Source organism: Apteryx mantelli, chromosome 34, assembly GCF_036417845.1.
Source record: "Apteryx mantelli isolate bAptMan1 chromosome 34, bAptMan1.hap1, whole genome shotgun sequence".
NCBI lineage: Eukaryota > Metazoa > Chordata > Aves > Apterygiformes > Apterygidae > Apteryx > Apteryx mantelli.
Window position 1 is genome coordinate 1,727,822 of NC_090011.1, and position 135,553 is coordinate 1,863,374.

At 60.4% G+C, this 135,553-nt stretch overlaps 11 protein-coding genes and 1 long non-coding RNA gene across 12 annotated transcripts in view; 3 read left to right on the top strand and 9 right to left on the bottom strand.

Moving 5' to 3' along the window:
* The first annotated feature begins 4,191 nt into the window (after nt 1-4,191).
* LOC136994879 (butyrophilin-like protein 9) lies at nt 4,192-7,349 on the top strand. Its single transcript, XM_067314275.1, has 3 exons — nt 4,192-4,534; nt 4,906-5,190; nt 6,511-7,349. The coding sequence occupies exons 1-3, from the start codon at nt 4,288-4,290 to the stop codon at nt 7,347-7,349; spliced, it is 1,371 nt and encodes a 456-aa protein (XP_067170376.1). The 5' UTR covers nt 4,192-4,287.
* Nucleotides 7,350-10,921: 3,572 nt separating this feature from the next.
* On the bottom strand, nt 10,922-11,655 carry LOC136994932 (uncharacterized). The gene is made up of 3 exons (XR_010886704.1): nt 11,632-11,655; nt 11,306-11,332; nt 10,922-11,012 (listed from the first exon to the last, which is right to left on the bottom strand). It is a non-coding gene; the product is annotated as an uncharacterized lncRNA (long non-coding RNA).
* Nucleotides 11,656-39,707: 28,052 nt separating this feature from the next.
* On the bottom strand, nt 39,708-41,145 carry LOC106485714 (natterin-3-like). Its single transcript, XM_067314276.1, has 2 exons — nt 41,115-41,145; nt 39,708-40,732 (listed from the first exon to the last, which is right to left on the bottom strand). The coding sequence occupies exons 1-2, from the start codon at nt 41,143-41,145 to the stop codon at nt 39,708-39,710; spliced, it is 1,056 nt and encodes a 351-aa protein (XP_067170377.1).
* Nucleotides 41,146-54,473: 13,328 nt separating this feature from the next.
* On the bottom strand, nt 54,474-59,529 carry CHMP2A (charged multivesicular body protein 2A). The gene is made up of 6 exons (XM_067314350.1): nt 59,439-59,529; nt 58,016-58,197; nt 57,157-57,336; nt 56,286-56,416; nt 55,936-55,997; nt 54,474-55,437 (listed from the first exon to the last, which is right to left on the bottom strand). Exons 2-6 carry the CDS (start codon nt 58,181-58,183, stop codon nt 55,316-55,318), a joined length of 663 nt encoding a protein of 220 aa, XP_067170451.1. The 5' UTR covers nt 58,184-58,197; nt 59,439-59,529; the 3' UTR covers nt 54,474-55,315.
* Nucleotides 59,530-60,412: 883 nt separating this feature from the next.
* On the bottom strand, nt 60,413-66,496 carry UBE2M (ubiquitin conjugating enzyme E2 M). Its single transcript, XM_067314349.1, has 6 exons — nt 65,957-66,496; nt 65,039-65,133; nt 64,685-64,723; nt 63,663-63,766; nt 63,190-63,253; nt 60,413-60,634 (listed from the first exon to the last, which is right to left on the bottom strand). Exons 1-6 carry the CDS (start codon nt 66,063-66,065, stop codon nt 60,494-60,496), a joined length of 552 nt encoding a protein of 183 aa, XP_067170450.1. The 5' UTR covers nt 66,066-66,496; the 3' UTR covers nt 60,413-60,493.
* Nucleotides 63,440-106,318, top strand: LOC136994913 (THAP domain-containing protein 7-like). Its single transcript, XM_067314338.1, is given in 7 exon segments — nt 63,440-63,445; nt 102,266-102,307; nt 103,358-103,437; nt 104,152-104,307; nt 105,416-105,556; nt 105,660-105,741; nt 105,743-106,318. Coding segments are annotated over 5 exon segments (915 nt in total). The 5' UTR covers nt 63,440-63,445; nt 102,266-102,307; the 3' UTR covers nt 106,199-106,318.
* Nucleotides 67,355-79,456, bottom strand: TRIM28 (tripartite motif containing 28). Its single transcript, XM_067314278.1, has 18 exons — nt 79,200-79,456; nt 76,980-77,092; nt 76,330-76,462; nt 76,077-76,212; nt 74,289-74,405; nt 74,078-74,192; nt 73,827-73,973; nt 72,332-72,446; nt 72,136-72,239; nt 71,759-72,032; nt 71,589-71,628; nt 70,755-71,057; nt 70,012-70,213; nt 69,656-69,909; nt 68,238-68,355; nt 68,068-68,142; nt 67,827-67,961; nt 67,355-67,726 (listed from the first exon to the last, which is right to left on the bottom strand). Exons 1-18 carry the CDS (start codon nt 79,408-79,410, stop codon nt 67,559-67,561), a joined length of 2,760 nt encoding a protein of 919 aa, XP_067170379.1. The 5' UTR covers nt 79,411-79,456; the 3' UTR covers nt 67,355-67,558.
* LOC136994921 (zinc finger protein 436-like) lies at nt 81,819-84,121 on the bottom strand. The gene is made up of 2 exons (XM_067314358.1): nt 84,082-84,121; nt 81,819-82,495 (listed from the first exon to the last, which is right to left on the bottom strand). The coding sequence occupies exon 2, from the start codon at nt 82,463-82,465 to the stop codon at nt 81,902-81,904; it is 564 nt and encodes a 187-aa protein (XP_067170459.1). The 5' UTR covers nt 82,466-82,495; nt 84,082-84,121; the 3' UTR covers nt 81,819-81,901.
* On the top strand, nt 88,620-91,895 carry LOC106492597 (zinc finger protein 22-like). The gene is made up of 3 exons (XM_067314351.1): nt 88,620-88,658; nt 89,206-89,244; nt 91,236-91,895. Exons 2-3 carry the CDS (start codon nt 89,208-89,210, stop codon nt 91,832-91,834), a joined length of 636 nt encoding a protein of 211 aa, XP_067170452.1. The 5' UTR covers nt 88,620-88,658; nt 89,206-89,207; the 3' UTR covers nt 91,835-91,895.
* ZBTB45 (zinc finger and BTB domain containing 45) lies at nt 93,540-100,889 on the bottom strand. The gene is made up of 3 exons (XM_067314334.1): nt 100,821-100,889; nt 97,904-98,981; nt 93,540-94,603 (listed from the first exon to the last, which is right to left on the bottom strand). Exons 2-3 carry the CDS (start codon nt 98,934-98,936, stop codon nt 94,212-94,214), a joined length of 1,425 nt encoding a protein of 474 aa, XP_067170435.1. The 5' UTR covers nt 98,937-98,981; nt 100,821-100,889; the 3' UTR covers nt 93,540-94,211.
* A 381-nt stretch (nt 106,319-106,699) lies between the features above and the next one.
* SLC27A5 (solute carrier family 27 member 5) lies at nt 106,700-116,407 on the bottom strand. The gene is made up of 10 exons (XM_067314332.1): nt 115,868-116,407; nt 113,327-113,536; nt 112,277-112,435; nt 110,672-110,796; nt 110,375-110,569; nt 109,932-110,022; nt 109,479-109,677; nt 109,174-109,271; nt 107,987-108,117; nt 106,700-107,351 (listed from the first exon to the last, which is right to left on the bottom strand). The coding sequence occupies exons 1-10, from the start codon at nt 116,355-116,357 to the stop codon at nt 107,175-107,177; spliced, it is 1,875 nt and encodes a 624-aa protein (XP_067170433.1). The 5' UTR covers nt 116,358-116,407; the 3' UTR covers nt 106,700-107,174.
* Nucleotides 116,408-125,453: 9,046 nt separating this feature from the next.
* Nucleotides 125,454-135,553, bottom strand: part of LOC106487893 (leukocyte immunoglobulin-like receptor subfamily A member 6) — a 17,991-nt gene continuing 7,891 nt past the window's right edge. Inside the window, exons 7-15 of the mRNA XM_067314279.1 lie at nt 135,139-135,229; nt 134,124-134,402; nt 131,646-131,924; nt 130,558-130,917; nt 130,200-130,328; nt 127,031-127,058; nt 126,766-126,800; nt 126,269-126,306; nt 125,454-125,591 (exon numbers count right to left, since the gene is read on the bottom strand). Coding sequence (XP_067170380.1) covers nt 125,469-125,591; nt 126,269-126,306; nt 126,766-126,800; nt 127,031-127,058; nt 130,200-130,328; nt 130,558-130,917; nt 131,646-131,924; nt 134,124-134,402; nt 135,139-135,229 — 1,362 coding nt within the window. The 3' untranslated portion in view covers nt 125,454-125,468. The remainder of the gene's footprint in view (nt 125,592-126,268; nt 126,307-126,765; nt 126,801-127,030; nt 127,059-130,199; nt 130,329-130,557; nt 130,918-131,645; nt 131,925-134,123; nt 134,403-135,138; nt 135,230-135,553) is intronic.

Genomic DNA, 135,553 nt, shown 5'->3' on the forward strand with positions numbered 1-135,553 from the left:
CCACAAAGCACAGGCTTGGTGGGGAAGCCCTAAGCCTCCCAGGGAGGGGAGAGTGAGCTGGGCAGAATGGGGACAGACAGACAGACAGACAGACAGACTGACCTGGAGCTTCACAGAGTTTCTGGCTGACAGCTTGCCAAGCTGGGGAAAGCAAAGAGAAAGGAGTTTAGCGCTGAGTTAGACCTTTCTCGGTGTGTCCAAGAATGACAAATGACGCCTCTCTTCCCCACTGCTAGATACGCTCCCACTGACAGTTCCCCTGGCATAGGCAGGCCAGCTCTGACCATCCCATTCCCCTTCCCTGCGATGGGGAGAGGATTTGGAATGGGCCAGCCTTGGAGCCGGGGAGCTTCAGGGCTGAAGATCCTCGTATGAATGCTTTCTTTGCCGTGCACAGAGGGAAGGTTTCTATCACAGGCATGTCCCTGATCACTTACAGCTTAGCCAACGCCACTCAGCTGTTCAAACACTGCACTACCCCCCACCCCTCTGCAGGGTAAACTTCTGCAATTTTGATGTTGTGCACTGAGCTCAGACATCCCAGCACCCTTTCCCTGTGCCATGGTTGCCCTAGAGCCCCTTCCATACCCAAGGTGTGGATGTGCTCTGAAATCTGTCATCCAGCTGGAGAAAAAAGAGGGAAGCCAACCCCTGCATGAGCATGCTGGTTTTCGTGGAGAAACTGCGAGGGCTGGCCCTTACACCAGATGGTCGAGGCTGCTCTCAGTGGTATTTTCGCCACCCTCCCACAGACCAGCCAGGCGCAGAGACTCACCGTGGAGCAGGAGACCAGAGACAGGACCATGGGGCCAGGGAGCAGCACCCCAATGCTGCAGCACCACTGGGGCTGCATCGATGTTCTGTGACCAAGGAGCAGCTCCAGTTCCTCCCCAACCTGACCCGTTCCCTCCTCCTCTCTGATGCTTCTCACCACTCCCCATTTCCTCTCTAGCATGCCCCAGCCACGGCATCTCTATTGAAGGCTGGAGTCTGAGACCAGATGGACGTCGCTGGAGACAGACCAGGACAGGCGCTATAGGTGGGGGTGGAGGAGAGGATGTTCGCTGAACCCACCACATCAAATGCGGCCTTGATTTTTGTCAGGGACCTGCACCCCAGGCCAGCAGGCTCAGGCAGCTCTGTGTCATGTCTGTGTGGCTCCACAGGTGCTCAGACACCTGCACGAGACTGCACTTTTCCAAAAATGTGGAAGCAGACTTCCAGCTGGGAGCTGTTTGCAAAGACAACATCTCATCCGCATGTAGGTGAGGTTGTTAGTTCTACTGTGACGGTGTACTCCTTTCTCCCATCCCGATGTGCTCTCTCCCCCTCAACCTGACCTTCCTGTAAACAGCACATATGTAGGGGCTAATTGAGCATGCACCAAATAAGGCCCGTCTAGTATGCAAATATGACTATGAGTCAATCATCTCCCCCCTCATAAATAGGGGGCAGCAGAGCCCATTGAGCTCTCCTGCATGGCAGCGGGCTGCACTGCAGAACCTCCTCTTGAGCGGGGACACCTCTCAAGGTTACTCCTCGAGGTTGAGAGATTCCTTACCTGCGACAGATCCTCGGTAAGTGATTAATAGCATGCTGAACTTTTGCAAACTTCACAAAGCTTTGCTGAGTTATATCTTTGATTAATTGTGCACATAATCCCTTAGACATAAACCATTGACCAAGTCTGGGACTAGGACTGGATCCAGACGCACCTAGGCTCCTCTCCAAAGGAGTTTAGAAAGCAAGGGGGTCCAGTCTGAACCTTGTGACTCAACGGGAGGGTCTCCATTGCACATGCATCTGACCCCGTCCTTCATGCAGTAACTAACTGAGTGAACCTTGCCAATTGAACCTCGTTAAATCATTCTTATTTACAACTGAACTGTGTTAAGTCGCTGTCTTACTGCAATAAACGTAGTGCTGCTTCCCTCTCATGAGTGAAGTGCATCACTCCTTTCGCGACAGCTGCCCTCACCAATAGTTTCTGCAAAGGTGAAAATGTCACCTGCCAGGTTCATGAGTGATGAACCCCAGGGGCTTTCCCTTTCCCTGGGGCAAGGTTCAGCAGGGTGTGGTCCAATTTCCCCCTTACCTTTCTCCCACCTTTCGTTCTCCCCCAGCGCTCACTTTGGAGCCGGGACCTGGCCAGATGACTCTGAGTGTGCTTCCCACTAACCCCAGGGATGGGCTGAGCACTCCAGGTTGGTCCTTCCCCACCACCCCTCCCCGGGCACTGGCATCCCAGAGGCTGCCCACACACAGCAGCCCCCACATTTTGGGCTATTCCACCCACCTCCATCCCCAGCCTAGGATGCTCTCCTCATCCAATATCCCTTTCCCAGAATGGTGTAGATGGAGGGGACATGAGAAGGGAAGGACTGCGAGGTATGCAGTGACTCAGTGCTTCCTTCAAATGCACTAGTTTGTGCTGCACTTCCCGCCGGCTCCCATACCTTACCATTTCTTGCTCACCTCAGGAGCTTTCTTTGCCCATCCTTGCACAGTCTGTCCATTTGCTTTCCTTTCCCTATATTTCCACACCCCAAACTTGACACCCTTTGCTCCATGTCTGTCCTGGACTCAGCACAGTCCTCATGATCCCCTCCCACGTCAAGATCTTAATTGCACAGTGATACAGATGCCGTGCAAGGACCTTTCTCTCCGAGCTTTTACAACGCTGGTAGAGGAGCAAAGACAGACCTTCGTTAGCTTCTTGCTGTGAGCAAGGCTGTCACAAGGATCTCTTTGCCGTGCCTGGGGTTAATAATGGAGGGGCTCAGAGAGCAGGGTGCATGTGTTTCTCCTGCCACGGAGGCTCTCCGGTCCAAGCAGATGTTCCCACCTTCCCTTGTTGCTGTACAGGACAGACCCTGACCCATACTGGGAGTCTCCCTGGGTCAGTAATTGCCACCACACAGGCTCATGCATACACTGCTGTAGTGCCCAGGGTCAGTGTGGAGGTGAGGGGTAAAAATGAAGTGTACTTTTAAACCTATAGATTTCTTGTGCTTTGCATTTCCCAGTGGTTTTAGTGCGCTGAGTGTCTCTATTTGGAAAGGGCAGATGGTTTATATTTAAGGAGGAAAAGAAATGGGCATTGAAACCCCACCTGAATCAGCTTCAAAAAACTCCAGAGAATTCTTTTTTTCCTTGGCAAAGGGTTCCTGGTCATTCCAGCCTGGCCAGGCCCTGAAGGGGCTCTGCTCCCTGGCAGGCAGATCCCTGTCCGGACACCTCCTTCCCTCCTTCTCTTGGACATGGACCTGCCCAGCAGGACGAAGGCAACCATCTATTTGCACTGGTGCTGGGTGGGGACAGGCAATCGCAGTGAATGCTGACACGGATCAGAGTCCACATCCTTGAATGCAAGAAAGCAAGGCTGACTTTTTCAACTTGCAACCCAAAACACCTCCGGTCTCTTATCATTCTCCTCCAACAGATGAGGTTAGTGTCCTGGGAGGGAGCCTCTTTTCTTTCCAGGCACCTCTTTTCCTATCTGATCTCAGCAAACAATAAAACATCCGTGGCTCAACCCTTTGGGTCTACACTGGGCCAGCATCCCTAGTACTTTCCTCTACTCTAAGAGCACACACGCTACAGGCAAGAGACTGAAGGCATGGCAGTTAACTTCAACATGCTTTCCCAAAGCTCAGGGCTAATGAAGGAGGTCTCTCTGTCCTCCTGGCCTTTCAAGGGCTGTGATAAACCCCCGGCAGAAGCCCCCAGCTCAGCCCCACACTGACTCTTGCAGCCAAGAGATGCTTTCCAGCTGCAGCATCCCTAATGTATCTGCGAGGGGGTTTACTGAGCATCCAGAGAGGCGGGATGGTGCAGGTGATGGGATCTCATGCCTCTTTGCAAGATGGTGTCATCCTAGTTTGGCTCTGTGCCTCAAGCCTGCTGCGTCCGCCAGATGTGCGACCGTTGCATGTCCCCAGAGCATCTCCCATCCCTTCTTTCTCTCTGCAGGTCTCTGCCCAGAGCCCCTGTGATGATGCATCGATGGCTTTGCATGGTCCTCTTCTGGGCAGTATGTCCCAGTTGCGGTAAGGCCCTTCATCTGATCCTCACCTAGATACCCCCCGTAACATGGGGTGCACGGTCTTCCAGGGATGCCAGGTTGTTTCTGTTCACCCAAGCCGGGATCCTGTCTCACTCATGTTAATCCTGTTGTTTTTTCCAGGCGGAGTCTCCCTCTCCAGTTCCCGGCAGCCAGTCGTGGGGGTGTTTGGCCAGGACATCATCTTGCCCTGCCAGTTGTCACCCCCTGTCCGCCTACGCGACATGGAGCTGCTCTGGAGGAAATACGAACCCGAATATATAATTATACACAGCTACACGGACAGAGGAAAGCAGGAGCTGCAAGGGAGAGACTACAAGGACCGGACGGAGTTGTTCCCCAATGAGTTCATCAGGGGAAACCTCTCTCTGAAGCTGAAGAGTCTGAGGGTGAAGGAAGCTGGAAATTATCAGTGTATTGTGAAAAGTGCAGAAGGAAACCACGAGGCCCTCACTGAGCTCCAGATTGAAGGTGAGATGCAGTTGCGGGCACTCCAGGGTCTTCTCGAGCAGCGGGCATTGCATTGCCTACATAAGCGTGGGAAGGTAGCTGCAGGTAGGGGATCCAGGCCTCCATAGGAATGCATGACTTGCATGACTCGGAGTTCTCATTGACCCCCCAGAAAAAGGGTTGCAAGACTCAACACCTGATTAAGTGAAAAGGAGAAAAGTGGTCTGGGATGGGAGAGGCAACTCTGGCCAGGAGGGAAGCCTCCACCATCAATCCTGCTCCATTGTTAAGAGAATACTCCAGCAGCAGCCAAAAAAGGAGGGAAACTACAAGGTGGGGTAGGGGTGTCCCCAGGCACCACATTATCTGCACCCACTTTCCTCTTCCTGCAGCTACTGCACCTGTGCGCATTTCTGTGATGGGGCCTGAGGGGTCGGGGCTGGGGCTGTCCTGCAAATCCACCGGATGGTTCCCCGAGCCCACGGTCCGCTGGGTCACGCAGGACGAGCAGGCCCTGGCAATGGAGCCAGTGACCACCATCACACAGGACCAGCAGCAGCTCTACACCGTGGAGAGCCACATCACTGTCCCTGGAGGAAAGGATGCTGGTGAGATATGGTGCATTGTGCAAAACAGCCTGACGGGCACCAAGCAGCACTCAGCCATTGAGCTTGGAGGTGAGTTCCAACATGCAGAAACGCAGCCAAGCGCAAGGCAGCAATAAACCCCAGCTCCTGCAGAGAGTGGAGTGCGGGGACACCAAAAAGTGACTTCCTGGGGGGGGGGGGTCTTCCCTGATTAGCGTAATCTCCACAGGGCACTAATATCAGCATGCTCCCTCTCTCTCACTGTGCTTGTCCAAGCCCCTCGCCGTGGGGTCTAACTTGGAGGAAATCTTCCAAAAAGACAACTTTTCTGGAAGGTTGCAAAAAGATGATTCCCCCCACCACCTTCTGTCCTTTGCAAAAGCAGAGAGCTGAGGCATGCAGGGTGCCGCATACCAGCTGGACAGGAAGGGCAGTTTGGGTAGCCCAGGCTGCTGGTTGCTGGTCGCTGGTTGCTGGCAGCAGGCAGGATTTGGGCAGGGTGTTGCTGCAAGCTCAATGATTTCCACAATTTCTCTTGGCAATGCCAGGAGACGTCTTCCCTCGTGCATCTCCCTGGCTGCCCGCCTTCTGTGTGCTGCTCGTGTTGTTCCTCCTGGCCCTTGCAGCTGGAGCATTTTTTGCTCACCGAGGTAAGGGGAAGGAAGGGTCTCGGGCTGAGGGACTGCTGGTTGCATGATCGTGGGGAGGTGCAGGGGGCAGGTCCATGCCTGGCCAGCAGTTGCATGGCTGTTGGCTGTAGGGAGCATTTCCCCACATGTGGTGTGGGGCCTGATGGCCCCAGGCTGTCTCACAGTGGAAGGAGCAGGGACACGACGCATCAGCAAGGCAGTGACCCCTGTGGAGGACCCTGGGTGTCTGCTTGGCACGGTCTGCCACCTCAGGGGTGAGTGGAGGCTGTCCCAGTTTGGCCAATCCTGAAATGTCTCCTGAGCTTGGCCCCATCCCCTGCCCCACAAAAGCCATCCCAGAGCTTCCCGGACCGGGACCCCTGCACCCCCACCCTCACAGCCCCTCTCCTAACCATGCCCACACCTTTTCCTTTGCAGTTTTCTGAAGGTCACGGAGCTACCAGGGTGAGTGCTGGGTCTGGTGGGAGCTGCAGGGGGTGCAGCCACCTGGGAGAGGGGTGGGTGGAGGGTGCTTGTGGTGCCAAATCTGGATCACGCTGGCAGCTTTGGTCCATGTCCCCATGCTCAGAGCTGTGCGGGGATGCTTGGCTGGGATCAGTGTGCCAAAGCCCGGTGGGTGGCACGAGGCCATCAGGTCTCTGCCCACTCTCCATCACCCGGGGCACGTGAGCAGCACAAAGCTGGGGTCTGCCCTTCCCTCTGGGGTTGGTGGATTCCAGCATGCCCCACAGATGACAGCGCTGTCCTGCTCTCTCCACAGTGGCCATCACCCTGGACCCAAGCCACCAGCACCCTGAACTCATCGTGTCGGAGCATGGCCAACGTGTCCAGTGCCGGCCCTCCTCGCTGGGGCCAGCCCCCCGCATTGCCGTGGGGCACCAGGGGTTTGCATCCCAGAGGGCTTACTGGGAGGTGGAGGTGGGGGATGGGGAGGACTGGGAGTTGGGGGTGCTGAGCGAGAGCACCAGGGCCCAGGTGAGACGAGGGGAGGTGGAGGAACGCCCCAAGGAGGGCTTCTGGGCCCTGGGGAGAGCGGGCGGACGGTACCACCCCCTCGAGGCCGACACACTGCTGCAGAGCCAGGAGAAGGCAGTCATCATTGGGGTGTATCTGGATGGAGAAGCGGGGAAACTCATGTTTTATAATGTTGTCCATATGGCCCTAATTATGGACATCCCCGTGCCTGACTCGGAGACGCTCTACCCCTTCCTCAGCCCTGGCCCTGCCATGGGGGGTGCCGCTGGGGATCCCCTCCGCATCTGCCCCCCCAGAGACTGGGATTTCCCACAGCAATTAGTGCAGAAGAGATCTGCCAAAGATGCCCAGAGCAAGGACACTACTGAGCATCGTGGCCATGCCATGCAGGAAGGGTGGGGAAACGATTTGGGATGGTCTTCAGGAAGTCGGACCCCCGTCACTTCCTGCTCCAGTGACTGCAAGCTGCAGGAGTCCCAACAGCTGCATCCAGACCCATCCCAAAGGCCTGGAGAGATTCAGGGTCCCCCCAGTGGAGACACAGCTGTCACTGCAGCAGAAACCATGGAGGAGAAAAGCTCCTCACACCCCACCAGGTGCCCAGAGTCAGAGAGCAAAGCCTAGGCATGGCCTCAGTAGCATTGCTCCTGGCGCCAAGACAGGCTGGCCACCCCCGCAGAGCCAGCCCCGGCTGCTGGTGAGGCCACGTGTCTTTGGGACAAGGGACATCCCTCCCCATGTGGGGAGATAAATGCAGTGTGGAGGGGGGGCAGCGGGTGGACAGGGCTGCTGGCGAGGGGATGGGCAATGCTCAGGGCCACGCACCCAGTTGCAGGCCTTTGAGTAGGAAATTTTGAAAGCCACTTGCCCCAAATTCCACTTGCATTCCCAAATACAGCAATCCTTTCTGCACCTTCCTATGCCTCTTGTGTCTCACTGAACCTCTCCCCACACCTTCTGTCAGGAGTTTTCCTGCACGTCTCCCCAGGTCTCTGTGCATGAGGCTGTATGTCCCTGTGCCCACAGCAGCCCTGTGCACCACGTGCACCATGTGCAGAGCCCTTTCCACCTGCTTGGTTTAGCAGGTGTTGCAAACCCACCTTGATTCGTGCCGTGGCTGCAGGCTGGGAGTCGGGGTGTCGTGCAGACCTGCAGGTTTTCCCAGGATGATCCTTTATCCATGCGGCAAGCAATACTTCTGTCATGAGCTCACAGGGAGACGGTTGCTCCATTCTCCCAAGGGGAAATCCAGCACTGCCCCTGCATGTCCCCAGAGCTCTTCCCTCCCCTCGGGGCCTTGCAGTGGAGCAGGGCCTCTTTGCAGCATCCGCCTGCACTGGGACAAACCCCAGTGTGCCACTTCAGCAGGTTGGGGGCAAGGGCCTCACCCTGACCCCTGTCCCTCGCCAGCCCCAGCCCGATACGGGTGCAGACGATGCCACAGGCAGGAGGGAGGGCGGCTGCAGCCTGGGAAGGGGAAGCGGGAGAGCAGAGGCAAAGAAGAGACTTTGCCTGCACTAAGAGCATCTGAAACTATTTTGAGCCAACCCTGCACCTCCACCTTGTCTGTCCAGGCCTCACATTTTGCTGTCTCTGGCCTCGTCGCCACAGCTCTTCATAGGATTTAGAAATCCCTCACTGCTTTCACAGACTCACAGAATCACAGAATCGCTGAGGTTGGAAGGGACCTCTGGAGATCAGCTAGTCCAACCCCCCTGCTCAAGCAGGGTCACCTAGAGCACATTGCACAGGATTGCATCCAGGCGGCTTTTGAATATCTCCAGAGAAGGAGACTCCACCACCTCTCTGGGCAACCTGTTCCAGTGCTCTGTCACCCTCACAGTGAAAAAGTTTTTCCTCATGTTCAGATGGAAGCGTCTGTGTTTCAGTTTGTGCCCGTTGCCTCGCGTCCTGTCGCTGGGCACCACTGAAAAGAGTCTGGTCCCATCCTCTCGACACCCTCCCTTCAGATACTTGTACACGTTGATAAGATCTCCTCTCAGCCTTCTCTTCTCCAAGCTAAACAGGCCCAGCTCTCTCAGTCTTTCCTCATAAGAGAGATGCTCCAGTCCCCTAATCATCTTTGTGGCCCTTCGCTGCACTTGCTCCAGTAGTGCCACATCCCTCTTGTACTGGGGAGCCCAGACCTGGACACACTACTCCAGATGTGGCCTCACCAGGGCTGAGGAGAGGGGGAGAATCACCTCCCTCGACCTGCTGGCAACACTCTTCCTGATGCAGCCCAGGATACCATTGGCCTTCTTGGCTACAAGGGCACACTGCTGCCTCAGGCTTAACTTGGTGTCCACCAGCACTCCCAGGTCCTTCTCAGCAGAGCTGCTTTCCAGCAGGTCAACCCCCAACCTGTACTGGGGCATGGGGTTATTCCTCCCCAGGTGCAGAACCCTGCACTTGCCTTTGTTGAACTTCATGAGGTTCCTCTCTGCCCACCTCTCCAGCCCGTCCAGGTACCTCTGAATGGCAGCACAGCCCTCTGGTGTATCAGCCACTCCTCCCAGTTTTGTATCATCAGCAAACTTGCTGAGGGTGCACTCTGTGCCTTCATCCAGGTCATTGATGAAGAAGTTGAACAAGACTGGACCCAGTACTGACCCCTGGGGGACACCACGAGCTACAGGCCTCCAACTAGACTCTGCACTGCTGATCTCAACCCTCTGAGCTCTGCCATTCAGCCACTTCTCAATCCATCTCACTGTCCACTCATCCAGCCCACACTTCCCGAGCTTCCCTAAGAGGATGTTATGGGAGACAGTGTCAAAAGCCTTGCTGAAGTCAAGGTAGACAACATCCACTGCTCTCCCGCCTGCTTTCTCACACCCCTTAGCCTTTTGGCTGCAACTTCCACCACAGCCCTTGCTTGCTGCATGGATAAAAGATCATCCTGGGAAACCTGCAGGTCTGCACAACACCCCGACCCTCAGCCTGTGCCTGTGGCATGCTCCAAATGTGTTTGTAGCACCCACTAAACTGTGTCAGGTGGACAGGGCTCTGCACATGGAGCACGTGGTGCACGGGACTGCTGTGGGCACAGGGACATACAGCCTCATGCACGCAGACCTGGGGAGACGTGCAGGAAAACTCCTGACAGAAGCCGTGGGGAGAGGTTCAGTGAGACACAAGAGGCATAGGAAGGTGCAGAAAGGATTGCTGTATTTGGGAATTGCAAGTGGAAAGAAGCTTTTAAAATTTCCTACTCAAAAGCTTGCAAATGAGTGTGGGGCACCCCAGATTTAGTCCTGAGCGCTGCACATCCCCTCGCCAGCAGCCCTGTCCACCCGCTGCCCCCCCTCCACACTGCATTTATCTCCCCACATGGGGAGGGATGTCCCTTGTCCCAAAGCCACCTGGCCTTACCAGCAGCCGGGGCTGGCTCTGTGGGGGTGGCCTGCCTGTCTTGGCGCCAGGAGCAATGCTACTGAGGCCATGCCTAGGCTTTGCTCTCTGACTCTGGGCACCTGGTGGGGTGTGAGGAGCTTTTCTCCTCAGTGGTTTCTGCTGCAGTCACAGCTTTGTCCCCATTGGGGGGACCCTGAAGCTCCCCAGGCCTTTGGGATGGGTCTGGATGTGGCTGTTGGGACTCCTGCAGCTCTCAGTCACTGGAGGAGGAGGTGATGGGGGTTGGACTTGCGGAAGACCATCCCAAATCATTTCCCCACCCTTCCTGCATGGCATGGTCACGATGCTCTGTAGTATCCTTGCTCTGGGCATCTTTGGCAGATCTCTTCATGATTAATTGCTGTGGGAAATCCCCGTCACTGGGGGAGCAGATGCGGAGGGGATTCCCAGCGGCACCCCCCATGGCAGGGCCAGGGCTGAGGAAGGGGTAGAGCGTCTCCGAGTCAGGCACGGGGATGTCCACAATCAGGGCCATTCCAGCAACATTATAAAACATGAGTTTCCCTGCTTCTCCATCCAGATACACCCCAATGATGACTGCCTTCTCCTGGCTCTGCAGCAGTGTGTCGGCCTCGAGGGCGTGGTACCGTCCGCCAGCTCTCCCCAGGGCCCAGAAGCCCTCCTTGGGGCGTTCCTCCACCTCCCCTCGTCTCACCCGGGCCCTGGTGCTCTCGCTCAGCACCCCCAGCTCCCAGTCCTCCCCATCCCCCACCTCCACCTCCCAGTAAGCCCTCTGGGACGCAAACCCCTGGTGCCCCACGGCAATGCGGGGTGCTGGCCCCAGTGAGGAGAGCCGGCACTGGACACGTTGGCCATGCTCCGACACGATGAGTTCAGGGTGCTGGTGGCTTGGGTCCAGGGTGATGGCCACTGTGGAGAGAGCAGGACAGCGCTGTCATCCGTGGGGCATGCTGGGATCCACCAGCCCCAGAGGGAAGGGCAGCCCCCAGCTTCATCCTGCCCACATGCCCTGGGGGATAGAGAATGAGCAGAGACCTGATGGCCTCGTGCCACCCACCGGGTCATGCTACACTGATCCCAGCCAAGCATCCCTGCACAGACCCAAGCTTCTGGCATGATACAGACTTGGCACCACAAGCACCCTCCACCCCCCCCCCCGGGGGGCTGCAGCCTACGCAGATCCCACCAAACCCAGCACTCACCCTGGTAGCTCCGTGCCTTTCGGAAAGCTGCAAAGGAAAAGGGTGGGCATGGTTAGGAGAGGGGCTGTGAGGGTGGGGGTGCAGGGGCCCCAGTTTGGGAAGCTCTGGGATGGCTTTTGTGGGGCAGGGGATGACGGGAAATGCCCCACATTGCCAGGGCCAGGCCCCTCCCTGGGTCTGCAGGTACCCAGGCACCTCCTGGGCGACAGTCACACCCAGGCATGGCCAAGGGGTTGGGCAGGAGGTAGGAAACAGCGCTGGGGTGCAGGGTACGCACGTGGGTGCAGGAGACTCCTTGGAGAAGGCCACAAAGCATCGGCTCTTACCCAGCTCTTCAATGGCTCTCTCTGAAATGAAAAGAGGGTCTTTAGCACCTGCAATCCCTCCTGGCAGCCCTGCGGGCACTGCCCATCCCTCCTCAAAGCACGCTGGCAGGAGGCCCCTTGTCCGTGCTGCCTGCAGCCCTCCTTCACCCCTCGGATACCACCCAATGCCTCTTGGACCTCTCTGGGCACATCCCCACCTGGCTGCCCCCGGTCTTGAGCTGTGGCAACAGCTTGGAGGGGACCTGGAGCCACCAGATCCCCCCATGCACTCTGCTCCCCACAGCCAGAAGCTCCCCCCAATCTGTCCTTCACTGTGGTCCAGGATGGCTTTTCACCATGGGGACACTGTGCCCAGCCCTGAGCTGCCTGGGGCCCTCTGGCCCTCGTCCCAAGCTGCTGAGCCCTGCTCTGGCAATCCTGGGAGGCTGTGCTGAGTGAGGACAACTCATCTTGCACGAGGGCTCTGGGAAAGCAGCCTCAGTTCCCCCCTTGCTCTCAACCTCGGTGAGTGCTACGGGTGCTGTGCCGTGGGGCAGATGGCAGGGGCAGAGTGGACAAGCTGGAAAAGTGCCTGGGGCTCTGTGTGGTGTTGTGCGTGAGCCTCCTCTCTGGGGGCTGATCCCCGGTCAACCTCCGCCCATGGGAGCCTGCAGGAGATGCTCAGCTTTGCTAGGGGTTCAGCAGGATCCCACCCCATGCTTTTTTGGCAGCTCCCCTTTTCATTCTCTGCAGATCTCACCTTTACTCCTCCGAAGTTCTGTGTTCTCTGGAAGGGAAGAGAAGGAGGTATGAGGGGCACCACCATCAGCCAGGGCTGCTCCCCTGGTGGGGCAGCACATCGGGCACCAAGGTGCTTCTCTTCTCAGGTGGGCACCAGAGCTGGGCATTGCCCTGACCCCATCCCTGAGAGCTGGCATAGCCAGGGGGGCAGTTGCATCTCTCCCCGAGGAGGAGCAGACCCACCAGCACCCAGGGGCACTCCCAGTACCTGCTTCCATGGTCTTCAGCAGCGCATCTGCAAGAGGAAGAAGGAGGTGTTGTCTGTAAAGCAGAGCCCCTGGGACAGGTGCCACATGCGTGCCATGCAAGGGCTGTGCAGGCACCCCACAGCCTGCCCCACATGGGGCCAGAGGTGCCCCCAGTGCCTTGGGGTGATCCCCAGGGTCTGCAGAGCCCAATGCACCTGGAGGTGATGGAGCACATCCCCAGGGTGGCCCCGTGGCCAGACCCTGCCCATGGTGCAGAGGGGCTCGTGGCACCCTCGCTGGCCATGCCGCCCCCCAGTGTGGGCACCCGTTCAGCAGTGAGGGGCCTGGGCAGATGCAGCCCAGCTCCCTGCATGGCACTGGCACTGCTGGCCTCGCGAGGAGCACAAGGAGGCACGAGGCATGGCGGGAGGCACAGGACACCTACCCTTGTCCAGCAGAGCCGCCTCCTGCTCCACTTTCCTGCCGGCTGCCTTCCCCTTGGCTGCAGAGGAGCAAGAGATGTCCCATCAGATGGCACAAAGCCTGGAGCAGCAGGTCACTCCTGCAGGACTCAGCCCTGCATCCAGAAGGCAGGACACTGCCACCCCCCTGACTGGGCACCTCCAAGCTGGGCTCTTGGTGGGCATCTGGTGTGTCCCATGGGATGGGACAGGGCATGGGGTCAAGCTCCGGAGACATTTCAGGATTGGCCAAACTGGGACAGCCTCCTCTCACCCCTGAGGTGGCAGATTGTGCCAAGCAGACGCCCAGTGTCCCCCACAGTGGGCACTGCCTTGTGATGTGTGGTGTCCCCACTCCCTCCACCATGACACAGCCTGGGGCCATCAGGCCCCACAACACATGTGGGGAAATGCTCCCTACAGCCAACAGCCATGCAACTGCTGGCCAGGCATGGACCTGCCCCCTGCACCTCCCCACGATCATGCAACCAGCAGTCCCTCAGCCCGAGACCCTTCCTTCCCCTTACCTCGGTGAGCAAAAAATGCTCCAGCTGCAAGGGCCAGGAGGAACAACACGAGCAGTACCCAGAAGGCGGGCAGCCAGGGAGATGCACGAGGGAAGATGTCTCCTGGCATTGCCGAGAGAAATTGTGGAAATCACTCAGCTTGCAGCAACACCCTGCCCAAATCCCTCCTGCTGCCAGCAACCAGCAGCCTGGGCTACCCAAATTGCCCATCCTGTCCAGCTGGCGTGTCACACCCTGCATGCCTCAGCTCTCTGCTTTTGCAAAGGACAGAAGGGGGCGGAAAAAATAATCTTTTTGCAACTTTCCAGAAAAGCTGTCTTTTTGCAAGACTTCCTCCAAGTCAGACCCCACAGAGAGGGGTTTGGACATGCACAATGAGAGAGAGAGCATGCTGATATTAGTGCACTGTGGAGATCACGCTAATCAGTAAACAGGAAAAGCAAAGGTGGTGTCTTGAGGGGAGGCCATGCAAAAGGGGAATCCCTGAGGCTGGTGCAGACAAGGGCTCTTCAGAGCTGCTTGCAGGTGGCAGGGGAAGGCCTCTCCCCATGTGCAGTGTTGGCCAAGCATGTCCTGCATGACTCTGCTGCGTGTCTGCAAGAGAAGTGTCTGTCCCCACCCCCCGCACTCCAAGAAGTCACTTTCTGGTGTCCCCACACTCCCTTCTCTGCAGGAGATGGGGTTTATCACTGCCTCATCCTCCCTACAGCTGTGTATCTGCAACTCGAGACCCACCTCCGAGCTCAACAGCCGAGCGCTGCTCGGTGCCCGTCAGGCTGTTTTGCACGACACAGAGTATTTTGTCAGTGTCCTTTCCTCCGGGGACAGTGATGTGGCTCTCCACAGTGTAGAGCTGCTGCTGGTCCTGCGTGATGGTGGTCACCGGCTCCATTGCCAGGGCCTGCCCGTCCTGCGTGACCCAGCGGACCGTGGGCTCGGGGAACCATCCGTCGGATTTGCAGGACAGCCCCAGCCCTGACCCCTCGGGCCTCATGACATGTAAGTAAACCAGGGCTACAGCTGCAGGGACAGACAAGGAAAATATCCTGTGGCTCAGTGGGGTTGGCAGCCCTGTCCCACCCTCAGCACACCCAGGGTCCTCATCCTTCATCAGTGAGCACCTGCACCCCAGCAGCTGATCCAGAGAGCAAAGATCAAGGTGTCAGCCAAGCATGCCCTCCAGATCCCTGTCTGGGAGGCTATTAAGTGGTGCACGACTGGTCCCATTGCTGCACACATCCTGCCCTTGCCAGCATGGGCTCTGCCCTGCCTCCCGAGCAAGGGGCGGTTGAGTATCCTGAGAGGATGCAGCCTCTGCCAGTACCCTGAAAGGATGCAGCCTCCGCAGGCATCCTGCAAGGATGCAACCTCGATGAGAATCCTGCAGGGATGCAGATTCCACCTCAGCCTGCCACCCATGGACTACCATCTGTGGCAAGAACACCCCGTCTCGGAGGAGACCCTTGCACTTCCACAGCCCTCGCCTCACCTTCTACTTGGAGCACAGCGATGGCTTCCAAGTTTCTTTGCTGACTTCCCACAAAGCACTGGTAGCTCCCTGCATCCTCTATGCGAAGGCTCCTCAGTTTTAGAGAGACGTTCCCACGGCTGAACTCCTGGGGGAAGAGCTCGGTCCGGCCCTCGTAGCCTTTGCCCGGCATCTCCTGAGCTCCTTCCCCACCGTGGTGGTGGACACTGACAGTCCTGAGGCCATACTTCCTCCAGCGCACCTCCAGGCTGGGCAGGGGGGCCGGCGGGGAGAGTTGGCAGGGTATCACCACATCCTGGCCCAGCTCCCCCACCACGGGCAGCAGGGAGGTGGACAGTGAGATCTCCGCTGCAACAAACAACCGCGAGAGACCATGACATGGGGGGAAGGCGGAGAGGGGGGTCAAACCCTGCCAGGACACGGTGGGAAGAAGCAGGGGGAACAGGGTGGCCAAGCCAGGGCCCACACGCACAGCCCATGCACCGTGCCTGGAGGCAAGGAAGGAGCTGTGCACTCTGAGTGGCAGCTGGCAAAAAAGAAGAGGTCAGGGAGAGCGAGGTGGGGAAATGCACAGGATTACCAGAGCCGGGACGTGGTGCCAGGAGGGACAGTCCCAGGCTGAGCATGCAGAGTATCCCTTGCGCTGCCAGGTCACTGCTCGGGGGAGTTGTGGAGCGGGAGCCCATGCTGAGGCCAATGAGACTGTGACATTCAGGCGACGGGGCAATATCCACTTGGAAGGGAGGTTCAGCTTCCTTTCATTTTGCGGGGACACTCCAAAGAGCGCCCGAAGCAAGGGGGCCTCACTCTCAGCACTGGGGCACTTTCGGGGAGGAGAGCCCAAAGCACCAGCAGGCACTCAGCAGGGACCCGGGGTCTTCTCCGTGGCAGCCAGGACCCTGCTGTCTGCCCAGGCTCTGCCGGGCTCTTCACCCAAACAGCGTTGCACCCGGTCTTGGACTCTGACCCTGGCACAGCACCAGGAAATACCAGCACCAACGTTTCTTGCCGGCACTTCCTTGCACATCCCAGGATCAGAGGGCAAAGGGAGCAAGACAAGGCCAGACCCACCAGCTGGCACCAGAGGAAAGCACAGCCAAAAAGGGCTACTTTGTCTGTCCGTTCTTTTCTAGAGCAGAAAATGTCTCAGACTGCCCTCTCAGCCTGATGCATTTGCTAGGCTGGCAAATTCCCACTGTTGTCTAACCCCGAAATCCTTGCAAGGAGCTCTGCCCCTTGCTGCCTGGAGCAAGGAGCTCTCACAGAGCAGCAAGGGGCCTCTGGAAATAGGGGAGGGATGGGTGCCAGCACCCAGCATGAGGACCAATGCACCTTGCAACGCAAGAGCCAACAGCCAGCACCAGGATTAATGCACCTCGTGCCGCAAGAGCCAACAGCCAGCACAGGGATCAATGCACCCCATGGTGTAAGAATCAGCACACAGTACAGGGACCAATGCATCCTGCAGTGCAAGAGCCTGCACCTGGGATACGGACAGATGCACCCTGCGGTGCAAGAGCCAGCTCCCAACACAAGGATCAATGCACCTAGATGCAGCCCCAATGTGCCCCTTCATCAGGCTGGGGCTGAGGGCCTCACCCTGACCCTGTCCCTCCCTGGCCCTGGCCTCATCTCGGAGCCAACGATGCTGCGGGCAGGAGGGAGAGAGGTCGCATGCAGCAGGGGAAGTGGGAAGGTGGCCGTGAAGCAGAGACTTTGCCTGCACCGTGGCCCTGCGCTCAGCACGGCAGCAGGCAGGAAACTCCGCCAGGGCCCTGCGGTTCCCCCCGCTCGCCTGAGGCTATTTCGAGCCAGCCCTGAGCCTCCGTCTCGTCTCTCTGCAGTCCTCACATTTCGCCGTCTCTGGCCTCGCAGCCACAGCTCCAAGTAGCATTTAGAAACCCCCCGCTGCTTTCTCACGCTCCTTAGCCTTTTGGCTGCAGCTTAAGTTAGCCGGGCATATGTTAATGACTTTCAAGTCAGCGTTGTATTTGCAGCTTCAATTGCCCATTTTTCCTTTGTGGTGTTTTTGGCTCGTGTGGTTTTGCCTGTGCTTCTGAATTGCATTTTTTTTCTACCCAGCTCTGGTCTAGCCTCAGGAAACAGAGCTTGGCTACTGGGATTTGGGGTGCAAAATCCCTGGGCAAACAGCACCAGACAAACAATTTACACCCCTTTAAAGTTCCTTTCTCCTCCCCAAAGGCCAGGGCTGCTTTTAAGAGAGTGAATAATTCCAGGTCACCGCTGAGCAAATTTTCAGACTGAAATGAGAAAGGAGGGCTGCTGTGCAAAAATGTCAAGCACAGAGAAAAAAATATCCTTGAAAAAGCTCATATGGTTTTACAATTTTTATTATTATTACTGTAGGAGGATTTTAGTGGGTGTGTACAGCAGTTCCAGGTGGCAATTGTGGCATGAGTTTTATGTGGAATCTGTGGGAGGGGAAATTCTGCATAGGTGTAGCCAGATTTGGTCCATCAGTTCACAGGATCATGGGACTAGACTGTGAGGGACTTTGGGAGATCTCTTCTCCAAGCTCCTGCTCAAAGCAGCTTTAGTTAGAGCAGGCAGTTCGGGGCTGTTTCCAGGTGAGTTTAGAACATCTCCAAGGATGGCAATTCCCCACCACTCTGGTCCCTGGTCAAGGAACCTGTTGACTCATGGGGTAATTATCTTTTCCTTCTATTCACTGGGATGCTTTTTCTTGACAGTTAATGGGAATTTCAAAAATTTGCAAAAGGCAGCCCCTGTATGGTTGGCCTTCTTTGCTACAAGGGCGTTGTCTTCCAGGACCTTCAGCTGTTTTTCTGCAAAGCTCCTTTCTGTGCCTGCAGTGCCCATCCCATGTTGTTGCAGGGGCTTATTCCATCACAGGGGCAGGACTGGGTATTTGCCCCAAATACCCTCCAGCATCACTGCGACATCCTGCTTCAGGACTGTGGTGCAAAGTTTGTTAGACGTTGTGCACACCACAGGGCACAGCCAACTGGTCCAGTCAGACACAGCCTTACAAGAATCAGTCCCTCCCTCCCCCATGCCCCATTCTCGAGTCCCAGCCTGTGCCAAAAAAATCCCTCTTTCACTCATTTTTCCTTTTCCAGCATATCTGCGTGAGAAGGCAGGTTGCAAGTGCTTCATGGCCTGACTCAGAAATGCTGCTGGATTCCCCCAAAGCAGAAGACCGGCAGATTGTGTCATGTTGGAGAAGGCCCCAGCATCACCCACTGGTCATAGGGAGTTTATGGGATTTGGCTTGTTTTCTTAAATTTGTTGAGTAGCTGTCTTGCAGCTCAGCATTGAGGGATTTTGTGAGAATCCCAGAATTTCTTAGCCCACGCAGGAGCAGAGGAGATCTGGAAAGGCTGAGCTGGAAAAGCTGGAACAGCCACAAAGAAGAAATCCAAATCCTGGAAAAAAGAGCTGCAGCACATACCCGGCAGAGCAGAGAATATATCAAGGGCAAAGAAACATCATTGCTCGGGGGAAAGCACGCGTGCTCCACGGTGGAAAACGCAGAGCACAGAGCAGTTCCCCACCCTGCGCAGCATCCCTGTGGTGGTCCAATTATTGCCCTGGGGTTTTCCCATCTGAGGATTTCCGCTCCCTGTGGCTCTGATCACGCTTTGGGATCTGCAGTTCCTGGTGCTGTGGGACACGGCAGGGCGTAAAAGGGACAGGCATTTTGTCACCTCTGTCTCCTGATGTTTGCATACAAGGCATTGGCATCCAACGTGGCCAGTGGTGGCTGCAAGGCAATGCCGGGATCTTGCTGTGCCTGCTTCTTCTGAAACTGCAGGAGAAAGTGAGAAAGAGCTGCCCCAGCAGCAGCGGCAGGCTGGCCAGAGCTGCGTCTGGTCCCTGCGGCTGGGTTCCCATCCCCGCTGGAAGACCCCGACACCCCACTGCTGGACAGCTCGGGGTCTGCAAAGCCTGGGGGTGGCAACACCAAACTTCGGCCTGAGACTCACCCTGGGCTGCCTTATTTCCTCGACCAAGGCATCTAGGGAGAGAAGCAGAGTCAGGAATGCCATCGCAGTGCCAAAATGGCTTGTCAAGGGAGGGTGCATCCACACCCAACCTTCCCCAGGCAGAAGGACCACCCCGTAGCCCCATTACATCACATCCCCATTTTGCCTGCACCCACCAAAGCCTCTCCTGCTCCCACTCCCAGCTCTTCCCTCCCTCAGCAGCCCGTGAATGACCCAGAGTTCCCCAAACTCTCACATTCGGGGTTGTCGGAGGTCTCTCTGGCATGGGTCGGGTCCCTGCAGGGAGGGAAGGAGAACATCAGTCACTCTGCTACCCAGCACCCCACAGAATCCCTGCCAGAGTCCCGTGTTTCTGTGGCCCACGAACCCCCCACCAGTCCCCAAGGGGCGAGGAAGAGGAGAGCAGAAGAGCGCCAAACAAGAGCTGAGGGGCTGCCCCCGGCACATCTGAGGGAACTTCTTTTGCATCTGTCTGCAGCTCCCTTCCACCACCCAATGTCTTTCAGCACACAAGTCCCATAAATGCCAAATTTATTCACCCTGCCCCACACTGCACTGACCCTTTGCTTACCTCTGGACAGCAAAAGGGAAACAAGGGTGAGCATCTGCGGCTGCAAAAGTGGTTCCTGAGAAGCAGAAAGGTAGAGGAAGCCGGAGGCTGGCATCTCCCTGGACAGGGAGCTGCAGTTCTCCCCATCTCCAGGGCATGACCATAACCCAAATGCTATGTATTGCTCTGATCCCAATCTCCCACCAGCGCCCCGGGAATTAGGGAATGACTGTATTTCTGATGCTGCCCCTCTACCACTCGAGAATGGTATATTTAGCCCTGCCATGTCTGCCTGCACCGCTAAGGGCATTTTGTGGCATCAGCAGCTCACGCACCTTTTCTTGCCAGAAGGAATCCCAGCACAACCAGGAGCAGGACAGATGGGATCGCGATGCTGAGAGCAAGAGATAGGATGCTGCCTATCATGAAATGCAAATAAAAATTATCAGGAAATCAAGCAAATCTGCTTTCCAGCTTCATTTTTATTCCGCCAAGCCAAACATCACTTCTCTGGCATGAAATGGTCTTGGTGCCATTCCCCAACACCAGACCTGAGTCCCTTACCTCCAGGACTCTCCTCGGACCCAGGAGCAATGTTATTCACCTTGAATTCATCACCTAGGCAATAAATGCAGGAGTGATTGGAGATGGCAGGAAGGCCACAACCCTTCCTCCACTGCTCTTTGCTCTGTCTGACCTGCGGAGCCCCGTAACAGCGGCAAGGCATGGGGCACGAGCTGGGCCAGCGCCAAGTGCTGGGATGAAGATGTGGGGCTCTGTGCAGCCAAGGATGCTGCAGGGAGCCAAAATAAGCCCTGAGGTCTTGGGCACTGAGTTTACAGCCCTCTCTCTCTAGCTGTTCTCAGCTGTACCTCCGTATTTGGGTAGGACTAAAAATGAATACTCTGAGACTCACCAAATCAACCCAGACACATTGCAAAATTATCCTATGCCATCTAAATGTTTGAGCCAATGCCTTACCCTGGACATGCAGGCGTTGCATGGGGCTGAGCTGGGATCGGGTCACCCGGTTCATGCTGTCTCGGATCTCATAAACACAAGAGTAGTTGCCGGAGCTGGCCATGGACACACTCTCGTAGTGGTTGTAGATGATGTTTTTTTCACCTTTCATGGCTCTCACCTCCTTCCCGTCGCGGCAGAAGATGACGCGGGTAATGGGGCTGCTGGTGACCACCGTGCACTGGAGCAGCACAGTTTCACCCAGCCGGGCTTCTGTGGGTCTCAGGAAGATACTGGGGGCTTGGAGGTCACCTGGGGATGGAGCAGAGCAAGTGGAGGGAGGGAGGGAGACATCTGTCCATGCGGCAGAGGACAGATGCCGAGGGTCTGGGAAGGAATACTCTGAACAGCAGCAAGAGTTGGATTTGCAGGTAGGGCATGCACCCACAGGCTCAGGGACTGGGAAGGGTTCCGCTAGCATCTCTCCATGCTGAAGCAGGTCTTCACACCCCACATCCTCATCAACCTCATGCTCCCTTTGCACAACCCTAAACCCGGGCTGGCAAAACAGCGATGGCCAGCAGGCAGACTCACCTGGAGCTGAGCAGAGCTGGCAGATGGTCCTCGGAGCTGGGGACAGCAAAGAACAGGAGTTTAGTGCTGAGCGAGGGGCAGCCTGGTGCGAGTTCTTGGTGGCTGAGCAATCTTCACTCTCACCCCAAGAACCAGCTCTGACCCTCCTGTCATTGCAAGCGTGAACAAGGCCAACTTGTTCTGCAAGGCCTCTTGGTCCCCTTCAGCTCTCACCTCACCCATGTTCATCACCGGGGAAAGCTGGGGCAGCTCCAGTTCCCCTTGCCCACCTGGTGGCTTATTCCAGCTCCAAGTGCCTGGCGGCATCCCCCCTCCACATTTGCCTCAGGCCTTGGGGACCTACCATGCGGCAGCAGGAAGAGACACACTATCACAGGGAAGAGGATGTAATCCATATTCAGGGGATATTCAGGGCTTGTTTCAATGCTTGCTGCCTTCAGACCCTCTCTGCACTGCTGTGTCCCTCCTCACGTCAGATATTCATCACCCTTCCACCCCCACCCATTTCCTGAGCTCATCTTCCAGCCACAGGGGCTCTATTTTGGGCAGGCCTGTGAGAGCAAGACACATGTCTCAGGCACCTGCAACAGTTGAGTAAACAGGCTCAGGTGAGCCCCTGAACCACAGCTGAGTAAGCTGAGGAGGATATGCAATGGGAACCTGGAAAGCTCGCATGCTCAGCAAAGGGTAGTGACAAGGATGCTCATCAGGCAGCACAAAGTCACAGCCCAGCACTCACCACTGTGCACAAGCTTGCAGACTTTGATCTGCAAAGCCTGGCTTTTCCTGCAAAACCTGCCTTTCCTTGCAAAACCCATCTTTTCCTGCAAAATCACATCTCACCACCCAAGAAAGCTGTCACCCAAGAGGATACACAGTGGGTTTCCCACCAGGGCACTGCCACTGGCAGTCACACACCCCAGCCCAAGTGGCTTTTGCAGATCATGATGCTGCCTTCATCCTTTACCCGCTGTGAAAAATTGCGAGTGTTTCTGGTGCTGGAGGTCCCTGCTCCCCTGCCCCAGCCTGGCATCTCCGGAAGGTACCGAAGATTGCGGCTGGAAGCGTGATTTTGAGGAGGACCAGGGATGCAGTGACTGGCACAGGGGGATGCGGGGAGGGTAGCTGAGGACAGAGGGAAGAAGGTTTCATGTTCCTCCACATGGCTCCTTGCACACTGCTATTTCATGCTGCCCTTTCCAGCAGCAAATATCTTTCTGTAGGGGAGCAAAACCACATCCGCCTTCTCAACAGGGGCTCACCAGACACATCCGAACAGCTTTGTTCACTAAAGATGTTGTTTATTCAAACACAAAATGCAACAATACAGTACTAAAGAAATCACCAAGGGGCTGGGTGTGACAGAGTTGTGTGCTGTGGCCAGGCAGGCAGGTTTTTTTCACTCTGGTGGCATGTAGTGGCTTATTGCAGCAAACTGCGCAGTCCCTGCTGGGTCTCCCAGAAATACCTGTCTTTCCCATGCCCTTTCCAGGGGCTCTGCACACAGCAAGAGCTGTTCCCATGGCACGCAGCTGGTACTTTGAACCTCCTGGAGCCACTGCCCAGGGCTCTCCTCCAAAGGTAGGGTGATCATCCTGCCCCGAAGGAATGCTCTGCAAGTGAAATTTGCACCTGGGCTGCGACTGCTGCCTGATGCATCCAACAGGAAGGGCCCAGGGAATGCCTTGGATAGCCTATCTTCCCTGGTTTGGTGCGGAGAAATCCCCGGGGGGTTGCTTTCCACTGCAACTGACTCTCCCTCCCCAAAGACCCTCTGCTGTCTTTCGGTCTTGCTGGGGAGATGCCCTCAGTGGATTCATCTCTCCCATCCCTCTTCTCCTCACACCTTGCATTGCGTTTCAGGTTTCCATGGGTCTTCAGGGCTGTAGATGAGTCAGGGGCACTTTTGTCACGTGACCACTGCTGCAAACCCTTGCAGAGCTGCATGTTACAAACTACCCCACCTACAGAGACAGAGAGGTAATCCGTGAACCCTGAAATATCCCACAGGGCTGCCTTCATTCCAGAGCAGAAAAGGGTGTGAGCAGAGGTGGTCCTGGAGTGGAGGGAGCTTCTTCACAACCCAGCAAGCTCTTGCCATGGAGATTTTCACCCCCCCCAGCCCTGACCAACACTGGTACCCATGCCTCCCCGTCCCTGCACAGCTGCAACACCTGCAAGAAGCTACAGCGGAGAGTGTGCCTTTCCAGGGACATCACCATCCACGGTGGGAGTGGGTGGCCATCGGGTGCTGTTCTCCAGCAGGAAAGTCACAACAGGGGCCGAAGTGAGGAGAAGCAGGACCAGGGCAGAGCGGAGCATCCAGACCCAGAGTGGGATGTCCGGCCCGGGGGGGATGTTGGTCCCATGGTGCCCTGAGGAGACAGCGGAGAAATGTTTTTGCCAGGTTCTGGGAGACTGTGCAAGCTCTAGGGCAGCTTTACGGGAGGACCAAGGGGGTTTATGTATTCCCTCCCAGATGTCTCCATCCCATCTCCCACCACCAAGGGAAAATCAGAATGAAAGTGCTTAAAGAAACATCAAAACAAAAATCCATGCTGAACACTTTGATGATTACACAACCAAGCAAAGGAAATTTTCTGTTTCAAACTTTTTCGCCTCATTGGTATCTCACTTTTATGGGAAACTGTGACTCATAACACCAGTATTAACTCATTGCAGTGCTTCAGTTGCTTGGCTTTACAGTTTGTTTTCTCCTGACAGATGAGAAGCTCATGGATGATGACTCAGTGTAGACACAGGTCAATGGCTCTTTCTTGTTAATTGATAGAAAAGGGGAATCTGGGGCTGATAAAAGAGATTATTCCACCCTGAGAGTAGAATACAACCTACTCTCTCTGCAGAAAAGAGACAGAAAGAGGCACTGATGGAGGAGTCAGGAGAGAGCAGGGGTTTGAAGGATTTCACCCGGAGGAAAAAGGGGAGTTGGAATAAACCACTGCTGTGGTCGAGACTAATAAGTAGTGCTGGTGCTTGCAATACTGATATAAACCTGGCCTGGTGTGGAAAGGGGACCTGTTGGCTAAGGAGGCAACTGAGTGATGGGCAGGGAGATAGCACGGATACATGACAGTGGAGGCGTCTCTTTGCACACTTACCCTGGATGTGCAGGCGCTGGGCAGGGCTGAGCTGGGACAGTTTCACCCATCCCTTGGTGTCCCTGGTTTCATACCTGCAGGAGTAATCCCCAGAGGTGTTCAGAGAGGCAACTTTGTGAAAAGTGTAGATGCTCTTCTCTGAGCCGCGGTCCGCAGAAACAGCAGCCCCATCCTTGCAGAAGATGACGCGGATGATGGCATTGTCGGAGAAGACGGTGCACTGGAGCAAGACAGAGTCTCCTTCCCGGGCATCCAGGGTATCGAGGAGCAAGGTTGGGGCCAGGAGAGTGCCTGGAGGCAGGAGCAGTGTAGTCAGTGAGATGGGGGCTGCACAAGAGCAGGGGATGCCCTAGAAATGGTCACAGATGCAATAGGCACAAGATGCAGGAAGCTTCCCTGGGAGCCGTGTTGAGCAGGGAAGCTCAGCACAGCTCCCGACTCTCTGCTGCACCCCATGGTGCAGCCCCTGCTTTCCCCCATGCAGCACCAGGGCCGGGCACTCTGGAAAAGGATCAACACCCCAGGACAGACAGAGAGGCAAACTCACCTGGGGCTGTGCAGAGCTCCTCACTGTGGATGCCCAGAGCTGGAAATGGCAGAGAGAAGGAGGTTAGTGCCGAGCAGGGTGGCACAAACCCCTGAATGACATGGTCCCCCATGAGAGCTGTTCCTCGGGTGCATGCACCGTTGGTGCTTGGGCTCTGCCTTCCCACACCTCCCCCAGAGCCAGCAGGCTCAGAGACTCACCCCCATGGTGCAGACGCTGCTTTCCCCCATGCAGGACCGGGGCTCAGATCTCACTAGCTGCCCAGCAGAATTCGGTCCTTTCCTCCCATGCATGCAGTGGTATTTCCCACAAGCCACGTGTTTGCGTTTTAGCACAGCAAGACCTTTGCCCAGATCCTGAAACCTTGCAGAAAACCAGCTCCTCCCATGGCTACTGCCCTGAGCCATCATTCCTCTGCATCAAGCTGCCTGTGCAAGGGAGCAGGGGAGCACTGCCCTGCCTCATGCCAAGCGGTTTTCTTCCAGGATATTTCGTCCCATGGCCACGCACAGGGCTCTGCACAGGAGCGTTCCTCTCCATTTGCACAGCCTGAACCCTTCAGGAGGTGAAGCTGTACAGTCTCTGGGCTATCACTTAGGTCAAAATAATGCTCCCAATCTTGTACAAGCCTAGTTCTAATGAATTTCCCACATTGTCTTATACTAAGGACTATACCTGTGGTGAGAGTTAGTCTGGCACGGTAGATCTGCAGTGCTCTTCAGGGCTTTTTTCAGTGCTCATCTGTGCCCTTTTTGCCATGCTCTTTTGGCAAGGCTCTCCCTGTGCTCTTTTCGGTAGGCCAGACAGATCTGCCCCACGCTTCATCTCCATTTGCCTCTTCTCGAGGGACGAGCGGGGGCTCAAAGCTGCCCTGACGGGTGGATGAGGAGCAGCTACAGAGCCCCCAAACATCACATGAGCTACTCTTCTTCCTCCACCTATACCCACATCACCCCCAATACCTTTCTTGCTCTTTTCTTTGCTAAGTCTTGTATTCACTCAAGTGCCTCTCAATTTAACCCACCATCCCCCTTACCATCGATGTGCAGCTGCTCAGCACGGCTGAGCAGCGACTCTGTCACTCGGTGCTCTTCATCCCGGCTCTCATACTTGCACGAGTAATTCCCAGAGCTGCCACTGGACACCCAGTGAATGTGCTCATAGATGAGCTGGTCCTCCAAGCCCCGCTGGGACGCCAGTGCCTGCCCATCTCGGCAGAAGATGACACGGACCACAGGCACCTTGGAGTTGATGACACACTGGAGCAACACTGAGTCCCCTAGTCGGGCAGCTGGGGGGCTCAGGAACATTCTGGGGGCAGGCAGAGTACCTGGGAGGGGGAGCAGGGAGAGGGATGGAGCATCTCTCCTGGCTGCCAGAGCATGCAGGTTGTGGGGGGCCAGCACCACCTCCTTGGGGTCCTCACAGTGCAACGGGAACAGCAGGGGACAGCTCTCCCCCTGCACAGGGACTTTCTCCCATTGCTCCCTTTGCTGCACAAGGGGAGATATGGGGGTCTGTAGGCACAGGACCTCATAGCCATGCAATAGGAAGACCCAGTGTCAAGGCGCTGTGGCTGTGACACAGCCATAGAGGATGGCTGCATGCATGGGGACGGGGAGGGAATCCGTGCCCCGAGTTTTGCACACTTCACCCCAGAGCCGCAAAGCACTCGGCTGTGCAGGGAAAGGCAAGGGCAGGACATCCCGAGGGGGCCCAGGGAGAACCAGGGCAGAAGGACGGAGAGACACTGACCTGATGCCGTGCAGAGCTCCTGGCAGCCGGCACGCAGTGCTGCAAGTCACAAGAAGGAGTTCAGGACAAATCTAGAGTCATCCCCCCAGAAATGGCAAGCAGGATCCCGGCTACCTCCTGCAGTCTTGCAGAGCCGGGACGAGGACTCACCGAGGAGCAGGACACCCAGCGCTGGGATCATGGTGGGCGCTCCTCTTCAGGCACCACACTCCCCTCCTGGTGTGCCCAGGGGGATCACTCCCTCTGGCCTGGGAAGAAGCACGCTGGGCCACGGGCACGGCACTCTCCCACTGTCAGCCCCGCTCCCCTTGGCGGACTGCGCTGTCTTGTCCGTCTCCGGACCGCAGCGTTGCTATTTCAGGTGGGAGCCTGAGCTCAGAGACACGTCACAAGCGTGAGTGGAAAGTATTGGCAGGTGCTAGTGTGCAGGGAGGGGAAATGAGACCAGCCTCCCACATCAAACAGGGTCTTCACTGGGACCAAAGCCTTTCAGCCTCAGCCAGGCATGCACAAAGGCCTGCAGCACGCTTCTGCAAGCCCAAAGACACCTCCCAGTGAAAGAGAATTTGGCACTTGGCTCTCCCAGATGGTCTTCTGTATCTCACAAACCACATCTTCATGTTTTAGTATGTAAAAGCCCCAGAAAACTCCTCTGACCACAGTGTTGCTGTTTTGGCCTAGAGGCCGTGAACAGTCATGAGCACTCCCGAGAAACCCTTCAGAGAATCTGTGGTTAAACAAGGGCCATTGCACAAGTCGTTTTGGTGACTTGGCTTGGAGACCTACCCCAATAAAGACGCATGTGGGGCTCCGGTCGTGGCAGTGTGCGCCAGGTCCATCAGCAGTGAGAGGACGCTTGTGCACAGCCAGGGCGTGGTGCCACCTCTCCTGGAAAGGAGAGCGATCCTCCACCTTTGCTCTGCAAAGCTGACACCCTGTAGATATTCAGGGCTGTGCAGGACACAAGGTCTCTAAGGGAGGTGCTTGCTCTGCTAGCGAGGGGTGTTAGCATCTGCTGGAGTGCTGGACTCTGTCCTTGGCGTTTGCATGGGGCACATATGCTCTCCGGGTTGCCTCTATGGCACACACTGACAGCCACCCACAGGTGGTCCCAGGTCCCCCTGAGCCAGATCAGCGGGGGTTGATATGATGATTTCCCATAAGCATCCCATTTTGTGAGCATGCAAGGGCCACAGCTAGAGCAACCCATACTTTTGCACCTCTCCTCTCCCATCGGCTCTACTCTGCAGACAGGAGGGAGCATTTAATTTGGCCCTTGCTGGAGACGGGAGCTGTTTCTCTGCTGTGTTACTGCATAGCGGTTCCTCAGGAGATTCCCCGTTTCTTTACGATACAAAGGGATCGTCCCTCCTGGGGCTTCTGCACTCGGTTAGATAAGAAACAGGAGCAAGAGAAGGCACTAAAAACCCCACTCAGCTCAATTTATTGCACATCACACTCAAAACTGTGGCCACACAGCTGCATCACTGCACTTTGCATGGAGATGACTTAACAACAGCACATTGGAGGACACACGAAATCTATATTTCATACCCACGCTGACTTCGGAAAGACCCCATCAGCCAGCACGCTGAGCAGCAGAGAGCTGAGAGATGTGGGAGGTCATTGCAAAACTGGGAGCGGGGCCAAAATGAGAGAAGCAGAAAAAGCACAGCTCTGAGCTGACTGATCCCTCAATCAGCAAAGCATCATGCACAGAAGAAAGCGTTGAGGTCACAACACGCTAAAGGCATAAACCCTCTTTTTAACTTCTTCTGGTTGAGCTCGTCAGGAGCGGGAGCCTGCCAGAGACTTTGCTGGCACACACAGCGTGAAGGGGGTGGCAAGAGAGGAAAAGCGGCTGGGAATCTTTGCAGGCTCCCACAAAGGGACACCAGGAGGTTGCCAGGAGGAAAATGTCTCCTTCAGGGCATGCTCTGGTGCATCCGCCTTGCATGGCAGCATCTGAGCTCTAAGCAAAGCACTTGGACGACAACCCGGCAGGCTCAGAAGGCTTCCAGGGTCTTTAGGATTTGGAGGACAAAAAAACCTGCACCGCTGGCAGCGGTGCACACTCCCACTTAAGACCCTGCATTAGATACAAGGTAAAGGTGAAGAAGAGCTCCCTTCCTGCAGGAAACCTGTGCAGAGACCCAAGAAGCGCAAAGCAGAGCCAGCTCCGTGTGCCAGGTGTTGTTGTGAACCAGCTGCCACCAGGATGGACTGAGCTTTGGGTCTTGCATAGCGACAGGTCGCAGCCCTTCCTCGCCTTGCTGCTCCCCCGTGCCACGGCATGGTCCGGGTGAGCTAGCGTGGTCGCTCCCTCTGCGGCATGATGCTCGTGTACGTTGTGGTGTCTTCTCTCAGGGGCTGTAAAGGCAGCGGCAACTTTACTGCTAAAACCACTGAAAAACCTCAAAGGAGCTCTGCCCTGCTCCCAGCAGCACGGATGCATGGGCGGTTGTGGGGAGAAACCCCACATGGGTTCAGGCACTCCCAAGATGGGAAGCACAGAGACTTTGCTCCCAATGCAATGGGCCTTGCCAGGAGATTTTCCGAGCGACCGTCAGAGCCCATGCCCTCTCCTTGGCCCTTCTGGCAGCGTTACGGGCAATACAGTAATTGCACCTCAGGCTACAGGTCTGGGCAGCAGCACAGACCCAGCCTGGCAGCACCCATCTCTTTGGGTCAGCGTCATCCGAGACTCACCCGCGGACATCCCCTTGCAGTCACCGAGGCGTCTGGGGAGGGAAACAGTCGTCAGCATCAGGAAGGCTCCAGGGGGAGCCCAGCTCATCACACCCTTCCCCCAGGCCCCAGGGATCAAACTGTCCCTCTGAGCTCCCCATTTTGCGCAGGGGCCTGCACCCAACCAGCCAGCCCTGCCATGACGAGGGCCTGGGGCCAAAGCAAGCTTTGGGGCAAAAGCAAGTTTTGGTGCTAACCTTCTGACAAATGGTTTGCGGAGGGTTGTTTCTCAGCTAAGTATCTCTCCTTGCAACATTCATGTGTGCAAGGCCTTCTCCGGTCAGGCCCGTCAAGAGCACCCCTGTTCGCCTTTCCCCACAGCACCACGGGACTGCCAGCCCTCTTCCCCTTTGCCTGCTGATCCCCACATCGCCACTCCCCCAGCTCCTCTGTGCACCGGGGCTCTTACAGTGGAGATCCTCTTCAGGAGGGTCCCCAGCTCTGCTCTCACCCTGGTTCCTGCAGGAAAGGACAGAAAGCGCTGGGGATGCACTCAGCCCGACCTACCCCCTCAATCCAGAGGCAGCAATAGACCGTTTATCCCACACACACACTTACAAAACTGTCTCCCCAACTCCACATTCAGCCCTGGCAAGGCTTGTCCAGGACAGAGATGGGTCTCCGGCAGTTTGTGCATCCCCCACACTCACCCCAAACATCTCCGAGCAGTGACCTACCTCTGAGTCCTAAGGGCAGACACTGCTGGAAAAATTCAAAATAAAAAAAAAAAGAAAGAAAGAAAGAAAGAAGAAAGGAGGTTGTCATTAGATAAGCGGATACTTCCTGGGCAGGCCGAAAAAGCAAATGTGGCACGGGGAGAAGGGGCAGAGGCCAGCTCTGGTCAAGGAAGACACAAGCAGCCTTCGGAGCCCGTGCTGATTGACAAGGCACGCAATTCCTCCCTGCGTCATGCTCAGCACAAGTGTTCAGGTGCAGAGGGCCAGCGATGGAGTGAGGATCTCTGCCCTCATTGCAAAGAGAAACCCCGGAGCGCTGGGTCACCTTTTCTGCCCAGGAGAACTCCAAGGACAGCCAGAACCAGGAGACAGGGGACAGCAATGCCCAGGAGCAGTGTGAGCTGAGGGCCTGAAAAAGAGATGATCTGCAAGACAAAGTCTCCGAAGCAAGCCCTGCTTGCTTCCACAGAAGGTGGGAAAAACTATCAGGAAGCAGCAGTCCCTCAGGCATTTCTTGTGCATCCAGTCACATCCCCCACGCTCGGAGCAAGCACAGGCATTTGGGACAGGTATGCATGGAGCGGTAGCAATGAGCAGGGAGGTCTGGCTGTAGCATGAGCCAGTCCGTAGCAGGTAATTGGGATAGGTGTGGAGATCTCCCATCGGGCAGTGTCTGGAGCAGAGCCCCGGCACACCCATGCAATGCTCAGGGTGCAAAGAGAAAGAGATGCTCAGGCTGACCCAAAGCCCCGCTGTGTGATGTGAGCCCTGCTCCCGGGACCCATGCGCACCCACATCTCCACACCTTCATCCCTGAACTCTGCAATGCCACAGTGCATGGGAATAAATGAAATTAAAATCACTCACCCCCAGAAGGCAGGACGTTCCCGCTGGAGTCAACACCTAGGCGGCAACAACATGACACATACAATGTGGGACCAGGGCTCTGCTCTTCCTCCCAAGACCCAGAGCCAGGAAGGCTCTGCCCAGCCCCAGGGAACCCCACACAGTGGTCTGGGGACGCAATACAGGAGGAGACCCAAGGAGGAGACTGCAGAGCCCAGTACGGACAGGGATGGGCTCAAGGATGCTGCTGGGAAGAGTGCAAAGCTCTGGACTTTGGGGTGGAGAGGGAGCAGGTAGAGAGCCCCCAAAATACCACATGAGCTGCTCCCCTCTCTCCATCCATCCCCGCACCACCCAAAATCTTTCTTTTTGCTTCTTTACTTGTTGTTGTGTATTCACTCAAGTGCCTCTCAATTTAACCCACCATCCCCCTTACCATCGATGTGCAGCTGCTCAGCACGGCTGAGCAGCGACTGTGTCACTCGGTACTCTTCATCCCGGCTCTCATACTTGCACGAGTAATTCCCAGAGCTGCCACTGGACACCCAGTGAATGTGCTCATAGATGAGCTGGTCCTCCAAGCCCCACTGGGACGCCAGTGCCTGCCCATCCCGGCAGAAGATGACACGGACCACAGGCACCTTGGAGTTGATGACACACTGGAGCAACACTGAGTCCCCTAGTCGGGCAGCTGGGGGGCTCAGGAACATTCTGGGGGCAGGCAGAGTACCTGGGAGGGGGAGCAGGGAGAGGGATGGAGCATCTCTCCTGGCTGCCAGAGCATGCAGGTTGTGGGGGGGCCAGTGCCACCTCCTGGGGTCCTTGCAGTGCAACGGGAACAGCAGGGGACAGCTCTCCCCCTGCACAGGGACTTTCTCCCATTGCTCCCTTCGCTGCACAAGGGGAGATATGGGGGTCTGTAGGCACAGGACCTCATACCCATGCAATAGGAAGACCCAGTGTCAAGACGCTGTGGCTGTGACACAGCCATAGAGGATGGCTGCATGCATGGGGATGGGGAGGGAATCCGTGCTCCAAGTTTTGCACACTTCACCCCAGAGCTGCAAAGCACCTGGGTGTGCAGGGAAAGGCAAGGGCAGGATATCCCGAGGGGGCCCAGGGAGAACCAGAGCAGAAGGATGGAGAGACACTGACCTGATGCCATGCAGAGCTCTTGGCAGCCGGCACGCAGTGCTGCAAGTCACAAGAAGGAGTTCAGGGCAAATCTAGAGTCATCCCCCCAGAAATGCCAAGCAGGGTCCCGGCTACCTCCTGCAGTCTTGCAGAGCCGGGACGAGGACTCACCGAGGAGCAGAACGCCCAGCGCTGGGATCATGGTGGGCGCTCCTCTTCAGGCACCACACTCCCCTCCTGGTGTGCCCAGGGGTATCACTCCCTCTGGCCTGGGAAGAAGCACGCTGGGCAGCGGGCACGGCACTCTCCCACTGTCAGCCCCACTCCCCTTGGCGGACTGCGCTGTCTTGTCCGTCTCCGGACCGCAGCGTTGCTATTTCAGGTGGGAGCCTGAGCTCAGAGGCACGTCACAAGCGTGAGTGGAAAGCATTGGCAGGTGCTAGTGTGCAGGGAGGGGAAATGAGACCAGCCTCCCACATCAAACAGGGTCTTCACTGGGACCAAAGCCTTTCAGCCTCAGCCAGGCATGCACAAAGGCCTGCAGCACGCTTCTGCAAGCCCAAAGACACCTCCCAGTGAAAGAGAATTTGGCACTTGGCTCTCCCAGATGGTCTTCTGCCTCCCATGCACCACATCTTCACGCTTTAGTGTATAAAAGCCCCAGAAAGCCCCCCGGCCACAGCATTGCTCTGTTGGCCTAGAGGCCGTGAACAGTCATGAGCACTCCCGAGAAACCCTTCAGAGAATCTGTGGTTAAACAAGGGCCATTGCACAAGTCGTTTTGGTGACTTGGCTTGGAGACCTACCCCAATAAAGACGCATGTGGGGCTCCGGTCGTGGCAGTGTGCGCCAGGTCCATCAGCAGTGAGAGGACGCTTGTGCACAGCCAGGGCGTGGTGCCACCTCTCCTGGAAAGGAGAGCGATCCTCCACCTTTGCTCTGCAAAGCTGACACCCTGTAGATATTCAGGGCTGTGCAGGACACAAGGTCTCTAAGGGAGGTGCTTGCTCTGCTAGCGAGGGGTGTTAGCATCTGCTGGAGTGCTGGACTCTGTCCTTGGGCTTTGCATGGGGCACATATGCTCTCCAGGTTGCCTCTATGGCACACACTGACAGCCACCCACAGGTGGTCCCACGTCCCCCTGAGCCAGATCAGCGGGGGTTGATATGACGATTTCCCATAAGCATCCCATTTTGTGAGCATGCAAGGGCCACAGCTAGAGCAACCCGTACTTTTGCACCTCTCCTCTCCCATCGGCTCTACTCTGCAGACAGGAGGGAGCATGCATCTGGCCCTTGCTGCAGACGGGAGCTGTTTCTCTGCTGTGTTACTGCATAGCGGTTCCTCAGGAGATTCCCCGCTTCTTTACGATACAAAGGGATCGTCCCTCCTGGGGCTTCTGCACTCGGTTAGATAAGAAACAGGAGCAAGAGAAGGCACTAAAAACCCCACTCAGCTCAATTTATTGCACATCACACTCAAAACTGTGGCCACACAGCTGCATCACTGCACTTTGCATGGAGATGACTTAACAACAGCACATTGGAGGACACACGAAATCTTCGGAAAGACCCCATCAGCCAGCACGCTGAGCAGCAGAGAGCTGAGAGATGTGGGAGGTCATTGCAAAACTGGGAGCGGGGCCAAAATGAGAGAAGCAGAAAAAGCACAGCTCTGAGCTGACTGATCCCTCAATCAGCAAAGCATCATGCACAGAAGAAAGCGTTGAGGTCACAACACGCTAAAGGCATAAACCCTCTTTTTAACTTCTTCTGGTTGAGCTCGTCAGGAGCGGGAGCCTGCCAGAGACTTTGCTGGCACACACAGCGTGAAGGGGGTGGCAAGAGAGGAAAAGCGGCTGGGAATCTTTGCAGGCTCCCACAAAGGGACACCAGGAGGTTGCCAGGAGGAAAATGTCTCCTTCAGGGCATGCTCTGGTGCATCCGCCTTGCATGGCAGCATCTGAGCTCTAAGCAAAGCACTTGGACGACAACCCGGCAGGCTCAGAAGGCTTCCAGGGTCTTTAGGATTTGGAGGACAAAAAAACCTGCACCGCTGGCAGCGGTGCACACTCCCACTTAAGACCCTGCATTAGATACAAGGTAAAGGTGAAGAAGAGCTCCCTTCCTGCAGGAAACCTGTGCAGAGACCCAAGAAGCGCAAAGCAGAGCCAGCTCCGTGTGCCAGGTGTTGTTGTGAACCAGCTGCCACCAGGATGGACTGAGCTTTGGGTCTTGCATAGCGACAGGTCGCAGCCCTTCCTCGCCTTGCTGCTCCCCCGTGCCACGGCATGGTCCGGGTGAGCTAGCGTGGTCGCTCCCTCTGCGGCATGATGCTCGTGTACGTTGTGGTGTCTTCTCTCAGGGGCTGTAAAGGCAGCGGCAACTTTACTGCTAAAACCACTGAAAAACCTCAAAGGAGCTCTGCCCTGCTCCCAGCAGCACGGATGCATGGGCGGTTGTGGGGAGAAACCCCACATGGGTTCATGCACTCCCAAGATGGGAAGCACAGAGACTTTGCTCCCAATGCAATGGGCCTTGCCAGGAGATTTTCCGAGCGACCGTCAGAGCCCATGCCCTCTCCTTGGCCCTTCTGGCAGCGTTACGGGCAATACAGTAATTGCACCTCAGGCTACAGGTCTGGGCAGCAGCACAGACCCAGCCTGGCAGCACCCATCTCTTTGGGTCAGCGTCATCCGAGACTCACCCGCGGACATCCCCTTGCAGTCACCGAGGCGTCTGGGGAGGGAAACAGTCGTCAGCATCAGGAAGGCTCCAGGGGGAGCCCAGCTCATCACACCCTTCCCCCAGGCCCCAGGGATCAAACTGTCCCTCTGAGCTCCCCATTTTGCGCAGGGGCCTGCACCCAACCAGCCAGCCCTGCCATGACGAGGGCCTGGGGCCAAAGCAAGCTTTGGGGCAAAAGCAAGTTTTGGTGCTAACCTTCTGACAAATGGTTTGCGGAGGGTTGTTTCTCAGCTAAGTATCTCTCCTTGCAACATTCATGTGTGCAAGGCCTTCTCCGGTCAGGCCCGTCAAGAGCACCCCTGTTCGCCTTTCCCCACAGCACCACGGGACTGCCAGCCCTCTTCCCCTTTGCCTGCTGATCCCCACATCGCCACTCCCCCAGCTCCTCTGTGCACCGGGGCTCTTACAGTGGAGATCCTCTTCAGGAGGGTCCCCAGCTCTGCTCTCACCCTGGTTCCTGCAGGAAAGGACAGAAAGCGCTGGGGATGCACTCAGCCCGACCTACCCCCTCAATCCAGAGGCAGCAATAGACCGTTTATCCCACACACACACTTACAAAACTGTCTCCCCAACTCCACATTCAGCCCTGGCAAGGCTTGTCCAGGACAGAGATGGGTCTCCGGCAGTTTGTGCATCCCCCACACTCACCCCAAACATCTCCGAGCAGTGACCTACCTCTGAGTCCTAAGGGCAGACACTGCTGGAAAAATTCAAAATAAAAAAAAAAAGAAAGAAAGAAAGAAAGAAGAAAGGAGGTTGTCATTAGATAAGCGGATACTTCCTGGGCAGGCCGAAAAAGCAAATGTGGCACGGGGAGAAGGGGCAGAGGCCAGCTCTGGTCAAGGAAGACACAAGCAGCCTTCGGAGCCCGTGCTGATTGACAAGGCACGCAATTCCTCCCTGCGTCATGCTCAGCACAAGTGTTCAGGTGCAGAGGGCCAGCGATGGAGTGAGGATCTCTGCCCTCATTGCAAAGAGAAACCCCGGAGCGCTGGGTCACCTTTTCTGCCCAGGAGAACTCCAAGGACAGCCAGAACCAGGAGACAGGGGACAGCAATGCCCAGGAGCAGTGTGAGCTGAGGGCCTGAAAAAGAGATGATTTGCAAGACAAAGTCTCCGAAGCAAGCCCTGCTTGCTTCCACAGAAGGTGGGAAAAACTATCAGGAAGCAGCAGTCCCTCAGGCATTTCTTGTGCATCCAGTCACATCCCCCACGCTCGGAGCAAGCACAGGCATTTGGGACAGGTATGCATGGAGCGGTAGCAATGAGCAGGGAGGTCTGGCTGTAGCATGAGCCAGTCCGTAGCAGGTAATTGGGATAGGTGTGGAGATCTCCCATCGGGCAGTGTCTGGAGCAGAGCCCCGGCACACCCATGCAATGCTCAGGGTGCAAAGAGAAAGAGATGCTCAGGCTGACCCAAAGCCCCGCTGTGTGATGTGAGCCCTGCTCCCGGGACCCATGCGCACCCACATCTCCACACCTTCATCCCTGAACTCTGCAATGCCACAGTGCATGGGAATAAATGAAATTAAAATCACTCACCCCCAGAAGGCAGGACGTTCCCGCTGGAGTCAACACCTAGGCAGCAAACACGACTCATGCAGTGTGGGACCAGGGCTCTGCTCTTCCTCCCAAGACCCAGAGCCAGGAAGGCTCTGCCCAGCCCCAGGGAACCCCACACAGCGGTCTGGGGACGCAATACAGGAGGAGACCCAAGGAGGAGACTGCAGAGCCCAGTACGGACAGCGATGGGCTCAGGGATGCTGCTGGGAAGAGTGCAAAGCTCTGGACTTTGGGGTGGAGAGGGAGCAGGTAGAGAGCCCCCAAAATACCACATGAGCTGCTCCCCTCTCTCCATCCATCCCCAGACCACCCAAAATCTTTCTTTTTGCTTCTTTACTTGTTGTTAAGTTGTGTATTCACTCAAGTGCCTCTCAATTTAACCCACCATCCCCCTTACCATCGATGTGCAGCTGCTCAGCATGGCTGAGCAGCGACTGTGTCACTCGGTACTCTTCGTCCCGGCTCTCATACTTGCACGAGTAATTCCCAGAGCTGGCAGACACCCAGTGAATGTACTCGTGGACGAAACGGTGCTCCAAGCCCTGCTGGGATGCCAGTGCCTGCCCATCCCGGCAGAAGATGACACGGACCACAGGCACCTTGGAGTTGACGATGCACCGGAGCAACACTGAGTCCCCCAGCCGGGCAGCTGGGGGGCTCAGGAGCATTTTGGGGGCAGGCAGAGTACCTGGGAGGGGGAGCAGGGAGAGGGATGGAGCATCTCTCCTGGCTGCCAGAGCATGCAGGTTGTGGGGGGCCAGCGCCACCTCCTTGGGGTCCTCGCAGTGCAACGGGAACAGCAGGGGACAGCTCTCCCCCTGCACAGGGACTTTCTCCCATTGCTCCCTTCGCTGCACAAGGGGAGATAAGGGGGTCTGTAGGCACAGGACCTCATAGCCATGCAATAGGAAGACCCAGTGTCAAGACGCTGTGGCTGTGACACAGCCATAGAGGATGGCTGCATGCATGGGGACGGGGAGGGAATCTGTGCTCCAAGTTTTGCACACTTCACCCCAGAGCTGCAAAGCACCTGGGTGTGCAGGGAAAGGCAAGGGCCGGACATCCCGAGGGGCCCAGGGAGAACCAGGGCAGAAGGACGGAGGGGCACTGACCTGATGCCGTGCAGAGCTCCTGGCAGCCGGCACGCAGTGCTGCAAGTCACAAGAAGGAGTTCAGGGCAAATCTAGAGTCATCCCCCCAGAAATGGCAAGCAGGCTCCCGGCTACCTCCTGCAGTCTTGCAGAGCCGGGACGAGGACTCACCGAGGAGCAGGACGCCCAGCGCTGGGATCATGGTGGGCGCTCCTCTTCAGGCACCACACTCCCCTCCTGGTGTGCCCAGGGGGATCACTCCCTCTGGCCTGGGAAGAAGCACGCTGGGCAATGGGCACGGCACTCTCCCACTGTCAGCCCCGCTCCCCTTGGCGGACTGCGCTGTCTTGTCCGTCTCCGGACCGCAGCGTTGCTATTTCAGGTGGGAGCCTGAGCTCAGAGACACGTCACAAGCGTGAGTGGAAAGCATTGGCAGGTGCTAATGTGCAGGGAGGGGAAATGAGACCAGCCTCCCACATCAAACAGGGTCTTCACTGGGACCAAAGCCTTTCAGCCTCAGCCAGGCATGCACAAAGGCCTGCAGCACGCTTCTGCAAGCCCAAAGATGCTTCCCAGTGAAAGAGAATTTGGCACTTGGCTCTCCCAGATGGTCTTCTGTATCTCACAAACCACATCTTCATGCTTTAGTGTGTAAAAGCCCCAGAAAGCTTAGCACAGGCTCCCCAGCTATCAGGAAGCTTTGAGGAAGATCCCTGTGCCGTTCAGCAGGGCTGGTGCAAAGCTTGCATCCTCCTGGTGGAAGATGCCCCATCCCATGAAGGATGCGTGGGGCAGTGCAGCCTCATGCCAACACTGGTGGGGAAATAAGGAAATCCAAAGCCTCTTTAACCTCTGCAGGGCTCTAAAGCCTTAGGGAGCACGAAGGAGGGCAGCATGCTCTTGGACTGCCTTGCACACTTGAGCATGGCAAAAACACCCAGTGCCAGGCTACAATGCTCTCAGTCGGTCCGGACCTCTGGGGCTGGAGGAGAGGCATGGCGAGGGCGGGACACTTGAAATCTTCCTTAGAAGAGCACAGCATGATACACTAGGAAACACAAGGGGAAGCCACAGGCACAAACAAAATGCCGCAGCGTACAAGAGAGGCACTCTGTCCACCCAGGAGAAACGGATGTGCACACGCAGAAAAGCTCACCAGCACTGCCCCAGGACAGACCATGTACTGCAACGGCCATAGCCAGAAGAGCACAGACATGAAACTAAAGCCATCCTCAAAGCACAGAGGCCAGAGGGGTCGCAGGCAACCCAGGCAGCCTGCAAGGCTTTGCAAGAAGCAACTGCCATGCTCATTTATGGGAGCTCACCAAACTTGTGCAGAGAACAGCAGGGCTGGTGCAAAGAGTGCAAAAACCCGATGCATCAGGCATGAGCTTGGGATTGCTCTTTGTGTGCTCTTTGTCACTGTCCTCAGAGGAACAGGCCAAAAATATTGGGCTTAGCGTGTAGGAGAGTGCAACAGGCAGGGAGGGGTGGCCAACACACCCACTATCATGCATTTGTGTTCATCAGCGGGAGCTTTTCACGGCAGATTGTGCTAAATTTCTGAGAGTCCTGCAAGACCTGAAGTCACAGCGAGGTTTTCTGACCAAGGACCTTGGAGGTTTGTCATGCATTTAAGATTTTGGTCTTTGCAATCCACCCAGTCATTTGTCAGTGCCCTCACCCATGGAAAGCATCTCCCCCACTCCTTCACTGTGATTTAAGGCAGGCATTTTTGCTTGAAGCTTTTTCACTCTATCATCCCTGTGTTTACATCTGACCACAAAGGGACACAGTGTGACATAGGCATAGATGGGGCATTCCATGCAGGGTCCTCATGACTGAGCCCTTATTAAGACAAAGAATGATCTGGCCATCACTATTCAACAGAAATCGCTTGAAAACCAATGCATTTAGAATACAAATTATTAAAGGAGGCTTTCAGTCTAGCAGCATGGGTGCAGGAGCTCATTTTATTTGTTTTGATTTGCCAACATTTTTCACAATCCACAAGGGGGAGAAGGGAAAATACATCATGGGCACCATTTTTGGAAAGTATGTTCATCCAGCTGTGGGTGCAGAGAGGCCTCTCAAAGGAGGATACCGTGCCTTTTTGGAGACAGATGCTTGGCAAAGGTTATTGCAGAGAGAGGCAAAGGCAAAGCACGCACTGAACCCCTCATCTGGTAAGATCCTGGCTCTTGGGCTGCCAAGAGCATGGCCCTGACCTCGTGCAATGCTGCAAGAGATGCTTTTCTTTTCTCTGCATGCCCTGACAGTGGGCACCCACCTTCCCTGGCATCCGCGCACGCTATGCCTGGCATGGCAGGGCCTTGGGGATGGGCCAGCACTGCTTCATGCCAGCCCTCACATCTGTGACCTCCTGGCTCTCACTGAGCCCTGTCACAGCTGTGCGGTGCAGCTCACCATCACCGAAGTCACGGGTCAGCTGGGCAGCAAAGGGGACGCGGGCGATCACACGGCGGCCCTCCAAGGCCACAGTGCATGCCATCTTGGGCAGCACCTCCACCTCCGCTGTGTGGTTGTGGACAAAGTACCTGCTTGTGCTGGCTCCCCCGATCCAAGCGATATCGATGCAGGTGGAAACCTCCCACTCTGTCCCCTTGAATGCCAGGACACCAGCACGCAGCATGCCCCGCACATCAGCTAAAAGCACCTGGTCAGCCTTCCAGTCATGCTCCGTCTCAGCTGCCCCTTCAAGGGTAATGCTTTTCTTCACCCTTTGGCAGCCATCATTACTCACGGTGGCTGTCGTCAGGGTTATGTCCTCCTGACTTCCTGCTGCTCCGCTCATGTTGTAGCGGACGTCAGAGATGGTTATGTCCGCAGGGCCTTTCTTCACAGTCAGGACCTGGTACCACTTGTACCACACCTCCTCGCCATCAATGACAACGAAGAAAGCTCTGTGTGTCTTCGGGATTTTCCCCAAGCCGTACTGGTTCCTGCCAACAAAGACGTCCACCTTGGGGCAGCCCTCCACGGCATTTTCAGGAATGGCACCAAAGGAGGCGTCCACCCACTTCAGTGCCTCAAAGTTACCTTCATTCACCAGCAGCTTAAATGTGGAGACTCTGTGCTCCCATCCTCCATATGGGAAAAAGCAGAATTCACCCCGGCTGGGGACATACACTCCAGTGTTGCATTTGCGCTCTGGTGTCGAGCAGATGTACTCCAGCCTTTTGGCGTAATCATTCCAGTTGGACACGGCGTAGGCAGGCAGTCTTCCTTCAAAAACCACCCACTTCAGATATGCAGAAGGCTGGTTTTCGCGTTTTCTCCGGGGAGCATGGCTGCCAGCTTGGCTCAGGCCTGCGGCTGCAAGAAAGGGGGAGTTTTGTAAGCATAAGAAGACTCAACCACGGTTTCCTCTCCCTCTCTCCAGATGCCAAACTGCTGGAGCAGTCTTGCTGAGCATGCAGTATTTTGCAGGATGTGCAGCTGCACAGAAACCCTTGCCTGGGAAGCTGCTGGCCAATGTCCAGAGCTGAGTTTGCACTAGCATAGATTGCAAAGCAAAAATGGAGACCTCTGACAACTCTTCTCTCTTTTGAGGGCATTATGCCGAGATAGGGATTTCTGCTAAAATCAGAAAAGCAGGTAGGAAAAGGAGTTGTCTTCCTTTCCTTAAATCACCTTATGCTGTGTCTTTAATATACTAAAGGGAAGCTCTGAGAGCATGGATGAAATAAGAACTTACCTGGGAGAGAGAAGGGTTTCCTTCCCATCATTTTCATCAGGGCTAGGGGGCCATCACCAGCTCCATTGGCCCAGATCCCTCCCTGGCTGAGGAAGAGGAGGGCAGCACCAAGACAAAGCTGCGTGTGAAACCAAAGGACGTTATCCAGGTCTGAGCCTTGCTCTGTCTCTGATGGAAATACTGACTTGGAAAAAGGAAGAAGCTCTTCCCCATCGGCAGACTCCACAAGGTGTGAGTCTTTCCCATTGCTCTAAGTGCAAATTATTTTGCAAAACCTAGTGTTCTAGCCAGGACAGCAGTCTAGGAGAGATGTTAACTGAGAAGGGAGGAGGTTCAGTTCATGAACCACACTGAAGGAACAACAGAATATAAAGATGAACTATTTCCTCAGAAAAACACGCTTCTATGGATAGAGAGTATGGAAGAAGGGAAATTTCCTTGTCACTTTGGTTCACAGGCAATTTTCTGGGAGAGATCCCAGAAGAAAAAACATCTTTAGGGATGGTCTCCCTCTGAACACCATCTCTCCATTTCTGGACACAACGGCAATCCCCTTTCCAGGACAGTTGCGTCTGGATGCAGACACAGCCTTTTCCTCTGACCCCAGGGTGAAATCCCTCCTGGTCATATTTACACATATGTCTAATTTTTAACTTGCCGGGGGGAGGCTACAAAGAGAGAAAGGCCAGTATGAGAAATGAAAATGAATGCAATATGGCATTACATGAACTTTTATTATACGAGGTATTAATAACCTCATTTTCAATTGAGTAAATTATTTTTGGTGCTACCACACCCCTGGATTAGCACATATGAAAATGAAGAAGTGTGTGAAACCATATTAGAAAGAAGCCCTTTTTGGTGTGTGGGGGGGAGATTTTAGCTCTTCTGACAATCAAGAAGACTAGGGAAGTACCAACAAAAAAGCATAAGAGCAACCAAACCATGAAAAGGGCCTGGCGACACAGTCTTTTATCATTTTTTCCCCTCACAAGGTGGCTAAAAATCCCACCCAAAACTAGGTCTGGGTGGCTCAGACCCAGGAATTGCAGCACAGAGGTTTGCCAGCTTGCACCCCGCCGGTGCCCTACCGCTCTGGGAACCCCTGTACCTTGAGGGTCAGCATCCTGCTGTTCCCTTTCCCACGCCGGCACAGCACAGGAGACCTCAGGCTGCTTCGATTTGTGCCGGTTGCAAAGAGCTGCGTCCTCCTCCCAGCTCTGTAATTGCACACTGGGATGCTGGTGCTGAGCAAGCAGCTGCTGTGCAGGAATCAGGGTCAGGGAGCGCACGGCCAGGGGAGGGGGATAGATCTACCCCCATGGCTCAAACCAGGCTAACTCCTTCTTGTTGCGGGACAAGAGCTCAGACACCATTGCACATCTGTTACTTCAAGCAGTGAATGCCCAGCTCCATGTTTGGGGGCTAAAAGCAACCAGTTCAGGTTCTGCTGGATGCTTTGTAGGTCAGGTGCTCACTTAATGCAGGTCTGTGGGTCCAAAGGAGTGTTTGCCCACATTCATCTGCTCTGGGAAGAGACTTCAGGCTCCCTAAACCGCCTCTGCTCCCCGCTTTTAACTCTCATGAGAGATATATATCCCCTTTTTTTGGCTTCTCGGGTCCTTTCTGCCTCACTTGTAGACCTCAACTTTCCTTTCTGTTTCAGCGCCCTGCAGTTGTGCTTGCAGAGGGATGAGTAAGCATGAGCTTGCACTGGGAAAGAACAAAAGGCCAAACTCTGCATGGGAAGAAAAGGGCAAACAAACAGAAAAGGGATTGTCTAGTATCAAAGCTGAAGAAGATTCACACTGTGCAGGTGGGGATACCACAACAGCCAAAATGCCGCTACAGCAGTCATAAGCATGTCAAGACAGTCCCATACACTTGTCCATCCACAGTCCGGCTGTCCTGAAGTCCCCAGCTATTCTCCCCAGTCCTTATCCACTTCCCTGACTTTTTACTGTGTCTGAGCCAAAAAGCAACCCCAGTAAGAAGCAGGACTTTTAGTTTTCCTGCATGGATTTTCAGCGTAGATGCAACAGTTCCTGCCTTTGCTCTGCTCTCCAGCAAGTTCAAGGGACATTGCGTAATGAGTTTATTTTTCCTGCTTCAGAAAATCCAATTTGCTCTCCAGTCCCTCCACTACAGGGTCAGGCCAGGTACTCCTTCCCCATAGAAGCATCTGTGCAGGTGAGAGAGACAGTTAAGACATAGCCTTGGGACAAACTCTTTCTATTTCCAAAAAACTGCAAGTCCACATGCAGTGCAAAATAATTCTTCCAAGCACATTAGTAAAATAAAACCTCCTATGGGACTGTGACACCTTGTTTTGATGAAAGAGAAATGTCTCATTTCTAAGTTAACTTAGCTTTTTATTTTAAATTTACTTCACATTTTCTTGCATGCTTGTTAAAAGAAGAGCAAGGTGAGTATATTGCATATTGCATTTAATTTTCACACTGCTGTCCACACCAGTCCTGGTTCCTTTTTCTACTATATTGGTCAAAGCAGGCTGAACTTCCCTCCGATGGCTCTTTGCTCTTTGCAGTGCTGTACTTGTGGTGCATGGTCTGTGTGCAGAATAAAGAATAATTTACCCCAGGCTCATGAAATTTCCAAGTGATAGCTCTATTTCAGGTGTGATCACACATCCCCCAGCAAGTCCTTGCCATTTCTGCTCCTCCCTGCGCATGGCAAAAGCCAAAGGGTTTGAAGCCAAAGGAAAGCAAGAAATGCATGCCTGAGGGTGTCAGACACTTGAAGCAGCTCCAGGCCCATCCAAGGAGAGCAAAGGGCCGGAGGCAAGGTACAGGGAGGAAAGGGAAGGTGGAAAGCCCATGAACTGAAACCCTGGCGGAGCAGGAGAGAGAAGTGAAGTGGAAATGTGGCTCTTGGAGAGGAGCTTGTGGCACCCCGTCCAGCTCTGCCTGCCGCGTCCTGCATGCAGGAGACATATTGGGCTGAAATTTCAGATGGGGCCAAGCAGAGTGGGCCAAAAATTTCCTGCAGAGGAAACATCCAGGGCAGATGTCCTCAAAAGAAGGGCAAAGGGAGGTCACCAAGGATCCTGCTACATAACGAGGGTTTCCATAAGCGTGGGGACAGGAAGACAGAGCATGCACGAGTATGTGCACATGCGTGTGTGGAACTGAGCATCCTCTGCTGGCTGGAGGAGAGCTGGTGTCTCCTGTCTCTGGGAGGAACCCAGGCGTCCCGGCTCGGCCCCTCAGCACAACTCTGGCTGCAGCTGGACACAACTGTCCCTGGTGGGATGGGTGTCCCTTCCCAGTTTTGGTGTTTGCTGGGGAATTTGAGGATGGCTGTGGGTGCTGCTGGGAGGTCATCTGGTATTGTGGGTTTGTGGTGGTTGTTGAGGGGTTTCTGGGGGTTGTTGAAAGGTTTGTGGTGGTCGCTGTGCCTCCGTGAAGGTCCCTGGGCTTAGTGTTGTGGTGCTTGGGGCTCCCTGTGGTGTTTGGGGGGTGTTTGGTCTTCCCTGGGAGTCAAGCAAGGTGCCTAGAGGCAGGGTTAGGGGACCTTGGGGCTGTCTGGGTCACGCTGGGGGTATTTGGGGCACCCCAGAGGGTATTGGGGGAATCCTTGGCCGGTTTGCAGAGTTTGGTGGCTAAGTGTGGGGAGCAGTGAGGGTGTTTGTGAGCCTGAGGGGGCTTCTCAGGTGCCATGGGATGATGGGGGGTTCCTGGGGCTGTGTGGGGTCCCGCAGGGTCTCTGGCCCCAAACGCCCGCGACCCCTTCAGCCTGGCCCCTTCCCCCTGCCCCCAGCCCTCTCCCTGCCCCTCAGCTGCCACAGGGTGCCGACAACATGGCGGCTGTGGCCTGGGCTGGGCCGTCCCCATGGTGATGGGGGCGGGGCTGTCACCACCCAATGGGGTGGGGGCATTGGCTGCCATCTTAGGGGAGGGCAGCCGGCGGCTTCCCTGCTGTGGGAGGCCGGGGGTGGCGGCCATGTGGCGTGAGGGCAGCACCGCCCGCCCTGGGCGGTGGACACCATCTTCTCACTGCCCTGCTGCAGCTCCCTCTGCCCGCCCCCAATCTTATGGAAAATCAGGCTCGCCGGCCTCCATAACAGGGTCCGAGCCTAGGTTCCTGCTGAGGCAGAAGTTCGAAGTCAGATTGGAGAGAAATAGAATTTAATGATACATGTGCGGTAATTACAGCTCGAGCTGGGTGCCTCCGAAGAGGGACCCCGAACAAAGAAATCCCTGGGCAATTATACCCTTACAGTCTAACTTCCCCACCCCTTAAGCAATAGTTTGGACCAATAATAATAGTTAGGTCTGGGTTCTTCCCCTTCTTCCTTGGGCCCCTTCATTGTCTCTAGGCAGGCTGCTTCTTTTCTTATCTTCAAGGTTGGCTACTCCTGCTGTCCATGTAACTTCTTTATCCCTCCAGCTTGAACCGGCTCTGGGGCCCCCTTTTACTTATCTAAGTAAAAGTTCACAGCCTGAGGCCTAAGGCTTCAGCAAATTTAGCTACTAATGCTAAGCAAGTTATGCTAAGCAATTAATTCTAAACACCTTCAGTTCAATATTCTCTAACAACGCTGTCACTGAAATCGGCAGTAAAACTCCTTACCACCAATGTGGCATTAAGAAGCAGGCATTCTCTTTATTACGGCACCGCATGCACAGGGATCGCTCCGGCCAATGTGCATGCCCTATGTTGGATTAGCCAAAGCTTATATTGCTTTGTTACATACATATGCGTTAAATTTCCCAGAATGATTATACATATTCATTCTGTTTCCGGGAACTAATTTTCATATCTACATAGTCATTACGCATGCGGTCGGAGTCTCCAGGGGGCTTCTATGGGGGTCTCTGGTGGTTCCTGGAGGTCTCTGGTGGTTGCTGAAGAGGTGCCTTTTCCATGAACTCTGAGCTCCTTTTCCATGTATGGTCTTGGCTGGGCTCATTTCTTTGCTTGAGAAAGCTGTCTTCTTCCTAACCTTGCTTCCCACTGCTTTCTGCTGGTTTAGCTGTACTCCTCTAGGATGTATGAGTTCCAGTTGCGAGAACTGTATCCTTGGGTGCATTCTTGTCTGAAACTCCTGGTGACAGTTCCCCCCTTTCCCACGCCCCTTCTGAGAAGCTGCCTGAGGCCCCTGGGAACCCTTTCCTTTCCTTTCCTTTCCTTTCCTTTCCTTTCCTTTCCTTTCCTTTCCTTTCCTTTCCTTTCCTTTCCTTTCCTTTCCCTTCCTTTTCCCTTCCTTTCCCTTCCTTCTCTTTCCTTTTCCTTTGCCTTTGTCTTCTCTTCTCTTTCCACCTTCCTTTTCCTTTCTGCCTTCTCTTCCTTCTTTCTGGAGGTCTCCAGGGACAAGAAGGAGGAGAAGAGAAGCTGCTTTGGCTGAGCACCTCATGTCGTTTGCTAGGTGTGCTCTTCCCATCCGGCGCCTTTGCTTCCTGCTGCCTACATCAGCGTGCCCCCAAATTCCATTCGGGGCACCAGAATGCCCTGTTGTACGGCTCCTTATCGCACTGGGGCGTTAGGAGCGCTGCGACTCCGTTGAGCTTTGGTGGCTGGAGGACGAAGGCGTCCAGGGTGGTTTTGGGGGCGGGCAGAGGGGGCTGCAGCAGGGCAGTGAGAAGACGGCGTCCACCGCCCAGGGCGGGCGGTGCTGCCCTCACGCCACATGGCCGCCACCCCCGGCCTCCCACAGCAGGGAAGCCGCCGGCTGCCCTCCCCTAAGATGGCGGCCAATGCCCCCACCCCATTGGGTGGTGACAGCCCCGCCCCCGTCACCATGGGGACGGCCCAGCCCAGGCCACAGCCGCCATGTTGTCGGCACCCTGTGGCTGCTGAGGGGCAGGGAGAGGGCTGGGGGCGGGGGCAAGGGCTGGGCTGAAGGGGCCGTGGGTGTTTGCGGCCAGAGACCCTCCAGGACCCCACACAGCCCCAGGAACCCCCCGTCACCCCATGGCACCTGAGAAAACCCCTCAGGCTCACAAACACCCTCACTGCTCACCCCATTTAACCACGAAACTGCAAAACTGACAGGGATTCCCCACGTACTCGCCAGGGTGCCCCAAACACCCCCAGCGTGACCCAGACAGCCCCAAGGTCCCCTAACCCTGCCTCTAGCCACCTTGCTTGACTCCCAGGGAAGACCAAACTCCCCCCAAACACCACAGGGAGCTCCAAGCACCACAACACTAAGCCCAGGGACCTCCACGGAGGCACAGCGACCACCAGAAACCCCTTAACAACCACCACCAACCCACAATACCCAGATGACCTCCCAGCAGCACCCACAGCCATCCTCAAATTCCCCAGCAAACACCAAAACTGGGAAGGCACACCCATCCCACCAGGGACGCTGGCATCCAGCTGCGGCCAGAGTTGTGCTGAGGGGCCGAGCTGGGACGCCTGGGTTCCTCCCAGAGACAGCAGACACCAGCCGTCCCCCTCCTCACGCAGATGCCCTGGGCTCTCTGCAGCCACACTGTCACCGAAATTGGCAGTAAAACTCCTTAACACCAATGTAGCATGAAGAAGCAGGCATTCTCTTTATTACAGCCCTGCATGCACGGCGGATCGCTCCGCCCAACGTACATGCCCTATGTTGCATTAGCCAAAGCTTATATTGCTTTGTTACATACATATGCATTAAATTTCCAGGAATGATTATACCTATTCATTCTCTTTCCTGGAACTAATTTTCATCTTTACATAGTCATTACGCATGTGGTCTGAGTCTCCGGGGGGCTTCTATGGGGGTCTCTGGTGGCCCCCTGCCCCAGCCTGCCCTGCCGCAGCCCCCTCTCCATCCTGATGGGGCGCGGGGGATGGCCCCGGGCGTCCTGCCTGCTGGCAGGTCTCGGCCGGCAGGAGCTTTGTGTCGGAAAGGGAAAGAGGCTGCCGGAAGGGCTGGCTGCCGTTGTGCTCCACAGACCCCACCAAAGACACCTGCGTGCTGGGCAGGGCCAGGGGTCCCTGCGTGCCACGGAAGGTCCCCCGGGGAAATGGCACCTCCTCCCCGATGCAAATCCTCCTCGCTGCTCTGCCTGCTCCCTTTGGGCTCCGACAGGCCCTGCGAGGGGCCGTGCACGCAGGGCGAAGACTGCTCGGCGTGGCCCCCAGCGCCCTCTCCCCAAATGTCGCCCATTCTGGAGCTCTGTTTCCCGCGTCTTCCCACCCCCCAGCAAGTCCTTGCCATTTCTGCTCCTCCCTGCACATGGCAAAAGCCAAAGGGTTTGAAGCCAAAGGAAAGCAAGAAATGCACGCCTGAGGGTCTCAGACACTTGAAGCAGCTCCAGTCCCATCCGAGGAGAGCAAAGGGCCGGAGGCAAGGTACAGGGAGGAAAGGGAAGGTGGAAAGCCCATGAACTGAAACCCTGGCGGAGCAGGAGAGAGAAGTGAAGTGGAAATGTGGCTCTTGGAGAGGAGCTTGTGGCACCCCGTCCAGCTCTGCCTGCCGCGTCCTGCATGCAGGAGACATATTGGGCTGAAATTTCAGATGGGGCCAAGCGGAGTGGGCCAAAAATTTCCTGCAGAGGAAACATCCAGGGCAGATGTCCTCAAAAGAAGGGCAAAGGGAGGTCACCAAGGATCCTGCTACATAACGAGGGTTTCCATAAGCGTGGGGACAGGAAGACAGAGCATGCACGAGTATGTGCACATGCATGTGTGGAACTGGGCATCCTCTGCTGGCTGGAGGAGAGCTGGTGTCTCCTGTCTCTGGGAGGAACCCAGGCGTCCCGGCTCGGCCCCTCAGCACAACTCTGGCTGCAGCTGTACACAACTGTCCCTGGTGGGATGGGTGTCCCTTCCCAGTTTTGGTGATCGATGGGGAATTTGAGGATGGCTGTGGGTGCTGCTGGGAGGTCATCTGGGTATTGTGGGTTGGTGGGAGTTGTTGAGGGGTTTCTGGTGGTCGCTGTGCCTCCGTGGAGGTCCCTGGGCTTAGTGTTGTGGTGCTTGGGGTTCCCTGTGGTGTTTGGGGGGTGTTTGGTCTTCCCTGGGAGTCAAGCAAGGTGCCTAGAGGCAGGGTTAGGGGACCTTGGGGCTGTCTGGGTCACGCTGGGGGTGTTGGGGGCACCCCAGAGGGTATTGGGGGACTCCCTGTCAGTTTTGCAGAGTTTGGTGTCTAAGTGTGGGGAGCAGTGAGGGCGTTTGTGAGCCTGAGGGGTTTTCTCAGGTGCCATGGGGTGACGGGGGGTTCCTGGGGCTGTGTGGGGTCCCGCAGGGTCTCTGGCCGCAAACACCCACAGACCCTTCAGCCCAGCCACTGCCCCCGCCCCTGCCCCCTGCCCCCAGCCCTCTCCCTGCCCCTCAGCAGCCACAGGGTGCCGACAACATGGCGGCTGTGGCCTGGGCTGGGCCGTCCCCATGGTGACGGGGGCGGGGCTGTCACCACCCAATGGGGTGGGGGCATGGGCCGCCATCTTAGGGGAGGGCAGCCGGCGGCTTCCCTGCTGTGGGAGGCCGGGGGTGGCGGCCATGTGGCGTGAGGGCAGCACCGCCCGCCCTGGGCGGTGGACGCCGTCTTCTCACTGCCCTGCTGCAGCCCCCTCTGCCCGCCCCCAAAACCACCCTGGACGCCTTCGTCCTCCAGCCACCAAAGCTCAACGGAGTCGCAGCGCTCCTAACGCCCCAGTGCGATAAGGAGCCCTACGACAGGGCATTCTGGTGCCCCGAATGGAATTTGGGGGCACGCTGATGTAGGCAGCAGGAAGCAAAGGCGCCGGATGGGAAGAGCACACCTAGCAAACGACATGAGGTGCTCAGCCAAAGCAGCTTCTCTTCTCCTCCTTCTTGTCCCTGGAGACCTCCGGAAAGAAGGAAGAGAAGGCAGAAAGGAAAAGGAAAGAAGAGGCAATGGAAGGAAAAGGAAGGAGGAAAGACAAGAGAAGACAAAGGCAAAGGAAAAGGAAAGAGAAGGAAGGGAAGGGAAGGGAAAGGGAAAGGAAAGGAAAGGGAAAGGAAAGTGTTCCCAGGGGCCTCAGGCAGCATCTCAGAAGGGGCATGGGAAAGGGGGGAACTGTTACCAGGAGCTTCAGACAAGAATGCACCCAAGGATACAGTTCTCGCAACTGGAACTCATACATCCTAGAGGAGTACAGCTAAACCAGCAGAAACCAGTGGGAAGCAAGGTTAGGAAGAAGACAGCTTTCTCAAGCAAAGAAATGAGCCCAGCCGAGACCATACATGGAAAAGGAGCTCAGAGTTCATGGAAAAGGCACCTCTTCAGCAACCACCAGAGACCACCTGGAACCACCAGAGACCCCCATAGAAGCCCCCTGGAGACTCCGACCGCATGCGTAATGACTATGTAAATATGAAAATTAGTTCCAGGAAATAGAATGAATAGGTATAATCATTCTGGGAAATTTAACGCATATGTATGTAACAAAGCAATATAAGCTTTGGCTAATCCAACATAGGGCATGCACATTGGCCGGAGCGATCCCTGTGCATGCGGTGCCGTAATAAAGAGAATGCCTGCTTCTTAATACTGCATTGGTGTTAAGGAGTTTTACTGCCGATTTCGGTGACAGAGTGACCCCAGACATTGGAGGGGGCGGGGGGAGGGGGCCTGGTCATCGTCACAGGTCCTGCAAAACCCAGGTGTTGGGGGGCGGGGGGGTGTCCTGTGTTAAAAGGCTGATGCTTGAGGGAAGGCGGGTCAGAGGAATCCACTGCAAGAGTCCCCAGCTGGCTTTCAGCAAACCGTTTTAAAAGAGAATCCCCCCAGCCATCCCAGGCCAGCATGCCCACGAGCCTTTCCAAGGGACAAAATCTTCCAGGGCGGACGGGACAGAGGGGAATTCCCCCAAGGGCGGCTGGAGATCTTTCTCGGCCTTGGGCACTGTCTGGAGACGTTCATGGCAGCTCTGCCTGAAATCCTACTGCCCTCTCTCCGTCCTCTTTCCCCTCTTCATCCCTCCCTCCCTCCCTCCCTCCTTTCTTCCTTTCCTCCCCTCATTTTCTTTCCTTTTCTTTCCTTCACTTTCCTCCCACCTTTTCTTTCCCTTTCCATCCTTTTCCATCCTTCTCTTTTCTTTTGCACTGGAAGTGGGATGTGGGCTACTTCTGGAATGACTTGTATTTGAGGGTGCTGTACAGCGACGAAACTATATGGGAAGCCTGCAGGGACAAGGTACTGGCAGCCTTGGAAAGCATCCAGCCCTGCACGCCTGCCTTGTGCTGCCTGCGCTTTCCTCTCTCCACACCTCCATGTCCACCGCTTTCTCTTTTCCCTCCCTTGCATGACAGGATCATCCCCGGAAAGGAGGCACCACTGCAGAAGATGCTTCTCTGGACGTCTGGGATGCCTTCCTGGACGAAAGGCAAAGGCTGGAGAGCATTGAAGAGATCCGCAACCGTTACATAAGGCTTTTCTGGGGAGAGGAGGCCCTTCGGGCCACCCTGGCAACTTCTCCCTCCAAGCTGGGCAGCTGTTCTCCAGAAGCCTAGGGGACAGGCAGAGATGGAGCAGCCAGGTTTGGCCCGCTCAGGAGAACATATTGTGAGGAGATCCCATGCTGGAGGCACAGCATGGGTGCTGGCGGTCACCTGTGCTGCAAGGCACCTGGGAAAGAGCCCCTCTGCTTGCGGGCTTATTTCTCCCTGCCTCCCTTCCTTGGCAGCGTTTGGGTGCTCCAGCGCAAAGGATTCCCCATCCTCCAGAAGAGCCCAGGCAGCAGGACAAACCGAAGGTGCAGGGCGGGAAACGTCCCTCTCGAGTGAAGAGAGTGACTTTTCAGCTGCCGGGACCCCAGCAAGAGTAAGCGCACACAGCTGCGGCCAAGGCCTGGCACAGCCCAGTGCCCAGAGCCCCACGCGTGGGACGTCCCATTTGCCACTGCCTCATCCATGGGCTTGGGGGCAGCATCCCCTGACTTCTGAGGGACCCCAAAGGACCTGCGGGAGACCTTCCCTCCGGGAGCCTCTCTGCTGCCCTGACTGAAAGGCCAAAACCCCTCCGCCGCTGAAAGGGGCTCTGGGGACCAAAGCGACGGCGTGTGCTGGGGCTGCGGGACGGCAGTGGCAGGAGGGCTCCCAGCCACAGGCTGAGAGAGGATTTGTCACCGCTGTCGCAGGAGCCCGTCAGCGCAGGGAACGCAGGCTCTGCCCCCGCTCAAGGCCAAGACGTCTCCGCAGGAGAAGTGGCAGGAGGCCCAAAGAAAACTCCCGGAGCAGAACCTAAGGCAGCACTTCCCCGGGTAAGTACCCGCCAAGACGGCGGTCTTGGCTGCTCCCCTCCAAACCCTTCCTTCCCCCACCAGCAGCTCCTGGGAAAGAGGCTCTGCCCCTCACCCCCGTCCTGCCACCGCAGCAGGCTTGGCAGCCTGGCGCCCCAGCAGCACAGCCCTGCCGTCCCCGCGCGAGGTGTTGGGCACTCAGAAGCAGATGAGAAGCTGCGAGCTTTTCATCATCAGGAAGGGCCTGAGCACAGCCAGCAGGATTTCCCTGCTTTTCTCCTCACGCTCAGCCCCTTTCTGCTTAACTCTGCAGCCCCCGAGAGACATCTCGCCTCCTGCCAAAGAGGGAGAGGTACCGCTGACCACCAGCCGGGCTCCTGCACCCTGGATTTTTTTCAGTCGCATTAAAGCAAGTTTCCAGATGATGTGAAACTTTGTTGGAGGGCATGTGAAACGGGCCATTTGCAGCGTGGGTGCTTTGGAGGGGAATTAAAGGACAGCTCTGGAGACAGGGACTGAGCACCCGCTTTGTGCACACACATCTGCACGCGCATGGGCCCACGCTGGGGTACTGTGGGGCTTCCTGTCCCCATGGTTTTGGAAAGCCCCATGTGGCAGCAGGACCCTTGGTGACCTGCCTTGCCACGGGTTTTGATGGCATCTGCCCTGCAGGTTTCTCCCGGAGGACCATTCTGGCCCACCCCACTTGGCCCCACGTAAAAGCTCGGCCCAAGACGTCTCCTGCGAGCAGGACGCGGCAGGCAGAGCTGGACGGGGTGCCACAAGCTCCTCTCCAAGAGCCACATTTCCACTTCACTTCTCTCTCCTGCTCCGCGAGGGTTTCAGTTCATGGGCTTTCCACCTTCCCTTTCCTCCCTGTGCCTTGCCTCCGGCCCTTTGCTCTCCTCGGATGGGCCTGGAGCTGCTTCAAGTGTCTGAGACCCTCAGGCATGCATTTCTCGCTTTCCTTTGGCTTCACACCCTTTGGCTTTTGCCACGTGCAGGGAGGAGCAGAAATGGCAAGGACTTGCTGGGGGGTGGGAAGATGCTGGAAACGGAGCTCCAGAATGGGTGACATTTGGGGAGAGGGCGCTGGTGGCCGCGCCGAGCGGTCTTCATCCTGCGTGCTTTGGAGGGGAGACAGGGACTGAGCACCCACTTTGTGCACGAACACTCCCAGATCTGCACACGCGCGTGCAAACACTTGTGCGTGGTGGGGCTCCCCATCCCCATGCTGTTAGAAACCCGCATTAGGCAGCTGGAGTCCTGGTGATGGTCCTCCACGCTACTTTTGAAGCAATCCGTCCTGCGTGTTTCTCCAGCAGCCTCCCGAAATTCAGACCCAACTCTTTGGCCCCTACGAGGAGATCCCGGGCCACGCCGCCTGCCCAGGCAGCGTTTTCCTCCAGCAATGCCGTTCCGGGGATGCTCTGGGTGCTGCTGGAGCTGTGGGTCTCCCCACAGTGGGGTCGGGTTGTGAGAGGCCCCTCCACTCGCGACGTGTCCAGTGCCACGGGAAATGCTGGCATAGTCCCGCAGGATCCTTCAGGCACATGGAGAAAGGCGGCCACGGCCGGAAGGATTGCAACGGGCTCCTCCACCCACGGAGCCGGTGCAGGAAACTCCATCCACAGCTGGTGGGATCCAGACGAGACGGGCTGGGATGCGGCAGAGGGGTGAAAACAAAGCGGAAGAGCTGGCCGTACGTTTCCCACAAATCCTCCTTATGGACCAGGATGATTTTAGCACGAAGCGCGGCCGTGGTAGGAGCTTCCCGTCTTGGGAGGTCTCCAGGGAGAAGAAGGAGGAGAAGAGAAGCTGCTTTGACTGAGCACCTCATGTCGTCTGCTAGGTGTGCTCTTCCCATCCGGCGCCTTTGCTTCCTGCTGCCTACATCAGCATGTTCTCAAATTCCATTCGGGGCACCATAATGCCGTGTCGTACGGCTCCTTATCCGCCTGGGGCGTTAGGAGCGCTGTGATTCCGTTGAGCTTTGGTGGCTGGAGGACGAAGGCATCCAGGGGCCCCAAACCGGCCCCCAACCCCAAGAGAACCCCAGGCGTCCGGGTTCCCCTTCCCGGTGCCCAACCTCGTAGCAGCCAGCAGCGAATCGCACCCCAGGAGCTCCCAGTCTGGGACTGGGGGGCACCGGTTAGTCCCCATACCCTAGGAACCAGCCGAGGTGGGGGGGGGCAAGTAAAGAACGTGCGGCCTTTATTGCCCCCGTGGTGGGCTGAACTGCCCCGGAGAAAACAAATACCCCAAGAGGGGGCAAATAACCCAAAGCAGGGAGTAAATACCCCCAGGGGGGCAGAAATAACCCAAGAGGGGGAAAATTACCTGGAGAAGGGAGCAAATATCCTTGGGTGGGGGGGCAAATGCCCCCCAAAAACTGGGAAAATACCCCACAGCAGTGCAACGGATACTCCGTGGGAGGAAATACCCCCGGGGGGGGCACAAATACTCCAAGAGGAGGCAAATACCCCAGTGGAGGAGGGCAGATACCCCCAGGGGGGCAAATACCCCCGGGGGGGGGGGCAAGGCCCCGTAGTGTGTCTGTGATGCCCCCCCCAGCCACAGAGGGCAGGGCAGGGTCAAGGGTCACTGGGGTCAGCCCCAGGGGGCCTGTTTGGGTGACACAGGTCACCATAGGTCAAGGCCATGGGTCAGGGGTCAGCCCTGGGGTCAAGAGTCACCAGAAGGCCGGGGAAGGGGGGTCAGGGGTTGCAGGTCACTGTCGGTGACCCTGGGGCAGGGTCGGAGGTCGCCACGGGGTCGGGGCAGAGATTGCAGGTCACCGGGGGGTCGCACAGGGTCAGAGGTCGCTGTGGCGCAGCCCCAGGGTCGCAGGTCACCGGGGGTCGACCCCGGGGTCGCAGGTCACCGGGGGGCAGCCGTGGGGTCGCAGGTCACCAGGGGCCGACCCCGGGGTCGCAGGTCACCACGGGTCAACGCCGGGGGCCGCCGGTCGCCGCGGGCTGCCGGGGAGCAGGGTCGGAGGTCGCCGCGGATCACGGCCCGGGGTCGGGGGGTCGGAGGTCAGTCCCGGCGCAGGTTCTTGAGCCGCTCCTCCAGGTCGGCGTCGGCGTCGGCCAAGGCGGCTGCGGCCTCGGGCGCCCGCCCCTCCCCCGCTGCCAGCGACCCCCCCGGCGGGGGCAGCGCTGGGGGCAAAGGGCGAAGGTCAAAGGTTGGGGGGGGGGGCGGCAATCCCAGGTGACCCCCTTCCCCCCTCCTCCCGGCCACCCCGAACCCGAACGCCCCACAACTGCCCCCCCAGAGCCCCAAATACCCCCCCCCAGTTACCCCTCCAACCCCTCATCTGCCCCCCAAATCCTGCCCCGGACTCCTGAAATACCCCCTCGATCCCCTCCGATACCCCCCAGACCCCCAGGTGACCCCATTACCCCCTGGTTACGCCTCAAATACCCCCCCTAGACCCCCATCTGCCCCAAAGTTACCCCCCAAATATTCCCCCGGATCCTTACGTGCTCCCACAGTTCCACCCCGAACCCCCCCAAATACTCCCCAGACCCCCACATTATCCCCCAGACCCTCACTTCCACCTGGCTTCCCCCCCCCCCAAGATCTCCCAAATAGCCCCCAGGTATCCCCCAAATCCCCCCTCCCCAGACTCCCCGTTACCCAACGGCCCCACTCACTGGCCAGCTCGTCGGTGAGGGTCAAGCCCAGCTCGTCCAGCACTTGCGACACCACCGCGTCGCTGGTGGGGAGGACGGGGTGGTCAGGGGTCGCCCTGAGACCCTTGACTCCCCCTGTGTCGCCCCTGTCCCTCCCCCCGAGGGTCTCCAACCTGCCCCATCCCTCCTCGGGGGTCCTCGAGCCCCCAGTGTCCCCTGTCACCCCTCGCGGTGTCCTTGACTTGCCCTGTTCCCCCTCAATTGTGCCTGGTGTCTCCCCAGCGTCTGTTGTCTTGCTCTTCTCTGTTTCCTCCTCCCCCGTGTCACCTCGTGCCCCCACATCCATGTCCTCATCCTCTTTTCCCTCTCACCTCTCCTCCTCATCATCCTCGTCTCCCATGGCGTCGTCGATGGCGTCGTTCATCAGTTCCTCCTTCATGTCCATGATCTCCGCCTGCTTCTCGAACTCCATCATGATCTTCTGGATCTGCGGCAGCTTCAGCTGGGGGGACACGGGGACACGGCACGTGGCATGTGGGAATACAGCATGTCCCTGCAGCACCTGGGGCAGCTCAGGGTGGTCACAGCCTTTGGGACATCCCCTGCTGCCATTCTTGGTGGCCACGGCCTTGGGTACGCCATGACCACATTGGGCAGTTTGTGGTGGCCATGGCCTTGGAGATGTCCCCTGGGGCAGCTCATGATGGTTATGGTCTTAGGAACGTCCCCATGTTCATCCACGCAGTTCACGATGGCCACGGTCTCAGGATCATTGTCACGGCCACCCCGAGCAAGTTGAGGTGATCACAACCTCGGACACATCCCTATGGATGCCCAGGGCAGCTTGTGATGGCCACGGCCTTGGGGATGTCACCGTGATCACCTCAGTGCAGATCACAACGGCCACATTCCCGAGGCAGCTCATGGTGGCCACCGTCACACAGACATCCCCACGGTCACCCTGGGGAAACTAGGGGTGGCCGTGCCCATGGGGACATCCCCACAACCACCTCAGGGCAGCTCACAACGGCTACAGCCTTGGGGACGCCGCCCTGGACTCCTCGTGGTAGCCACGTTCTCAAGCACATCCACGCAGCCACCTCGGAAAGCTCATGGTGGTCACAGCCTCAGGGATGTCCCCTGGGCAGCTCACAGTGGCCGTTATCTCAGGGACATCCCCACGGCCATCCAGGGGCAGCTCATGGTGGCTACAGCCTTGGGGATATCCCCACGGGCACCCACCTGCCGGTTCATGGTGGCCATAGCCTTCGTGACGCCTTTCATGGCCTGGGCCATGGAGTTGTTGGACTTGAGGGTCTGGATCTTGAGGGACACGGCTTGAACGTTGGCCCTCATGGTGATGAACTTCTTCACGTAGCGCCGCGTCCGCACTAGGTCCTTCGCCATGATCTTCACGGCGTCCTGTGGGCCAGGGGACCTCAGGTGGCCACAGGGTCCGTGGGGATCCCCAGAGCCCTGAGGGATCTCCACAGACCCCTCCACATCTCCTAGTGCCCACCACAGTGGCTGGGCCCCCCCGTTCTGTTCCTTGGTCCCCTCCATGTCCCCCAGTTTCCTCTGCGCCCTTTACTCCCCACTTCGGTGCCCTGGTCCCCTCCATGTCTCTGGTACTCTCCACCTCTCCTGGTCCCCACCATGGTCCTCTGGTCACCCCCATGTTCCCCAGTCCTCACCAAGCCCCTGGTCCCTTCTGCGTTCTTTTGTCCCCACTGCAGCGCCCTGGTCCCTTCTATGTCCCCTGATCCCTCCTGCATCCCCTTGTCCCCACCACAGTCCCCACCACAGCACCGTGGTCCCCTCCGCATCACCCAGACCCCACACGAGTCCCAGTCCCCTCTGTGTCCCCTGGTCCCCTCCATGTCCCCTAGCCACCTCCATGTCCCTTCATCCCCACCACAGTCCCCTCCATGTCCCCAAGTCCCCACCACAGTGCTCTGATCCCCTCCACGTCCTCTGGTCCCCTCCAAGCGTCCCGGTTCCTGCCATGTCCTCCGGTCCTCTCCACGTCCCCTGCTCTGCCCTGAGGTCCCCTGGTCCCTCCAGGCGCCCTAAGTCCCCACCACGGTGTCCCTCCCCTCACCATCTGCCCCTGCTTGGCCATCTTCTTGATGTCGACGATGATCTTCTTCTCCTGCGCCTCCAGCTTCTGGCGCTCGCGGTCCAGCTCCCGCATGGCCCGGGCCAGCGCCCGCTGGTTCTGCCGCAGCAGCTCCTCCGGCGTCTTCCGGCGCCCGAACAGCAAGTCCATGATGGCGGCGGGGTCTGGGGACATGAGGGTGGGGGGGACATGGGGGGGGGGATCCGATGAGGCCGTGCCGGGATCTGCACCAGGCCCCCGCTGCCCCTGGGCTCAGCATGACTCCAGGAGCCTTTAACGTCCCCTGGGGGTCTGGGTCCTCCCAGCCCCATTAACGCCCCCGGGGGGGGGTTTAGCTGCCCCCAACTCCCGCCCCCCCAAACCCATTTACACCCCACAAGGCCCAGCTGCCCCCTTCCCCCCCCCCACCGCAGCCGCTTACACCTCAGGCTCCGCCCTTCCACCCCCAGGCCCCGCCCCATCACCACGGCAACAGGAAGCCCAGCCAATCGCCAGGCAACGAGGGGCAAGAAGCCCCGCCCCCTTCAGGCCTCCCGCCTGCCCAGAGCGGCCCCGCCCTCCTCTCTGTGGTGCTCCCCAGGATGCTACACACACACCCCCGCACCCCCCACACACCCCCACCCTTCCTCTCTATCGTTCTTCTCCTCCCAGACTGGCTCCTGAAATTAGACAAGCCGGTGCTGAGTCTATGATCCACTCATTGCCAACTCTATGATCGAGGCATAGAGCGCCCCTCTCTGGTCCTTCTGCAGGGACCCTGCCCCTCTCTATGGTTCCCCCTCCCTACCCCCCCCGCTTCTCTCTTATGGACCCGGGAGCCCAACCGCCCCCGGGGGCCTCGGCCGCTCTCTATAGTCGCTCCCCCGTCCCCCCTCCCGTAGAGTCCCTTCTGGCCCCCCTCTATGACCCACGTCCCCCCCGGAGGTCCCGGGTCCTCTCTATGGTCCCGGGCCCTTCTCCCCTCCCCTGTGCTGTCCCGCTCCCCGGTACCGAGCGCCTCCAGCTCGCCCCTCTCTATAGTTCCCCCCGGAACAGGGCGCTTCTAGCCCTCCACCTCCCCGCCCCGCTCTATGGTCCCCCGATACCGGGCCCCACTAGACCCCCCGCCCCACTCTACAGTCCCCCGGTACCGGGCCCCTCTAGGACAACCTCCCCCCCCCCGCCCCTCTCTATGGTCCCCCGGTACCAAGCCCCTCTAAACTCCCCGCCCCGCTCTATGGTCCCCCAGTACAGGGCCCCTCTAGACCTCCCGCCCCTCTCTATGATCCCGTCGTACCGGGCCCCTCTAGACGCCCCCCCGCTCCGCTCTACGGTCCCCTGGTACCGGCCCCCCCAGTTCCCCCGCCCCTCTCTATGATCCCCCGGTACCGGGCCCCTCTAGACGCCTGCCCCCCCGACCCCTCACCCCGATCCTTCCGCGTCTCCCGGTTTTTCCCGTGCACTTCCGCAAACTCCGTGACGTCACACGGCCGTTTCGGTCACATGACGGGGAAGGACGCCACCGCCCCGCCTTCCCGCAGGTTCAACCATAGAGACAGAGCGGCAAGAGCGGCCCCAGCGAGCGTGCCGATCACCGGTGCGGCTAGCGAGAGGCCGGGAAACGTCACTTCCTGCCCGGCGAGCATCGAGAAGGACGCACCAGAGCGGTGCCTTCGGCGGGGACAGCGACCCCCCCCAGCAGGGAGGCGGCCGCGGGGACCGGGACATACTGGGATGTTCCAGGGGAACTGGGACATACTGGGAAGGAACTGGGACGTACCAGGGAGCACTGGGATGTACAGGAGGGAGAAACTGGAATGTTCTGGGACTCACTGGGACATACTGGAGGGGGGGACTGGGACATACAGGGGGTGGGGGGGGGACACTGGGAAATACTGGGGGGTCACCAGACACAGTGTGAGTGTGGGGGCAGGGGGTGAACTGGGAGCTGCTCAGTCACTGGGACATACTGGGAGGGGGCACTGGCACACAGCAGGGGGACTGGGACACACTGGGGAAGAATAGGGCCATATTGCAGGGGGGGGATTGGGCCATACTGGGAACACTGGGACAAGGAACTAGGGCACATTGCGGGGGCAACCAAACATACTGGGGGGCACTGGGAGAAGATAGGGGCATACTGGGAGCAGCAGGGAGGGGAAACTGGGCATACTGGGGGCAACTGGGAGGTCCAGGGCTGGGAAGATGCTCGCAGGGGCTCAGTCCCCCCTCCCCCCAGTTAAACCAGTAAGGCCCAACTGGTGCCACCGCCAAAGGAAGCACAGACACGGAGTAGGAGGGGGGGGGGGAGCCGCCGCTCGTTACCGTCGCCCTTTAATTACCCTCCGCGCTTGCGAACAGCCCCGGGGAAGGGGGGGGCGCGGGGAGGGGGGGGGCCCCCCCCCGCCCCCGGGGGGCAATAAATAGCGGGGGGGCGGGGGGCAGGGGCGGCCCGGACTGGGCGGACTGGGCAGCCGAGGGCTACTTGAGGCAGCGCTCGAAGTAGGTGGCGCCGACGTAGCCGCCGCGCAGCGAGCGCTGCACGTTCTGCTCGAAGAGGCGCCGGTTGCTCTGCAGCACCTCGGCCGCCTCCTTGTTCAGCGGGTCCTCGGGGTTCGGCTCCTGCGGGGAGACACGCGCGGCGTCAGCTTAGCTCCGGCTGCCCCCTCCCCGCGCCCCGCAACAGCCCCCTCGGGGCTCCGGGGACTCCCTGATACCCCCCCGATACCCCTTGATGCCCTTCGCACCTCCCTCTTCACCCGCTGGCGCTGCTTAACAGGCTCCTTCGTGCGCCCTGGGCCTTCTTAACGGGTGTTCAGTACTCCTTGGTACTCTTCGATACTCCCTGATACTCCTTAACACCCCTTATACCTCCCTCAATACTCCCTGGTGCTGCTAAACAGGTCCCTTGATGCTCCCTGGTACTCCTCGATACTCCCTGATACTCCTTAACACCCCTTATACCTCTCTCAATACCCCCTGGTGCTGCTAAACAGGTCCCTTGGTGCTCCCTGGTACTCCTTGATACTCCCTGATAGCCCTTAATGCCCCTTATACTTCCCTCAATACCCCCTGGGGCTGCTAAATAGGTCCACTGATGCTCCCTGGTACTCCTCGATACTCCCAGATACCCCTTGACGCCCCTTGTACTTCCCTCAATACCCCCAGTGCTGCTTAACAGGTCCCTTGATGCTCCCTGGTACTCCTCGATGCTCCCTGGTACTCCTTAACATCCCTTATACCTCCCTCAATACCCCCTGGTGCTGCTAAACAGGTCCCTTGATGCTCCCTGGTACTCCTCGATACTCCCTGATACCCCTTAACGCCCCTTGTACTTCCCTCAGTACCCCCTGGTGCTGCTAAACAGGCCCCTTGACGCACCCTGGTACTCCTTAATGGGTCTTCATTGCTCCCTGGTACTCCTCAATACACCGTAACACTCCTCGCACCTCCCTCGATACTCCCGGTGCTGCTTAACAGGCCCCTTGATGCTCCCTGGTACTCCTTGACAGGTCCCTAAGGGCTCCCAGGAACTCTTCGACACCCCTGGTATCCATTAACACCCCCCCATACCTCCCTCAGTACCCTCTAATGCTCCTTAGCAGCCCCCTTGATACTCTGGTACTTCTTACCAGGTCCTTGGTACTCCCTGGTAGTCCGTAACAGCTCCTTCAATACTCAGTGGTACTCCTTGATACCCCCCGATACTCCTTAACACCCCACACCTCCCTCAATATCCCTTGGTGCTCCTTAGCAGCCCCCTCAATACTCCCTGGTACATGTTAACAGATGCCTCCATACTCCCTGGTACTCCTTAACAGTCCCCCCCAATACTCCTTTCTTGACAATACCTGCTGGTACTCCTAAGCAGCCCCTCAATACTCCCTGGTACTCCTTAACACTCCACATAGCAACCTCAGTACCTCCCCGATGCTCCTTAACACCCCCACTGATACTTCCTAATACTCTTTGGTATTCCTTGATACTCCTTAACCCCACCGGATACGCCTGATATTCCTTAGCACCCACTCATACCCCCCTCAATGCTCCTTAATACTCTCATACTCCTCTGATAATCCTTGCCACCCCTGATACTCCTAAATGCTCCCTTCAATACCCCTTGATGCCCCCTGGTACTCACTAAGACCCCCTGATACTCCCAATACTCCTTAACAGCCACTTTGATATACCCTCGAGCTCCTCGATACCCCACAATACCCCCACACCCCCTTGATACCCCTGGTACTCCTTAATAACCCTTAATATCCCCCTAAATACCCCTTTACACCCCGCAATATTCTCCTAGTACTCCTAAATACATCCTATGCTCCCCAGATCCCCTCAATACCCCGGTGATACCACTTAGTACCCAGTCAATACTCCTTAAAAGCCTGATACTTCTCTTAAAAACCCTTATACTCTCTTTGACACCCCCAATACACTTTAACACCCCTGATACCCCTTAATACCCCCAATACACCCATCTACCCCACATGATACCCCCCCCAATACTTCTTAAAACCCTTTGAGTATTTTTTTTAAACGACCAGATACCACCCCAGGCCAAGAAAGCAGCTCCAGCCCAGAGTAACGGGACCTCCAGTATCCCATCAGCCCCCTCCCAGGGTAAATCCTTGTTGGGGGGGGTATTAACAGGAGACTGGAAAAGTTTTTGCCCCACACCTGGGGTAAATGGGGTCCCACAGCTGTTCTGGGGTTAAGGACAGGGTTTGGGGACAGCCTGGGGTGGCCTAGGGTCACTGGGAGCCACCGTGGGGTGTCCCAGGGCCATCAGGTGCCACTCAGCAGCATCCCAGGGACACCACGAGGTGTCCCAGGGTCACTGGATGCCCCTGCAGGATGTCCTGGGGCCACCCCAAGGTGACCCAAAGCCACCGGTTGCCCCCAGGAGGTTTCCAGGGCCACCCAATCCCCTGGAGAAGTATCCTAGGGCCACTGGGTATCCCAAGGCCACCAGGAGGTGCCTGAGGGCAATAGGACACCCGTATCGGGCATCCCAGGGGTGACATGGGGTGTCCCAGAGCCACCAGGTGCCCTTGCTGATGGTCCAGTGTCCAGGGACGACTGAGTGTCCTCACAGGGCATCCCAGAGCCACCCCAGAGCCACGGTGGGTGCCCCCCACCCCACCGGGTGCCCCCGAGGCAGTGACGCTCACCAGGAAGAGGTACTGCAGGCCGTAGATGATCGAGTTTATCGTCAGGACGGGCTTCCAGTCCTCTCTGGGGACAGAACTGGGCGTTAGCGGGGAACACGGCTCCCAGATCCAGCTGGGATGTGTCCATGGCCACCCCAGATGTGTCCCAGCCCAGGACCTGCCTGGTCACGGGGTGCTCAGGAGCAGCGCACGGACCCAAGGCACCATGTGCCCCCTCTTCCCCTCCCTCATTGGCATTTGGGGGGTGGACGGGGACCGAGATCCAGCTGCGGCCACCCCAGACGTGTCCACGTCCACCCTGCGGCCGCCTCCAGCCACGTCTAAGGCCACAAGAAGGGGCGACGCCTGGACCAGGGGCCCCCTTGTCCCACCCTGACGGGTGCCCTGGGGGGGGGGGAGGCACACGAGACCCAAATCCAGCTGTGGCCACTCCAGATGTGCCCGCGGCCACCCCAGCCCTGCCAGCTGCCCACCTGAGGATGTTGAGGCAGACGTTGCCCTCCAGGTCGATGTTGGGGTGATAGACCATCGTCTCGCACTTCACTTTCGGCGGGTCGTGGGGATAGCCCTGGCCGACCTGGGGGCAAGAGCGAAGGGCAGGGTGACAGCTCAGCACCTGGGCAGGAGGCCACCGGCCACAGCCATGCGGTCACAGGTCCCTGGGCCCACCCCCAGTTCAAGGGGTGACCGTGTGGCCACCAGTCACGTCTCGGCGGCCACCAAGCCGCCCCATTCCCATCTCCAACCCACAAGGTGGATACGCGGCCACGAGTCACGGTGGCCAGCAGCCTCTAACCTGACCCTGCCTAGGCATTTGTCTACGTCTTGGTGGCCACTGGTCGCATCTTGGTGCGGCCACCTGCCTCTATCCCAACCCACAGGGTGGACACCTGGCTATCGCTCACATCTTGGTGGCCGCAGGTCACGTCTTAAAAGCTGCCAGCTCCTAGTTCATACCCCAAACCAGATAATAGACACGTGGCTACTGGTCACATCTTAGCGGTCACCAACCACTGATCCCAACTCCAATCCACAAGGTAAACACCGGTCACGTTTTGGTGCCCACTAATCATATCTTGGCAGCCACAGCTCCTACCCCAAAGCACACAGTAGATACATGGCCACGTGTCATGTTTTGGTGGCCATAGGTAACGTTTTAGTAGCCACCGACTCCCAACCCACCTCCAACCCATAGCATGAACTAGTCACATTTTGGTGGCTGCTGGTTGTATCTCAGGGGCCACCAACCTCTGGCCCCTAACCCAACCCATGGGGTGGACACGTGGCCCCTGGCCAGGTGCCGGTGGCCACCCACATCCTGCTCCCCACACAGAGGGCAAGCTCATGACTATGGGTCCCACCTTGGTGGCCACAGGTCCCACCTCGGTGGCCACCGGCCCCTCGCCGCCACCACCCCCAGCCCCTGGGGCAGCCAAGCAGTCCCCATCCCATCTTGGTGGCCACAGGCTTCCCCTTCCCCACGCACGTGACTGACCTTAAAACTGAAGACGAATTTCCCTCCCTTGTAGAAGCCCTGCAGGAAAGACAGACGTCACCGGGGGTTGGGGACACAAGGATCAGGGAAGAACCCCAAGGGCCAACGGGGGGGACACCGGGGATGCAGAGGGGACCCCCAAGGGACAAAGTGGGGCAGTGGGCACAAGAAGGTGACAGGGATATGGGGAGGACCCTGATGGAGGTGATGGCGGGGGGGACACTGTGGGGACGGAGAAGAACCCCAAGACCTATGGAAAGACCTGGGAGCAGATGAGGGACAGGGAGACCCCAGTGGACCGGGATGGGGAGGGGACCCTGGGGTGACAGGGGACAAGGGGGGGGGGACCCGCACCTCGTCGGGGCAGATGAGGAGGCGGAAATGCAGCAGGTCGTCCTGGTCGGAGAAGTCGATCTCGCACGTCTTGGGCAAGTTCAGCTCGTTGATGTCTGAGGGACACGCGTGAGTGGGGACACGCGTGAGCGGGGACACGGACACGGGTCGGGGGGGACACGTGCAGAAGCCAGCGGGGGACACGTACAGTCACAGGGCAGCGGGACAGGGGGAAACACGCAAGGGAGACACGGACACGGGAAAACACGGATGGGGCCAGGCCCCACCAGTGCCCCCAGGTCCCCCCCCCAGCACCAGAACCAGCACCAGGGTCCCAGGCCCAGGTCCCCTCCGGTACCGGGCCCCGGTCCTGCCCCAGGGCACCCGGTAGTGGCCCCCCAGGGGAACCAGTCCCAGACCAGTTCACCCCAGTACCGGGCCCAGTTCCTCCCCAGTAGGGCCGGCAGCAGCCCCCAAGGGGAACCAGCCCCGGCTCTGTCCAGCCCCAGTTCCCCCCCCCCCCCGGTACCGGGCCCGGTTCTCCCCCGGGGCAGCCGGTAGCAGCCCCCCATAGGGGACCAACCCCAGGTGGGTTCAGCCCCGGTTCCCCCCCCGCCGGTACCGGGCCCGGTCCTGCCCCGGGGCAGCCGGCAGCAGCCCCCCATGGGGACCAACCCCAGGTGGGTTCGGGCCCGGTTCCCCTCCTTCCCCCGGTACCGGGCCCGGTCCTGCCCCGGGGCAGCCGGCAGCAGCCCCCCATGAGGACCAACCCCAGGTGGGTTCAGCCCTGGTTCCCCCCCCGGTACCGGGCCCGGTTCTCCCCCGGGGCAGCCGGCAGCAGCCCCCCAGGCGAAGCAGACCCCGAGCCCGGCGCAGCCCCGGTTCCTGCCCCCTCTCGGTGCCGGTGCCGGTACCGGTACGGGGCCCGGTGCGGGTCACCTTTCTGGATGCGGAGCTGGGCAGCCGAGGCCTTTTTGCTGGTGCCCTTGGTGCCGCCGGCCGATTCCTCCTCCTTCTTCTGCTGCTTCAACGAGAAGAGCTTGATCATCCTGCCGGGCCGAACCGGGCCGCCGCGGGCCTCACCGGGCCGCCGCCGCCGCGGGCCGCCCCGGGGGCGGGGGGGCCGGGAGGGGGCAGGGGGCCGGGCCGGGCCCGGGGGCAGCGGCGGGGAGCCGAGCTGCGGCCCCCCCCGGCGGCTCAGCAGCGGGGAAGGGAGAAGGGGGAGGGAGGCGGCACCGGCGGCGGCACCGGGAGCCGGACCGGGAGCGCAGAGCGGAGGCGGACGGGGGTTAGTCGGCAACGGCCGGCGCCGTTCGGCAACTTCCGGAAGCGCTTCGGGGCTTTCCGGAAGGGGCTTCGGGGCTTTCCGGAAGGGGGCGGGGACGAGCAGCGGGAGGCTTCGCGCCGTCGCCGGCGCCCTTCGGGCTTTTCCGGAGGGGGCTCGGGCGGGCGCCGAACGCGCTTCGGGTTCTTCCGGAACGAAGGCGAGTCTTTCCGGGGTCTTCCCCGAGCCGCTTCGGCTCTTTCCGGAAGAACCTTCGGGTCTTTCCGGAGGCGCTTCGGGCTCTTCCGGAAAAGCCCCCCCACACACACTTCGGCTCTTTCCGGCAAGGAGTCGAGTCTCGCCGAGCTCTTGCCCCAGCCGCTTCGGCTCTTTCCGGAGCAGCCTTCGGGTCTTTCCGGAAGCAGGGCGGGCTCGCTGCGTTTCGGCGCCGCTTCGGTTCCCTTCGGAGAGCTTTCGGCTGTTTCCGGAAAAGCTCGGTAGCTTCCGGCAGCGTCCGACACCACCTCCCCCTCCCCGCTCCCTTCGGGTCTCACCGGAAAACTTCGGCTATTTCCGGAAGACTCCACGAACAAGCCCCCCCCCCCCCGGCTCTTTCCGGAAGGCTTCGGCTCTTTCCGGAGCTCCGTTCTCCCCCCCCCTCGGCTCCATCCACCAACTGCACGAGATGGGAGGGACCCCAAGCACCAGCCGCGCGCTGATAGGCTCAGCCGTTCAGGGCGGAAGCAGGGCAGGGGGGCGGGCCCCGACAGCTTCCCACTGGGCGCCGCCATCTTTATTTTGGGCACCACCCTCTTTGTTGTGGGCACTCCCCAGGCTGAAGGGAACAGAGCTGTACCGGGACCAGCCCCCCCCCGCCCCACTCCCAGTGTCCCCAGTCTCACACCAGCCCCCACCCCCCATCTCCATCCACCCATGGCAAGGACCAGGCCCCCCAGCTCCCCAGTCCTGCACCAGTTTGGCCAGTGCTTGCAGGGGGGGGGGGGGGTGAAGAGCGGGTGCAAGGGGGCCACGAGGCCAAATCTGATCACAGGAGAGCGAGACAGCGGTGGCAGGAAGAGCCTGAAGGACGGTGGCTTTATTTCTCCGGTAGATACAGACAGGGACAACGTTGGCAGGGGGGAAAGGAAGGGAGAAGGTCACCGCTGCACCCCCCCCCCCCATGGCCACTGGGGCAGGAAAGGGCCCCGCTCCCCTCTGCGGTGGCCTTTCCCCCCCCCACCCCCCCACACACACCCGGAGGGGAGGATGTCACGGTGTCACGGACCCAGGGGGGCGGCAGGGGAGGCCGGGGCGCCTTCGGCCTCATCCAGAGGGATGACGGGATCGAGCAGGGCCGAGGAGAACTTGCAGTCGCCGAAGGTGGCGTTGAGCCGGGCCTCAAAGAACCGCTGCAGGCCCAGGATGGACTGCACGTCCGCCTTGTCCTGGGGGGGGGGGGGGGGGGGTGTAAGGCAAGGGGGTGAGGGGGGGCCCCCCCTTTTGCCCCCCCCCTCCTCCAGGGGAATACGGGGCTCCCCTCCCCACCTCCGTGAGCTTGTTGAACTGGCGGATCATCCTCCAGACGTCGCGGGCGAACTCCTCGGGGCAGCCGTAGGGAGGCGACAGCTTCTCCTGCAGCTTGGCCCGGATGAGGGTGAGGTCGATGGCATCGTGGCCCTCCTGGGATCAGGGAGCAAAGAGGGATCGGGACGCTGCGGGTGGCCCCCTCACCCAGGTGCCACCCCTAAAGTCCCCCCCCCCCCCCCGCCCGCGGCGCGGGACTCACCGGGGAGCTGGAGAGCCGGTGCAGGGGTCGGCAGGGCTCGTGGCAGAGCAGCTCCAGCAGCACGTGCTCGCACTTCTGCCGGGGAAGAGATCCAAGGCACGTGAGAGGGATCGCCCCCGGTCGTCTCCTTCCCGCCACCAGATCCTCGATCTACGCCCCGAAATACGCACCCGCTGGTCCAGGGGGCAAAGCTTGCGGGGTGCCCCCTCCTCCGGGCCAGGGAAGCCGGTGGCGAGGTCCTCGCGGGGGGCCGGCGGATCCTGGCACAGCAGACACCTCCACTCGGGGCTGCAGGATCAGGCGGGGGATCAAGTGGGACCCCGGTGTCCCCACTCCTGCCGGAGCGGGCAGATCTCCCGGGATCTGGGCCCCGAGGTCCACAGGGGCCTGGCACCAATGGGTCAGCGCCAGTAACGCTCGGGGCAGTGGATCCCAACAGGTCTCAAGTGTGTGGATTCCCACGTGGATCAGGGCCAGGCACCCAAGGATCGAAGGGTGGGACGTGCTATGGATGAGGGATACCAGCTCCCCGGGACTCTGGGAATCAAAGAGGTCCTCCCCCATTGATCAGAGATCAATGCATGGCTGCCCACGTGGGGTGGGGCAGTAATTCCCAAGGGATCCGGGTTCCTGTGTGGGTCCCCACATGGACGGGACCAGTTCATCCAGCGGGGTCTGGGAGCAAAGGGTAGATCCCTGTGTGGATAAGACATGTCATTGCCAGGGATTTGGGATCAACAGGCGGAGCCCAGCATAGAAAAGGGCCAGGAGATCCCTGAAAATCTGGGCTTCAGAGGTAGATTCCCCCCCCACGAATCAGGGAAAGCAAAGCCCCAGGCCTCTGGGATCAAGGCGTGGGCCCCCACACGGATCAAGAGCCAATCTCCAGGGATCACGGGCAGGTCTCTGCACGGATCTGGGAGAGTAGACCCCAAGACGATCCCGTGGGACTCTGCCGCAGCCGAGGGGCAGATCCCAGGAAAAAATCAGAAGATCCAGGGGATCCAGGGGCACCCAAGAACCCCAGAAGGAACCAGCAGATCCCAGGGGAGAGAAGTGGACGGGGGCCGAACGGCACCCAAACCTCCACAGCAACAGCCAGGCTGGGGGGGGGGGGGGGGGGGGGAGGGCTGAATCCTGGGGAAAATGGGAAAACCCCTAAAGGCCAGTGATCACCAGGGAATCCAGTGGCACCACCAGAGGATCCCCTGAAGGATCACAAGGGGTAGCAGCAATTCCACTCCCCTCCTGGGGCAAGGGAACTGGAACTGTCACGGGAGATGAGATCCCAAAGACCTGGTGGTTCCAGGTGATTCCGGAAGATCCAGGGAGCAGCAGATACCCCCAGTCATCCCTCGGGAAGCCAAGGGGCAGTACACATCCCTCCCCCAGAAGGGGGAATCCCAAGGAAGGACGGTGGATCCTGGAGATCCAGCAGGGCCAGAGCATCCCTAGGGACAGGGACCCTCAGCAAGGGGGGGGGGGGATCAGTAGATCCCAGGGAGATAAGGCAATCTGGGAAGGGGGAATGGACAAAAGCGGCAGTGTCCCCTGCGGCGTGGGGGCTCAGTGGATCCCGGGGATCTACCTGGGGACCTCCTGGAGGGCGGGGAGGTGGCAATCGAGATGGTAGCAGTGCTCGCAGCGGTCGCACATCACCACGGCGCCGGCTTGGCGACACACGCGGCAACAAGCCGCTCCAGGATCCGGGAGAGCGCCCGGAGGACCGGATCCCGTCGCCGGGGAGTTGCCGGAAGCTCCCAGCACCCCGGAACGCTCGGATACCAGTCCCACGGGTTTGGTATCCCGGCCGTCTCCGATAGCTGCCTCCTGCTCTTCCTCCTGCGGGCGGTAGAGCGGGATCAGCGGGAAGTGACGCGGGGGACAGGGGGACGCGGGGGACAGGGGGACGCGGGGGACAGGGGGACGCCGCCGAGCGCTCGCCTTGACAGCGGGGGGGCCGGGGGGCCCCGGCTGCATCCCCCTCTCGATGACGATGAGGTTGAAGTCTTCGGCCGAGGTGCCGGGGAAAACGCGGAAGACGGGAGGTTGCGCCGCTCCCGAGAGATCCAGGTCGAGGCGTTCCAGGCTCACCCGCGGCACCTTGCGGAGCAGAGCGTTCACCCGGCCCTCGGGAGAACGGCTCCTGGCGGGGGGGGGGGGACGGGGGACATCGGGGTGCTCAGAGATGTCCCCCTCCGTCCCTGTCCCCTCCCCCGGGTGCAAGTCCCTTGGGATTCGGGGTGCTGGAAGCGCCCAAGCTCCTGGGAACGGGGTGGCCCAGCAGCCCGTGATCTGCCGGGGATTCTGGGGCGGGGGGAAAATTGGGGTGCTGGCAGCCCCGATCGCTTGGGGACAGGGGTGACAGCGGGAGGGCCCCAGCCACTCTCCCGGGTGCAGGATGACAAGGGACAGGGAAGCCATAAATACAGGGTGACAAGGGACGGGAGGGTCCCAGCTACCCCTGGACACGGGGTGACACGGCACAGGGGAATCCCAGGTGCAGGGTGACAAGGGACACGGGAGCCCCAGTCGCCCCTAGGCATGCGGTGACAAGGGACAGGGAAGCCTCGGGTACAGGGCGACGAGGGACAAGAGGGTCCCCTCGTACAGGGTGACAAGGGACAGGAGGGTCCCAGCCACCGCCCCCCCGGAAAGGGGACGCCACCTTCCGCCATCGTCGTTACCGCTTAATCAGCAGCTCCTTAATGAACTCCTCCTCCTCCTGGGGAGGATGAAGGCGTTTCCTCCTGGATAACGAGGTGACACGGGCACCTTCAAGGACTCGAGGACACTTCGGGGGTCCCCGGCCACCCCCACCCCAAGAGCAGATCCATCCAGATCCAGCTGGGAAAGGGCTGGAGACCTCGCGGGACACAAAGCCACCCCCCACCACCACCACCACCGATGACAGGGACACAGCGGTCCTGTCCCCCGTCCTCTGTGCCTCGGGACGGGGTGACAAGGGACGGGGACGTCCCTGCCACCGCCTGGGCACGGAGGGACAAGGGACTGGCGGGTCGCTGGTATGTGGGGACAACGGACAGGAAGGTCCCAGCCACACCCCCCCTCCCCGGGAACAGGGTGACAAGGGACAGGGGGGTATGAGGTATAGGGTGACAAGGGACATGGGGGGGCCTGATCCCCCCTGGACACGGGGTGACAAGGGACAGGGGGGTTCCCCAGTATGAGGTGACAAGGGACAGGGGAGTATGAGGTATAGGGTGACAAGGGACATGGGGGGGCCTGATCCCCCTGGACGCAGGGTGACAAGGGACAGGGGGGTTCCCCGGTATGAGGTGACAAGGGACAGGGGAGGTCCCAGCCCCCCTCTGGGTAAGGGGGTGACACAGGACCCTTGATTCGGGGTGACAAGGGACAGAGGATCCCCAGGTGGGGGGGGGTGACGAGGGATGGCGGAGGGTCCCAGCCACCCCCAGTCCCCAAGGCGTGAGGTGACAAGGGACACGGGGGGGTGACAAGGGACACGGCGGGGGGGGGGATCCTCCCCCCCCACTCACCTCTTTGCCGCAGTCACGGCAGCTTCAGGGGGGGCGTCAGCTGCGGAGAAGAAAAACCCTGCGTCAGGGGCCTTCCTCGCCCTCCTCCTCCTCCCCAGTCCCCCCCAGTAACCCCCAGTCCCTCCCAGTAACCCCCAGTCCCTCCCAGTAACCCCCCCCACAACACTCACCCAGTTCAGTGCCAACAGCCGCGTCCCCGGGACTCTCGGCAGGTTGCGGGGGAAGACGCGGCGGGGCAGAGTCGGGACGATCCGAAGCCTCGGCGTTCCGGATTAACCGAGGAAGCGGAGGCGTCTCCGGCCTGCCGCCGGCAGCCTGGGGGGCGCTGGGGGTGCCCGGAGCGCCCTGAGCCTCCTCGCCGGAGCGCCAGGATCCCGCCGGAGGCTGCAGGAGGGGGCCGGGGGCGTATTGCCCTTTGCTCACCACGGTGGCTTGCAAAGGAGTCTGGGAAGATAAAAAAGAGGTGGCTGCGTTATTACGGGGGAAAGGGGGGCACCCACGGGTGCGGCCCCCACCCGAAATCTGTCCCCCTGTCACCCTCGGGTACCTGCAAGGCGCCCGCGGCCGGGCTGGGACCGCGGGGACTGGCCGGTGGCGGCGGCTGGGGGGCGAGGGGCGGCGGGGGGCAGCTCCGCTCCGAAATGATGGTCCCTGCGAAGGAGGGGAGACGAGGGCGTCGGGAGGGGGCGTCCCCCACGGGTGGGGGGGTCCCCGGGGTGTCCCCTCCCTCCCCGCGGGCTCACCGAAGCTCTCGGCGCTCTTGGTCCAAGCGTTGAGGTCCCACTGGAACTTCATGTCGCCCTGGGGCTCCACGGGGTCCACGATCATCTTGAGGGCGCGGTGGAGCTGGAAGTAGATCTGGGGGGGGGGGGGGACGCGGGGCAGCACCCGTCACGCCGGTGGGGGGACCCATGGCAGCGTCACCGGGGCGTCCCTCAAACTGCGTGGACCCCAGTGGGACCTATTTCAGCACCCCGGGGGCGTCCGTCGCGCCCCAGGGACACCCAGGGGACCCGCCGCACCACCCCGGGGACACCCAGGGGACCCGCCGCACCACCCCGGGGGCGTCCGTCACGCCCCAGGGACACCCAGGGGACCCACTGCACCACCCCAGGGACACCCAGGGGACCCGCTGCACCTCCCCGGGGGCATCCGTCACACCCCAGGGACACCCAGGGGACCCACTGCACCACCCTGGGGGCGTCCGTCACACCCCAGGGACACCCAGGGGACCCGCCACACCACCCCGGGGACACCCAGGGGACCCGCCACACCACCCCGGGGGCGTCCGTCACACCTCAGGGACACCCAGGGGACCCGCCACAACACCCCGGGGGCGTCCGTCGCACCCCAGGGACACCCAGGGGACCCATTGCAACACCCCAGGGACACCCAGGGGACCCACCGCACCACCCCAGGGGCGTCCGTCACACCCCGGGGACACCCAGGGGACCCATTGCACCACCCCAGGGACACCCAGGGGACCCACCGCACCACCCCGGGGGCGTCCGTCACGCCCCGGGGACACCCAGGGGACCCGCCGCACCGCCCCGGGGGCGTCCGTCACGCCCCGGGGACACCCAGGGGACCCGCCACACCGCCCCGGGGGCGTCCGTCACACCCCGGGGACACCCAGGGGACCCGCCGCACCGCCCCGGGGGCGTCCGTCACACCCCGGGGACACCCAGGGGACCCGCCACACCGCCCCCAGGGGCACCCATCCTGCGTGGGAACCCCAAGGGGGACCCCAAAAGAACCCGCTGCAGCACCCCAGGAACCGAGGGAGTCAGGGGACCCATCACGCCACCGGGAAGCGGAAGGGACCCGTCGCAGCACCCTGGGGACATGAGGGGGATCGGAGGGGACCCGTCCCGCCACAGGGACACGGAGGGAAGAGCCGGGGGGAGACAGCCAAGACCCCCCCCAGAGACCTTCCCAAGCCAAATCTGGGCGAACCAGGGGTCAAGCCACCCCCCAGGGGACCATCTTCCGACCCCACTTGGTGCCACGTCCCTCCAAAAATAGGGTACAGAGGACAAATCCGGGTGCGGACGGGGCACCGCAGGCCGAGAGGCGGCACAGCCCGGCGCTCGGCTTCGCTCTCTGGCGCCCGTGTCCCCACCGCGGCCAGCAGAGCGAACGTGACAAGGAAACCGGTGGCTCCTGTGACTCATCCCGGGGGGGTTCCGTGCTGGAAAGGGGGTGCGGAAAGGGGGATCCGGTCCCTCTCCGGCTCACCAGCTTCTTGGAGAGCAGCAGAGCGGTGCTGTTGTCGCTCTCCAGGGCCCAGGAGGCGAAGCGGAGGATGTGCTCCTGGTGCCGCTGCAGTTTGGTCATGGCCCAGTGCTGCCGCTCCAGTTTCTCCTGCTGCCCCTCCGTCACCTTCTGCGAGGAGAGGAGGGGACACAACCGCCATCAGCGGGGACAAAGCAGGACGCGGCCGCTCGCCGGAGGGCGGAGTTAAGGGGATGAGAGGGGGGGAAGCTCACCTGGGCGTCGCTCACCAGCACCTTGCCGCGTTTGTTCAGCTCCTTCATGATCTGGAGGATGGCCATCTTGACGTCCACCTGCACCCGCTTCTGCACGTCCGTCACCTGGCGGATGCTGCCGGCAGAGAGCGCCGGGGCGGGATAAAGGGGGGGCGGATGTTCCTCGCCGTGGGGGGCAGAAAGCCCGGGGTGGGTGGGGGGGGGTACGTACGAGCTGCGCACTTCCTTGGTGGAACGTTGCAAGCTGGCGTGTTTGTCGCCCAAGCGCTTCACCAGCGTCGCCAGCATCTTGCGCTGGTTCCTCACCGCGTCCTCCAGGAACTGGTACCTGCGGAAGGAGGGTGGGGAAAACGGGATCGGTTCCCGAAACGCCGGGACGGCCTCGTCCACGCCGATCCGCGCGTCCGCCCCCCAACGCATCCGTCGGGGATCCCGGAAATAGTCCCGCGTAGACTCAACTCCAGGGTTCACCAGAGCAACAAATCAGTTTTAGTTAATTAAGCTGCTCGCGGTTTAGCTGACCTTCGCCGTTAAAAAATTAAAAGCCATCAAAAAAAGCCACTTAACGGCTTTTAGTTTAAGTCATTAAAATAAAAAAATCAATACGGGTCGAGCAGCTGACGGAGCGAAGCAGCTGGTCAAGCTAAGAAAACCCGTTAGTCGCCCGTGAAAGATCATTTTAACTTAAAAGAGCTATTTTAATCGATCAAGTTTCCTCCTTATTAAATCCATTTTAATGGTTGATTAATCAGAAAACAGCCGATAGCTTGATTATTTAAAAGCTAATCAGGGAACTAACCAAATTTACCAGTTATAATTCAAGAAAAAAAAAAAAAGTCAGGCTAATCTGCCGACTGCTCGTTTAGAAACCGACCACGTATTAAACGGATTTTAGGGAATAATAAACCAGATAACTAACCAAACGCCTTATCCACTAAAATTCAGGATATTCTGACTAGTCCACGAAAAAAAAGCAACGATTTTTACAGATTCGTTAGCTAAATAACCAGTAAAAAGCAATTTAACTTAAACTGATTTTTAAAGGATGACTAACAGTTTCATAACTAAGCAAACTAATTATTGGTTAAAATCCCACTAACTAATTAACCACTTCACTAACCAGATAATGTACAAACTTAATAGATAAAAAAGATAATAGATAGATAAATAGATAAATAATAAATAGAAAATAGATAATAGATAAAAATAGATAAATATAGATAAACAGATAATCTAGATAGGTAAAAAAAACTAGTCATAGGTAATAAGTTTAATTAGCTACCTATTTAAAAAAAACAAATTAAACTGAGTAAAGAACAGGTAACTACATTAATCAGGTACTATTTTAATTTAAAATTTCAAATAAAGTTTTATCCATTAAAAAAATCAACGTAACGAGCCTGAAAACTAACCATGTAGTTATAAATCCAGTTAATCTGATAATTTAATACATCGCCAAGCAATCCGATTTTTAACGGATAACTAATCGAAGCCAAGCAGATTGAAAGCTGAAACCAACCTAAACCTGCCCAGTTCGCTAACTCAAAAGTTAATTAATTAGTTCGATACTGTATCAATTTATTTATCCATTAGAAAATATTCCATCGATATCGATGCGCTTTGTCGAAGCGTCATTTTTTTTTGAATCGACAACTAATGAACAGGGTTAATTAGCCAGCTGGCTAACGCCAACGCATTTTTAATGGCCAACCGATGAGTTTAGCTACCTGGTTTCTTAGTTATTCCTTAAAAATCAGTTTGAAAATCAATTAAAATCGGCTAATTCAAAAGCAATTAAAAGTACTCCCTGAAAAGTTACAGAACTGATAAGCCACAGGATCGAATTTTAATTAATGAGTTTGGTGAGTTATCTGATTTGATCTAAATTGATATATTAAAGAGACAGCAAGTTAGATAACTGATCCAAGGGATTCGTTAGCCGCGAAAAACCAATTTAATTACGACGCTAATTAGCAAGCGGCCGGGCGCCCCCACTCACTGGTGATCCTTGTGCGCGTTGAGCTGGCAGTCGCGGCAGGTGAGCGTGTCGCACGTGTCGCAGAAGAGCACCAGCGGCTCGTGCTTGTGCACGGCGCAGTACACGGCGCGCTCGCCCTCCTTCGCCTTGGAGCCACCTGCGCGAAGGAACCGCGGCGGGACGTCACCGCGGCGTCACCTCACCGGTCCCCGTTTCGGAAAGGGGCACGGAGACCATGCCCGCCTCGTCCCGATGTCCCGACGCGGCAACGGACCTGCGGCTCGGACCGTGTGGTCTTTGGTGTACTTGACCCGCTGGTGGGCCTCCACGCACGTCTCGCACAGCGGCTCCGAGCACTCCACGCAGTAGCTGGTGGCCGGCGCGTTGTCCTCGCAGCTGGTGCAGCACTAGGGGACAAGGCCCCACGGGGTGACACGCGTGTGCGGGGCCGGGCTCGTCCCCAAGGATTCTCCCGCAGCTCGTACCGAAGCTGTGCCCGCGCTTCTGCCTCTCCCCAGCAAGTCGGAGCGCGTTTTAGCCGCGTTATTGCGTTAACCACGTTATTTCAGACATATTTTATCACGTTATATATATATATTTTTTTTAAGCTGTTATTGCGGGAACAATTTGGCTTCAGTTTTGCCCAGTTTGTGCAACGCGCGTCGCAAAAAAAGGGACACGATTAACCCTCGGATCGCCGGAGAAGGAGGGAGGACAACCCAAGAGTAAATAAAACTGAATTATTGCCAATCAGATAATCCGGGCTACGAGCACGACCGCGGCAGGGATAAAAATAATTCCTCGATGTCTTAATAATGTCACCCAAACACGAGAGACCAAGGAGGTCCCTGAGGAGCAGCTAAGGGTGTTACGGATTCGGCTCCCCACCTCGTGGAGGAGCCCCGGATCAATGCCGGGCCTCACCTGGTTCGAATCCTTGTCGGCGGCGGCCGCCTCAGCCCCGTTGTCCCTCAAGAAGTAGTTTTCCACGATGTCCTTCAAGTAACACTGATGTTTGCAGATGGGGCAGTCGACCACTGTGGGGAGGGAAGCGGTGGGATGGGCGCGCGGAAGGCAGGAGAAGCGACCCCTCGCCGCGTTTCGCCCCGCCAGACTCCACCGGTGACAGTCAAAGGACCCCCGTCCCCTTCTTCACCCTCCAAAACCTCCTGCGAGGAGGTGGCAGGGGACAGGCGGGGACAAAGCGGCGGCAGAGACGAGTCTCCAGGGCCGGCCGCAAAGCCCAGCTTGGAGGCAACTTCTCCCACGAGTTTTTTTCGGCAGCGGAGCCCATCCGATGGAGGGGGAGAAGGAAGAACCCGGAACGGGAATGGGAAGATGCCCTGGATATTTGACCCCTGAGCTGGGAAATCCTTAAAAATGGGACAGCTCTCGAAGCCAAGCTGAAAAGCTCACTCCAAAACCAAACTCTTCACGGAGAAACGTGGTCCATATGTCCCGTCGTGCCAGGAGATCCAGAGCGGACATGTCAGCACTGATTTTGGCCACATAGGACCTCTGGGGGACCCTGCTCCTACCCGAGCCCAACGCAGGACCAGTTCAGACCAGGTTCCTCATGGTCACATCCATGCATGGGGTGGGTATCTCCACAGATGGAGACTCACCAGGGCCCATCCCCGCTTGGGGCAGGGCGGATGGGACCTCCCTGATCTGACTCCAGCCCAAAGCAGGTCCCTCTGGACCAGGTCCCTTACGGCCACGTCCAAACCTTGAAGACCTCTAAAGACGGAGGCCCATCACATCCCTGGGTCTCTCCCCAGCTCCGTCCTTGCCAAGGCAGGAGGAATGGGACTTCCAGGGGTCCCTGCACCAACCCCGACCAAAGCAGAACCATCGCCAACACCACACCAGGGTGACAACAACTTCATCTAGCCAAACCTTCAAGGAGGGAGACCCACCACCGCTCTGGTCCCCTCTAGAAGTTTCTCCAGGTGCCCAACTTGAACCTCCTCAACCACGAGCTGCATCAAGCACCCCTAGCTGCCTCCCCCAGCTCCAACAGCCGAGCAGCCACCAGTCTACCCTTCCTCCTCCTCTTCTTGCTCTCCAAGGCTTTGAGAAAGGGTAAGCCACCGGTGACGGTTGAGATATCATCTGCCACAGGTGGCAGCGAGAGGAAGCAGCGCTTTTGATCTCTCCGGAAACTTCTCTGCCTGGAGATGCGGAGGCAGGGGGGCACAGAAAGAACGGGGCTCCAGGTCTGGGGTGAGGAACCTCCACGGAGGCAACCGTGAGCAACACCAAGTCCCGCCACGGGTGGGACAACCCCATGCTGGAAAGGACCCAGGTGTCCAGGCAGGGTCAACGGAGCTGCGGGGCCGTTGGGGGCTGCCCGGTACAAGCCGGTGAAGGCCACCAAACACGGTGAAGGCCACCAAACACGGCACATTGAGGGAGAGGCCAAGGGGGACCCAATTGTCCACCCCATGTGTCAAACCACCTCCGGAAACACCCAGCGGGAGACATGGACCAGCTTTCAAGGAAGGGCTGATGGGTGCTGGAGCACCCGGTAACCCAAGGGCATCGAGAGCACCCACCTACGGCTCCGTTTCACGGCTTAGCACCCGCACGAGCCTCGAGGATCCGGTGCACCCACCCTGCCTCGCGCGCCCCTCCCCCCCCTCCCCGGACCCCGTTAGCGCGGGGCCCCGCACCCTCCCCCCTCCCCTCCCCGGACCCCGGTAGCGCGGGGCCCCGCACCCTCCCCCCTCCCCTCCCCGGACCCCGGTAGCGCGGAGCCCCGCACCCTCCCCCCTCCCCTCCCCGGACCCCGGTAGCGCGGGGCCCCGCACCCTCCCCCCTCCCCTCCCCGGACCCCGGTAGCGCGGGGCCCCGCACCCTCCCCCCTCCCCTCCCCGGACCCCGGTAGCGCGGGGCCCCGCACCCTCCCCCCTCCCCTCCCCGGACCCCGGTAGCGCGGAGCCCCGCACCCTCCCCCCTCCCCTCCCCGGACCCGTTAGCGCGGGCCCCGCACCCTCCCCCCCTCCCCGGACCCCGTTAGCGCGGGGCCCCGCACCCCCCCCAGCCCCGTTAGCACAGGGCCCCGCACCCTCCCCCCAGCCCCGTTAGCTCGCCGCGCTCCCTGCGCTGCCCCCGCCGCCTGCCGCCTCCCCTCGGCCTCACCTGGCCCCTCCTTGGTGGCGGCGGCCGGCGGGGCGGCGGGGCCCGGCTCGACCCGCAGGCAGGGCCGGCACACGGAGTGGAGGCAGGGCAGCAGCCGCGGCTCCCGCTCGGCCCGTAGCCGCTCCCGGCACACGCCGCAGCTCTCCAGCAGGTCCAGCGAATCCGAACGCGCCTCGCCGGGGCCGCCCGGCCCGGCCGCCGGCCCCGACATGGCGCCGCCCGCTCGCCCCCCGTCAGCCCCGCACCGGGGGCTCGCGCGCCACGGCGAGCTGCGCGCGCAGCCCCGCGGCGGCCCGCCCCCGCCAATCAGCACCCGCGGAGGGCCTAGGGGCGGGGCCTGGGGGAGACTGACGGGGCGATGAAGCAATGGGAGGCGCCCGTTGGCGGGGAAGGAGGGAAAACAGAGAGAGAGGGGCGGGAAGGGGCCGCGCGTACGTGACCGTGGGATAAGGCGGGGTTAAAGGGAGACGGACCAATCAGCTCGCTGAGCGGCGGGAGGCCACAACTAAAATCCAATAAGCGTCCGCAGAATGCCGATTGACAGGGAGTGGAAGCCAATCCTCTTCCTCTAAGCACCTCCCCCGACTAGGCTTCCAGGGAAAAGGCTGTCTCAAAGCCCGGAGAGTGGGCAGGCTCTGGACCAATCACCGACCGAATCACCACAGGGAAGGCGGTGCCTTAAAGATGAACGTGTCATTCAGCCAATCGACAGTCATACTCCTTGGGAAGGCGGGGGCAGATGCTCTGACTGACAGCACTCTGGGCCAATCACCTTTGGAAGTACCTCAGGGAGGCCCTCCCTCCCGATCCGGAGTCACTCCGGTTTGCCTCTTGTGGCCGGGATGGGGTATTGGCGGGGCTCTGCCCGGGGCAGGGCTCTTGAGGGGGAAGGGCCCAGGCCGGGGCCTGGATGTGGGTCAGGGTCAGGCCTGGGTCTAGGCCCTGGCTTGGGGCTTGGGCTTGGGCCTGGGTCAGGGCCTGGACATGGGCCTGGATTTTGGCCTGAGGCCGGGCCTGGGCCTGGACTTCAACCCAGGTCTGGGCCTGGACGTGAGCCTCAGCCTGGGGCTGGATATGGAGCTGGTCCTGGACGTGGGCGTGCGCCTGGGCCTGGGTCTCATCCTGGATCTGGGCCTGGACATGGATCCAGGCCTGAGTCTGGTCATGGATGTGGGCCTGCATCTGTGCCTGGACGTGGACATAGGCCCGGGCTTTGGCCCAGGTGTGGGACTGGGTTTGGGCCTGGATGTGGGCTTAGACCTGAACCTGAGCTGTGCCTTGGGCTGGGGTGTGAGCCTAGGGCTGGGCCCAGATGCCCAGGGTCACCCCAAAATCACTGCCCCCTCACTCGGAGCCTCGCCAGGCCCCGCTGGGCAACAAGGAGCTCTTGGACCAGGCCGGCCCTACGCAGCAGCTCCGGGCCGCACCTGGACAGTCCCCGCACGGCTCCCTCAGCCCCCATTCCTGCCCCGGCAACCCCGGAAGATGACTAGACTGGGGCAAACAGCCTCCCCTGGGCACTGCTCACTAACCAGGGCACCCTCTACCCACCTAATTCTGCCCCGCTTTTGCTTCTCGATCGCTTTAACGCCTTATTTCACCCACAGAGAGGAAATCGGGGGTCTCTAGAGAAGCTTTGAGCCCTCGAAGCTGCTCCGCCGCAGTGCAGGGTCACCCCCCGCAAAGTCTCGTCTGCACCCCTCCTCCCTCCCGCCCTGACAGCGGCGTTTTCGGGATCCCAGGGGGCGAGTGAGCGGCCAGGCGCAGATCCAGGACCAGCCCTGAGGAGGAGAACGGAGGCTGTGAGGCCGTTTTCGGTGGGGAGAGAGACAACACCCCGAGCTAAAGATAAGGACACTGGAAATTCATATGGAAAATTCACACAAAAACCACAAAACCCACCAAAACCGGCTCAGGAGGGAGGCCATCTTGGGAAAGAGCAAGAAACGCTCAGGGAAGGCCGCTCAGGAAAACACCATCTCGATCCCTTCCCTCAGGTGGCGCCGGACGACGAGGAGCCTCGGTGGCGATGTAGCTGCTTCGCTCCGGAGAGATGCGACAGGAGGATGTGGCAGGGTAGGTTTCACCCCGCCGCCGCTGGTTTGGCCCGGAAAACCGTCGAGGCGGCTCTGTCTCAAAGAAGTCTGTCACCTCCCGGTTTCCTGGTGGCCGCCGGTACGAGGCAACGCCGACCTTGGCTTCCTCAAGCCGGAAACCGATGTCTCAGGGCTGTCGTCTTCCTCCGGCAGGGCCGGCGAGAAAGCGGGGAGCCCTTCGGAGAGGCTGAGCACAGTGAGTCCCGGAGGCACTGAGGCCTGGGGAGGGGCGGAGGGGACGCCCCCACCGCTAAATCCGGAGCTTCCTCGCGCTGAGAGGAGAAAACAGCGGTTGGATGAGCCTCGCCTGAGAGCTACCGAGACGGCGTTGAGCGGAAAGCCGTGATTTCTGCCCCGATCCCAGGACTCCGGGAGCCTGAGGCTTTACAGGAGGAGAACGGAAAGGATTTTCCCCCCGCCGCTCGACGCCGGAGCAAAGGGGTGAGTCCAATTCTCTCCTCCTCTGCGGCAGTCGGGGGGGGGGAAAAACCGGCATGCGGCAGCCCGGATGGAGGGGAGCATCGGGAAGGGGCGCTCGCTTTCCCAACCCCCACCGCCGGCGAAAAAGAAAAAGGGGGGGAAAACCGGGAGGGCGGAGCGGGCGCCCTAAGCGCGGTGGGTGCGCTGGTGGCGCAGGAGGTGGGCGGCGGCGGCGAAGGCCTTGCCGCAGCCGGCGCACTTGTGGGGCCGCTCGCCGGTGTGGGTGGTGCGGTGGCGGGCGAGGTGGGCGGCGCGGGCGAAGCTCTTGCCGCAGTCGCCGCAGGCGAAGGGCCGCTCGCCCGTGTGGGTGAGGCGGTGGCGGGTGAGGTGGGCGGCGCGGGTGAAGGCTTTGCCGCAGAGGCCGCAGGCGAAGGGCCGCTCGCCCGTGTGGGTGCCGCGGTGGCGGGTGAGGTGGGCGCTGCGGCGGAAGGCTTTGCCGCAGCAGCCGCAGCGGTAGGGCCGCTCGCCCGAGTGGGTCTCGCGGTGGCGCGCCAGGTGGGCGCTGCGCCCGAAGGCTTTGCCGCACCGCTCGCAGGCGTAGGGCCGCGGCGCCGGCGTCGGCAGCGGCGGCGTGCCGGCGCGCTCCGGGGCCGCCCCGGCGCTCCCGTGGGTGCCCAGGTGCCGCGTCAGGTGGGAGCTCCGGCGGAAACCTTTGCCGCAGTAGGGGCAGGCATTGGGCTTCTCCCCCATGGCGCCGGCGGCGGCGGCGCCTCTCCAGGCCTGGGCGGGGAGAGAGCGGCACAAACTGGGGTTACTGGGGCAACTGGGATGGGCCCTGCGTCCCCCTCCCTCTTCCCGCTGCCCCAAAGCGCCCGAGTTTGGGCCCCGCTGCTGGATTCGGTCACCTCCATCAAATTTTCGTTTTTCGCCCCGTTTTGAACCGCTCCCGAATGTCACCCCCCCCAAAAGTCATCCCCCAGGGCCAAATTTCACCTGCCCACTGCCCAGTTTTGTCCCTGCTGCCCAGTTTTGTCCCAGCTCCCGAATTTTGTCCTCACTGATGAATTTTGTCCCTGCTACTAAATTTTGGCCCCGCTGCCCAGTTTTGTCCCAGCTCCCGAATTTTGTCCTCGCTGATGAATTTTGTCCCTGTTACTAAATTTTGGCCCCATAGCTGAATTTCATCCCCGCTGCCCAATTTCAGCCCCGCTGCCCAATTTCAGCCCCGCTGCCCAATTTTGTCCCCACAGCCCAACTTTGTCCCAGCTCCAAATTTTGTCCTCGCTGATGAATTTTGTCCCTGCTACTAAATTTTGGCCCCGCTGCCCAGTTTTGTCCCCGCTGCCCAATTTGTCCCCGCTGCCCAATTTTGTTCCTGCTGCCCAACTTTGTCCCAACTCCCGAATTTTGTCCTCGCTGATGAATTTTGTCCCTGCTACTAAATTTTGGCCCCACTGCCCAATTTTGTCCCTGCTGCCCAATTTCGTCCCCACTGCCCAATTTGTTCCCGCTGCCCAACTTTGTCCCAGATCCTGAATTTTGTCCTCGCTGATGAATTTTGTCCCTGCCACTAAATTTTGTCCCTGCTAATAAATTTTGGCCCCGCTGCCCAATTTCAGCCCCGCTGCCCAATTTTGTCCCCGCTGCCCAATTTTGTCCCCACTGCCCAACTTTGTCCCAGCTCCCGAATTTTGTCCTCGCTGACGAATTTTGTCCCTGCCACTAAATTTCGGCCCCGCTGCCCAAATTCGCCCCCCGCTGCCCAAATTTGCCCGCCGCTGCCCAATTTTGTCCCGCTGCCCAATTTCAGGAGCTCGACGTCACCCCGGCGGTGGGGCCTCCCTTCCCCCCCCTCACGGATTCGGGGGATCCCCACGCTCACCCCCCTCCCCCATTCCCAGTTCGGGGGATTCCGCCCCCCTCCCCCATTCCCAGTTTGGTGGTTTCTCCCCCCTCCCCCATTCCCAGTTTGGGGGGGCCCTGCTCATCTTCTCCCCCTCCCCCATTCCAGTTTGGGGGGGTTGTCTCTCTTCCCCTCCCCCCCATTCCCAGTTCGGCAGGGCTCCCCCTCCCCGCTCCCAGTTTGGGCGCCTCTCCTCCCCTCCCCCGCTCCCAGTTTGGGGATGGGGCTTCCCTCCCCCATTCCCAGTTCCGGGGGGGTCTTCCAGGCCTCCCAGTTTGGGGGTGCCCAGACCCTCTCCCGCTCCCAGTCCGGGGGTCCCCGCGGGCGCCCCTCCCCCATCCGCAGTGCCGGCGGGGGGGAGGGGCCCGCCGCCCCTCCCCCACCCCGCGCCGCACCCCTCCCCCACCGCACCCCCCCTCCCCCACCCTTCCCAGTTGCCCCAGTTGCCCCAGTTGCCGCTCACCCGCCCGCCCCGGCTGCCGCCGCCAGGCCCTGCCCCCGCGCGCGGGGCTCTATGGGTCCTTAACCCTTTGCTGGGCCCGGACGCCTGGGCCCCCCGCGCCGGAGCTGGGAGGAGGGGCAGCTGGGGACCCCAGGCCACCCCGGCTGGGGGCCACCGAGGGCCACTGCCACCCACCCCCCACCCTGGCCATGGCGAGGGGACACCTGCCTCCAGGTCCCCGGGGTGGTGGTACCACGTGGGTGTCCCCAGGGTGGGATCGAGCCTCCTCGGTGTCCTTGGGGTGGTGACACCCACCGTGGTGTCCTCAGGGTGGTGGCACCCACGTGGGTGTCCCCGGAGTGGGGGCGACTCTCCTTGGTGTCCCCAGGGTGGTGACACCCACCGTGGTGTCCCCAGAGTGGGGGCGACCCTCCTTGGTGTCCCCAGGGTGGTGACACCCACCGTGGCGTCCTCAGGGTGGTGGCACCCACGTGGGTGTCCCCAGAGTGGGGGCGACCCTCCTTGGTGTCTCCAGGGTGGTGACACCCACCGTGGTGTCCTCAGGGTGGTGGCGACCCTCCTTGGTGTCCCTGGGGTGGTGACACCCACCGTGGTGTCCTCGGGGTGGTGGCACCCACGTGGGTGTCCCCAAGGTGGGATCGAGCCTCCTCGGTGTCCCTGGGGTGGTGACACCCACCGTGGTGTCCTCGGGGTGGTGGCACCCACGTGGGTGTCCCCAAGGTGGGATCGAGCCTCCTCGGTGTCCCTGGGGTGGTGACACCCACCGTGGCATCCTCAGGGTGGTGGCACCCACGTGGGTGTCCCCAGAGTGGGATCGAGCCTCCTCGGTGTCCTTGGGGTGGTGACACCCACCGTGGCATCCTCAGGGTGGTGGCACCCACGTGGGTGTCCCCGGGGTGGTGACACCCACCGTGGTGTCCTCAGGGTGGTGGCACCCACGTGGGTGTCCCCAAGGTGGGATTGAGCCTCCTTGGTGTCCCCGGGGTGGTGACACCCACCGTGGTGTCCTCAGGGTGGTGACACCCATGTGGGTGTCCCCGGAGTGGGGGCAACCCTCCTTGGTGTCCCCGGGGTGGTGACACCCACGTGGGTGTCCCAGAACAAGGACATCCCTCCTTGGTGTCCCCCAGGGTGGTGACATCCTTCTTTGGTGTCCCCAGGGGTGGTGACACCCGCATCTGTGTCCCCAGGGTCCGCACATCCTTCCTTGGTGTCCCTGGGGTGGTGACACCCTTGTGGGTGTCCCCAGATTGGGGACATCCCTCCTCGGTGTCCCCAAGGCGGTGACACGCGTGGTGCTATCCTCAGAGGGGTGACGCCCCCATGGATGTCCCCAGGGTGGGGACATCACTCCTGGGTGTCCCTGGGGTGGTGACACCCACAGGAGTGTCCCCAAGGTGGGGACATGCCTTGGGGTGTCTCCGGGGTGGGGGCACCCACCTGGGTGTCGGTGCGGTGGGGGACACCCACAGCGGGGGCCCTGGAGCTGTGGGGTGACGGGGACCGATCCCTGGGACCGACCCTCTCCCTGGGACCGACGCTGCTGTGGGGTGACGGGGATCGACCCCGGGACCGACCCTCTCCCCGGGACCGACCCTCTCCCTGGGACCGACCCTGCTGTGGGGTGACGGGGATCGACCCCGGGACCGAGTCTCTCCCCGGGGCCGACCCTCTCCCTGGGACTGACTCCCAGGATCGACCCCCCCCCCCCGGTTACTCCCCTGGTCTCCCTCGCCTCGGTGCCCCCCTCCCATCCTCCGGTCCCTCCCTCCCTCCCCCCTCCGCGTCCCTCCCGGTGCCCCCTCCCCCCCGGTCCTTCCCCCCTGATCCCTCCCCCCGGTGCCCCTCCCCTTCCCCCCCACTCCCCCCTGCCTCCGCTGCCCCTCCCCTTCCCCCGGTTGCCCCTCCCCCCCGCTGCCCCTCCCCTTTCCCCCGGTGCCCCCTCCCCCCCGATGTCCCCCCTCCCTCCCAGTGCCCCTCCCCTTCCCCCCCGCTGCCCCCTCCCCTGCCCCCGCTGCCCCTCCCCCTCCCTCCCGGTTCCCCCTCCCTCCCGGTATCCCCTCTCCCCCCGATGCCCCTCCCCTTCCCCCCGCTTCCCCCTCCCCTCCGATGTCCCCCCTCCCCCCGGTGCCCCCTCCCCCCGGTGCCCCTCCCCTTCCCCCCGCTTCCCCCTCCCCCTCCCCCGGTTCCTCCTTCCCCCCGCTTCCCCCTCCCCCCGATGTCCCCCCTCCCTGCGGTTCCCCCTCCCTCCCGGCGCCCCCTCCCCCCGGTGTCTCCCCTCCCCCCCCGGTGCCCCTCCCCTCCCCCCCGCTTCCCCCTCTCCCCGGTGCGGGCGGGGCGCGGAGCCCCCCCCCCCCCCCGACACGGGGCAGGGCCCGCCCGAGGTACTGGGGGGGACTGGGAGCACTGGGGGGGACTGGAGAGGCTGGGAGGCGCCGGGGGGGACTGGGAGGCACTGGGGGAACTGGGAGGACTGGGGGAACTGGGAGGACTGGGAGGCACTGGGCGAAGTGGGGGGACTGGGAGGCGCTGGGGATACTGGGGGACTGGGAGAACTGGGGGGGTGACGGGGGGGTAATGGGGTTACTGGGAGCACTGGGTGTCCCCTGGGCCCCCCCGTGTCCCCCCACGTCCCCCCCCTTGGGTAAGCACCCGTCCTCTGTGTCCCCTCGTGTCCCCCCCCCATGTCCCCTCCGGGTCCCCTCTGCGTCCCCCTGGGGCCCTTCCACGTCCCCCAAGGGTCCTCGGGTGGCCCCGGGTCCCCTCAGGTCTCCCTAGGTGGCCCCGTGTCATCTCGCATCACCCACATGTGTCCCCAGGTCACCTCGTGTCCCTCTGGATGGCCCTGTGTCCCTCTGGGTGGCCCTGTGTCATCTCCTGTCCCCACCGTGTGTCCCCAGGTCCCTCCGTGTCCCCTCCATGCCCCACCAGCTGTCCCCAGGTCGCCTCTGGTCCCTCCAGGTGTCCCCATGTCCCCGCCACGTCATGCCACATGTCCCCCCCGCGTCCCTACGTCACTGCACGTGTCCCCGCCATGTCCCACCATAGGTCCCCCATGTCGCTCTGTGCGTCCCCCCCCCGCATCGCTCTGTCCCCGTGTCACTCCGCGTGTCCCCCGCGTCCCCCCGCCTAACCTACCCCTTCTCTCCGCAGCCCCCGGCGCCGCCACCGCGTCCCCACCGTGTCCCCACTGCCACCGCTGTCCCCTGAGTCTGACTCCGAGCGCCCTAATCCAGCCCTGAGCACCCCGATTCTGGCTCTGGGCACCCTGAATGTGACTCTGAGCACCCTAAATCCAGCCCTGAGCACCCCGATTCTGGCTCTGGACACCCTGAATGTGACTCTGAGCACCCTAAATCCAGCCCTGAGCACCCTGATTCTGGCTCTGGACACCCTGAATGTGACTCTGAGCACCCTAAATCCAGCCCTGAGCACCCCAGTTCTGGCTCTGGACACCCTGACAGGCTCCAAGCGCCCCAATCCGGCTCTGAGCACCCCGAATCCGGCTCTGGACACCCTAAGTCTGACTCCGAGCACCCTAAATCCGGCCCTGAGCACCCCAAATCTGGCTATGGACACTGAATCTGGCTGCAGACACCCCAAATCCAGCTCTGGGCATCCAAAATCCAGCTCTGGGCACCCCGAATTTGGCTCTGGATGCTGGATCTAGCTCCAGACACCCCAAATTTAGCTTCAGGCAGTCTAAATTCAGCCCCAAGCACCCAAAATCCAGCTCGGGACACCCGGAATCTGGCTCCAAACACTGAATCCACATCTGGACACCCCAAATCTGGCTCTGGACACCCCAAATCCAGCTCTGGACACCCCGAATTTGGCCCAGGACGCCCTGAATCCCACACCAAACACCCCTAATTGGGCTCCGGACACCCCAGATCCAATTCTGAGCACCTGGAATTTGGCTTTGGACACTGATTCCAGCTCCGGACACCCCGAGTCTGGCTCCAGACACCCCAAAGCTGCTCCTGACATGCCAAATCTGCCTCTGGACACCCCAAATCCGGCTCTGGACACCCCAAATCCGTCCCAGGTCGCCCCTGCGGCCTCGTGAACCCCGAGACCCTCCATCCCCTTAACTCTGCCCCTCGGGCCAGGTCGCGGAGGTGGGGACCTGCTGTGGGGTGGCCGAGCCCCATTAAACCCCATTTACCCCCTCTGGCTCCCGGTGGTATGTGGGGGGGACGGGGGGGTCCCCAAAAATGGGCAAAAGCCAGCAGAAATGGGAAAAAATGGCCCAAGCGCTCCCCTGGCTTGCACCATTTGGGGGGGCTGCGACGGTGGGTGGGGACCTCGCTGCGGTGTCCTGCCCCGGAGGGGGCATTTTGGGGCGGGGAGGGGGCAATAGTGGAGCGGGGGGGGCAATAACCGGGTGGGGGGGGTGGGAGAGGGGTAACAACAGGGCCGGGGTGGGGGGGGGGGCAATAGCGGAGCAGCGGGCGCTGGCGGCAGGGAGGGGGTTAACACCATCGAGTTGCGGTCCGCCGGGCGGCGCGGAGCGGCCCCTGGAGGTGCGCGAGCGCTTCCGGGGCGTGGGGCGGCTGCGGCTCTGCGGCGCTGAGGTGAGGGAAGGGGGGGGAGACACCGGGACCGGGGGGGGGGGGACGCGGCCCGGTACCTCCCCGGCAGCCCCCGCTTCCCCGGCCCGCCGGGACCTCCCGGTGTCCCCCCACCCCCCTGGCCCGGGTCTCGCTTCTCGGTCCCCCGGGGCCCCCCCAGGGTTTCCCCTCCAGCCCCGGGGCTCCCCCCCCCCGGGGCTCCCCTGGGTCCCCTCGCCCCCCGTCTCGGGTCTCCCTCAGGGCCCCCCCCGGTCTCCGTTTCCCTCCAGCCCCTGTCCCGGTGCCCCCCCCGGGTCCCCCTCCCTGGTCCCGGGGGTCCCCCGGTGCACCCCCCCCGAGTGTCCCCCCACCTCCCCGGTCCTGGCCCCCACCCCCAGCTACGGTGCCCCCGCCCCGGGTCTCTCCGCTGGGTCCTGGTGCCCCTCCGCCGGGTTTCCCCCCCCCCCAAATCCGGGTGTCCCCGTCCCCGCTGGTCCCGGCCCCCCCCCAGGGTCCCTCGGTTCCCCCCCCCAGCCCCGGGCTGAGCCCCCGCTCCCGGGTCTCCTCGCAGGGATGGAGCAGGCGGAGGAGCCGCCCGGCGCCCTCTCAGGTGAGCCCGGCCGCGCCACGGGCAGGGGGAGGGCTGGGTCCGGCCATGGTCAACGCGGGTCCAACTGGGCCACTGCGGGTCCAGCCCTGGCCAGGGTCCATCCAGGCCAACGCGGGTCCAACCCTGGCTGATATGGGTCCATCCAGGCCAACGTGGGTCCAGCCCTGGCCAGGGTTCCTCCGGGCCACCATGGGCCCAGCCCTAGCCAAGGTGGCACCAGTCCTGGCCAGGGTGCATCCAGGCCAACGCAGGTCCAGCCCTGGCTAACGTGGGTCCAGCCCTGGCTAACATGGGTCCATCCAAGCCAACGCAGGTCCAACCTTGGCTAATGTGGGTCCATCCAGGCCAACATGGGTCCAGCCCTGGCCAGGGTCCATCTGGGCCAACACGGGTCCAACCCTGGCTAACATGGGTCCATCTGGGCCAACACGGGTCCAACCCTGGCTAACATGGGTCCATCTGGGCCAACACGGGTCCAACCCTGGCTAATGTGGGTCCATCCAGGCCAACACAGGTCCAGCCCTGGCCAATGTGGGTCCATCCAGGCCAACACAGGTCCAGCCCTGGCCAATGCGGGTCTGCCTGGGGCAATGTGGCTGCAGCCCTGGTCGGAGTCTGACCCTGGCCAACGTGGCTCCAGCCCTGGCCAGGGTTCCTCTGGGCAAACGCAGATCCATCTAGGCCAACGTGGGTCCAGCCCTGGCCAACATGGGTCCATCTGGGCCAACGTGGCTCCAGCTCTGGCCAGGGTCCATCTGGACCAACGTGGGTCCATCCAGGCCAACGCAGGTCTGACCCCAACCATCGTAGGCCCGTCTGGGCCAGGTTCCTCATGGCCGTGTCCAGATGAGGGTTGAAGACCCCCAAGAATGGAGACCCACCATCTCCTTGGGTCTGACTCTGGCTCCATCACACATGAGAGAGCTCAGAGGGGTTTCGGGGGGTCCCAGGTCCAACCACGGCCAATACATCAGGGTCGGGTTCCTCGTGGCCGTGTCGAGTTGGGCGTCTTCACAGACGGAGACCCACCAACCTCCCTGCGTCTGACCCCGACTCCGTTCCCACTGGGGAAGGGGGAGCAGGACCTCCCGGGTCCAACCCCCATCTCAAAATGAGTCTGACCCCAGCGAGCACGGGCCCACCTGGGCCGGGACCCTCGTGGCTGGACAAGGGTCGGGTCAGAGGGCGCCTTATGGCTTCGGGGGCAAATACCCCCCTTGGGGGGCAACTGGGGAGCTTTGAGGGGCAATTTGGGAGCTTTGGGAGGACAAATTGGGGGCTTCAGGGGGGCAACTTGGGAGCTTCAAGGGAGCAACTTGGAAGCTTCAGGGGGGCAACTTGGAAGTTTTAGGGGGCAACTTGGGAGCTTCAAGGGAGCAACTTGGAAGCTTCAGGGGAGCAACTTGGAAGTTTTAGGGGGTAACTTGGGAGCTTCAGGGAGGCAACGTGGAAGTTTTAGGGGGCAACTTGGGAGCTTCAGGGGGGCAACTTGGAAGCTTCAGGGGGGCAACTTGGGAGCTTCAGGGGGGCAACTTGGGAGCTTCAAGGGGGCAACTTGGGAGCTTCAAGGGGGCAACTTGGGAGCTTCAAGGGAGCAACTTGGGAGCTTCAAGGGAGCAACTTGGGAGCTTCAGGGAAGCAACTTGGAAGCTTCAAGGGGGCAACTTGGGAGCTTCAAGGGAGCAACTTGGGAGCTTCAGGGGGGCAACTTGGGAGCTTCAGGGGAGCAACTTGGAAGCTTCAGGGGGGCAACTTGGGAGCTTCAAGGGAGCAACTTGGAAGCTTCAGGGGGGCAACTTGGAAGTTTTAGGGGGCAACTTGGGAGCTTCAGGGGAGCAACTTGGAAGTTTTAGGGGGCAACTTGGGAGACTCAAGGGGGGCAACTTGGAAGTTTTAGGGGGGCAACTTGGGAGCTTCAAGGGGGCAATTCAGGAGCCTCAGAGGGGCAATTCAGGAGCTTCAGAGCAACGCGCGTCTCCGTGTCCCCGCAGGGAGCAGGAACAGCCGTGAAGCGGACGTCATGGAGAGCCTAGCGCCATCCCCGCTGCCACCACCGCCATCCCCGCCGCCGTCCCCCGGCCTGGGCTGGCCCTGGGGGGCGGCAGGCACCCGCAAGCCCTACAAGTGCACCGAGTGCGGCAAGGCCTTCGGGCAGAGCTCGCACCTCATGCGCCACCTGGGCACCCACACGGGCGAGAAGCCCTACAAGTGCGGCGCCTGCGCCAAGAGCTTCGCCCAACGCTCCAACCTGCTGCAGCACCAGCGGGCCCACACGGGCGAGAAGCCGTACGAGTGCGGCGCCTGCGGCAAGCGTTTCGGCTGGAGCTCCAACCTCAGCCAGCACCGGCGTCTCCACACCGGCCAAAAACCCTTCCAGTGCGGCCAGTGCGGCAAACGCTTCGGCGAGAGCGCCCGCCTCCTCGAGCACCAGCGCACCCACACGGGCGAGAAGCCCTACCGCTGCCCCGACTGCGCCAAGACCTTCAGCCGCGGCTCCCACCTCGCCCGCCACCGGCGCCTCCACGGCGCCGGCGAGGCGCGCGGCCAGAGCGGGGCCCTGGCGCTGCGCCGCGGCGCCCGCGGGCTCTGAGGAGCACAGCGCGGCGCGGACCTCCCGCGGGAGCCACGGGGACGGCGTTCGGCGCCCGGCGGCGGCTTGCGGAGAGCCAACGGACGCGGGATGGGGGCGAACCTGGACACTGAGGCTTGGGGACGGTCCGTGACGTGGCCAACGGCCGCCACGGCCCTTCTGCGGTAGCCACAGGGACGTGGTTCAGCCCCGTCGGCAGCTTGCGGAGAGCCAACGGACGCGGGATGGGGGCGAACCTGGACACGAAGGCTTGGGGATGGTCCGTGACGTGGCCAACAGCCACCACGGCCCTTCTGCGGTAGCCACAGGGACGTGGTTCGGCCCCATCGGCACCCATCGTTGGCTTGCAGAGGAGCCACGTGGGCAAACGGACGTGGGATGGAGGCGAACCTGGACACGAAGGCTTGGGGATGGTCCGTGACGTGGCCAATGGCCACCACGGCCCTTCTGCGGTAGCCACAGGGACGTGGTTCAGCCCCGTCAGCGCCCGTCGTTGGCTTGCAGAGGAGCCACGTGGGCAAACGGACGTCGGACCAGGGTCATGAAGACTTTGGGAGGCTCCTCAATGAGGCCAGCGGCTACTGCAGCCCTTCTGTGGTAGCCACGGGGACGTGGTTTGGTCCAGTTGGCCCCCGTCGCTGGCTCGTGGAGGGCCCACATGGACAAACAGATGCAGGATCGGGGGCAAACACGGATGCAAAGACTCGGGGAGGATCTGTGACATGGCCAGCGGTGGCCACAGCCCTTCTGCAGGAGCCACGGGGACGTGGTCTGGTCCTGTCAATGCCCAGCCTTGGCTTCCAGAGAGCCCGTGTGGGCAAACAGACATAGGATTCGGGTTGTAAATACTCTGGGAGGCTCCACAAAGTGGCCAGTGGCTACCCCGGCCCTTCTGTGGTAGCCACGGGGACATGGTTGGTCCAGTTGGCACCTGTCACCAGCTTGCGGAGGAGCCACGTGGGCAAACGGACGTGGGATGGGGGCAAACCCGGACACAAAGACTCGGGGATCATCCATGACGTGGCCAACGGCCACCACGGCCCTTCTGCGGTAGCCACAGGGACGTGGTTCGGCCCCGTCAACGCCCGTCGTTGGCTTGCAGAGGAGCCACGTGGGCAAACGGATGTGGGATGGGGGCAAACCTGGACACGAGGACTCGGGGATCATCCATGACGTGGCCAACGGCCACCACGGCCCTTCTGCGGTAGCCACGGGGCTGTGGTTCAGCCCCCTCGTCGGCTCACGGAGAGGCCACGTGGGTGAACACCAACGCAAAGGCTCGGGGAGGCTCCACGCCGCGGCCAACGGCTACTGTGGCCCTTCCGCGCTGGCCACGTGCCCGTGGGGCAGGAGCCTCATTAAAGGCCGATTCCTAAAAGCGACTTGGAGCGCGCCGAGATGGGATTTTTAGGGACGGGGGGGAAAAAAGGCACGAACGGAGGGGACGGAGCGTTTCCTTCAAACGTTCGCGTTGGGTTTTCAGAGCCCGCCGGGCGCCCGCGCGGCCCCCACGGGCGTTTAATAACCCGGCGCGCGGGGCCACGGCCGCCACGGCCGCCGTCCTCGTCCTTCCTCGCCCTCCGCCATCCCGCCGTCCTTGTCCTTCCTTGCTCTCTGCCATCCCGCCGTCCTCGTCCTTCCTCGCTCTCTGCCATCCCGCCGTCCTCGTCCTTCCTTGCTCTCCACCGTCCTCATCCTTCCTTGCTCTCCACCGTCCTCGTCCTTCCTCACTCTCCGCCGTCCTCATCCTTCCTCGCTCTCCGCCATCCTTGTCCTTCCTCGCTCTCCACTGTCCTCATCCTTCCTTGCTTTCCGCCATCCTTGTCCTTCCCCGTTCTCCACCATCCCACCAACTTCATCCTTCCTTGCTCTCCACCATCCCACCAACCTCATCCTTCCTTGCTCTCCGCCATCCCACTGTCCTCGTCCTTCCCTGTTCTCCGCCATCCCACCAACTTCATCCTTCCTCGCTCTCCACCATGCCACCAACCTCGTCCTTCCTTGCTCTCCGCCATCCCACCGTCCTCCTCCTTCCCTGCTCTCCACCGTCGTCCTTCCCTGCTCTCCGCCATCCCACCATCCTCATCCTTCCTTGCTCTCCACCATCCCGCCGTCCTCGTCCTTCCTTGCTCTCCACCATCCTCGTCCTTCCCCGCTCTCTGCCATCCCAGCAACCTCATCCTTCCTTGCTCTCCGCCGCCCTGCCGTCCTCGTCCTTCCTCGCTCTCCGCCGCCCCGCGCCGACAAACCGAAGCCGGCGGAGAGTCGCGGCGCCGCTCGGGGGCCTCCCGTCCCTCCCCGCAAGTTCCACGCCGCGCCGCGCCGGCGGATCGCTCCTCGGCGAGACAGAAGGGGACGAGGCAACCGGCGGCTACCGTCACGCCGGCCCGGCCTCGGCGCCCTGCCAAGCCGCCAGACCAGCTTCTGGTGGCGGCGGTGGCGGCGGTGGTGGTGGTGGTGGTGGTGGCTCAGGCTGCCAAACCTCGGTGGCCGGTGGTGGCGGCGGTGGCGGTCCGACGGGATGGTTGGCGGCGGCGTGGCGTTCCAGGAGGGTGCGGTGGGAGAAGCCCTTGGTGCAGAGGCGGCACTGGAAGCGCTCGGGCCGGTGCGTGCGCATGTGGACGTTGAGGGAGCTCTTCTGGGTGAAGCGCTTGCAGCAGACGGCGCACTGGAAGGCGCGCACGCCCGTGTGCGTCACCATGTGCTTCAGCAGGTAGTCGCGCAGCGAGAACGAGCGCCAGCAGATCGAGCACTGGTGGGGCTTCTCGCCTGCGGGGGTGGTGGCACGGTGGCTGTCCCCATCGTCCCTTGTCCCTGGTTTCCACCACGTCCCGCTTACGGCGCCGTTCCTGGTCCCCCGGCGCGTCGTGTCGCCATTTCTGTGTCTTTACCCGCCCCGCATCCCCGTTGCATCCACATCCCCACGTCCCTGGTACATCCCTGTCCCCTCGTGTCCCCCTTACGTCCCCATCCCTGTCCCCCCAGGTCCCTGTTTCCCCCTCCGTGTCCCTGTCCCCGTCGCCCCTCGTCCCCATTCCCCCGTGTTCCCGTTCCCCTCCCGCGTCCCCGGCGCCTCGTGTCGCCGTTCCCATGTCTTTACCCGCCCCACATCCCCGTTGCATCCACATCCCCACGTTCCTGGTACATCCCTGTCCCCTCGTGTCCCCCTTACGTCCCCATCCCTGTCCCCCCAGGTCCCCATTTCCCCTCCAGGTCCCTGTCCCCGTCACCTCTTGTCCCCGTTCCCCCGTGTTCCCGTTCCCCTCCCGTGTCCCCGGCGCCTCATGTCGCCATTCCCGTGTCTTTACCCGCCCCGCATCCCCGTTGCATCCGCATCCCCACGTCCCTGGTACGTCCCTGTCCCCTCGTGTCCCCCTTTCATCCCCATCCCTGTCCCCCCAGGTCCCTGTTTCCCCCTCCATGTCCCCATCGTCCCTCGTCCCCGTTCCCCCGTGTTCCCATTCCCCTCCCGCGTCCCCAGCACCTCGTGTCACCGTTCCCGTGTCTTTACCCGCCCCGCATCCCCGTTGCATCCGCATCCCCACGTCCCTGGTACATCCCTGTCCCCTCGTGTCCCCCTTACGTCCCCATCCTTGTCCCCCCAGGTCCCTGTTTCCCCCCCCCAGGTCCCTGTCCCCGTCGTCCCTTGTCCCCGTTCCTCCGTGTTCCCGTTCCCCTCCCGCGTCCCCGGTGCCTCGTGTCGCCGTTCCCATGTCTTTACCTGCCCTGCATCCCTGTTGCATCCACATCCCCGCGTCCCTGGTACGTCCCTGTCCCCTCGTGTGCCCCTTACGTCCCCATCCCTGTCCCTCCAGGTCCCTGTTTCCCCTCCAGGTCCCTGTCCCCGTCGCCCCTCGTCCCCGTTCCCCCGTGTTCCCGGTCCCCCGGCGCATCCCTGTCGCCTCATGTCCCCGTTCCCGTGTCTTTACCCGCCCTGCATCCCCGTTGCATCCACATCCCCGCGTCCCTGGTACATCCCTGTCCCCTTGTGTCCCCCTTATGTCCCCATCCCTGTCCCCCCCAGGTCCCTGTTTCCCCTCTGTGTCCCCGTCGCCCCTCGTCCCCGTTCCCCCGTGTTCCCGGTACCCTCCCACGTCCCCGGCACCTCGTGTCGCCGTTCCCGTGTCTTTACCCGCCCCGCATCCCCGTTGCATCCACATCCCCACATCCCTGGTACATCCCTGTCCCCTCGTGTCCCCCTTACGTCCCCATCCCTGTCCCTCCAGGTCCCTGTCGTCCCTCGTCCCCGTTCCCCCGTGTTCCCATTCCCCTCCCGCGTCCCCGGCACCTCGTGTCGCCGTTCCCGTGTCTTTACCTGCCCCGCATCCCCGTTGCATCCACATCCCCACGTCCCTGGTACGTCCCTGTCCCCTCGTGTCCCCCTTACGTCCCCATCCCTGTCCCGCCAGGTCCCCGTTTCCCCCTCCGTGTCCCTGTCCCCGTCGCCCCTCATCCCCGTTCCCCTCCCGCGTCCCCGGTGCCTCGTGTCGCCGTTCCCGTGTCTTTACCCGCCCTGCATCCCTGTTGCATCCACGTCCCCGCGTTCCTGGTACATCCCTGTCCCCTCGTGTCCCCCTTACGTCCCCATCCCTGTCCCCCCCAGGTCCCCGTTTCCCCCCCCAGGTCCCTGTCCCCGTCACCCCTTGTCCCTGTCGCCCCTCGTCCCCGTTCCCCTCCCACGTCCGCGTCACCTCGTGTCGCCGTTCCCATGTCTTTACCCGCCGCCGCATCCCTGTTGCATCCACATCCCCGCGTCCCTGGTACATCCCTGTCCCCTCGTGTGCCCCTTACGTCCCCATCCCTGTCCCCCCAGGTCCCTGTTTCCCCCTCCGTGTCCCTGTCCCCGTCGCCCCTTGTCCCCGTTCCCCCGTGTTCCCGTTCCCCTCCTGCGTCCCCGTCGCGTCCCCGTCGCCCCTCATCCCTGTTCCCATGTCTTTACCCGCCCCGCATCCCCGTTGCATCCGCATCCCCACGTCCCTGGTACGTCCCTGTCCCCTCATGTCCCCCTTACGTCCCCATCCCTGTCCCCCCCAGGTCCCCATTTCCCCCCCCAGGTCCCTGTCCCTGTCGCCCCTTGTCCCCGTTCCCCCGTGTTCCTGTTACCCTCCCGCGTCCCCGGTGCCTCGTGTCGCCGTTCCCGTGTCTTTACCCGCCCTGCATCCCTGTTGCATCCACATCCCCGCGTCCCTGGTACGTCCCTGTCCCCTCGTGTCCCCCTTACGTCCCCATCCCTGTCCCCCCCAGGTCCCCATTTCCCCCCCCAGGTCCCTGTCCCTGTCGCCCCTTGTCCCCGTTCCTCCGTGTTCCCGTTCCCCTCCCGCGTCCCCGGCGCCTCATGTCCCTGTTCCCGTGTCTTTACCCGCCGCCGCATCCACGTCCCTGGTACGTCTCTGTCCCCCCAGGTCCCCATTTCCCCTCCATGTCCCTGTCCCCGTTGCCCCATGTCCCCATTACGTCCCCGTCCCCATTCCACCCCCCACGTCTCCCCGTTGCCCCCGTCCCCACTGGCCCACAGCCCTGTTCATGTCCCCATGTCCCCACGGCCCCGTTCCTCCATCTGTGATGTTGCTGTCCCCCCCCCCATGTCCCCCTCCCTGCCACGTCCTTGTTCCCCCACCCCAGATGTCCCCATCCCCCCCAATGTCCCTGTTTGCCCCCATGTCCCTGTCCCCATCCCCCTACATCCCTGTTTTGTCCCCATTGCCCCATTTTCCTGTCCCCCCCATGTCCCCAACCCCGCTGCCCCATGTCCCTGTCCCCCCCGTCCCCATTCCCCTACACCCCACGTCCCTGTTTGCCCCCCATGTCCCTGTCCCCATCCCCCTACATCCCTGTTTGGGCCCCATGTCCCCACATCGCTGTCCCCATTGCCCCATTTTCCTGTCCCCCCCCACATCCCCATTGCCCGCCACGTCCCCGTTCCCCCACGCTCGATGTCCGCTGTCGCCCCACGTCCCCCTACACCCCTGCCCCCCCCATTTCCCCACGTCCCCCATCGGGGCAGCCGCGAGAGCCCCCCCGTCGTCCCCCCCCACCCCACGCGGTTTCACCCCCGTTTCACCCCCTCACCCGAGTGGATGAACATGTGCTTGGTGTAATTCTTGCGCGAGCTGAAGGTTTTCTGGCAGTGGCCGCACTGGTAGGAAGGTTCGGAGCAGCGCGAAGGGCCCGGCCGGGGCGCCGGGGGGGCCGGGGGGGCGCCGGGATTCAACCCCACCTCGGTCCCGGCTTCGTAGAACGGCGGCGGCGGCGGCGGCGGGGGCGGCGGCGGCGGGGCGAAGGCGAAAGCGTCGGCGCCCGCGGGCGCTTTGGGCCCGAAAGCGAAGCTTCGTCCCGCCGCCTCCAAGCTGCAGTCGGGCCCGAATTTCCCCCCTTCCTCAGCCGGCGGCCAAGGGGGTAAAAACGCTTCGGCGAAAACCTCGGGCGCCCCGAAAAATTGCGGCTCCTCGGCGGCGGCGAAAGGCGCCGGGGCGAAGCCTTCCTCGCCGCCGCCGCCGCCTTCCTCCTCCTCCTTGACGGGCAGCTGGAGCCGCAGCGGCTGCCGTTGCTTGCGGCTGTGGCAGCTCGGCGCCGTTTCGGGCTGCCCCGGCCGCCCGTCGGCGTCGCGTTGCTGCGCCGCCGCCAACAGGTCGCGCAGCTTGTACCGCACCTCGGCACCCTTGGGCGCTTCGGGCGCTTCGGCCTCGGCGGCGGCGGGCGGGGGCCGGGCGGCGGGCAAAGCTTTGGGCCCGCGGCTCTGCGAGATGATCTGGGTGCACTCGTCGATGACCGTCTTGATCTGGAGGACGGAGGCGGCCGTGAGGATGTGCAAGGCCTCGGACTGGGCGACGACGAGGCAGCCGCTGTACATGAACTCGACGAGCTGCCGCACGGCGCCGCTGGGCACCACGGGTGGCACCTCGATGGCCGAGTGACCCAGCAGCAGCTTGTCATGGAAGAAAGGGCTGCCGGCGGCCAGCACGCAGCGGTGGGCGCGCAGCGTCGCCTCCCGGATGCGCACCGTCACGTCGCAGAAGTGGCCGCCCAGGCGCTGCCCGTTGAGCGTCTCCAGCAGCGACTTGCTGAAGTTCTGCAGGTGGATGTAGTGCACCGCTTCCGCCATGGCCGGGGGACGCCGCGGGGGGACGTCGGCGAGGTCTGCGGGCGCCTGTGGGTCAGGGGACACCTTAGGAGATGTCACCGGGGCGTTGGGGACGGTTTAGGGGACGTCATCGGGGTCTGGGGACGCTGCCGGGTACGTTACTGGGGTTGAGAGTCACCTTAGGAAATGTTACCAGAGATCTGGAGATGGTTTAGGGGGCGTCACTGGGGTTCTGGGGACACTGCTGGGGACATTGCCAGGGTCTAAGGATGTCACTGAGGTCTGGAGACACCTTAGGAGATGTCACCGGGGTCTGGGGACACCACTGGGTACGTTACTGGGGTTGAGGGTCGCCTTAGGAGATGTCACCGGAGGTGTGGGGACGGTTTAGGGGGCGTCATCAGGGTTCTGCGGACACTGCTGGGGACATTGCCAGGGCCTAAGGATGTCACTGAGGTCTGGAGACACCTTAGGAGATGTCACCGGGGTCTGGGGACACTGCCGGGTACGTTACTGGGGTTGAGGGTCGCCTTAGGAGATGTCACCGGAGGTCTGGGGACGGTTTAGGGGACGTCGGCGAGGTTTGCGGGTGCCTGTGGGTCAGGGGACACCTTAGGAGATGTCACCGGAGGTCTGGGGACGGTTTAGGGGACGTCATCGGGGTCTGGGGACGCTGCTGCATACATTACTGGGGTTGAGGGTTGCCTTAGGAGATGTCACTAGGGGGTTGGGGATGGTTTAGGGGACGTCATCGGGGTCTGGGGACGCTGCTAGGGACATTGCCAGGGTCTAAGGATGTCACTGAGGTCTGGAAACACCTTAGGAGATGTCATTGGGGTCTGGGGATGGTTTAGGGGACGTCATCAGGGTTCTGGGGATACTGCTGGGGACATTGCCAGGGTCTGGGGACATCACTGAGGTCTGGAGACACCTTAGGAGATGTCATCGGGGTCTGGGATGGTTTAGGGGATGTTACTGGGGTTGAGGGTCACCTTAGGAGATGTCACCAGGGGGTTGGGGATGGTTTAGGGGACGTCATCGGGGTCTGGGGATGCTGCTGGGTACGTTACTGGGGTTGAGGGTCACCTTAGGGGATGTCATTGGGGTTCTGGGGACACTGCTGGGGACATTGCCAGGGTCTAAGGATGTCACTGAGGTCTGGAGACACCTTAGGAGATGTCACTGGAGGTCTGGGGACACTGCTGGGTACGTTACTGGGGTTGAGGGCCACCTTAGGAGATGTCACTGGAGGTCTGGGGACACTGCTGGGGACATTGCCAGGGTCTGGGGACATCACTGAGGTCTGGAGACACCTTAGGAGATGTCATCGGGGTCTGGGGATGGTTTAGGGGATATTACTGGGGTTGAGGGTCGCCTTAGGAGATGTCACCGGAGGTCTGGGGACAGTTTAGGGGATGTCATCGGGGTCTGGGGATGCCACTAGGATCATTGCTGAGGTCTGGAGACACTTGTGGGAACAGCACTGGGATCTGGGGACACCACTAGGGACATCGCTGGGGTTCAGGGACACCTTAGCGGATGTCACCAGGGGTCTGGGGATGCCTTAGGGGACATCACCAGGGTTTGGGGACATCACCAGGGTCTGGAGACACCTGTGGAAACAGCACCAGGGTCTGGGGACACCACTGGGGTTGAAGGACACCTTAGGGGATGTCACCGGGGTCTGGGGACACCCTAGGGGACATCAGCAGGGTTTGGGGACATCAGCAGGGGCTGGGGACACCTGTGGGAACAGCACTGGGGTCTGGGGACACCGCCGGGGCTGAGGGACACCTTAGCGGATGTCACCGGGGTCTGGGGCCACCTCAGGGGACGTCACCGGCCCCTCCCCCACAGGGGGACCCAGGCGTCCGGGCCGCGCGGGGGGGGCGGGGCCGCACTCACCTCCCGGTCCCCTCCGGAACCGCCGCCGCTAGCCCCGGCCACCCGGAAGTACCTCGAAGGAGCACTTCCGGCGGCCGCCGCAGAGGATACGTCACTTCCGGGGAGTGACAGCCATAGAGAAGCCCTCCCCCGTGCTCAGAGGGGCCGGAGCGGAAGTGGGCTGAGATCATAGAGAATAAAGACGGGGCCCCACAGAGGCGGCGGGAGGATGGTAACGGGGGGGGGGGGGGGGCGAGGTGAGGGCGGAAGTGACGTTAGAGACGTTTCCAGCCTCCTGCTCTAAGTCTGGCGTCACCTCTGGGTTTGGTCATGACATCACTTCCTGGTGCCCTGATGATGTCACTGCCCGATGTGGGTCTGCCATCCTGGTATGTTGGTGATGTCACTTCCTGGTCCCTAGGTGACATCAGAGCCTGGTCCAGGCCTGGCGCCTCCTGGTCTGAGGGTGACATCACTTCCTGGCCTGCCAGTGACATCACTGCCTGGTCCAGCCTTGACGTTCTCTCCTCCGTTCATGCGTCTCTGGCTCTGACATCACTTCGTTTCCAGATGATGACATCATATCTCATGGAGCCTCTAACCCCACCCACCACAGTGACATCATTTCTGCCGAGCCCCTACTTGTGCCAGCACTTCCTGTGACATCATGTCCAGCGCTGTGACATCACAGCTTCTCCCATGACCTCCCTCTGTCCCCTCCCATACTGCCGCCTCCCCTGGGGTTTCCTCTCTATGACATCATCACTGACTCAGTGACATCACAGGTGGTCTGATGTCACAGCTGGTCTCATGACATCACTGCAGTCATCACGACCACGGAGGGGCTGCGAGGCCTCCCTATGGGGCTGGCCACACCCCCTCATTCCCGATTGGCTCATGGGGCTGTCACTCACCAGCACAAACCCTGCCCCCTTTTGCTGTCTCCAGGGTCCCCAAAACACCCCAGAACCCCATGTCAGGAGGAGCCTTGAAACAGCCCAAAACCCCAGCTGGGGGGCTTGAAACCCCCCCCCGGACCCCAGTTTTGGGAGGGGGAGGCCTCAAAAGGTCCCTGAACCCCGTGGGGGTCTTGAAACACCCCAAAAGGCAGGCTGGGGGGGGGGGGGCTTGAAAAAACCTAAAAACCTGGGGGGGGGCTTGAAACCCCCAAGCCCCTCCCACCCCACACCCCCCCTCTTTGAGGGAGCCTTGAAACATCCCCGGGCCGCGGTGGGGGGGGAGCCTTGAAACACCCCCTCCTGCGGGGGGGCGGGGCTCGCATGGCTAATGAGGGGGGGCGGGGCGCGCCTCGCCAATGAGGGCGCCGCATGCAAATATAGGAGGCGCGGGGCGGGGCGCCGCCCCCCCCCCCTCCGCCGCGGCGCGGCCAATGAGGAGGGCGGGGCGGGGCGCGCGGCAGGTTCTCGCGAGAGCGGCGGTGGACGGGGACGGCGGCGGAGGGGGGGGGCGGAGGCCGCGCGCTGCGGCGGCGGGATGGGAGCGCCGAGGTGAGGCCGGGCCCGGGGGGGGGGGAACCGGGGCCATGACAGGGGCGGGCGGCCGGAACCAGGTGCGGGGGGGGAGGGGGAATCCCCGGGGAGTGACGGGGTCGGCGGTGGCCCCGGCTCCGCCCCTTCCGGCCCCCCCCAGCGACCGCGGCCCCCCCCTAGCAACCGCCCCCTCACGTCGAGGCTGCCCCTTCCGCTCCAGCTGCGCCCCCGTGACGTCACCTTCCGCGACCCCCCCTTCCCCGGGACCGTCATGGCCCCCCCCCCCCCGGCCTCCCTTGGCCCTCGGGAGGGGGCGTCTGCGGCCGGGGGGAACCTTGTGGCTCCGGGGGGGTATTTGAGGCTCTTGGGGGGCACCTGGAGCTGAGGGGGGGGCGCCTGGGGGTCTGGGGTAGTTTGGGGGGGGCATTTGGGGCTCGTGGGAGGCACTGGGGGCCTGGGGTAGCTTTAAGGGGGGCACTTGGTCCTCGCGGGGGGGCAATTTGGGGGCCTGAGGTGGTGCTGGGGGGGCACCTGGGGCTCTTGGGGTGGCCCCTGGGGGATTGGGGTAGCTCTGGGGGGGGAGCACCAGGGGATCGGGGGGGGGCACCTGGGGTCTGGGGCATCTCCGAGGGGGGGCATCTCTGCATGGGAGACAGGGGGTTGTGGGGGGCTGGAGGGCACTTGGGGGGGGACTTATGGGGCTCTGGTGCAGTTTTGGAGTGACACGTGTCTCTGAGGGGGGCATATAGAGGTTTGGGGGGGGCTGTCTGTGCATGAGGGGCACGTGGGGCTCGGGGGGCACAATTTAGGACTTGGGGGGGCCCAACTGTGTTTGGGGAGGGGGAAAGGGGATATTAGGGAGGGCCTGGTTGTATGCGGGGGGTGCATGTGGGGGGTACTTTAGGGGTCTGTGCCCCTTGGTGGGGGGCTCATGGGGGCCTGGGGGTGCTCTGGGTGCAGGTGGGTGTTTCGGGGTCTGATGGGGGAGGGCACATGTAGTTTGTGGGGGGGTTGTTGCCTGCAGCTGGGCCTTTCTCACCCCTTTTTGCCCCCCCGCCCCGGCCCCAGATGCCCCGTCACTGCTCTGCTGCCGGCTGTTGCACCCGCGACACCCGGGAGACCCGCAACCGAGGCATCTCTTTCCACCGGTGGGTGCCCCCCCCTCACTTCAGGGTGCTTCAGGGTGCCCAGATGCTCCTTCCCCCTCCCTCCAGCTTTAGGAATGATTTTGACACCCCCCCCTTTTTGGAATGGTTTGGCCCAGGTGGCCTCTCCACTTTTTGGAGTGGTCTGGCCCAGGTGTGGCCCCCCCCCTTATGAATGGTCTGGCCCAGGTGTGGCCCCCCCCTTATGAATGGTTTGGCCCAGGTGCATCCTCCCCCTATTCAGGAATGGTTTGGCCCAGGTCCATTCCCTCCCCACCTTTGGGAATGGTTTAGCCCAGGTGCATGTGCCCCCCCCCATTTGGGAATGGTTTAGCCCAGGTGCATGTGCCCCCCCCCCCCCATTTGGGAATGGTTTAGCCCAGGTGCATGTGCCCCCCCCATTTGGGAATGGTTTAGCCCAGGTGCGTGTGCCTCCCCCCCACCATTTGGGAAAAGTTTGGTCCAGGTGCACGTTCCCCCTCCATTTGGGAATGGTTTGACCCAGGTGCCCCCCCCCCCCCCATCTCAGCATGGTGCAGCCCACCCCACTCCCTGCACCAGCGCCTCCCTGGACCGTTCCATCCGCGGATGCTCGGGCGGGGGGGGGAGGTAGTAGGGGGAGATTTTGGAGGGGGGGCGGAGCCTCGCAGGACTCCTCCCCCCCACCAGGAGGGGAGCTGACGTGTGCCCCCCCCACCCCTTTTTCCCCCCCCCAAGGCTGCCCAAGAAGGACAACCCGCGGCGCGCCATGTGGCTGGAGAACAGCCGCCGGCGGGACCCGAGCGGCCAGGGCCGCTGGGACCCCGCTTCCAAGTACATCTACTTCTGCTCCAAGCACTTCGAGAAGAGCTGCTTCGAGATAGTCGGCTTCAGGTAGCTAACGAGGGGCCTAACGAGGCGCTCGCCGGGCTGCCTACCCCCCCCCCGATAGCAAATGGATCAGTCCAATTAACACCCCCCCCCATTAAGGATGGATCAGTCCAGACCGTTTCACGCAGACCCCAATCAAACTTTAATCCTCCCCCTGCGAACGGAAATGGTTCGCTCCGTCCCCCCCCCACCATCCGCATGGACTCACCCCCCCCCCCCCGTGCCTCAGTTTCCCCATCTGCGAGGCTCGTCCTCCCCTGCGACCCCCCCAGGACTTTGGGGCACCCTGGGGACCTTGTGGCTTTTTTTTTTGGGGCACCCTGGACCCTGCCCTCAAGTTTTTCGGGCCCCTCTGTGGGCTTTGGGGCACCCAAGGGCCCCCCCAAAGTTTCGGGGTGCCCTGGGGGACCTTGTGGGTTTGGGGTCCCCCCCCGAAACCCCAGAGCTTCGGGGCGTGCTTGGGACCGTCTCGGTTTTGGGTCACCGCCCCCAAGAGCTTTTGGGGGCCCCCTGGGATTTGGGGTGCCCCAGGGGGCCATGCAAGATTTGGCCCCCACCGTGGGTTTGGGACCCCCCCCCCCCCCCAAAATCCCTGGCGCTTTGGGACCCTCCCGGGTTTGGGGACACCCCAGGGACCTCCCTGGGTTTGGGGCTCCCACGTGTTTTGGGACACCGCAGGATCTTGTGGGATTTGGGGAACCCTGGGGACCCCCCTAACCCCCCCCAGACCCCCCCCAGGGGCTTTTGGGGGCTCCCCATGGACCCCACAAGCTTTGGGACCCCCCCTGTGCATTTTGGGACACCCCAGGAACCTTGTGGCTTTTGAGCCTCCCCCCCCAGGACTTCGGGGCACCCCAGGGACCCCACAAACCTTGGGGACCCCCCCCCAGCGACCCCTCTAAGGGGCTTTGGGACCCCCCCTGGGGTTTTGGGGCATCCCAGGGACCCTGCAAACTTCGGGGCTCCCATGGTTTTGGGGACTTTGCAGGCTTTGGGTAACCCCTGTCCCCCCCCAGGGCTTGGGGGCACCCTGTGGGGCCCCCCCAGGGCTTTTGGGGTGCCCCTGTTCCCCCCCCCCTCCCTGCTGACGCGCTTCCCCCCCCCCCCGCAGCGGCTACCACCGCCTCAAGGAAGGAGCCGTTCCCACCGTCTTCGAGTCGGCCTCCCCCAAACCCCCCCGCGCCCCCAAACCGAAGCCCCCCGCGCCCCCCAGTGACCCCCCCAAGCCCCTCCGGGCCAGCAGGAGGTGGAGGTGAGTCCCCAGGGCGCCGCGGTGGCCGTGGGGGGGGGGGACACACGCGGGACGGCGACGGGTGACGCTAACCCCGGGGCGGGGGCCGCCCTTCGCCGCGCAGGCGCGACCCGACCCCTTCGCCTCCGGAACCTCCCTTCTCCGCCGACGTCTCCTGCTTCCCTCGGGAAGGGGAAGATCCCGCCGCCCCCCGCCGGCGACCACGGCGCCGTCCCGGCTCTCCCGGGCCCTTCGGGAGCTCGGGGAACCCTCCCCGACGGCCTTTTGGTGGCCACGGGCGACGAAGAAGCCACGGCCACTCCGGCGCTTCCCGAAACGGAAGCGCCGGCGCCGACGCCGCCGCGCCCGGCGTCGCCTTCGCTCTACATGCTGCGCCTTCCGCCTCCGGCCGGCGCCTACATCCAGAACGAGCACAGCTACCAGGTGGGAAGCGCCCTGCTCTGGAAGCGGCGCGCCGAAGCCGCCCTCGACGCCCTCGACAAGGCGCAGCGGCAGCTGCAGGCCTGCAAGCGGCGCGAGCAGCGGCTGCGGCTGCGCGTGGGCGAGCTGCAGCGGGAACGCCGGGCGCCCGCCGAATCCCGCCGCCCGCTCAAGGAGCAGCTCCAGGTCTTCGAGTTGCAGCTGCTCAACGACGGCGAGTGACGCGCCGGGGCGCTCGGCTTGGTTTTGGTTGGTTTTTCCCTCCCTTTTCCCACCCATCTCCGCTCCGGCGCCGCCGGAAAAGCTTGTAAATAAAAAAAAAATCCTCTTTTCTACGAAAAACACGGGGCCGGCTCGCTTCCCGCGGCTTCGCTTGGAGAGGAGGGAAGGGCGGGAGCCTGGGCGGCCTTGCCGAGCCGCTTTAGCTCACCGATCCCGGCAGAAATCCGGCAGGGAAGAGTAAATCGGTACCGTGCCGGATCACGGGGCAGGGGCTAGCGGCAGCCGGCGCGGGGGCTCAGCACGCGTCTTGCGTCTCCCGGAGAGGGACGGAGCAGCCCAGGAGCTCCCGTTTCGTACCGGTTATCCCAAACCGATCCCGGTATCCCGTCGCGGCCTTCCGGTGGCAGGTGGACCGGACCATGCTGTGTTTTGGGACGAGCCGCGGAGCCCTTTTTTGGGCTTCCCGCCTCGCCAGCGCGGTGCAGGCAGCCGGGACGTTTTGCAGGCAAAGCGAGAGGCCGTCGCTGCGCCGGAAGCAGCTTTATTCCCGAGCGCCCTTACGGTCATCGGAAAGGATTTTGGGTGCGATTCACCCAGACGAAGGGAAAAACCCGCGAGTTCGACCCCGGCAGATGTCCCTATTCAGCCGGGCGTTCGCTGCTCCAGCATCACAAAGGGCATCGGAGCTGCCGGGGGGGGCAGCAGCTGGGCAAAGCCGACCCGATTAACTGGAATTAAGCCCTTTGAATTTCCGCAGCCGGCGCGGAAAAGGCGAGAGCCAGCCCGTCGCCTTCGTCACGCTCCGGCTTCCCTCCTAAACTCCCCCGAGGGCGGCAGCTCGTTAGCGAAAACTTGTTGATTAGCACCGGATTGACCCGCTGATGGCCCGGAGGCAATTACCCGTCCCCCCTCCCGGGGCCAGGTGTGGGGACCCTCGTGGAGACCCCCCACCTTCTCCGTGGCGCCGTAGCTTTCTCTACAGTTTGAGCCTCTTCTCCAGGATGTCCGCGTAGACGTCAGGACTCAAGGGCACGTAGGACTTCTTCGCCTCGTCCAGGAAGAAGAGCGGGTCCTTGATGACGTTGGGATCGAAGCCTTCTCTGACCAGGTTGCCTTTGCACTGCTTGAAGGTCCCCGTGATCTCCAGGGCTTCCTGCGGGGACCGACACCGTCATCGGCATGGCGGGACTGACGCCGTCGTCGGCACGCGTCGATCGAACGTTTGAACGACGCCGTTACCGATACGGCGCGATCGGCGCTGTTGTCAGCACAGATGTTGGCCCGGCGGAACGACGCCGTTGTCAACACGGGGCGATCGATGCCGTTATCGGCGCGGCAGGACCCGCGCCGTCGTCAGCACGGCAGGACCGACGCCGTTATCGATAAGCGGAGTCGCGGAATAACCGGAATGCGGTTCAGTGGCGATCGATCCCACGGGGGGGAGTGACGCCGTTACCGACACGGCAAGACCGATGCTCTTATTGATCCAAGGGACCAACGCCGATGTCAACACGGGGTGATCAACAGCATTTCTGGCACGGTGAGACCGATGCCAACATCGGTATGGGGTGATCGATGCCGTTATTGATACGGGGGACGGACGCCGACGTCGGCACAAGCAGGACCGACGCCGTTATTGCGGGGCCATCAACGCCGTTTTCAGCACAGCGTGACCGGTGTGGAGGTCGGCACGGGGCGATCGCCGAAGAACGGAGCGGGGAGAGGGCTCAAAAATACCATTCCCCCCCTTATTCCCCAGCGGCGCGGACCGAAACCGGAGCCCCTCACCTGGAGCCGCACGAAGCGGGGGGCGGCGTAGCTCGGCAGGCACTCCTTGGCGTGCGCGTAGAGGCTCTCGCCCTCGAAGCTCGCGCCGGGCTTGAGGCGCACGGCCGCCATGCCGCACCTCCCTTCGCACCCTGCAAACCACGGCCTTCGTCGGGGGACCGGCCGGCAACCGGGTCTCCCCCACCGAAAATGAGGCGATTCCTTGGCATGGACCGTTTCTGCTCTGGCTTAGCTTGGGGGCTTTTCCCGGTGGGCTCTAGAGCCGCTACAGGGGCACAGTGCACACCCAAAACAACGCTGGATGCTTATTTTGGGTGACCAAGTCCCATTTTAGCCTTCTTGGTGGCTGCTCAGACCCTTATGGGGGGCATCACGTGCCCAAAACGATGCCGGACACTTATTTTGGGTGACCAAGTCTCATTTTAGCCTTCTTGGTGGCTGCTCAGACCCTTATGGGGGGCATCACGTGCCCAAAACGATGCCGGACACTTATTTTGGGTGACCAAGTCCCACTTTAACCTTCTTGGTGGCTGCTCGGCCCATTACGGGGACGTGCTGTGTGCCCGAAACGACGTGGCACGCTTATTTGGGGTGACTGAGTCCTGCTTTAGCCTTCTTGGTGGCCTTGTGGATGCTTACAGGGCACACTGAGTGCCCAAAACAATGTTGGATGCTTATTTGGGGTGACCAAGTCCTGTTTTAGCCTTCTTGGTGGCCACTCGGACCCTTACGAGGGCGTGTCACATGCCCAAAACGATGCTGGATGCTTATTTTGGGCGACCAAGTCCTATTTTTAGCCTTCTTGGTGGCTGCTTGGACCATTAGGGGGGCAAGTTCTGTGCCTGAAACGATGCAGGATGCTTATTTGGCACATGCAAATCTCACTTTAGCCTTCTTGGTGGCCACTTGGACCCTTATGGGGGCACATCAAATGACCAGAATGATGCCAGACACTTATTTTGGGTAACTGAATCCCATTTTAGCCTTCTTGGTGCTTGCCTGGACCATGACAGGAGGACATTACGTGCCCAAGACAATGCTGGATGCTTATTTTGGGGGACCAAGTCTCATTTTAGCCTTCTTGGTGGCCACTTAGACCATTATGGGAGCACATCATGTTCCCGTGTAGCCAGACGGTTATTTTGGACAACCGATTTCCGCTCATCCCCACGCCGCTGGGTTCTTACCAGGCACAGACACCCCGTAGACATTGATCTCCTGGATGAAGTCCACCGTGGCTAACGTGCCTTCCACTTCCGTCGTGGCCACGTTCTCACCTTTCCAGCTAGGGAGAGAAGGCAGGAAGCCGTGAGAGGGGATTTAGGGCTGAGAAATCACATTCTCCCTCTTTTGCCGCTGCCTCTATCCCTCTCCGGCACATCGGGGTGCTCGTGTCTGCTCAGTGGAGGTGCCCACTTTCGCGTTTTCCACCCCTGGTCCATCACTCGTGCCACCGGCCAAGACAGCAACGCAAGAGTGGTGAGAGAGTTACCGGAAAGTGTCTCCCACCCGATCCTGGAAATAGAGGAATTTTTCATGGTCCATCATGAGGAGGTCACCACTGTTGAAGAAAACGTCGCCTTTCACCAAGACGTTCCTCAAGACCTTCTTCTCCGTCTTCTCGGGATCTCCAGCGTAGCCGTGGAAAGGGGTCGTCTTGGTGATTTTGATGACCAAGAGCCCGGGCTCGCCTTTGGAGAGGGAAGGGAGGGTTACAGGCCACTCGACAACCCCGGCAGCTCCCGGGAACGTCGCCTCCGGGCTGGTGCTCGAAGACGACGTCACCGTTTCTCGGAGGGTCCGGAGCAGCGAGCAGCGGCGGCGCGCTCCCCGCTGCCGTAGTTTTAGAGCAGCGACGCAGAGCATCAGCGCCGAGGGGCAGCTTTGATGGCATCTCAACAACCCCCCCAAAAAAAAGGCCCTCAGGAGCCTCGTCCCTTCTTACCAGGGCGAACCGGGATGCAGAAACCTCGCTCGTCGCGTATGGGTTCGTCCCGCTCCACGTTGTACCTGATCAGCTCAAAGAAAGCAAATTTCTGGGGGGGGAGGCAGAGGAGGGAGAAATCAGTGGGGGAAGAGAAACGTGGGAGAAATAAGAGCGAGGGGAAGTTTCTGCGAGCTCCAACGGCGGCAGGTTGCAGGGAAAGGGTGGAAAAACACAACCGCGTAGTTTTGCGGGTGTCCGTTGAAGCCAGATGGGGATGGCGTGGTGGGGACACCCCAAAAACGGCCTTAGAGGAGCAATGGACCCAATGCTGGTGGGGCAGCGTTGGCCGCCCCAACGGAGGGGAATCCTTGAGGACGTGCCGCCCCGACGAGGGGACCTCTCGCGTCGACGTCGCCTCCCGGCCATCGTTGGCTCCCCCGAGGAAGCCACCGTTCGCTCACCTTGAGGAACACGTTGGCCCTTCCCACGGCGCCGATCTTCCCCGTGTAGTTGATGAAGCCGGCGTTGCCCTCGGTGGCCCCGTAAAACTCCCGGATGGTGACGGGCCCGAAGCGCTGGAGGAACTCCTTCCACACCTCCGCCCGCAGGCCGTTGCCCACCGCCAGGCGCACGCTGTGGTCCCGCTCGCCGGGGCGCTGCGGGGCGCCGAAGGGACGGGTCGTCTCAGCGTCGCGTCCCGGCGGGACGGATTATTTTCCGCCCACCCTCCTCCGTTGTCCCAGCACCCGGGTTCTTACCTTGGGCGCGTTGCAGAGGTAGCGCATGACCTCGCCCACGTATTGGATGACGGTGACGTTGTAGCGGCGGCAGTCGTCCCAGAACTGGGAGGCGGAGAACTTGGCCCGCAGGACGCAGGTGGCTCCTGCGGGGACGCGGCGGGGTGACGGGGACCACGCGCCTTCCCCCCCCCATCCCCATCCCCACTCCATCTCCTCCCTCTTCCGGTGAAACCATGCTTGAGCTCCCCGTCTGCCACTGCGTTGAGTCAAAGAAGGGGCAATAACCAAAATAAGCTTTATCCGTCCATCCCATCTGTCTGTACAGCTCTCTCCCTTTTTCCTCTCTTCCTTTCCCTTCTTTCTCATTCTTCCTCCATCCTGACACATTTCTCCATAAACATCCATCCAGCTCCACAAACATTGATCCACCCTTCATCTTTTCTCCTTCTTTCTGATCTCCCTCTCTTATGCATCAATCTCCGTAAACATCTGTCCATCCATGCAGCCCCTCCTTACCTATATTCCCTTCTCCTTTTCTCTCGTTTCTTTTCCTTCCTCCCCCATCTTTGCACATTTCTCCATCCATCCATCCATCCTCACACCCATCTACCTGTACTGATGCTTTTCTCCTTTCTTCCTCCGTCTTTACCCGTTTCTCCATCCATCCATCTCCATACACCTCTGCCTCACCACTCACCCATCTGTTTATTTGGGTACCTCTTTCCTTTTCTCTCCAACTCTCCTTCCCTTCTTTCTCTTTTCCTCCATCCTGACACATCTCTCTGTCCATACGTCTCCATAAAAAATCTGTCTATCCATTCATCCCATGCGTAGCTGTTACCCTTTTCTCTCCAAGTCTGTTCCCTTCTTTCTCTTTCCTCACCATCCTCATACATTTTTCCATCCATCCATCCATCCATCCATCCATCTCCATGAATTTTAGTCATCCTCACACCTACCCCTTACCTGGATAGCTACTTCTTTTCCCTCCAAACCTCTTTCCTTCTTCTCCTCCCTCCTTAAACATTTCGCCATCCATCCATCTCCATAAACATCCATCCATCCCCACGCTTATCCGTTATCTATATTTACTCCTCTTTTTTTCCTTTTTCTTCCTCCGTTCATCCATATCCCAGGGACATCTGCCCAGCTATCCACTCATCCCCGCACTTACCCAGTATCTATACAGACACCCCTCTCCTTTCCGTCCAAGTCTTTCCATTCCCTTCTTTCCCTTTCCATCTTCACACATTTTTCTGTCCACCTCATAAAGCATCCATCCCTCCATCTCCATAAAACATCCATCCATCCATCTCCACACCCATCTGTCAGTATAGATATCGTTCCTTTTCTCTTTCCTTTTTCTTTCCTCCTCCATCCTCACATTTTTGTCATTCCTCTCCATCAAACATCCTTCCACCTCCATAAAACATCCATCCATCCATCCATCCATCCATCCATCCATTGCCTCCATCCATCCATCCATCGCCTCCATCCATCCAGACACCTCTCACCTTTTCTCTCCTTTCTCTTCCCTCCTCCCTTCCCACACATTCCTCCCTCTGTCCGTCCTTGGGTCCCCTCCACGCGCCGGCGGGTCCGTGTCGGGCGCGCGGTACATACCGACCTCCAAGCACCCTCCCAGCCCGATGAGCAACGCGGCCGAGTGGTACAGCGGCAGCGGCGTGTACACGACGTCCTCAGCCCGGACGCCGCACAGCCGGCACATGTTGGCCACCAGCAGTAGCTTCTTCTCCGTTATCACTGCCGCTTTGGGCAACCCTGAGGCAAAAAAAAAAAACATGGAGGGGGCAGGGATGGGGTGGGAAAACCCTCCCTGGAGGTGCCCATGCGGGATGTGAGGCCTCAGGATCAAGGGGTGGGATGTGAGGGCGAAATCCTTCCCCAGTGGGGGTCACACGTGGTGGGTCTCTGTCCTTGGAGGTCTTCAGACCTTCCTGAGATTATGCCATGAGGAACCTGGTCCAAACGGACCTGCATTAATCAGGGTCAGACCTTTTTTAGGCAGGACTGGATCAGGGAGGTCCCGTCTCCCCTTGCCCCAGTGGGGCAGAGACAGAGACAGATCAAGGGAGATGGTGGATCTCTGTCCTTGGAGGTCCTCAGACTATGCTGGGAGAATCCCATGAGGAACCTGGTCCAGATGGTCCCAGTTGGGACAGAACCAGGGAGAGACCCAGGGACATGGTGGGTCTCCATCTTTGGGGATACCCAACCCTCACATGGACATGGCCATGAGGAACCTGGTCCAGATGGGCCTGCAATGGTCAGGGTTGGATCTGGAAGCTCCCAGAGGTCCCATCCCCCCTGCCCCGGTGGGGGACAGAGCAGGGAAGAGACCCATGGTGGTGGTGATCTCCTTCTAGGAGGTCTTCAACCCTCACGTGGATGTGGCTAAGAGGAACCTGGGCCTACGACGGTCATGGTGCCGAGTCCGCGAGGCCCTTCCAACCTCCTCAACCATCTTGCCAACCCTTCTGGCTTGGTCAATGAAGAGGGCTCACCCCCCACCAGGAGACCCGCCGGGCCCCACAACACCCAAAACCTCCCAGGCGCCGTTTCCCAGGGAGGAACCGTCCTTCCCCAAGCTGAGGAGAGGGGGGGTGGCGGGGGGGCACCTCCAATTCCTCAGCCAGGGTTTCGGGATCCCACCTGTGGTGCCGGAGGTGAAGATGTAAATGGCCTTGGAGTTGGGCGTGACGTCGGCGCGGTGGTGGGCCGGCAGCGGCTCGTCGGAGGCAGCCTCGATGCCGGGCCCCAGGGCCTCGACGCCCGGCGTCGGCGATTCGGCGCTCAGGTAGAAGACGCGGATGCCGTCCTGCCGCAGGTCCGGCAGCACCTCCTCGACCGCGGCCCGGAGATCTGCAGGAGATGGCAGAGGGGGACGGTCAGCCTGGGCAGCCCGGAGCGGGGGGCGTAGGGGCAACCCAGCGGGTGTCCCGGGCGTCCCAAGAAGCCCAAACGGGTGCCTCGACCAGATGGGAATCCCAAATGGGCGTCCCAGCACCCCAGGCGGGTGCCCCGAGGACTCCAAACGGATGCGCCGATCAGCGGGCGCCCCGGGGATCCCGCACGGGTGCCCCGAGGACCTCAAACGTGTGTCCCGATCGGATGGGCGCCCCAAGCGTTCCAGATAGGTGCCCTGAGGATCCCAGACGGGCACCCTGATGGGACGGGCGCCCCGAGCATCCTGGCTGGGTGCTCCCGGGATCCCAGATGGACACTCGATGCACCCTAATCAGATGGGCGCCCCGGCCATCCCGGATGGAGACCCCAAGGGTCCTAGATGGGCACCAGAACCTGATCGCTGCCCCAACTATCCCATTTAGGAGCCCTGGGTGTCCCGGATGGGCACCCGATGCACCCCAAAGGGGCACCCCGATGAGACGGGCACCCCGGGGATCCCACGCGGGTGCCCCAAGCAACCCGGACAGGCGCTTCGAGGAGTGCGAATGGGCGCCCTGGTCACACGGGCAGCGCAGAGGGTCACCTCGCCCGGACGGGCACCTCTGCAGCACCTCCTGCCCGTAATTTTTCCACCTCCTGCCCCAAAACACAACCTTGCAGCCGTGATGCAAGAAAAAGGACCTTTTACCCCAGCAAGGGGCCGGGACTTCCCGCCCCTGCCAGCTGGCGATGATTAACCCATGGCCTTGACGAGACGAGACGCTAATTGGGGCTTAGGGTCATTACAGCCGCTCGTGAGCAGCTGCAACGTGCGACGGGGGTGAACACGCGTGTGCAAATGGGACCCGCAAGCCCGGACGCGACCGCGTACAGGCGCCTGCTTGCACGGACACCGGCACGCGTGCGAACGCACGCACAGGCACTGACACGTGTGCGCATCCACGCACAGGCACCAAAACGTGTGCAAACACCTGCGTGGACCCTGATGCAGGCACAACTGTGGGCACGCATGCTGACACATGTGCAACTGCATGCGCAGACACCGACGTGCTTGCAGGTGTGTGCAAGGGCGCTGAAACACGGGTGTTCGCACGCTGACACGCGTGCAAAGACGCGGAAACACGTGCAAAGGCATGCACAGACCCTCACAAGCATGGAAATGCGTGCGAAGACGCGGGCACGGCTGTGAACGCGTGCGCAACCACTGACACGCGTGGAAATGCATAAAACGGCACCAACACGTGTGCAAATGCGTGCCAGGACGCTGACACACGTGCAAACACAAGCACAGACCCTGACACACGGGCAAATGCATGCAAGGACAGTGACACACGTGCAAACCCATGCACAGATGCTGACACACGTGCAAACACATGCAGACAGGCGCACAAACACATGCACAGACACTGACACACATGCAAACACATGCAGACAGGCGCACAAACACATGCACAGACACCGACACACGTGCAAACACATGCACAGACACTGACACACGTGCAAACGCATGCAGACAGGCGCAGAAACACATGCACAGACACTGACACACATGCAAACAGGCGCACAAACACTGACACACGTGCAAACGCATGCGGACAGGCGCACAAACACATGCACAGACACTGACACATGTGCAAATGCATGCAGACAAGTGTGCAAACACATGCACAGACTGACACACGTGCAAACACATGCAGACAGGCGCACAAACGCCTGCACAGATGCTGACACATGTGCAAACACATGCAGACAGGCGCACAAACACATGCACAGACACCGACACACGTGCAAACACATGCAGACAGGTGCACAAACACATGCACAGACACTGACACACATGCAAACACATGCAGACAGGTGCACAAACACATGCACAGACGCTGACACACATGCAAACACATGCAGACAGGCGCACAAACACATGCACAGACACCGACACACGTGCAAACACATGCAGACAGGCGCACAAACACATGCACAGACACTGACACACGTGCAAACGCATGCAGACAGGCGCACAAACACTGACACACGTGCAAACGCGTGCAGACAGGCACACAAACACATGCACAGACGCTGGCACACGTGCAAACACACGCAAGGACAGCGACACACATGCACAGACGCCGACACACGTGCAAACACCAACCCGCGTGCATCACCCCCCCCCCCCCCGGTGCACGTACACGCATGTGCCGCACAGCTCCGCAAGGCTGGAAGAAGGCAAAGCGGGTGGAAAAGCACCCGGAGGGGAGTCGCCCGGCTCCGCGGCGGAGCGGCACTCACCGGGGCTGGCGAGCATCACGGCGGCCTTAGCGGCGGCGAGCGCATGCCGCAGCGCCCGGCCCCGGGCGTTGGAGTTGAGACAAGCCATGGCGCAGCCCAACTTGGCCAACGCCAGCCAGGTCCAGACGTAGGTGGGACAGTTGGGGAGGAAGACGGCGACGGTCTGGCCCCGGCGCAACCCCAGGTGCCGAGCCAGGGCTCGGGCGACGCGGGAGCTGCGGCGTTCCACGTCCCCGTAGGTGTAAAGCTCATCCTGGAAGCGGAGCAGGAGCCGCCGGGGTTGGCGGCTGGCGTGCGCCCGGAAGATGTCGAGGAGGGTGACGGGGGGCCGGCGGGCCAGGCGCCGCTCGCAGCGCAGAGCCACCCACGCCGTGGAGGCGAAAGCCACCGCGTCGGCCACCAAGTAGGGAGCCGCGCGGGCCACCAACGCCGGCAGCAGCAGCAGCAGCAGCAGCAAACCGGCCACCGCGGTGCCGGCGAGGAGCAGCATGGCGAGGGCTCGGAGCGCCGGCGGAGCGCCCGGGGAGCCAAGGTCCGCCCGCGGCGTGCACCTTGTCCGGGCTCGCCGCCAACCTCCCGCCCGCCCCCGTCGCCACCTCCGGAGCTTTTGCGCAAGAGGGTTTTCGTTTCTTTTTTTTGGTTTCTTTTCTTCTCCCAGCTATTTAGGGGTCACCAAAAAAAAATATCCATGCCTGGAGGGCTGGGTTGCGGGCGCACGGATCTCCTTGCAAATGCCGGGATTTGGGAGGGGGGTTTGGGTTCCTCTTTCCCCCCATCCCGGCGTCCCAGGAGACCCTGGGGGGGGGGGGGGGTCTCCGGTACCTCCGTCCGTCTCTCCCGTGGTCTGGATGTCTCTCCCGCCTTCGCTGCGCTCCCTCCGTCCGTCCGTCCACCCACGGTGCAGTTTCTGTCCTCCTGGTTGTATGTCCGTTTAGCCGTCCGGAGGTTGAGGTTGTCCATCCGTCCTTCTTGAGGTCTGTCTGTGTAGCTGTGCATCCGTTATGTTAAAATTCTCTCTCTATTCATCTGTCAAGTTATTTATTTCTCTGACTATCCATCCATCCTTCTCCGGTTTCTATCCATCTAGCTGCATAGCTTTCTAGCCTTCCAGGAGGTTAAGGTTATCCATCCACGAATCCACCCAGACGTCCATCCATGCATCCACCTGTCCATCCGCCCATCCATCCACCCACCCACATATTGAGCCACCCACCCATCCATCAGGCCATCCACCCACCTGTCCATCCATACATCCATCCACATATTGATCCATCCATCTGGCCACCCACCCATCCATCCATCCACTTACTGATCCATCCACCTGTCCATCCACCCACCCATCCATCCATACATCCATCCACATATTGATCCACCCACCTGTTATAGGTAAACGTGACAAATTGACAACCACTCGGGCCGGGTTGCATAAATCCCAATTTAATGGAATAATTGAGCAAGTCACAAATAAGCAAAACAGCGCTGGGCGGCCGGGGAAGTCTCCTGCTCCACCAACGGCGCGCGCAATTCCCCCACTCACAGTCCCCTTATATGCCTATAACTTCTGCGGTTGCACCGGCTTTTGCTGGGGGGGTCGGGATGAAGGCTGGGGTCTTCCTCTGCGTTGTGGGTGGTGCCCTTCAGGTCGCGCGCATACATTTCACAATGCGCTATCGCTCTGCTGGCTCAGTACAGTCATCTCAGGTGGGGTTCGTGTGGTGATAGCCCGTACTTAGCGCCTATTTTCATCGTAAAATCACTTCCCGAGTTGATGTAGCAAATTAGCACATATCACAATCCCCCCTTTTTGTTTTGGTCCCTTTTAATTTGTTCATCAAATCGAGCAACAGCCTCCTGTGCCAGGGAGAGCATAGGGTTATGCTTACTCTCATCTTCATTGAGTTGTTCATATTGACTTCTTATCAACAGTAGGTGGGCAGCTTCGAGTCTGCTTTTTGCTAAGTTAATTATTCTATTTACTATACACGGTCCAAAGGTCAACACAAGTACTAATAAAGCCAATGGACTCGCGATAGTAGACAATACGGTGGTTAGCCAGGGAGAATGACTGAACCATGATTCATACCACCCTTGCTGAGCTTCTCTTTCCTTTTTACGCCTTTCAAGGCCTTCTCTCAGTTTCGCCATAGTATCCCTGACAACTCCTGTATGATCCGCGTAAAAACGACATTCTTCTCCTAGGGCTGCACACAATCCCCCCTGTTGCAAAAATAAGAGGTCCATCCCTCTCCTGTTCTGTAACACTACTTCTGATAGCGATGTCAACGACTTTTCTAAAGCTGTAATGGATTTTTCTATTCATTCTAAGTCCTCATCCACAGCTGCCCGTAGGGTGCCAAGGCTCTGCTGTTGCATCACTAAGGAGGAAATTCCGGTTCCCGTTCCCACTGCCCCAAGACCCAGTAAGGTGGCTATAGTAATTGCGGTGAATGGTTCCCGCTTTACTCGGACCAGGTGAGGGGTGTCCCAATGATTGTACATCACATTTTCTGGATGGTACAAGATCCTTGGAACTACTTCTACCTGTATACAATATTCTCGGGACTCATTAAGCAGCCTTAAGGAGACACAAGGAGTCAGGCCGGTTTTTGAGCATATCCATCTAGTTCCTTTGGTGGGAATAGCCCATCCATTTTTAGGGATGTGGTTTTGCAATGATATAGATCCACACAGCTTTTTCTTTGATTTTAGCACTTTGCCAATACATATTCCTATTCCTGTAACTTGTTCCATGGTCAACCCCTTCTTCTTATCTTCCCATTGACAATGTGAGTCGAAATCATTGCTTAAAGTATATGTCATATTTACTCCTATTGCTTCATAAAAAGGGGGTCTTATGTCATAGCATAACCAGCAATGGGTAGTTATACTAGGGGTTGTAGCATTTAATACTTTGTAGGTTGCTTGCACAACCTTCCACAGAGGATTGTCTACCCTCTCTGTGGCTTTACTTTCTGAGATTACAACAGTATCTTTCGGGGTGGGGTGATTCATAGGAATACTTGTCGGATTCATGATCGCACCCGTTGGTTTGATTCTTGATTCCACCCCTTTAACAACTAGATTCGGCCCTATTGCTTGAGGAGTAGGTCGCACACTTTCTTTCTTTATGAAAATTAATCCACCTCTATCGGTCCCGGACTCCCAGTACCGGACTCCCCAGGTCTTTCCCAAAAACCATCCCGGATCCTCCGGACGGGTGATATTTATCACTAAATGTTTACAAGTTCCCGGGGGGGGTATAGTGGGGATTTCCTCGATACCCCAGCTGGAAATCCTCTTGGGGGGGGGGGTACACCCAGAAGGCCCCTATTTTACTGATAAAAACTTATCTGACCCTGCTCCTGGAGTCCAATCAGAGGCTATAGTTTCACATCCCCAATAAGCACAATAATAAGAGTTTGGGTAGTTATAGTATCCTCGCCCAGGATTAGAACTAGGACAAAAGTGAAACCCCATGTGATCTAGACATGGTTCAATAGGCGCCAACTCACATAAAGTAGCTGTGAATGTAGGACTCCCGGGTACACTTCGCACTTGGATCGCTGTTTGATCCTCCCACCTTATTAATGACCACTTAAAGGGTTGGTGTACATTATGTTCCCCTTTGATTCGTCTTCCTAATGAGCCCAGCACAATCATCTTCCAGAGGAGTAGTGGACCCATGGCTTGGCTAACGGATATTTTTACGAACCCTTAATGCCTTGGAGGGGCGATCCGTGATGCCAAGTGTCTCTGGGACTTTAAAGAGTCTGGGTCTTACAATTTTGGGTATCCCTGCTTAGGAGGTGGCTTGTCGGCCTCGATCCCCACAAGTTCTATACGTCTCTGCCTCTCCTGCCTACTCTTTTGCTCAGAGCAGCAGGGTGTACCGTCTTCTCGGCAGCAGCCGTATTCTTCAGGGGAACCTCCTGTATGAGCTTTTTGGATTTTTAAAGGCTTCCCAGTTCTCCAGAGTGACACTCAACATACGGCACGGTCCGCCTATAATTGGTGTTTTCAATTTTGGCCTTATGTGATCGGGGTGGTTGGCGTAGGTACACCCTTTCTCAGGTTGTGCTCCTTTTAGCAAAAGCTTCCCACCGTTCTACCGATCTTTTCTTGAGATCTTTTAATGTCCAATGAGTCAATTTTGTCGTAACAAGGGCGGCAAATGCCGCTAGGGAGATACCCGTACTACCAATGAGTCCACTACTTCCCTTTACAAACCCCACACGCATAACACACAAAGGGATAACAAATACAATGTGGGGTTATAACAAATACTATGTTAGGTTTTACAAAATGTGGTCTCACTTATCGAGGTTTCCAGGTTTCTTCTAATCTGCTTCCCACCCCATACTTGCATGCAGTAATATACCATTTTCTTTTTACTTCTGCCTTTCCTAGAAGGCCAATCGTCCCAATGCTTAGTCATTAGGGTAACCTCCATGGGATCAGAAGACTTGCTCTTTTTCTGTCCCATCTTCCGGAGCACCCACCTCAGTCACTCTCTCTCTTTCCTCTGGGGACCGCACTCACACCACCCGAGTCTCTACTGCTAGGACGGTTGTCCCTTCGCAGTGGGCGGCCCAGTCGGCTGTCGGGTGCCCCTTTTCGGTCCCCTGCTACACAAGGACCCGCTCTCCCGGAGGGTCCGCACTCCGCTGGGGACGTCTCACGTGCTCCGGGTATCCCAGCCCAACCGAACGGAACTGCATACCAATACTCACTCAGTCCTGAGTCTTCGTTCGGATCTTCGTGCACAAAGTTTACGGGGTACTGCAGTTCTTTTGCTTACTTGTCCTGATTTAGGGTTCGGAAATACAGGTTGTGGTAGGGGAACTACCCACTCAGGGGCCATCCAAAGATGGGATGGGGCGCCCCCCCCGAGTCAGAGTCCCGAAACCAGGGAAGCCTGCATCCGAGTCACGGCACCAAAATTGTTATAGGTAAACATGACAAATTGACAACCACTCGGGCCGGGTTGCATAAATCCCAATTTAATAGAATAATTGAGCAAGTCACAAGTAAGCAAAACAGTGCTGGGCGGCCGGGGAGTCTCCTGCTCCACCAACGGCGCGCGAAATTCCCCCACTCACAGTCCCCTTATATGCCTATAACTTCTGCGGTTGCACCGGCTGTTGCTGGGGGGGGTTGGGATGAAGGCTGGGGTCTTCCTCTGCGTTGTGGGTGGTGCCCTTCAGGTCGCGCGCATACATTTCACAATGCAATATCGCTCTGCTGGCTCAGTACAATCATCTCAGGTGGGGTTCGTGTGGTGATAGCCCGTACTTAGCGCCTAGTTTCATGGTAAAATCACTTCACGAGTTGATGTAACAAATTAGCACATATCACACACCCGTCCATCCATGCATCCATCCACATACTGATCCATCCACCCACCCACCTATCCATCCATCCACATATTGATCCATCCATCCACCCACCCATCCATCTACCCACCTGTCCATCCATACATCCATCCACATATTGAGCCACCCACCCCTCCATCTGGCCACCCACCCATCCATCCATCCACATACTGATCCATCCACCTGTCCATCCATCTACCCACCCATCCATACATACATCCATCCACATATTGATCCAGCCACCCATCCATCTGTCCATCCACCCACCCGTCCATCCATGCATCCATCCGCTGTGACGGTGTGCTCCTTCCCCTGGATGTGCTCTCTCCCCCTCAACCCGATCTCCCCGTAAACAACACGTAGACAGGGGCTAGTTGAGCATGTGCCAACTAAGACCCACCTAGCGTGCAGATACGACTATGAGTCCATCATCTTCCCCCCATAACTAGGGGGCAGCCCAGAGCCCCTTGGGCTCTCCTGCACGGCAGCGGGCTGCACTGCAGAACCTCCTCTCGAGCAGGGATGCCCCTCAAGGTTCCTCCTCGAGGTTGAGCGATTCCTTACCCACCACAGATCCTCGGGAAGGGATTAACAGCATGCTGAACTTTTGTGAACTTCCCGAAACTTTGCTGAGTTATATCACTGATTAATTGTGCACCTAATCCCTTCGGCATAAACCGTTGACCACGCCTGGGACTAGGATCGGATCCAGCCGCACCCAGGCTCCTCTCCGAAGGAGTCTGGAGAGCGAGGGGGGTCCTTTCCGAACCTCGTGCCTCGACGGGAGGGTCTCCTTGACACTTAGCTGACCCTGTCCTCTACGCAGTAAATAACTGAGTGAACCTTGGCATCGAACCCCGTTAAATCGTTGTCTTATTTACGACTGAACTTTGTGAAATCACTGTCTTACCGCAATAAAACATAGTGCTGCTTCTCTCTTACGAGTGAAGTGCGTTACTCCCCACTCATCCGTGACATCCACATATTGACCCATCTGTCTGTCCACCCACCCATCCGTCTATCCATCCATCTGTCCACTCATCCATCCAGCCACCCATCCATCCCTCCACCCATCTGTCCATCCATCCTTCTGTTGTCTCTCTCCCTCTCTTTGTATCGATCTACCCGTGCGGGAGGTTAAGGTGGTCTTCCTGGCTGTCCAGCCACCTTCCCCGGCTTTGGGGTTATGGTTCGGGACCTATGTGGAGGCATCTTCGTTAGCGGACGATGCTCGTTCAGACACCCTGGGGTGCCTGACAGGGATGCACAGGCACCAAGGCCTGGGTCTTCTCCAGGGCAAGGAGAACATCTCCATCCAATCCTCAACGTCTCCCTCCAACTCCCAACGTCTCCATCCAACACTCTGTGTCTCCATCCAACCCCCAATGTCTCCATCCAACCCTCCATGCCTCCATCCAACCCCCAACATCTCCATCCAACTGCAAATGTCTCCATCCAACCCTCTGCGTCTCCATCCAACCCCCAACATCTCCATCCAACTCTCCATGTCCCCATCCGACCCCTAATATCTCCATTCATCCCCCAATGTCTTCATCCAACCCCCAACGTCTCCATCCAACCCTCCATGTCTGTCCAACCCCCAACGTCTCCATCCATCCCCCAATGTCTTCGTCCAACCCCCAATGTCTCCATCCAACCCTCCATGTCTCCATCCAACCCCCATCATCTCCATCCTTGCTCCTTTCGAGGCGAAAAGGGGGAAATCAGCATTCCTTGCCTTCGCTTCATCGCAGCTCCCGCCAGAAACACCCATCTACAAAAATCCGCTTGTTTTTTTTCCTCCACTTTATTTGAAATCCTGCCTTATTTTTGGCCCTTTCCAGGAGGGAACCACTTGACCTCCTGGATCGGCACCCTCTGCCCTCATCCTCACGCCAACGCCTTGCATGAACGCGCCCTCGTTAGTCACCGCTAAAGAAACAAACTCTTTTGTTATGATAAAGCCCTGGCTGGGGTGTGAACGACGCTGGCAAGCGTCCTCTTGCCACGATAGTTAGCTGTTAACTAAAAAGACGAGAAATGCAACGCGTTGAGTGTGGCCTTGAGCCCGCGCGTGTCACCTTTCCCTCCGATCCTCCACCCCGGCTGCACCATAAAACCATCACGGGACCGAATGTTGTTGTTTTTTTTGGTGGCAGCTGCCAGAAAAACCAGCCCAGGGCGGACGGGGAAGGCGAAAGGCGCCGGGTTCTGCCCTTTGCCCGAGCCGGGAAGGTTTCGCAACACGAGGGGTCATCGTCTTACCAGCTCCGACGCGGGGCTTCGTTTCACTGGCGTCGGCGGGGGAATCCCGGAGCGGAGCGGGGAACGTCGGCCCTGAGGAAGAGGAGACGGGGCGAGGCGGCCAGCCGTGCGTGTGTCCGTCCCCACCGCCGGGATCGTGTCCGAACCGCCCCGGTTTGGCCTCCCCGTTTCGGGTTCGGGCTGCGCCGGGGAAGGGGATCGAGGGCACCGCGAGTGTCCGGAATGCCCCGAGGATCCCGAATCGCTGGGGAAACCTCAGGCGATACAATCCTTTGGCCTCAAAAGGTGCGATAAATCCCTCCAGAATTGGTAACCCCCCCCCCAAAAAGGCAGGATAAAACCCTCCAGTAAACGGAAATCTCCCCCAAAAGCCAGGATAAAACCCTCCAGTAAACGGAAATCTCCCCCAAAAGGCGGGATAAAACCCTCCATAAATGGAAACCTCCCCCAAAAGGCAGGATAAAACCCTCCAGTAAACGGAAATCTCCCCCAAAAGGCAGGATAAAACCCTCCATAAGTGGAAATCTCCCCCAAAAGGCAGGATAAAACTCTCCATAAACAGAAATTTCCCCAAAAGCCAGGATAAAACCCTCCATAAGTGGAAATCTCCCCCAAAAGGCAGGATAAAACTCTCCATAAACAGAAATTTCCCCAAAAGCCAGGATAAAACCCTCCATAAGTGGAAATCTCCCCCAAAAGGCAGGATAAAACTCTCCATAAACAGAAATTTCCCCAAAAGCCAGGATAAAACTCTGCAGAAATGGAAATCCTCCCTAAAAAGTAGGGTGAAACTCTCCAGAAAGGCCAATTCTGCCCAAAAGGCAGGATAAAAACTCTCCAGAAACGACAATCCTTCCCAAAAAGCAGTGTAAAACCCTCCGGAAAAGACAATCTTTTCCCCCCAAAGCCCGGAAAGCGACGGTTTATCACACTTTTTGGTTTTTTTTAATCAAGCACCGAACCGAATCAAAAACCCCAAAATGCGCTTCCTGTGAGGCCGCGGCAGCTTCGTTTGCGGTCGGCCAAAAAGCTCGTTTACTTCCGCTCTCGGCCCCCCCCGTTATTTTTTTTTAATTAACCGTCTGCCTGAACGATCGTTTTGGGGTTATTCGCCGGCATTTCGCGCCTCTGCTTGCACGGAGGGGGGAGCACGAGGCGCTGCTGGCTCGCGGCGAGCGCGCGCGGGGCACACGCGCGGCGGCACACACGTGTGCGGCGGCGCGCACGGCCCGCGTCGAGGCGCGTGGTTAGGGGATCTGGGGGGGATCGGGGAGGGTTTGGGGGGTCCTGGGGGTTGGTCAGGGGATCTGGGGGCGATCGGGGAGGTTTTGGGGGCTCCTGGGGGTTGGTCAGGGGATCTGGGGGCGATCGGGGAGGTTTTGGGGGGGCCTGGGGGTCGGTCAGGGGATCTGGGGGTGATTGGGGAGGTTTGGGGGGTCGGTCAGGGAATCTGGGGGAGATCGGGGAGGTTTGGGGGGGGTCCTGGGGGTCAGTTAGGAGATCTGGGGGCGATTGGGGAGGTTTAGGGCCCCTGGGGGTCATTTAGGGAATCTGGGGGGGATCGGGGAGGTTTGGGGCTCCTGGGGGTCAGTTAGGGGATCTGGGGGCGATCGGGGAGATTTTGGGGAGTCCTGGGGTCGGTTAGGGGATCTGGGGGTGATCGGGGAGGTTTGGGGGGTCGGTTAGGGGATCTGGGGGCGATCGGGGAGATTTTGGGGAGTCCTGGGGTTGGTTAGGGGATCTGGGGGTGATCGGGGAGGTTTGGGGGGTCCTGGGGGGGATTAAGGGATTTGGGGTGGGGGGGATCAGAGAGCTGTGGGGGGGGGGGTTCCCCCACAGGCAGGGGGCCCAGGCGTCCGGGTTCCTTTCTGCACCCCAAAAAACAAGCCGGGGGTCCCCGTGCGAGGCTGGGCCTTTATTGGCACCACCGGGGGGGGGGGTCGGGGGGGTCCCCGGGGGGGGGGTCAGCAGGGCCCCCGGCCGCCCACCTGGGCGTAGATGACGGATGGGGAGGGGGCGTCGCGGTCCCCGGGGGCACCGGGCGCCGGCGGGCGCAGCTCCGCGTACGTCAGGCCCTCGGCGTCCTCCTGGGACCCGCGGGGACACGCGGGGACAACAGGTTGGGGTGGGGGTCCCCTTGGGTCTGGGGTTGGGGGTCCCGCAGGTTGGGTTCAGGGGTCCCCATGGGTCAGGAATTCGGGTCTCCACGGGTTGGGTTTGGGGGTCCCCATGGGTCTGGGTTGGGGGTCCCACAGGTTGGGTTTGGGGGTCCCCATGGGTCAGGAATTTGGGTCTCCATGGGTTGGGTTTGGGGGTCCCCATGGGTCTGGGGTTGGGGGTCCCACAGGTTGGGTTTGGGGGGTCCCCTTGGGTCTGGGATTGGGGTCTCCATGGGTTGGGTTTGGGGGTCCCCATGGGTCTGGGGTTGGGGGTCCCACAGGTTGGGTTTCGGGATCGCCTTGGGATTAGGGACTCTGGTTGGGCTTGGGGGTCCCCAGGGGATCTGGAGGGGCCCAGTGGGGTTTGGGGGTCCCCATGGGTCTGGGATTGGGAGTCCCACGGGTTGGGTTTGGGGGTCCCCATGGATCAGGTATTGGGGTCTCCATGGTTTGGGTTTGGGGGTCCCCATGGGTCTGGGGATCCCACGGGTTGGGTTTGGGGGTCCCCATGGGATTGTGGGGAGCTGTAGGGGGTTTGGGGGTCCCCAGGAGACAGGTTGGGATTTGGGGGTGCCCCTGGGACCCCCCCCAGCCCAGACACTCACCAGGAGCTGCAGCGATCGGAGGTCTTGGGAGGAGTCACCTGCGGCAGAGAGGGGGTGAGGGGGGCTCGGGGGGCTGCTCGGGGGGGGCCCAGGGTCATGGGGGGGGCTGAGGGGGCTGGAGGGTCTCAGGGGATCTTGGGGGCTCTCTGAGGGTCTTGGGGGGCTTCTTGGGGGTCTCGGGGGGCCACCCAGGGTTGTGGGGGGGGTTCAGGGGCTGCTTGGGGTCATGGAGGGATCTCAGGAGCTTCTTGGGGGTCTCGGGGGGCTACCCAGGGTCGTGGGGGGGTTCAGGGGCTGCTCAGGGTCATGGGGGATCTCAGGGGGCTTCTTGGGGGTCTCGGGAGGCCACCCAGGGCCGTGGGGGGCTTTTGAGGGCTACTCGGGGTCATGGGGGGATCTCAGGGGGCTTCTTGGGGATCTCAGAGGGCTTCTTGGGGGTCTCAGGGGGCAGCCGGGGGTCATGGGGGTCTCGGGGTGGGGGGGGGGATGATACTCACCCACCATGTCCTGGGAGAGCAGCTCGGGGGGGTCCCTGGGGAGACAGAAGGGGCGAGAACCCAGGCGTCGGGGGCCCCCACTCCCCCCCCCCAAAAAAATTTGGGAGAACCCAGGCGTCCGGGCTATAAACCACATCAACCCTCCCGCCGCCCCCCCCCCAACCCTCCCCAAATTGGGGGGGGGGGGGACCCAGGCGTCCTGCCCCCCCCACCAACCCCCAGCGGGGACCCAGGTGTCCTGGGGGTGGTGGCCCCCCCCTCTTACCTGCTGGGTTCCACGGTGGGACCTTTCCCTGCACAGGCACAGAGACCCCCCCATGAATGGGGTGGGGGGGGGACAGTAGGGACCCCCCCGACCCCCCCCAGGATATTGGGGACCCTCCCCCGGGGGACAGCGGGGAGCCCCCAACCTCAAGGACCCCTTGGTGACAACATGGACCCCCCCAGGATATGGGGAACCTCTCTGGGGACAGTGGGGACCCCCCAGGATATTGGGGACCCCCCCAAGGGACAGCAGGGACCCCTCAACCCCAGGGACCCCCTGGGGACAGCAGGGACCCTCCCCAGATATTGAGGACCCCCCCGAGGACAACGGGGACCCCCAGAGACCCCATTCCCTCAGCTACAGCTGGGGACCTATAGGGGACCCTGGGGGACACAGGTGACTCTGGGAGAGACACGGTCATGTAGGTGAACCCTGGGCATGTAGGTGACACTTGGGGACCTACAGGGGACCCCGGGGGACATAGGGGATCTATAGGGGACCTTGGGGGTCAGAGGTGGCTCTGGGAAGGACATGGGGGTCTACAGGGAGCCCTGGCAAGTAGGTGACACTTGGGAATTCAGGGGACCTACAGGGGACTCTGGAGGACATAGGTGGCTCTGGGAGGGACACGGGGGTCTGAAGGGGAGGCCAGAAACACAACTGACACTTGGGGACACAGGGTGTCCCTATGGGACCCAGGAGGTCAGAGGTGGCTCTGGGCAGGACATGGGGGTCCATAAGGAACCCCAAGGATGTAGGTGACACTTGGGGACTCAGGGGACCTATAGGGGACCCTGAGAGACAGAAATGGCTCTAGACGGAACATGGGGGTCAGAAGGGGAACCCAGAGTCGCAAGTGACACTTGGGGACATAAGGGATCTATAGAGGATCTTGGGGGTCAGAGGTGGCTCTGGGAAGGACATGGGGGTCTACAGGGAACCCCAGGGATGTAGGTGACACTTGGGGACTCAGGGGACCTGTAGGGGACCCTGAGAGACAGAAATGGCTCTAGACAGAACATGGGGGGTCTGAAGGGGAACCCAGAGTCACAAGTGACACTTGGGGACACAGGATGTCCCTACGGGACCCAGGAGGTCAGCGGTGGCTCTGGGAAGGACATTGAGGTCTATAGGGAACCCCAGGGATGTAGGTGACACTTGGGGACTCAGGGGACCTACAGGGGACCCTGGGGGACACACATGACTCTGGGAGGGACATGGGGATCTGAAGGGGAACCCAGAGATGCAGTTGACACTTGGGGACATGGGGTGTCCCTACGGGACCCAGGAGGTCAGAGGTGGCTCTGGGAAGGACATGGGGGGCTACAGAGGACCCTGGGGATGCAGGTGACACTTGGGGACTCAGGGGACCTATAGGGGACTCTGGGGGACGCAGGGGGCTCAGGGAGGGACACGGGGGTCTGAAGGGGAACCAGAGTCACAAGTGACACTTGGGGTCATAAGGGATCTATAGAAGACCTTAGGGGTCAGAAGTGGCTCTGGGCAGGACATGGGGGTCTATAAGGAACCCCAAGGATGTAGGTGACATCTGGGGACTCAGGGGACCTATAGAGGACCCTAAGAGAAAGAAATGGCTCTGGGAGTGGCACAGGGGTCTGAAGGGGAACCCAGAAACGCAAGTGACACTTGGGGACATAGGGGATCTATAGAGGACCTTGGGGGTCAGAGGTGGCTCTGGGCAGAACATGGGGGTCCATAAGGAACCCCAAGGATGTAGGTGACACTTGGGGACTCAGGGGACCTAGAGGGGATTCTGGGGGACACACATGACTCTGGGAGTGGCACAGGGGTCTGAAGGGGAACCCAGAGATGCAGTTGACACTTGGGGACATGGGGTGTCCCTACGGGACCCAGGAGGTCAGAGGTGGCTCTGGGCAGGACATGGGGGTCCATAAGGAACCCCAAGGATGTAGGTGACACTTAGGGACTCAGGGGACCTAGAGGGGACCCTGAGAGACAGAGATGGCTCTAGACAGAACATGGGGGTCTGAAGGGGAACCCAGAGACACAAGTGACACTTGGGGACACAGGCGATCTATAGAGGACCTTGGGGGTCAGAGGTGGCTCTGGGCAGAACACGGGGGTCCATAAGGAACCCCAAGGATGTAGGTGACACTTGGGGACTCAGGGGACCTATGGGGGACCCAGAGAGACAGAAAGGGCTCTAGACAGAACATGGGGGTCTGAAGGGGAACCCAGAGACACAAGTGACACTTGGGGACACAGGCGATCTATAGAGGACCTTGGGGGTCAGAGGTGGCTCTGGGCAGAACACGGGGGTCCATAAGGAACCCCAAGGATGTAGGTGACACTTGGGGACTCAGGGGACCTATGGGGGACCCAGAGAGACAGAAAGGGCTCTAGGAGGAACATGGGGGTCTGAAGGGGAACCCAGAGACACAAGTGACACTTGGGGTCATAAGGGATCTATAGAGGACCTTGGGGGTCAGATGTGGCTCTGGGAAGGACATGGGGGTCTACAGGGAACCCCAAGGATGTAGGTGACACTTGGGGACTCAGGGGACCTAGAGGGGATTCTGGGGGACACACATGACTCTGGGAGTGGCACAGGGGTCTGAAGGGGAACCCAGAGACACAAGTGACACTTGGGGACACAGGCGATCTATAGAGGACCTTGGGGGTCAGAGGTGGCTCTGGGCAGAACACGGGGGTCCATAAGGAACCCCAAGGATGTAGGTGACACTTAGGGACTCAGGGGACCTATGGGGGACCCAGAGAGACAGAAAGGGCTCTAGGAGGAACATGGGGGTCTGAAGGGGAACCCAGAGACACAAGTGACACTTGGGGTCATAAGGGATCTATAGAAGACCTTAGGGGTCAGATGTGGCTCTGGGAAGGACATGGGGGTCTATAAGGAACCCCAGGGATGTAGGTGGCACTTGGGGACTCAGGGGACCTATAGGGGACCCTGAGGGACAGAAAGGGCTCTAGGAGGAACATGGGGGGTCGGAAGGGGAACCAGAGTCGCAAGTGACACTTGGGGACATAAGGGATCTATAGAGGACCTTGGGGGTCAGAGGTGGCTCTGGGAAGGATGCAAGAGTCTATAGGAGATGTAGGTGACACCAGGGGGGGCACGGCCGGACCCCAGGGGACATTTTAACCCCAGCCCACCCCTGGCTCTCACCGCGCCGCCTCCTGCAGCACGGGGCAGCGGCGAGGAAGACGATGATCATGATGACGACGACGACGAGGAGGGCGGCCGCGCAGCCCCCCACCACGGCCAAGTTCCAGCTGGACTTCTCCTCCTCGGCACCTACGGGTGCCCCAGGGTGCGCTGAGGCCCGGACGCCTGGGCCCTCGGCGGACGCCCTCCCCCACCCCCCTGCTCCGCTCCACGGCCACCCTCGGCCACTTCCTTCTCCGGGGACGGGAAGCCGTGACGCAGCCCGGGGAGGGTGCCATGGGGAGGGGGGACGGCTGGGGCACCCTGCACCCGGAGAAGGGATTCGGGGTGCGGAAGGGGGGGGGGGGCTCGGCCCTACCTGGGGGCCCGGAGCAGGGTGCCGACGCGCCGGCGAGGGGGGAGGGAGCTGTGCTGGGCCCCCCAGGTTCCACCTCCAGTGCCACCGCAGGGCTGCGGCGCGAGGAGGCGAAGGGGAACCACCCGTGGGGACGGTAGGAGCACCCGTAGGTGCCGGCGTCGGACGGGGTCACCCCGGGGAGGACAAAAGTGGCCGTGTCCCCTCGGTCGACGTCCTGGCGCTGGATGGGGACCAAGCTCCCGGCCTTGTGCAGGATGAAGGTGGCCCCATATGTGGACCGGCACCAGATAGTGACGTTGGTGCCCGTCCCCACGCGTCCCCCGGGGCTCAGGGACATCGTGGGTGGGGGATACTGGGTAGCTAGTGAAGGAAAGGACAGACAGTGGGACACGGCCCTTTGGGGACACCCAGGGACACCCCTGGTCCCACGGGGAGCCCAGGGACACTCTCAGACCCATGGGGATGCCACGGGGACCCCCTTCCCTTAGGGGAACCCCCAGACCTGTGGGAGCCCCTTTGTCCCCCCCAGCTCACAGGGGGACCCCTGGCACCCGCTGCTCCATGGGGACCACCAGGGACACCCCTAACCCATGTGGTGACCTCCAGCACCCCCTGCCCCATGGGGACCACCAGGGACACCCCTAACCCATGCGGTGACCTCCAGCACCCCCTGCCCCATGGGGACCACCAGGGACACCCCTAACCCATGCGGTGACCTCCAGCACCCCCTGCCCCATGGGGACCACCAGGGACACCCCTAACCCATGCGGTGACCTCCAGCACCCCCTGCCCCATGGGGACCACCAGGGACACCCCTAACCCATGCGGTGACCTCCAGCACCCCCTGCTCCATGGGGACCACCAGGGACACCCCTAACCCATGCGGTGACCTCCAGCACCCCCTGCTCCATGGGGACCACCAGGGACACCCCTAACCCATGCAGTGACCTCCAGCACCCTCTGCCCCACGGCCACCCCAGGGGCATCCTCTAACCACTAGGCACCTACTAAACCTCAAGGGACACCCCACACCCACGGGGGACCCCTGGGGACCTCCAGCCCCACTCGGGGCTCAGCCAGACCCTCACCCAGCACCAACAGCTCCACGGGGTCACTCGGCTCCGAGGCCCAGGACGGGTCCAGGGTCTCGAACCGGCACCGGTATCTCCCGGCATAGCTCCGTGTCTCCACTTCCACGGAGAACTTGGCTGTATCCTTCACCCCGTCCCGGTACCATCGGTAGGTCCCACCTGCTTCCTGGTAGACCTGCACCCGGACACCCGGATGGGGCACGCAGCACCGCAGGGTGACCGTGTCCCCCACGGCCACCCCCTCGCTGGGGCGTAGCAACAGGGAGGGTCGGGACTCTGGGGCAGGGTGACAGAGCGGTTCTTAATGACGTGTCTGAACACCGTCGTCTTCTCCCTGTCCCCGTCCCCTCACCCTGTCCCCATGCTCACGACATCCCTGCACCCCCCGTCTCCTCTCTTCCCCTTCCCTGTCCCTACGCTTGCACCCATGTCCCTGAGGCCCCTGTCCCTGTCCCCACCCCACTCCATCCTGCTCCCCATCCCCACACTTCTACTCGTGTCCCAGAGCTGTCCGTCCTCATCCCTTCCCGCCCCTCTGTGACCGTACTCACGTTCTGGTGTCCCTTGTCCCATGGGGACCCCACGGGGATCCCCTTCCCTTAGGGGAAACCCCAGACCTGTGGGAACCCCTTTGTTGTCCCCCCCCAACTCACAGGGGGACCCCTGGCACCCGCTGCTCCATGGGGACCACCAGGGACACCCCTAACCCACGCGGTGACCTCCAGCACCCCCTGCCCCATGGGGACCACCAGGGACACCCCTAACCCATGTGGTGACCTCCAGCACCCCCTGCCCCATGGGGACCACCAGGGACACCCCTAACCCATGCGGTGACCCCCCGGCACCCCCTGCCCCATGGGGACCACCAGGGACACCCCTAACCCATGCGGTGACCTCCAGCACCCCCCTGCCCCATGGGGACCACCAGGGACACCCCTAACCCACGCGGTGACCTCCAGCACTCGCTGCCCCGTGGGGACCACCAGGGACACCCCTAACCCATGCGGTGACCTCCAGCACCCCCTGCCCCATGGGGACCACCAGGGACACCCCTAACCCACGCGGTGACCTCCAGCACCCCCTGCCCCATGGGGACCACCAGGGACACCCCTAACCCATGCGGTGACCTCCAGCACTCGCTGCCCCGTGGGGACCACCAGGGACACCCCTAACCCATGCGGTGACCTCCAGCACCCCCTGCCCCATGGGGACCACCAGGGACACCCCTAACCCACGCGGTGACCTCCAGCACTCGCTGCCCCGTGGGGACCACCAGGGACACCCCTAACCCATGCAGTGACCTCCAGCACCCGCTGCCCCATGGGGACCACCAGGGACACCCCTAACCCACGCGGTGACCTCCAGCACCCACAGAATCACAGAATCACTGAGGTTGGAAGGGACCTCTGGAGATCATCTAGTCCTACCCCCCTGCTCAAGCAGGGTCACCTAGAGCACACTGCACAGGATTGCATCCAGGCGGCTTTTGAATATCTCCAGAGAAGGAGACTCCACCACCTCTCGGGGCAACCTGTTCCAGTGCTCTGTCACCCTCACAGTGAAAAAGTTTTTCCTCATGTTAAGATGGAAGTGTCTGTGTTTCAGTTTGTGCCCGTTGCCTCGCGTCCTGTCGCTGGGCACCACTGAAAAGAGTCTGGCCCCATCCTCTCGACACCCTCCCTTCAGATACTTGTACACGTTGATAAGATCCCCTCTCAGCCTTCTCCTCTCCAGGCTAAACAGGCCCAGCTCTCTCAGCCTTTCCTCATAAGAGAGATGCTCCAGTCCCCTCATCATCTTTGTGGCCCTTCGCTGCACTTGCTCCAGTAGTGCCACATCCCTCTTGTACTGGGGAGCCCAGACCTGGACACACTACTCCAGATGTGGCCTCACCAGGGCTGAGTAGAGGGGGAGAATCACCTCCCTCGACCTGCTGGCAACACTCTTTCTGATGCAGCCCAGGATACCATTGGCCTTCTTGGCCACAAGGGCACATTGCTGCCTCATGCTTAACTTGGTGTCCACCAGCACTCCCAGGTCCTTCTCCGCAGAGCTGCTTTCCAGCAGGTCAACCCCCAGCCTGTACTGGTGCATGGGGTTATTCCTCCCCAGGTGCAGGACCCTGCACTTGCCTTTGTTGAACTTCATGAGGTTCCTCTCTGCCCACCTCTCCAGCCTGTCCAAGTCTCTTTGAATGGCAGCACAGCCCTCTGGCGTATCGGCCACACCCCCTGCCCCATGGGGACCACCAGGGACACCCCTAACCCACACGGTGACCTCCAGCACCCGCTGCCCCATGGGGACCACCAGGGACACCCCTAACCCATGCAGTGACCTCCAGCACCCCCTGCCCCACGGCCACCCCAGGGGCATCCTCTAACCCCTAGGCACCTACTGAACCTCAGGGGACACCCCACACCCACGGGGGACCCCTGGGGACCTCCAGCCCCACTCGGGGCTCAGCCAGACCCTCACCCAGCACCACCAGCTCCACGGGGTCGCTCAGCTCCGAGGTCCAGGACAGTTCCAGGATCTCGAACTGGCACCGGTATCTCCCGGCGTAGCACCGGTCCGACACTTTCACGGAGAACTCGGCCGTATCCTCCACCCCGTCCCGGTGCCATTGGTAGGTCTCATCCCCCTCCTTGTAGACCACGACCCGGACATCCCGCTGGGGCACGCGGCACCGCAGGGTGACCGTGTCCCCCACGGCCACCCCCTTGCTGGGGCACAGCGACAGGGAGGGTCGGGACTCTGGGGCAGGGTGACAGAGCCGTCAGCTGGCGACATCCCCGTCCCCACGTCCTTAAGAATGTCTTGGAACCTCCTCGTCCACCAAACCCATCCCCCTTTGCTTGCGCCCGTGTCCCCCCCGTGTCCCCCCCGTCCTCCTCCCCACCCTTCCGCTCGCAGCCCTGCCTGCCCCGTCCCGTTCCCGTCCCTGCCTCCCCGCTCCGACGAGCCGGCACCGTCTGTCCCCGCGCTCCCGCTCGCCTCCCTGCGCCCCACCAGCCCCTCTCCGGCCCCGACTCCCCGTCCTCGCGTCCCACCGTCCCCCAAACAAGCCTGTCCCTGTCCCCACGCCTGCACTCGTGTCCCTGCACCCTGCATCCGCCCGCCCCGTCCCCCCGCGACCGTTCTCCTGTCCCCATGTCCCCGTCCTCACATCCCTGCACCCTCTGTCCTCATCCACCCTTTCCGTCCCCCCACGACCCTTCTCCCGTCCCCGTGTCCCCCTGTCCCCGTACTCACCTCCCTGCACCCCGCTCGGTGCCACCAGCCACCAGCCTGCAAAGGACACGGGGCTCGTTGGCGGCTGCTGCCGGGGGGGTCTCGTCCCCCCGTGGGCCACCAACCCCTTGGGACAGGGTGTCCCCGCCGTCCCCACAAGGGGCAGGGGGGGGCCGTCACCCCCCACCGGGGGTAGGGGGACCCTGTCACCCCCCCTACCCCCGGCGCAGGGTGTCCCCATCATCGCCCCATCACTCACCGAGGCCCAGCAGGACGAGGGTCATCGCCATCGGGGCCATGGGGCAGGAGGAGGCAGGTCCCGCCGTGGGGTTGGGGACACTGGGGGGGGACTGGGGGGGACTGGGGGGGACTGGAACCCACCGCAGCTCTGCCCGGGCGTCCCCCACACCAGGCGGAAGGCGAAAGAGTGGGAGGGGAAGTAGCCGCGGAGGCGGTTTCGGTTCCCCTCGGGGGTGAGGATGACGTGACGTCACCCCGGGGAGGCACCGACGGTCCCCGAGGGGGTGGCACACTGGGGGGGGGGACACGTGCCGTCCCCAGGGCGACTTCACACCCCTCCGCGGTCACGTGGCGGGGCGACACGTCCGGGGTGCTCCACGCGCGTCCCCGCAGGGCGTCGCGGGTGGGACGTCGCACACCGTCCCCCGTGGGGT

Bases quoted from the DNA above. Each gene is read 5' to 3' on its own strand.
- LOC136994879 (XM_067314275.1), top strand. From the start codon at position 4,288: ATGGAGCTGCTCTGGAGGAAATACGAACCCGAATATATAATTATACAC. The intron at 4,535-4,905 runs GTGAGATGCAGT...CTCTTCCTGCAG, and splicing joins CACTGAGCTCCAGATTGAAG to CTACTGCACCTGTGCGCATT. The intron at 5,191-6,510 runs GTGAGTTCCAAC...CTCTCTCCACAG, and splicing joins CTCAGCCATTGAGCTTGGAG to TGGCCATCACCCTGGACCCA.
- LOC106485714 (XM_067314276.1), bottom strand. From the start codon at position 41,145: ATGATGGGAAGGAAACCCTTCTCTCTCCCAG. The intron at 40,733-41,114 runs GTAAGTTCTTAT...CCTTTCTTGCAG, and splicing joins GAAACCCTTCTCTCTCCCAG to CCGCAGGCCTGAGCCAAGCT.
- CHMP2A (XM_067314350.1), bottom strand. From the start codon at position 58,183: ATGGACTTGCTGTTCGGGCGCCGGAAGACGCCGGAGGAGCTGCTGCGG. The intron at 56,417-57,156 runs GTGGGTGCCCGT...GTGTCCCCCCAG, and splicing joins TGGCCACCATGAACCGGCAG to CTGAAGCTGCCGCAGATCCA. The intron at 55,998-56,285 runs GTGAGAGGGAAA...CCTCCCCACCAG, and splicing joins GAGGATGATGAGGAGGAGAG to CGACGCGGTGGTGTCGCAAG.
- UBE2M (XM_067314349.1), bottom strand. From the start codon at position 66,065: ATGATCAAGCTCTTCTCGTTGAAGCAGCAGAAGAAGGAGGAGGAATCG. The intron at 65,134-65,956 runs GTGACCCGCACC...CGTGTCCCTCAG, and splicing joins CCAGCTCCGCATCCAGAAAG to ACATCAACGAGCTGAACTTG. The intron at 63,254-63,662 runs GTGGGCAGCTGG...TTCTGTCCCCAG, and splicing joins GTCTGCCTCAACATCCTCAG to AGAGGACTGGAAGCCCGTCC.
- TRIM28 (XM_067314278.1), bottom strand. From the start codon at position 79,410: ATGTCGGGGCCGGCGGCCGGGCCGGGCGGCCCCGGCGAGGCGCGTTCG. The intron at 74,406-76,076 runs GTGAGTGGGGGC...CTCCTTCCGCAG, and splicing joins AACGCGCACAAGGATCACCA to GTACCAGTTCCTGGAGGACG. The intron at 68,143-68,237 runs GTGCGTATTTCG...CTTCCCCGGCAG, and splicing joins TTTGCCCCCTGGACCAGCGG to AAGTGCGAGCACGTGCTGCT.
- LOC136994921 (XM_067314358.1), bottom strand. From the start codon at position 82,465: ATGGGGGAGAAGCCCAATGCCTGCCCCTACTGCGGCAAAGGTTTCCGC.
- LOC106492597 (XM_067314351.1), top strand. From the start codon at position 89,208: ATGGAGCAGGCGGAGGAGCCGCCCGGCGCCCTCTCAG. The intron at 89,245-91,235 runs GTGAGCCCGGCC...GTGTCCCCGCAG, and splicing joins GCCGCCCGGCGCCCTCTCAG to GGAGCAGGAACAGCCGTGAA.
- ZBTB45 (XM_067314334.1), bottom strand. From the start codon at position 98,936: ATGGCGGAAGCGGTGCACTACATCCACCTGCAGAACTTCAGCAAGTCG. The intron at 94,604-97,903 runs GTGAGGGGGTGA...CCACCCCCGCAG, and splicing joins GCACATGTTCATCCACTCGG to GCGAGAAGCCCCACCAGTGC.
- SLC27A5 (XM_067314332.1), bottom strand. From the start codon at position 116,357: ATGCTGCTCCTCGCCGGCACCGCGGTGGCCGGTTTGCTGCTGCTGCTG. The intron at 112,436-113,326 runs GTGGGATCCCGA...TTTTTGCCTCAG, and splicing joins CTTCACCTCCGGCACCACAG to GGTTGCCCAAAGCGGCAGTG. The intron at 109,678-109,931 runs GTAAGAAGGGAC...CCCTCTCCAAAG, and splicing joins CTGCATCCCGGTTCGCCCTG to GCGAGCCCGGGCTCTTGGTC.